The sequence below is a fragment of the Cinclus cinclus genome, chromosome 1, assembly GCF_963662255.1.
Source record: "Cinclus cinclus chromosome 1, bCinCin1.1, whole genome shotgun sequence".
NCBI classification, from domain to species: Eukaryota; Metazoa; Chordata; class Aves; order Passeriformes; family Cinclidae; genus Cinclus; species Cinclus cinclus.
The window spans coordinates 68225546-68369724 of record NC_085046.1 but is presented as its reverse complement, the minus strand read 5'-3'; the positions used below and the strand labels follow the sequence as shown (position 1 = coordinate 68369724).

The 144179-nt window shown below is 38.0% G+C and overlaps 2 protein-coding genes across 4 annotated transcripts; one reads left to right on the top strand and one right to left on the bottom strand.

Moving 5' to 3' along the window:
• The first annotated feature begins 24590 nt into the window (after nucleotides 1-24590).
• Nucleotides 24591-50171, top strand: PRP4K (pre-mRNA processing factor kinase PRP4K). Of its 3 annotated transcripts, none has more exons than XM_062492264.1 (20): nucleotides 24591-24660; nucleotides 29008-30201; nucleotides 33073-33246; nucleotides 33530-33685; nucleotides 34410-34491; nucleotides 36004-36214; nucleotides 38596-38669; nucleotides 40019-40109; nucleotides 40481-40628; nucleotides 41853-41990; nucleotides 43126-43279; nucleotides 44175-44289; nucleotides 44775-44926; nucleotides 45381-45467; nucleotides 46164-46389; nucleotides 46801-46935; nucleotides 47449-47494; nucleotides 48014-48100; nucleotides 48925-48970; nucleotides 50003-50171. In XM_062492264.1, the coding sequence occupies exons 1-15, from the start codon at nucleotides 24623-24625 to the stop codon at nucleotides 46365-46367; spliced, it is 3018 nt and encodes a 1005-aa protein (XP_062348248.1). In that variant the 5' UTR covers nucleotides 24591-24622; the 3' UTR covers nucleotides 46368-46389; nucleotides 46801-46935; nucleotides 47449-47494; nucleotides 48014-48100; nucleotides 48925-48970; nucleotides 50003-50171. The 3 variants fall into 3 exon arrangements, with proteins under 3 accessions (XP_062348248.1, XP_062348158.1, XP_062348075.1); XM_062492174.1 differs by having other exon boundaries at nucleotides 46164-46441; XM_062492091.1 differs by having other exon boundaries at nucleotides 46164-46935.
• A 7786-nt stretch (nucleotides 50172-57957) lies between these two features.
• On the bottom strand, nucleotides 57958-82512 carry ECI2 (enoyl-CoA delta isomerase 2). Its single transcript, XM_062499258.1, has 10 exons — nucleotides 82451-82512; nucleotides 68898-69060; nucleotides 67520-67618; nucleotides 66432-66623; nucleotides 65542-65611; nucleotides 64059-64161; nucleotides 62373-62493; nucleotides 60200-60289; nucleotides 59255-59398; nucleotides 57958-58453 (listed from the first exon to the last, which is right to left on the bottom strand). The coding sequence occupies exons 1-10, from the start codon at nucleotides 82510-82512 to the stop codon at nucleotides 58298-58300; spliced, it is 1200 nt and encodes a 399-aa protein (XP_062355242.1). The 3' UTR covers nucleotides 57958-58297.
• Nucleotides 82513-144179: the final 61667 nt, after the last annotated feature.

Sequence of the window (144179 nt, the reverse complement as noted above, 5' to 3'; positions counted from 1 at the left end):
GGGAAAAGGAAACTAGAATTCTCAACATCAGTGGGTACCCCATCTTTTAATGGTGTTTCATGCAACTTTTATAATTTACAGCGATAGAAATTCCCAGATGATTATGTAGATATGACATTTGTCTTAATTTATAAGAAGGAGCTCACTTGTGCAGGTAGTGGTGATAAAGACAGCCAACCACAAATTTGGGGAATGTGTTGCATGTTCAGCATGTAAGCAGACTCTGCCCCTAGAGATTATACTGAAATCAATGAGCCTTTAGAGACAGATATTTCCATCTGAAGTTTCCAATTAAAGCATGCATTATTTACAGCAGTGGAACCTTTGCCTGAATATAACACAAGAGTCTTTTGTCAACTCTGCTACAGCCCTTAACCTGTGCTGAGCCTGCGCTTCGTGGAGCTGCTGCTCTATGAAAGGTCTTTCATGACAGCAAAGTAGGAAAAACAGGGAATGCAAGGACCAGTTTGTTGAAGAGGAAGCACAGTTAACACCTTAAGACCTAGCTAAGACTCCCCTCAGACTCACAGAAACTGACATTCAAAAAACCACACACATCCCCATTCGCTGGATTACACAGAGAGAAAATAAAGCATACTAATAAAGTAAAATAATATACTTCAGATATTCCTTGAAAAATTTGGCTTGGAGTCAGAAGCTGACCTGGAAGACTTCTACTATACCTGACAGTTGGACTAGACAATAATTGCTTACTGGTCAAGGTACATTTAAAATATTTTATATTATTCCATGATAGTTACACATGAAAGCGACAGCAGATTTCCACTACTAGCTGTTCCCAAAATGCCAAAGTGTGTGAACTTCTGATAAAAGGCTGCTGTTCCAAGACGTTTTACAAAGCAAACCAGAAATAAGTCAGGATTACTAATTTCTGCATCTAAATTTATTCCTTTTCTAGAGTGCAAAGAGATAATGCTGATAGAACCTGACATATTCATATTGAAAGATCACCTACAAGGACATACCAAAATCTTTCACTTTACTTCAGAATAACTATGCTGCCTGGGGCTGGGATAAAGGACAGATTAGAATGTGGTTTTATAAATTATACCTGTAAATTATAAAAAACCTGTTATCAGCAGTCACTCTTTTCAGTAAACTAATTAATGCTGAATACTTCTGCTTACTTACAATAGGGTAATAAACACACACAAAAAAGAAAAAGAGCACTTATTTTGTATTCAAGGTCCCCTTTCTAATTAACTTATCAAGCTTACTATACAGCCTGCTTGAATAGGGAGAAAAAGAATGGGGAAAAAAACCCCAGCATATTAAAAATTCTAGTGGGCATGCAACTGCAGCATGTTACACCTACAGCTCTGCTACTCCAAGCTACTCTTACCTGTTCTCGAATGCTAAGATTGAGCTTGGTGCTTATGTGAAAGATGTAAAAACAGAGCAGGATGCTGCCAGAAGTCATCTGTAGTCATTACTACTAATTTAGTAAGTGGTACAGACCATCCTTCACAACATTACTGAATAAATTCCCTAGAAAAGCAGATTGCTTACAACACAATTGTCAAGGTGACACCAAAATGAAAGCTCAGTTCACTTACCAACTATTACAAGTCTCCTTGTGCTTTTTGCAAGATTGGGATTGTTGATCTGAGTTTTGGCTGAATTCCAACTTGTTTAATTAAATTCCACATACCCACATCTCCCTCGCATCACTTTGGTACTGCTAAACGCTATTAAACACCAACACATTACATCAGTGTCCTCTGGGCCCAACATCAACAAGGATCAAAACATTTCCCCAGAGCAGGCAATGAAAAGTCACTGGAATCCTTCAGAATAAAGTACTACTGTTGTCATAAATGAGTACTTACCACTCAAGAAATTTCAAGTTAAAGAATCATCAGACTGTTCTGCAAACAAGTTAATACAATTCACATGGCAACATTTTAAGGAAAGAAAACATTTCCCATTAGTAATACTGTATGTACTCAGTTACAAATGTCCAACTATTATTCTTCCAGATGAAGAGGGACCAAGTGTTCATGTTTGGTATGCATCTCCAACCTTTTCTGTGCCAAATGTACAACAGGAAGAGGAGACTGCGGATGCTTACCAGTTTCTTACACCATGAGAATTTTCTTCTCTAAAATTTTTTTTCTTTAATTTTTTCATAGAGATTCTATTTACAAATTGCCAGTAACTTGTCTCCACATAACTAACTAACATTTTACTGTAAATCAAGGAATCTACAATTTACCTGACAGGAAACTTTTATCCTGTTGTAGTAGTATATTCTTCACAATTCTGTTTCGGAGAACAGTGCTTCTGTCTGGCAGAAAGTTGTGATACTAGGTTTTTTATCCCCATAGGTTTTTTAAACCATAGACAAATAATAAATGTGGAGTCCTAGAGTAAAACCATTCTAAAGAGCAATTTCTATTTGGCTAAATAAGATTCAGGTATACTTAGCCACTGAATTTTTAAGTCAAATCCATTTGATATCATATTTTGATAGTTCATATTTTTATTTCAACATAATATACTCATTTTGTTATAAAAAGTAACCATGAAGAAATTTACTGAATTTTGTTTACTCCACTGAATGCTACAGCATCAGTATATTTTCTTGAATAATTTACTGTTTTATATAGAGACTATATTAAAAATGAAAGATGAAAAGAAGAAACCACTTGTAAGGTTCACTGTCAGCTTTGACACATTTCAACTGACCCTGCCTTGAAATGTCAAACTCTTCATTTGTAAGTAAGCAGAAGATATCAGCAAGAGGTAACCAGAACATAAATCAACACATTCACTCTTTGGACAGGACAAATCCCCAGAATCCTCTCAGCACATTGGAGTTACCACCTGTACCATACTCCATACAAAGCATTTTGGAAAGACCACTCTTAACTGCTTTTAATTGCCACATAAGAACTATTTCTTCTCTTCTTACATATAATCCCTGGCTTTCAGCACAAAACCCTGACAATGCCAACAACTTCTTTCTTTGCTGGAATGCTTAGGTGGAAGTTTAAGAACCTAATGTTCCACAGGAAGTGGTTTGAGGGTAAATATAGTCTGGGAACTGGTCAATGAGATTCCTGAACTCAGGTGGTATTTCTTAATGTATTTTCAGAGAAGTTGTTTGTCAGGGAAAGAAGAGCAGCAAAAACTACAAATTACAGACAAACACCTCATCATCATTGCGATGTCAGCCTATGTGAAGGTCCAAGCTCTTCTGAGTGCTGCCACAAAACAGAAATGTCAAAGTGATGACTACCATCAGCAGCAGTGAATGAGCACTGCACAAATGCAGGCTGGCAGTCTCAAGCTGTAGTGCTCACAAATCCAAAATAGCCAAACAGTGGGTCAGGGGATGAGCCATCCCTAGCAAGATCTCCCAGATCCGCCCAGCAGCAGAGCTAGCCCAGAGCAGCTCTCCGGAGCAATTTCACTGACAGCTTAGCTGTCTTCCCAAGTGAGGAATTCTAGACCTAAAGTGCTTCTCCCTCTACACAAGCAAGGTGATGCCTTTCACCATTTTTTCCCTACTACTGGAGTAAGTTAGTGGCATTTGCACCATGTTTTCAGCAGTATTTCTATTTCAGCTGTGCGACTGTGGATGTATCAATTCTTTAAAAATAAAACCTCCACAAAGAAAATTTTAAAAATCTAATCTCCTACAAACAGAAGTGCCCCAATTTACTTTTCAGTCTTAACAGAACCTATACGTGTTTAGATCCTCCAGATATAATTGCTCCAGCATGCAACCACCTACACCAGAGCTACACACATTCACGTGTGCAGGTAATTCCAGCTCAATGCAGAGAAAGCTGCAAACTGCTCTGAACTTGCATTTGTCATTTATTCTACCTATTTTGCATTACAACAGAAGGACATACCTCAGAATAAAGAACTTAACTGTAACATAAATAGTGTCAGTAATTCATTCTATATTAAAATGAGATATTTGTCACGCATTTACAATGGGTCAAAATCCTGCCCTGAGACAGTGCCATCTGATTATCTGATATTAATCAAAACCACAGTTCTTTCAGATTCAGGAAATACCAAATCTAGAACCTACACCTTCAGGTTCTGGCATTTTCCTTCTGCAAGACCACCCAAGAATACAGCTGTACACAGGCTACAAGAAAATCCAGTCTTTGACTTGACTAGTCTTAGCACTTGTGACCTTACATTAAACAGTAAGACTCCAAAACTTATCGATTTTTAACATAAGCTTCTCTGAATTTAAGGTTTCCATTCAACAAATACTGAGGATCCATTTATTTTGGCAGCACTCTGCAGACCTACAAGGTAAGATACTGAAACAATCACCTACAAGAGAATTCATCCTACATACTGTTAGCAAACAGGTGTATTATCTTCTAGATTTCCCCTGTAAAGTTAACTGTAGGCAGGCAGTAAGTAATCCTAACAAGTGAATTGGTCCGCACATTTAAGTGATGTCTTATATGAAATTAGGGTGTCTTGTAGGAATGCCCATCATTCTCTAAGAGCACAGAAGGGGACCCACAGAGAGGTCGGATTAAACAATTAAGTTGGCTAATACTAATTTTTTAGACTGATGTATATACCATACTGGTTTAAAAACCTCAAAGCAGGTGATGCTAATATTCATGGGTTTTCTCTATTTGGAGTAGTGGTACTTGGGTGGTGGTGTTGTTACATGGATACAAATGGCAAAAAACCCCTAGACTTCCTTACAAGTATGCTTAATAGGAAAGTGTATCTTAACCCTCCTTTTCCTTCATACTTCATAAAATATTCAATTGGCTGATCTAGCAAAGGAAAAAAAAATCAATTTTCAAGATAAGGTTTATACAAAAGATGAAACATTTTCCCATACATTATTATTAAAGCAGCACAGAATCCTCACTATCTCTACTATGATCAGGAACACACAACTTTCAGGAAATCTTGTAGTCTGACAGCAAAGCTACAAAAAATGTGAACCTGTCGGATTCTGAGTCATCAGAAGCAGTCATCTGCCTCTTCCAAGTCACTAAGTATGGCAAATAGCTCAAGCAAATTTACGCCCCATCTTCCACACAGCTCTAAGCTCTTGGTAAGACAAAAGCCTTGAAGTGAAAGACTGTTGTGAAAAGCCCAGTTAAATACTCACACACATATATCCAAGTATCAGCACACACAGAAATGCACTCTTCTCTGAGTATCAATAAACTATTTATATTTATTCATTAACTATGAGAATACTGTATAGGTTTAGAGATTACACTTTTCAGTATATTTCATCACTGCAGTTATGCCATCCTCAGTCTTGCTTACACTCAGATCTGCATGTTATTTCTGCTCTTTACACCTCACCTTTGAACACAGCCCACTGAATCAGTCAGTGGGTTCTGTGTGGGTGCAAAGTACATGCCTGGAGACTGGGTTGGGTTTGTCTAGATTTTTCTCTCTTTTTATTTTTTTTCTTCTTTAGTACTCTTACATTTTATTGTATTTTTGATACAATTTCAGAAGTAGAGAGTGTTACATTCTACTGTGCTTAAAAATCTTAAGCCCGACACAGACCAGAAATAATCTATTTAAGAAAAAAACCCCAACACAACAAAACCTTAGCTCTATTTACCCAATTCAGGCAAACTCTTTCACAAGTGGCCTTTTCAAACATCCTAACTATTTAGGTCACGAACTTTATGCAGATAGGAACTAAATATTTTTTAAGTACAGATTTCACATACAACAAAAGAGTAGTTTAGACTGTGTTACTGTTTACTCTAATGAACACTAGTTAAATTACTCACTTCCTGATCTCCTAGACCGTCATTATAAGTTTCTGACTTATTAAAGAAAAATTCCATTAATTTCCAATGGAACCAGTTTCACAGTGGAGCATGCAAGTACTTAGAGTACCACGATGGCTAACATGCAGCTAACAAGGCAAAGCAGGCTGGTGGAAGGAGGCACATTGACAATTTGCAAGCAAATAGTTGCAAATAGTTGGTCCCTGTAAGAAGGACTGATTTATTACAAGTAAATGAAAAAATATATGCTTCTAAAGTAATACTGCAAAAAGAGACAAAATATCATGACAAATATTACAGCATGATTTCCTTTTAAAAGGATTTTTAGTAGCACGGGACTTAAAGAGTAAGGGTCCCTGACATTAAGTTGTATCCAATTACTAAGGAATAGTTGTAATAAGGTCAGTAAGTCATCATTCCATTATATAAGTTTCCTTCATTTTTTGTTACAACATTTGGATAATGTTTACAATTCTGCATTTTTGCACACCTGCCACAAAAGCTAGGCAAAAGTGTTTTGGCCTGTAATTTCATTATGAGATATTGAAAAGACCATGGTGAAGAAGGAACTTACTTTAAGCTCAAGGTATTTTATCAGTTTTGATAAATGCATTTCCAGATTTCAGTTCAGGCATCAAGACTCTCCAAACAGAGCACTGGTTTTGTAATCAGAACTACCATTATCATGAGAACTAAAGGACCAGATTAGACTAAGCTTTTTATATTTTTGTTACATAACAAGCCTTCACCAACCACTGCATAGAACTTGGACATTAACTTATCTTAGTTTAAATATTTCAGCTTTAGGAAAAAAAAAAACCTCAAAACAACCCGAAGCAAAGAATACTTTATTTAGTATAAAGAGGTTGAACACACATGAATTGAGCACTAAAACATCCGCTAAGGCTGCTAAGTACATACCTGGAACATGTATTTTGGCTTTACTAAGACCAGCTAATGCCCCCACTCATCACATAAACATGCCCTGCCAACACTGCAAAATGAGGCGTGTTTAGCGCTATCAAGAATGCGATCATTTCCTCAATCCGTGGGAGTGGGGCGGGGCGCTGGAACCAAAACACAACAAGCAAAGCTGCAAGAAAAAAAATCAGTGAAAAAGGCTGCGTGGTGAACCTAAATCACCAAGTTAAGACATAAAATTAGTGAACAAACACGTTTTTGGTTTTTTATGTAAGTTACTACCACTTGTCCCAGCACCCTTTCACACACATGCTCTGATACTGTCACCTACTGGATATTTTTGTATTTATCCCATTAGTGTTCCACACATGTTCCAGCAGGGTCTACGTGGTAGTAAAACATAGAGAGAGCTGTAAAGAAGAGCCAGAATGCAATTCCCTTAAGCAAAAAAAGCCTGCGCAGAGACAAGATCCCAACAGTAATATATGTAAATAGCTTGACCTGGGTACGAGTGCATACCTTAAAGAGAGGGATTTTGTTTTAAAAGCCACCAGATTCACAGAATTTGTCTGACAAAGGGATTATTGACACTTACCAACTCTATGAGCAGAACCAACATTTGTAGGGCCTCTCACTTGCACATGTTTGCAAGTGCCACCGCAGTGGCTCAAGAGCAGAGCTCATATCTGAAAAGCTTCTCGCCTATCAACAAATGAAAAGCAAATAGGAAGGATGTTGTATCTTCAGGCAAACATCAAGTGTGTGTGGGAAATTCAGAAGAGTATCAGGGGATCAGCATTTTCAGCACGTCCTCCAAGCCACAGCTCACCTTTCACATGATCCTGTTGCTAATGAAGCATGATCTTAGACACTGCTCTGGGGAATTAAAGGTTGCAGTCTGTTTTACCAGTAGCAGACCTACTGTATCTAAATTTGGCTTCAACCATATGTTTAACCAAGACAGATTGGCCAGAACCATTTCCAAATTCAGTTTCGATCTTTTTCTCTGAATCAAAGTTCAGAGGGGCAACTTCAAGTGTGTTCTATGTCACCAATTAAAACCAAACAAATTCCAGAAAGTGGAAATGTAACAGAACAGGAAATTTTCAAAAAGCAAAAGCAAATTACATTAAGGTAAAATAATTTTAACTTCATGAAGAGAACACACAAAAGAATTTTCTGTAAAGCCATCAAGGAGAACATTTAGGTCACAAATACAAAGGAAAAGAATGACTTTCAAAAACAGAAATATGGAGAGTATGTTCTTAAAAGACAGGCCACCCCTTTAATTTACATTCCCACTGACAAAATCCAATTTACAAATTTACAATGTTTAATTTCATATTTGAATGAAAATTCTGAAATATTAGTCTTACAGTGGAGAATCTGAAATAAACCTAATCAGGAAGAAAGCACAGACTGAAAAATGCAGCACAATCACAGAATGGTCAGGGTTGAATAGAGGACAAGCCCCACATAAGCAAACCTATTTTCATTTTTACGTCCCAAAATTAAAAATACCAATGAAAACATTTGAATTTTTAAAAAATAATGAAAAGTGAACATATTTTAAGAATCTAAGCCTAAAACCAACCCTGGTATAGTAACAATTCTCCTCAAGACATAATTTCTTGTCAGCATTATTACAAGTATGTCTCCTGTACCAGTTCTGCTACTGTTATCTTTCAAGCATTAATGCATTGTGTGACCACTGCATAGCCAAGATTTTTTAGGTTTACCTCCAAATGTCAATGGGGAAATGAACAGGAAGAGGCTGACATCATGTTCATCAGCAGCTGTCAAGGTAGTAATTTGCATTTTCATAGGTAATAAGTAGCTTCCTAAATCTAGTTACATGTGTTTGCTGCGGGTCACATAGCAGCAAAATAAGGAATAGGACACAGTTCTAGATTTGCAATTGTTATTCCAGGCAGTGACTGCCTTTTTTGCAAGAGTTTAATGTATTTTGCAGGGGTTTGGACCCTTGTTCACTTATGCACCTAAACACCATTAAGAGTGCCTGGCCACACTGCCCAGTCAGCTTCCCATTAGAAGTTGTTTTGTCCATCACTCTCCTTCTCCTGTAAATTCTGAAGCCCTGTCAGTTGGCTTCCACATAAGTGAAGAATATTTAATAGAGGAAATGTCTTTCCCTGAAGACACGGCACACTTGCTACCACAGAGATTGAGAGCCATCTGTCCCAGTAGCACGAGACGTCTATCAGCCCCCTTCACAGCCGGGTTTCCTGCCAGACATCTGCCTACTCTCCCGTGCCACCATGTGTGATGCCACGGCTCCAACACTGCGGAACGCAGCACCACCCACGGCACTCAAGTGTTGGAGCGCCGCACTCCTGACAAGTGACTGTAAGAGTATTTTGTTTCTTCAACTCAGTGGAAAGTTAATTTTGCCACTGCGGACAAAGGTGGATATTCCCTATCCATTATGCTGCCAGGTCCCATAGGAAGAGTTCTCTTGAATGTTTCATTTAAGTGCTATCACAAGAATGGAATTGGCTCCCACTGTCCTGTCCACCCACTCACTGCACGCACCAAGCAGGAGGTTTCAGAAAGGCTTTAACACAACATAGCCTGTTTACATCCTATGCATTCACTTAACCTTATTTTCTAATCCTGTAAAATGCTCCATTCAGAAGAAAGAAAGAAGGACTCACTTTCTAAATAGCAACAAGATGGAGTGGATCCAACAGTTCCAAGTAGACGGTGCTACAAGGTACTTTTGTGTAATTCAGAATTTCTAATGTAACTGCCTCTTTTTCCCCCATGAGAATGATGGGTTTACTATAACCATGGCAATGCAAAGTCTATTTAAACAAATCACTTGGTTGAATCAGAAAGAACACCAGATTATCAGTCACAGAGACTGGGCCTCTGACAGAGGCTCAACGAAGTTCAAAACAAAAAGCTGAAGTAGGGAGCTTTCCAGAAAATGAAAGGGAATATAGTCAAGGTGGAAACCCAATTCTATGACATGCCTTCATCTTCAAATATACCTATAGGTGCAAGCTGATTTTAAAAGTTTTGAGAAGACATTCCTATTTTTAATCTGGCCATGGAGTACCGGAAGAGAAAAAAAAAAGGTGTGGTTAAAGCCCACAAACCTCTGAACTAGCAAAGACACCCTTTTCAGTTATCAAGCCAGGAACATAAGCAGTCCTTGTCTTTGCAGTATATATATCTTTACAGAGATGTCATCTGAACACAAATTCTAAACCAGGATCAAACATATCCTTAGACATCAATATTCCTAATTGCCATAAAAACCCCACCAGTTAAAAATTCACCTGTTTTTTAAAATCAGTACCACAATGTTTGGTTTTTGCATATTCAACAAAGAAAGAAAACTACCAGTAGGGAAAAAATACCCCTTTCCTCTAGAGATCCTTTTCATGTCACAAAATAATAGTTCCTACACAGCACTCAATACTCAAATGTGGAGTACATTTATTCCCTCCCGGAGCAATTTACATAAGTGGAAACAAAGAGGACATCCATGCAAATCCACATGTTTGCACCTGCTCAGTCAGAGAGACCTTGCTCCCTACTCCCAGTGCTGGCAATGAAGGGCTTTGATACCAGCATGCATTCCCATGTGTTTCTGCAGAGCTAACTGTAAGAATGCTTCCAGTCAAAAAGGAAATGAACCTTGTCACAGCTGGAAAATCATCATCTATTCTTCCTGTGTAAGTGGTCTGAAGGGATTAGGTTTCTCAGTTACAGTGTTAATTTAGGCTTTTAATGCCTTTTGTCATGAGTATTTAAGGCTATTAGTTAGGAAAGACTGATAACACTATGGAAAAGATAAGAGCACAAAGATTCCTATCAGACCCGTTTCAAATAAAATATTTCAGTTACTAGTTTATTGTCTCTCAGTTATTTATTTATTTATATTCCCAAAATGACACTCTTTGCTGTGTCGAATTAATTTCCTAGCAGCCAACAGTGCATAATGCAACATGATCATATCGGGATATTCTAGTTTGATGTTTGAATGGGCCACCAAAGCTTTCTAGAAATTGTTGTCTCAGCTATATGACCTGTTAGTCTTTCAGGCCTGCAAGTGGAATTTATTTTAAAAGGGGGGGAAAACTCCATATGAAAATTACATATGTGCTAATATACAAAGAGAAGATTCCAAGGAAGGGAAATTGTAAAATATTTGAAAAGGCAGATGCAGATTACAGATCTGCTATCCCAAATTCCTTGATTTTCTGGATTATCCCCCTCAACATGCTTAGTATACTTCAGGAACAACAGAGGAAGCACTGGCTCTTCACACATTCAAACACAAGTACTTAATGCTGTAAAGTCACATCTTTAACATACAATAATTTCAAAGAGAGAGACAAGCACAGAAGTTTAAAATTCTTGTCCTATGAAAACCAACTATAGCAGGTTTAAAAAGTGCTTACACATCTATCCAGACTACGGACCAGCAGTCAGCATGAAAGGAAACAACATCCTTTCAAAACACACTGTAAATAATTAATAACTGAATAAATACTATTCCCAAATACATGTACTGCATTCATATATTAGATGTAATTAACAGGATTACTCATTCTTTAAACACTCTATAAGGAAATCAGAGATATTTTCATTATGTATTTGTGAAGGCAATTCAAGTCCAGCTATTCTGAAAATGAAGTATTTTAGAATACTATGGAATTAGTTTATACTCAAGACATCTACTGGTAAAAGTCTTCTTGCTAATTACTCCACAATGCAAAAGTGAATCAGGCAGTTGTTATTTTATGCAGCAGTATTCAAAACAAGAAAAAGGCAAAATGGAATTTAATCCTCAGTTATTTGTGTGGATCTTTCCTGCACAAGAAAAATAAAGCTTATATTGCTCAAAGAATAAAAGCCCTCAACTTGCATGAGGGAACTTAAATACTCAGGGGAATGGTTGAAGTGTTTGATGCATAGAAGGTGCTAAATCAGTGACCTCAGTAGAACCATGGGGCCTATATGGAAAAATCTGTGATTTAAACAGTGGGATTCAAGATGAAAGCAAACTCTGAAAGGCAAGCTGTGCTATTCTGAATAAATATTTGAAATTATTTCCTCTTATTCTCTTAAAGATTTGTAATCTTTAAAGAGGATAAAGAGGAAAATCACCACCAAAAAAAAAGTAATGTCACTTGATAAAGTTTTAGGCTCCATAAAGGTGCCACATACATTACAACACAACTTTAATGAAAATCATCAAGGCAAGTCTATCAGTGAATTGGCCCTGTTAGGAATTAGTTTCATTCTTCCCACTTAGCTTCTGAACTCTGATTTATGGCAGCTGATACTCTCAGAAGCCACTATGGTTTTCCTTTCTTTATATAAATGACTGGATAAAACTCAGCAGCTAAAAAGGCTGGACTGCCCTCTCTCTGTGGTTTTTTGTTAACTAGTTGATCTGTAACTTTAAAAGAATTATAGCCACACACTTTCAAGAAATTCACAATGAACAGGTAGGTAATGATCACTATTTTCCTACAGTTGTAAAAAGGACTCTAGTATACTTGCAATCAGTAATATGGTCCACCTCCATAGAATTTTAGATTATAAAACTGCACTTTGTGGCTGAAATAAGGCAATAACTTTTGGTTATATTGTTTAGCACCACTAGCACTGCCTGTGAATTGAGGCCTTTAACTCCCATGCTCTGTCAGCAGAATGCACAAGCCATCCTTGTACATGAGCACATTAATTACACATGTATGAAAAGTATCACTAGATTTACTGTTTTCTCAGTTTTGTTTTATGATGGGAGAAAAACGGCTGTGAGAACATTACTTTGAACTGCAATATGCAACTTGAAATAGAGAAAATAAGTACGAAAGATATTTAGCAAGACTTAGTTGACATTAACTAATAGGCTTGTGGTGTTGGGTTGCTCGGTTATTTTATCCTTTAATATGTACAGCTAATGCCATAGTCATAAAAATCTTAAGTCTCAATATAGAACTGCCCTTTTTATAAACTTGAGATAGATTTTACTAAATAAATTCTACCGCTCAGTACTAAAAAAAATGAATACTTTCAAGTCATACTTTCCAGCTATCCTTGTAGCAAACAGGCAGGAATCATAATTTTAAACTCTCCCATCGGTATGGAGCCCCAACTGGGATTCTCAGGCAGAGGGGCACTGGAAAAGCGTTTGAAAAGCCAAAAACAGCCCCTGATGTTTTTCATCTGCTGCCCCCTCCTGGAGGAAAACAAACAAAGCGCCACAGGACGGCCGGGAAAACAGCTGGATTTCCAGATCCCAATTCCAACACTTTGCTGGTAACCCCCTGACAGCAGAGCTTTCTCAGTTTAAAGGTATTCCTTGAAGTTTTACTATATTCACAGACTCTAAAGATACTTCCCATGTGCGTCTGTTAATCTGGGCATAACGAGAGACAATTGTGGGACAAAGAGAAAATGAAGCAGCTTGCTCCAGCACGCTGATCTCTGTGCAAGGCACAGCCCAGGCTCCCAGAGTCACACTCAGCACAGCAGGGTTATCCTTACACCCTTCTGCCTTCAGCTATTCCATCTGTGCCACAGGACACACCACTGAGCTGGCTGTGATTCCCAACACATCCCATTCTGCTGCAGAGACAGGGCCTTCAGTGCAAAGAATTACGAGACAGCTGCAGGCTGGGACTATGGCTAATGCCAGTTTTATGAGTTTGCATGTCAGGGGGCTGCAGGAAATGAACAATGTTGACATGAAGTTTAGTTTGCTGTACAAAAGTCGAGCAAAGCTCAAGTCAGATGTAGGTATGAAAAATTAACGTAAATTCCTAATCTTCGTGGTTCCAGGGACAGCTCCAGAGACCCAGTCCATAAACACTCATTTTTCTTTCAAAACAGAGCTGCAGTGCATACAACAGACATCACGTTTCATATGTAACCTCATATAAAATTTGGATTGTCATACTCCTCTGGTTCACAAGTAACTGTTGTAATGATGTAAAATGCTTAACATTACACTTCTGACACTTCAAACAGAGACAAGTTTTGTTAACTGAATACTTAATTTAAAAAAAGCCCAGAAGACAGGTATTTATTTCCACATGAGCAATAACAACTTCAAATGAGGAAAGCCAGATTCAGTATAGACAATTATATAAGTCCTAGAAAACAGGGGGATAAAAAAGCTTTTGGAGAAAAAAATCTTTGACTACTTGAATTAATTTGATATACAACTGTGAAAGTAAGAAAGTGATCTCTAGTTAAACTACTGTAAAAATGTTTTCTGACAATGTAACAGACATGTATGGCCACAAACAACAACAAAACGAGAAAACACCCCAAGCTAAAAGCAAATACTTAAACAAAACCTAGAAAAAGAGATGTACCCAAGCTTCTCTACCTAAACATTTAAAAAGTTATCAGAATATTCTGTAGTGTCAACTCACGGACAGGTAGCTGCTAGAGATTACAATCTTCTTTATCAAAGAAAAAGACATCTTTTCTGAGGAACAGGAAAGCATCAAACGCCTTCTCAAAATCTCTTTGGAAAAAAGGATGCACTTGTGATCAGTCTTGGTCTGAACTCTTACAAGTGCAGACAAGTAGAATTTTACACTTTTACAAATTGGTGCGTCAATTAATATTCTTCTTAAAAATGCAGCCATGACTCAAAGGAAGCTGTTTCTCCACCTAGTTACCTTGCAGAATTTCAAGACTCACAGCATTTCTCTTGGCTCCTGAAAGAGCCTATTTCAGTGGCTGTACTTTGTTATTACCTTTTACAAACTAAAGCAGAAAACCTGCACCTTTTGATCCGTACATGCTTAATTTATTCTAAAGACTATCACAACGAAGTAGGAAGCAGCTATTTTTATTTTTGTTCAGGCTAAGAGCAACTTTTGTATAAAAATACGTAAGTAAATCAGCAAATAAATAAATGTTCCAGATTACCAAATATTCTGCAATTAAGAAACAAAATAGCAAGTTTTGCTATAATACAGATCGTACCTACTGTACATACTGCATTTAAATTAGCTCAAATCCTTCTTTCAAGTTGTTCTTGTGTTGAAACACACAGGATTATCCTCAGGCTTCTCTCTTCTCTTCCTCTCTTTCACTTCTGGGTTTGTAGTTTCCTCATGATGGATTTGTTTTTGATGTCCACTCAATTGATGTCTGGTTCTGAATACCTGACCCTGAAATGAAGACAAAAGGGCAGTAGCAGTTCTGTAGTTTTCCATATGCTCCTTCAACTCTTCTCTGGATTGTCATTTAAGAAATAAGCTAAGTAAACTAATTCTAAAAGAAACCCAAAATACACCATACCAATATTTCACAATGCCATCAGTGATGGAAAGACTTTAAAAAAAATCTGAGATATGAAACTTTCAGGTGATACAAAATTGTAGAGAAAACAAACCTTGCTCCTCATTCTGTGCTGTTTGTGAAACACATAAAATAGAGCTTCTCAAGAAAAGTAATTTGCTTGAGCTGGTTTTTGTTTGTTCATTTGTTGTGTTGTTTGGGGTTTTTTTAACCTGTAGGGCAAAATCAGTTGCAAGTTAGAGATCAGTAATTTTGAGGAAAGAACTGCTCTGTTTTATTTTTGTGTATACCACAAATATAATGAATAGGCAAGTGATGTACAGAAATGCTTAACTGCTATTCACACACATCTTGAAAGTACAGATTATCACTATTGGATGCACATTTGCATTATAAAATTGCTCAAGTTCCTTGCTAAATCAGCACAAGAAAAGATAAAAATAAAATTAGGTAAGCACAATTATAATCATAAAAATGACAGCACTTGAAAAGTTACTACTGCATTTGACACACTTGCCATGACAATAAATATTCCCCCCCCCTTTTTTGTTAAGTGACAATGCAGGAAGGAGAAACATGATTTTCACGTTTCTCATTTGACTTGAACCCCTTTGTTTTATCAGATTACAATGTATTTATCATATAAAACCTTTATCCTACAATACACATTGCTAATGTTCCTGTCTTTTTTAAGTTTCCTCAGGTAAACTTCTTGTGATCATAACACATGCAGATAAAGAACAACCAAACCTTTTACATAATACAACTACTATGCTGCAAGGAATTGATTGGCTTTCATTGTGTTATGAATATCCAAAAGTTGTTAAAATAACATAAAATGCTAATTATGTTGTTAAAACTAATACAAAGATCAGTGAAATGTCAAACTAAGGTATAACCTTAAGAAAAACAGTGCTGCATACACTTTAAAATATATACCATACTTTGTAAAATTGGGGGGGGGGGAAAGCCCATTACATGATTGAGAAGATACCCAGGGTTTGTTTCAGAGTAAATTAAATACCTTCAACCATGCAAGTATCATTTGGCACAGAAAAACTTCATTTGACTCAATTTGTTTGGTTATGACATAGTTTGCATACAACTGCTTTTGTATGAGCAACAAACTACCAAAATATATTGTCCTTTCACCACCCTCCCAAAAGCTTACAAACAAGCTCTAAAGGCTGATGTTGTTATATAAATAAATCTCAAAACAGTTGTACCGACTCTGAAGACAATTTGTAAAAAGCAGAACTTGATAATGTGAGACATTTCAGCAGACCACTGTTTACAGAAAGAAAAAAGTCAGACTTCTTTCCTCATCTAGTGTCACTAAGCCCTATTTATTAAATTGCCCATTCCTTTTAACGTGATGACATGGCAAGCATCACATTAGAAATACTGCTGGATTATAGAGTCTCTAGTGACTAAGAGAAAAGGGAGGATAAATTGCCAGTTTTGTGACCATGTACAGATTAAAAAATATTTAAGAATCTTATTGCTTTTTTCATTTGCTGTATTCAAGCAAAAATAAACACTTACCTGACTCTCCAATTCAGTGTACACCAGTGTGGCTCAGTCAAGACACCATGAACACAGGAAAGGATGTTGTGATGGAGCTGAAGCCATGAAGAGTCTGTATGTTACAGGACCTAAGGAAAAAATATGTGAACTTTTATACAGCCATGTACTGTATAGCACACACATGATGTATAGTAACATAACTCAGAACATACAGCAATACATACTGCTAAAGAAGACAGCATTTCTGGTTATTTATTTTAGTATATTAAATTCCCAATGTATTTCCCACAACATAAAATAAAACCTGTATTAAAAAAATCAAACGAAGTCCCAACACATTAAGGTTGCTAAGACAAGAAATAAAAATTAGGTATTGCCAAAATTAAAGCTGAACTGCCAAAATCAAAGTTACCAAGGTAACCTTAATCTCATTGTTTTTTGTGTATCTACTCTGCTCTCTAAAGTGAGGCTAATGAAGCACCACCCATTCTACACACTGAATTTCAAAAGGATCACTGGGAGCAGAAATTTGTATACAGGCAAATCAGGCAACTGAAGATATTGATTTTGCAAATGCACCTACCCACACAGATGACTGCTTGACTTTCTGACCTGTATTGAGAATAATCTTAATTTATTTTTCTAATTTTTTTATGGTGATGGTTTTGCTTTCATTTCAACACTTGAAAAGTTTAAGTTTTCATTTTTGCCATCAAAATATCTAAGAAGTTAAAACATTAATGCCAGGTTTCACAATGGGGAATTATATATATATATATACACATATATACATATATACACACCAAACCCCTCTGAATACTTGAACTAATTGTCATTTGAGTAATGGAAGCAAAAGAAAATCGAAGTGATTGTGTACCCTATTATTTTAATGCTGGTTCACATGTCTGAGACTAAATCCTTCTGTCCACTTCAGACCAAACTGTGGCCCAAGTTATCCTCATTTTCTGAGACGCCCCATTATTTTACTATTTGCCCACTTTGCCATGACCTATTATCACTTTTCCCAATATGCCAAATTCTGCTTAAGTTCATGTCCTCATCTCATCTTTTATCTCTGGTAACAGCTCACAGGTTTTCCAGCCCCACTGGTGTTCAGAATCCAACATCTTTTATACGCTGTCTACAAAATAATTAAAAAACTTTGCAAGCCAGGCACCAAAGTAAACTGGCAAGTTTTCCTAGTTCCTGTACCTGTCTCCCTAAAACAGCCTGTGACAATTAGCTTCCTTCAGTAAGGTATTTTCATTGCTCACTGCATTTTTCAGAGACACTGAAAAGGCCAAATCTCAACAGATTTTTCCATCAGGAGTGGGGCCTTTCAGCCTAACAGAAGACACCACCTGAAAAATGCTCTTGTATTTCCTTCAAGTCATGGACTATTAGGACTTTTAAATTAAAAGGTATTCACAGTCTTGCAGGTTCCACTTGAAAACATTATGAACAGAAAGTTTTCCCCATATGCATTCTAGAAAATAAGCTGAATCGTTTGGGTTGATTTGCACATCTGACATCATTAAATGTCCAAAAAGGAATCAGCAAGAGACTGAGTCAAAACAGATCTACATTGAATATTGAACCTGGATGGTTATCATGAAGAGTATTACAGTTCTGATGTTACTCCAGTCACATTGACACAAAGTTAAAGCCAGAAAAGCTTCAGACGTGAAGCATCCTTCAGCTTTGACACTGTCAGCAGTATCATATCCTCATCCCCAGTTCAGTAAGACAGCAAACAACAAAATGATAAGGTAATAGAGTATTCTTTGTATGAAGCAAGGATCTCTAGCTCTTGCAGATGGAAATAAAGCTTCACTGAGATTAAGCAACATTTGACCAAGGAAGATAGACTTGCTGCTACTAACTTAAGGCAGAATTTCCTTTTAAACTAACAGCTAGTTATCTAACCAAGCAAGTATCAGTTGCCAAAATGAGCCCATCAGAAGCTCAAATCAACCTAAGAAGTATGCAGAACCCGTCCTGCCATCAGATTTCCTGCATTGAACGTTGCCTTTTCTCTTCTACCTAGGTCAGAGCTTCTCAGCTGCAAGCTCAATGCAGCTGACACATCCCAGCCCACCTACTGCCTTGGAAAGATGGGGATCCTTGTTTAGTGCCTTCAAGCAAACTCTATGAGGTCCCTAATCCTTTCTCCCTGCCCTTCAAACCACTGTTCTAATCTATCTTAATGAGTTTTAAAGCCTTCTTCAATCAATTAAAACAAATTTACTTGTATGTACACTTGCATTAAGCACCAAAAGGGGAAAAAAAAAAAAATAACTGCAAAAAGACTCACACCTTGCATTGTCCACGTTTGAAAAGAGAGGTGTGTGCTAGGGAACAGCAGGGTCCTCTCTTGAAACGGAGCTAATAAACCCCTCTCTGTGAATTAGTGTAATTCTGAAATTAAGGGGGCCTCAGGCAAAGATATGGGGATAGGAATAACAGTTCTTTACTAGTATATCTAACAAGACAAACAAAACACCAACAGCTATGAAATCAGCACCAAACAGAGCAGTATCCCAGTCCCAGTCCTTTTTGGCCGCAGTCACCCTTCCCTGTGCTGCAGGTACCGCTGCTGGGCAGGGGCAGGTCCCTGGGAGCTGCAGGAGGGATGGGGGGGATGGCAGCGCTGTCCCGGGTGGGAAAGGGATGGAGGAGAGACCTTTGCTCACTGTGTGGGTCCCGATGCTCAGCAGGGTGTGTGGGGATAGCAGGCTGAAGCGAGAAGGCAGCAGTGCAGGATCCAACAGCAGAAAAGGTGGCTCCTGGTGCTGGGATGGCAGGGATGGGATAGCAGCAGCAGCAGTGACCGTCCTCCTCTGACTCCATGAGCGAACAGGGCAAGTGCCTCCCCCTCCCTTTACTTACTGCTGATCTTGTGTTTTTTTCCCACTTTTCCCTGTCACTAGCCATCAGTGCTAGAGCCTAGACATCAGGGCTTCCCTAGCATGTCAGTGGGAAAATTCCATAGAGAGGAAAGGGAAAAACCCAATCCCCAACACGCATTCAGTACAGTTAGAAACAGTACTTGTGCTTGCACAGATGCTTGCAGACCTTGATCCATTGCTTAGTTGTATTAAAAGCCACGGTTTGTTACGGTAGCTTAAAACCAGAGCAAATGCATTAATTTAAAATACAAGAAAGATATTTATGCACATTAGAGTTATTAACATAAATGTTCAGACTTAACTCCTATGTAGTTTTTAAGTATTTTGTGGTCATTTAAGCAATACGAGGCTGAATTTGGCTGAGATGCACAGCATTTAAGAAGAAAGAGCAATTACCGATTATCAAATTATTGATAATTTGAACATGGGGATTCTGATAGCAAATCCAAGGTTAGCTCAGCTCTAAGAATGGTTAGTGCACTCCCAATGTCAAAAAAGAAAAAAAAAACAAAACAAATCAAAACATGATAACAAGGAGCTCTCAAAGATTTCAAACCAAAAATAAAAATAAGTTAGAAAAATACGCACCTGCAGTGGAATTATTTTGTTGTGAATTATGGAGCATAGGAAAATTATTGAAGGAACAGATACTTCAGAATACCCAAGCTTCCAAGGATTATTTAGTGGCAGACACAATATACTTCACATGCCCGTTTTATTCTAAGCACATCTGCTGACAGTCGAAATTTGGTCTGGAGAAAGCAGTAGTAGTAGGTTGCAGGTTTTGCACAGAGGACTTATGTTTAAAGGGAAATGCAGTGGAGACCACTAACTCTTCCTTGTAAAGGTTTTAACATAAAATCACTCAACTTCGCAGCAATTTCTGAATTCTTTTTTTAAGATTTAAGATTCAACTGGTACATTGTTTTTCACTAACCAGTTAGGCTTTCACATAGGCTAAAAGCTACAGCAAACATACTGCCCCAAATAACGTTAGCAATTACAGTGAGAACTTGACACTAAGTTAAACACAAGCTTAATGCTAAGAAGCTGTGTTTAAAACTATTTCAAAAACCATCCCCATAGCCAGCAGGAAGGCTCTCACTGTATCAGTTCCACAAGCACAATAAACCAGCAGACAACAGCTCCCTACAATTTTACGGTAAAACATCCTTTAATGGAATGAAACATCTGAAAAACATTAGCAAGTTGAAGATTTCTACTTACTTTATTGTTTCTTCTGCACCTCAAAAATGTATAGAAATTAGCATGGTGTTAAATAAATATTTAGAAAGGTTTCCTTTGCTCACATTTATCACAAAAATGTAAGCAATGTTCAGAAAAAAATATAAAATATTTACAATTCCACAATACTACCAAGATCTTAAAATTTGTTAAGTATTTAACCTATTACATTTTTTCACTAGGAAGCTAAAATTAAGTAAACTTTCTGCATTTAACATAACAATGAATAGTAAGTTATAATCATCAGAATGCATTGCCCCCAGACATAATGGAAATTGTCAAAAGAGCATCTCAGAAAACTCAGTCCCAGTTTTCTCACTACAGTTGTAAGGAAGATGGACTTTTGATCCCCACGCCTCCTACCCAAGAGGAATGAAATTACTCATTCAAGAAACAATTTATGATTTGTTAATAAAAAGCAGTTCTCCTTTCACTTGAAAAATCAATAGTTTGTATAAGCACTCATTAATCTTTTCACTGCTATATTCATCTCTATTTTAAAATACTGTGAATTTCAATTGTCTTTCCATGTGTCTTTCCTTTCTACCCCCTTAGAAAAAAAGTTATATTGGACTGCAGACTTATTCTTGGCTTAGTCACAATTAAGGAGACACTGTTTTGATTTTAGTTCTAAAAATTACCGTTTCCTCAATTACTTTTCCTCCAGAAATTCTGCTATAACCTTTTAAAAAATTCTATCTCCTGCCCTGTCAAGCAGTAAAAGCCTCAGAACAAGCCCAAAGACAACAAAGGCATCAAAACTAGATGGCACAACACATAATCCAATCTAAACCTTTCAAAGAAGCCCCTTCATAATCTAATCTAAACTCTACATCATGACACAGATGCCTGGCCACAGCCACAGGATGCCCTGTCATACCACATTCCCTCACATTCCTAACCTTATCCATTCCCTTACCTGAACGCTGCCAAAAACTCCACAGCACACCTGTGAGTTTATTTCACAATTACATGTTTTTTCACTCGGGCATACTGAGAAATCAGAACCAAAGCAGTATTTCAAACCATGAAGCAAGAATTTGGTTTTTATCACAGTAGCCAGGGAAACCTTGCTAAAATCAATTAATTAATTAATCACTGCAACCACCTGCAGTACTGAATGGTTAAACAGAAAAATGCCCAGACTAGCTTTGTACACAACCATTCAAGATTTTTACCTACAGACATGAAGGTGAGTGCTAAGTTCATAGTCTTATGGAGAGCAAAGCACTTGAAATTACTAACAGAAGCATTCTTTAAGCAATGAGGAAATAGCATAATTGGTACAAAAGTGACATTTGTAGCTAATGCAAAGAGGAACATAACTAGAATACTGGAACGAAGTCCTTTTGTGATTTATGAGACAGATTATGCTTGTCAAGGTCTTTCAGTTATAAATAAAGATAATATTTACCTACTGGAAATATCACAAAATGTAAAGATAAAAGGCATTCATATTTACCTTGATAGAAGTACCTTCACAGTAATGTTAAGAATCATCAAAAAGCTACTAATATTGAAATTGTTAGAATATGATGGTCAACTACTCAAAAAATATTTAAAATACGAAATGAGACAGGATTTTGCAGATGAACATCACCAAAATGTCAACAACACACTTTTAGAATTTTTACAGTTCTTATGTTTTCTTTGCTCAAACCACCATGAAAATGTTTTACAGCAGCTTCTGATGATAGCATTTACAGTTAATACTGAAAGGCTCCAGTAAATTTTGCATTGACCAAAGAAAGTTATTTGCAGTGATAAGTTTAAGTTGAGGAGGCAAATAGGGATTAGAGCAAAAAATAAAACCTGACTTACTGGTGAAATCACTGTGCGGGCACATAACCACACCCAGATAGTGCCAAGCAAGCTACATGAATATTGCTTATCTGCTCAGTTTCAGATGATGTGCACTGAGATGAAGTTTCCTCTGATGGCTGTTTCTGTGCATTTTCCAGAAACTTAAGCGGGCGCTTTATAAAGTGAGATAAAAATGAAAGACATTCATAGATGAAGCACTGGAAGGTTTCTTTCAACCACATGTGTGATTTTCAATGATTTTCCATTAAGATCTACTCAGTCATGTGACAATAAACACATTTAAAGCCGTGATCCACATCATGATCCTTTAAATGGATTTTTCTCAGCATCCTTCAGCTCTACTGCTACACTCCACACATTCAGAAATGTTGCTTTCTCTCAGAACCCTGCTTTAAGGCACAAGCATCTTCCACAGGGTGAGTTGAGCCTTTAGATCCAGCTTTCAACTGATCTTCCTATGATGTTTACACCTCGATTGAGCCTTAGGGGCTTTTCATTTCCCCAGCAAATGTCTGGGTTATAACGCTGGAAATGTGACAGAAACTAAGAGGCATAGACTGGTCTTATCTGTCCTCTCTCTTGGAATATGGAAGAGAAGTCAGCACTGAAGGGCTCCTAAAGTTGAAAATAAGCTGCTACTTCTCCAAACAAGGTGTTCATTTCACACGAGTGAGACGCATGAGGATTACGCTTGGGCTCATGTCACAACAGGAAAGACTCTTATTTTAAGGCATCTGATACGCAGGCAACAAGACAGCAATTGTTTGCAAGATTTTCTTCATTTTCATTCTTTTCATCTCCAACTCTATATAACTCATTTTACCTTGGTCCATTTCAGGGCAACCTGAAATTTGACACACCGTATCAGTTTCATGCATTTGAGCCAGGTGTATCCTGATCTTACTTTTAATCCTGCTTGTGAAATGGCAGAGTTTGCACCTGTGTGTCTCCTCTAGAAATGTTTCCACCAGACCAGGCAATCTGGGCTTCAAAAATCCTCAAGCAAAGCAGCATACAGCTGGGATGTCGCAATGTCCTCACGGTGATGTGCGGGTTCACTGACAGAACACATTGGTATTTGTAGTTAAATTTGTTAGTATTCTGTAGTTGCTGTTGGTTACAACATGGTGCTGATAACACCAAGGTGGTGGGTGTGATTCCCATACGGGCCATTTACTTAAGAGCTGGACTCGAGAATCCTTGTGGATCTGTTCCGACTCAGAATATTCTGCGAACCTGTGAAAAGACAATAACCAAAAGTGTTAAAATCCACTTCATGATTTCAAGTGTCTTATCCAAAGTTTGGGGAGCAACGATATCCAGATTCAGATTCCAGCCCTAGGGTTGTCTGGATATTTTATGATTATCTGAAAGAGGTGAGGGCCCTGCATGAGAAGAACGATGCCATAAATGACTGCTAAAATTGAAATTAAAAATGAAACACACCTTAGCAACGTCACGGCATTTCTGGGTTAAGTTTATAACAGCTCCCAGTTAGGAGGCAGGCAGCAGTCACCTCAAATGTCATACTCATTTTACAAGGCGAGAACGCTGGTGAGAAACCTGCGCCCTCCACCCAGCCCAGGAGCCAGCGCAGGGCGCCCAGACACAGCCCCGCGCCCGAACCGCACCGACCCTGCCTGTCCCTGCAGCCCCGCCGGGCCTGCAGCGGCTAACTGAGCGGAGCAACGCCTTTCAACAGGATCGCAGCATTACACAGGCTCGGGATGGAAGGGACCTTAAACATCACCCATGTCCAACCCCCTGCCCTGCGCAGGGACACACTTCCACTCGACCAGGCTGCTCAGAGCACCGGCCAAACCAGACTTGAGCGCTCCCAAGGATAGGGCATCCACAACTTCTCTGGGAAACGTGTTCCGGTGTCTCGGGGCCCTCACGGCGGAGAGCTCCCTCCCAATGGGTCACCCAACCCCGCTGACTCCCGGCCTCATCCACTCCACCCCGACCCATTCCCGCCGGCCCCCTACGGAGGAGGGAGGGGCGGAGCCTCCGCCGCGCCCCCGGCCCCGCGCGCGGGGTTCACTTCCGGCCCCGCGTCTCCCCCCGCCCCCTCCCAGCGGCGGCGGCGGCAGCGAAGGAGTTCGGAAGTTCAAAATGGCCGCCGCGGCCGAGCCCGAGCAGCGACCGCCCGAGTAAGGACCGGCTGGAGGGGGGGAGGCTCCTCGCCCTGGAGATTTGGGGAGGAGGAGAAGGGAGGTGGAGGGGGAAGCGCGGGAGAGGGGATTGGGGAGGGGGGACAAGACATGGGACGGGGACGACAAGAAGCGGCCCGGGTGGAAGTGGCGAGGGAGGAGGAGGAGGAAAGGGGTATGGAGAGGAGGATGGGGGAGGGCGGCCGCTCCAGGGGAGAGGGCTTACTGTAGGCGCCGCTAACTCCGCGGCGAGGCGGCCCGGCGGGGCCTGGGGCGCTGGATCCGCCCGTGGGTGCGGGAGGGCCGCGCGGGGGGAGGGGGAAGGAAAAGGGAAGGGAAGCGGCGGCGGGCGCGTGTCCCCGGGAGTCCCGCGTGCGCCTTCCCGCCCTGGTAGCGCTCCGGCCGCGGGAACCGGGATTGCCGCCGGCGAACCGGGTTTGCCGCTGGCGTGGGGGACTTGGGACAGAGGGAAGCAGGGGAGGCAAGTGCATCCTCCGCGTGGCTGCGAGGCCGCTGCCCGCCCGGGCGCGCGGGGTTCGGGTATCCCTACGGCCGATCCCGGCCAGCGGTTCCCGGGATCCCTCCCGCCACTCGAACGTACACACAGCCCCACGCACTCTGTCCTAGCGGGGCCGGGGGGGGCTCCGGGCCAGCGGGTGCCCTGGGGCCGCTGAGCCGCTGCCCGCCTTGCGGCGAACTCTCCTTCCCCCGGGCCCCGACCGCTCTCGCGGTGTAGAAAGTGCCCGTGCTGCTGGAAGCAGAAAGTGATTTGTTGCCGCCAGCCCCTCCTTCCAGCCCTCGGAATGACTGGCAAGTCCCGGCTCCCGTTGGGAAGCGAAGATCGAGCGGCCGCCTCCTCGCCGGAGCGGGGCTCCGGGGAGTGCGTTTTCCAGGCACCCCCGTAAGTGCCGTGGGGTTTGGGTTTGTCCACACTCAGGAGCTCGTGAACACAGTCTTCTGGAAATTCTCCTGGGAGTTAACGATCTAATGCTTGCTCTCTCGCTTCTCTTTATTACGTTAATATTTTAGCTATATAAACTGCTTTCTGGGGTTTTTTTTCTGTGTTTTTTTTTTTTCTCCTTAAAGAGTTTTGATTTGAGGCTTGGTTTTATTGTTTATCCTGAGAGTATAAAAGAAGTGAGGAAAAGCAGTGGGAGTACATGTGAGCCATGTAGAACACATGCACATGAAGAATAGCTGTATTTAGTATTGTAGAGAGAAAGCTAAATAATAAGGTAGAAGTTGATGATACGAACTCTGAAAAAAGGAAAAGATGGGTGAAATCACTGCACATCTTTATGAGCTTCCTGTAATTCTTCTTGAATTTAAAAATAGGAAAAAGTAGGGCTGTAACAAGTTTTAAGTGCTTTTAGTGGATAAAAGGTCTCAGATGCCAGAGTAGAAGTATGAGTTCTAGTGAAGGTTGAAAAACATAGTCCTAGACTAGACTAGACTATAGTCCAGTGTTTCCGTGGAGGCTCCAGGAACATAGTTTTAGACATAATAAAACTACAGTAAGAATATTGCTTACATTTTTCAGATAGAACAAGGTAGAACATATGTGTAGTTTATATGTAACCTGGCGTGCTAGGAAACTAGAATTCATACAGCTTAAGAAGCAGCAGTTCGAGTTTGTGTCTTTAGCTTGTTGGGAAGTTTCTTTATAAGAATCGATGCATGGGGGGGGGGGGGACTTCTTAATTTTCTTTGCCTTTTGCTCTTGTTCCTGTGCTCTCTCCGCCATCAACATCGCCCAAAGAAGACAGGAGCTGCTGCAGCAACATTGGCCCTGCTGGGACCCTCGGGAGCAGCTTCTGCTTCTATTTGGGACTCTAAACCAAAACTTAATATGGACTTTAACACTTGCGACTCTTTGCCTTTTGAGCCTAATGTGCCTTTGCAATAAACAGCTTTATAGCAACTACTAGCTGCTTGGCTCCTTAAAGAAGATAACCACAACCCGACAAAGAGTGCATAGCTCCAGAAAAATAATTTCACATTTGGTGCCCCATGTGTGGTACCCTGTTTATACTTAAAAGGTTTTTTTCATCCGTGTCATAGTGTCATGGTACCTCTGAAGCATTTAACTGAAGTAAAAGTTTATCCACAGTTTAATGAAATTACTTGAAATAAATGTGTCCCTGTACATGAAGAAAACTTGAACTATTTTTTGCATATTAATGGACCCTAATTTTATTGTTGAGTTACAAAGACAGCTGGCAGTTGTATTCACCAGCCTGTAGTGGCCTGAGATAATGCTGGGGTGATGTGTCTCATCTGGCACCTTAGCTACCATCTGGCTTTTCCTGAATTTAAGATGAGTTTATTACATAACTCCAAAACACAATAACTTCCTTAAAGATTTTGGTGTCACTTTCTGCTGTTAAGAGAAGGAAGACTTACCTGGAGCAGCTTGAACAGATGTGATATGTATTGTCTTTAGTATTTTTGTAATGTCTTGAAGTACCTTTAATGTGTTAACTGGGGTCTTACACAGGATCTTGGATCAAAAGCTAAAAGTTTTGAAAAGCACATCGTTCCCTTAAAATTCTCCTGGTTGCATTTCTTCACTTATGTCACAGATAGACTCGCTCAGGATGGCAAATTCAAGTTGAAGAAGTTGTGCATTTAATACTTTTTCTTTTTAAAAAACTGTTTTAATGCCAAGTGCAAGCTAAAACAAGCTCTTTTTAAGCCAGTTTTTCCTCTTTTGTTCTGATAGGCTCTTATCTTAATGGTGTGGAGTGTCAGGAGGTAGCAATTAAGAAAAATACCTTTCTGTATGCCTTGAGAAGTAGTAGTGAAAACATAAAAGACAAGGAACATTCTGAGTTAAATCTAAATATTCTGTATTTTTAACTCAGTTTGTTCTTTTTGGGACAATTCATAGCGCTGAAGTTTGAATGTTTTTAGCAAATAATTTTAGTGTACTTTGCAGAAAAGACACCTTTATTTACTAGTACAAGAATTTGCCCTAAGGAGGAGAGAGTAACTGTGCATGGCTTGAAGATCCTTAATTAGGAAGACAATCAAATTTGTGGTGAGGTGCTGTCCTTTAGGTCTGGCTTAGAGTATCTCTGATATGTTTATTGGGTCAGATTATCCATCATACTCTTCAGAAGCAAGTGTCAGATAAAACCAATAGAGTTCAGAAGGTAATTTCTGCATTTCTGTGTATGTTCACCCCCTGCTCCTTACTGTTGTATTTGGGGGATTTCTTTTCACCTAATGAGGCTTAGCATACAGCAAAGAGCTATGCTTAAGTTAGTGAAGTGGCAACTAGTGAATTTCAAAGCTGTAATTTAGACGGGGTTAGTTTGTAGAAAGGTGAGCTCTGGTACCTGAATATTATTTCAAAAGGCTAATGTCTGTATTACCACAGAGAATAACTTAATTGATGTTCTGAAGGAGATTGGAAGATATTTGCTAAACACTATAAAAACCCCTATTGCTAATCCAGTTTCAGTGGCTACAGAGGATAATACAAGGGAATGTGTAACATCAGGACTGAATTTTATATTTTTTGAAGTTACTGTTTGGAGAAATTATAGCTAATGGAAAATACTTTTTTTAGAAGAAATGCTGTATAATTTTAATAACCTGTTGTAGACTTATTTTCAGCTGTTTTGGTCAATGGCATGGTGTCAAGATTACCACATTTGTTTGAAACTGCTGATCTGCTGCATAGTATCAGAAAGCTGCTCTGAAATTAGACTTCCTTAATTTATCCTGTTCCTCAATAGCATTCCCTATATTGCATAAATAATATAAATGTGTAAGAATATTTCTTGATTTTCTAACAGGTGTGTACACTTAGAAAAAAAATTGCAGCTAAGGGAGTTAGTCAGCTCTGCATGAGATTTTGCAAGGCTTCCTAAGGTGATCAGCATCATACCTTGAAATAAATTTTGATCTTTGAAGCACAGCTGTTTTTTGGCACTTGAAAGTACTTGTAAAAGGTATAGCTTGGGTTAGGCATTGGAGTGGAGCAGAATGTGACATAGATGATGATGGACTGATAAATAAATATTCAGCACTGTTGTATGCTATTAACAGATAGGTCAGAATTGAATGTCGAAGCATAAGCATTGATTCCATCCACACATTTGGTTTTGTCAGTGCATTTGCTGTCTGTTCCTTCCATACTATTTCTTGCTGTGGCCAGAGCTGTCTGTTCCTGAGGATGTGTATCTGCTGTTATAACTTACTTCAATTAGTGGTACATTTTTAATTCTCCCTAAGGTAGGTGAATAAATGCCAGTTAGTTTCTATCACAGAAGGCTGTCTACTTAACATGACATAAAGGACTACAGTTAGTTTATAGTACTGATCTCTGTTTTTTTGCAGGGTTGAGGATGCTGAGGTGTCTGAGAAAAGTGTGAATGAAGAAAATGGGGAAGTGTCAGAGGCAGACCAACCTCAGAACAAGCACAGCCGACACAAAAAAAAGAAACACAAACACCGAAGCAAACACAAGAAACATAAACATTCTTCAGAAGATGATAAAGACAAAAAACATAAACACAGACACAAACATAAGAAACATAAATGGAAAGAGGTGGCTGATGCCTCTGACAAAGAAGATGGACCAGCTAAAAGAACTAAAATTGATTTTTTGGCTCCTCTGGAAGACTTGGAGAAACAAAGAGCATTGCTGAAAGCTGAACTTGAAAACGAATTAATGGAAGGAAAAGTCCAGTCTGGGATGGGATTAATATTACAAGGTTATGAGTCAGGATCTGAGGAAGAGGGGGAGATTAATGAAAAAGCACGAAATGGAGCACGACCTACAACCAAGTCAAATACTAAGGGGAAATTAGAACCTGTGGAAAATAAAACCAGTTCCAAGAAAGCAAGTAAGAGTGAATCAAAAGAAAGGACTAGGCACAGATCTGACAAAAAGAAAGCCAAGGCAGGAGTTGATGGAGTCAAAGAGAAGACTACTAGAAGCAAGTCAAAAGAAAGGAGGAAATCCAAAAGTCCTTATAAGAGAAGTAAGTCTCAAGATCAGACAAGGAAATCTAGGTCTCCAGTACTTAAGAGGAGATCTCAGGAGAAAAACAGAAAGTCTAAGTCTCCTCCAGAGGATAGAAATAAAGCTGATGACAAAAGTAAATCAAGAGACCGCAGAAAGTCTCCGGTTGTAAATGAAAGCAAAAGCAGAGATCGTGGCAGAAAATCTAAATCTCCAGCAGAACTAAGAAGCAAATCCAAAGATAGAAGATCACGATCCAAAGATAGAAAACCTAGGAGATCAGAGACTGACAAAGAAAAAAAGCCAATTAAATCTCCTTCTAAAGATGCCTCTTCAGGGAAAGAAAACAGGTCCCCCAGACGACCTGGCCGTAGCCCAAAAGGGAGAAGCTTATCTCCCAAACAGAGAGAAAAGTCAAGGAGAAGCAGATCCCCTCTCTTTAACGATCGTAGATCTAAACAGAGTAGATCCCCCTCTCGAACCCGGTCTCCAGTTAGAAGAGTGAGGAGTAGATCTGCAGAAAGAAAAAGAAGAGAATCAGAAAGGAGGCGTCTTTCTTCTCCCAGGTAACTTAAAGGTGTCATGAGCCATCACAGAAATGCTTTACAGGATGAACTGTCTTCTAATTTGGTGTTTTATCTCCTCATTTTATTTGGAAAATAGGTATTAAAAAAGGAAATCAGATTGTACATTTTATCATGAGCTTACTTTGTATGTGTTCAGTTTTTTAAAAAAACTATTCCTCCCAGCTGTCAGATATGCAGATTTATCTTGTGGTTGGTAAAGTTATTTGCTGTGCACACCCTTACTGGGAACAAGTTTTCTAACTGTGTTCTCCTTTTTAATGCTGGTTGGATTCAGATTTTGGCTTCTATTTTGTTTCTTTGTCAGTAGTTTTGTTTCGTTCCAAAAGTACTGTGGAGTGAGAATCCTCTCCAGTGTTACATATTAGTGTTGGCTGAAAGTGGATAATTAGCCCCTCTTTCCCCTCAAAAAAAGCCATAATGATAGATAGGGTTGGTATGTGTAAATGTAAGGAAATTTTTATATCAAGATGTCCTTCTCAAAGTCTTTTTTTTTTAATATTGTGGATTTTCATTTAAATTATTGCTAGAGGGATGGCAGTGTTACTTTGGTATTGGACTGCTGTATGTAATAACCATATTTTGCATACACTTGAAGGAGAAGAATGGATTGGTGTAGTCTTGGCATTTTTAAAAAAAGACAGGTTTAGCATATGAAAGCAGTTACCTTGAAATTTGAAAACTTATAATGCCTGGGTGGCAGGTTTCCATGAAGAGAACAATATAAGTGTGCACATTTTGGGAAGTTAATTCATTAGCTATAGGAATTTTAAGAGTCACAAGAGTGTTCAGCATTGGATAATAGGTAATTTAAACTTTGTATCAGGGGGTTTAGCTTCACCCAGTCTGAGAACTAACAGCAAAGAAGTATGAATTTAAAACTAGTTGGACCCACAAAGCTTAGTGAATGGGCACCTAAAAATATGACAGTTTCAGCCTGAATCGCTGAAGGTTACTCTGGTTTCAGGTATAGGGTATCTTTGGGTACTCTGGAGAATGGCCCCAGTGATGCTAACCTGATCAAGCAAGTGTTGTAAATGCTACCAGTTTATCTGGCTGCTTTCTGGTGGATCAGGAATGTGTCAGCTCAACCACTGAGTTTTTCTGGCATAGTAGTTGACTTTTCCTCTGCAACATTTTGCATCTTTCAGTTTTCATTTTTCTTGACAGCTTGCATTGCAGCCAGCTTGAATTGCTTGTCTAGACACTTATTTCAAGTGATGCATGTGTCTAGAATTTTGCTGTCAAATTCATACTTCTGTAGCTGCGTGGTGAGGAGCATGTGAGTGGGGGACTACTAAAATACTTTCTGCTGGAGGTGTTTGCAGATTAGCAGGAATTAATTTTCCTTGTAAGACATCTGAATTAATCCCACCTGTGTTCAAGTTTTAACTACTTGTAATTACTTAAACTACCAGAGAATTTCAGGAGCTTTAATGAACAGTTTTAACCAAAAAAAAAAAATCCCAGTAATTTCATTTTTCGAGTTTGTTTCCAGTGTTCTAATCTAGTAAGACACTTCTCAGGTCTTTGACTGAACTCTTTTAATCATCTTCCACTTTGTATCTCATCCCTGTGATCTCGGAATGAATTAATTTTTTGTAACTGATACTTTGATTGGGTTTTGGCAGTACAACCGCTGTTTGTCAGGATGCCTGGAACTATTCATCCTGTGCCTTTTTATGTAATACCATTCACAAGAATATAATATAAATTAATTGGGCTAAAGGTGTTGGCCTACTCCAACATTTGAGTACAATAATTCCCTGTAGAAACTACCAGTACTCTGCACATGCAAAGATTTTCCTTTTGCCTCACTGTTTACTATTTTACATCACTTCTGTATGTCTGATCATTGTCTATAGTTAAGGTAATTGAAACTGATGTAGAAGTCTTAAATGGAAAAAAATCACAGAATGGGTGGAATTAGTCTTTCAGACCCAAGATATTTTGTTCATTGATGAGATATCACATCTGTAATTAGCCATTCCAACTTCATTAAAAAAAAATCAAAAAGAAGGAGCAGGAAAAAAATAGAGTAGAAAAATTCATTTGAAATAGTGTGAAACTATTTTCAAATTTCTAATGCAGCCTCATTAGAATAGTTGTTGAATTTCTAATTTATATTCTTTCCAGTTTTTGACTGAACTCTTGCTGTCATTTAGTAAAGCTTTTTAATGTAGTAATCCCATCAAGGATTTTTTTTTTCTTGAATAATTGTGAATCTGTATAGGCAAGAATAAACAAATTTTGAATAGTTAATATAGTATCAGACTTGACTTTTAATTTGAGAAGGAATAGTTTAGATTTTATTTAAGAATTCTAGTTTTCATATGCTGTTTTAGAATGTGTGAAATGTTGAAGCCATGCAGTTGTAGTGCCCAAATTGAAACAGACATTATTGTCACTACTGTGAAATAGCATGATCCTAAGCCTATGTTTCAATAGCATGGTGGGAAGTTGGTGAAATAATTCACACGATAAGATTTTGGGGTGTATGTATTGTTTCAGTACTGTTTCTGGTAAACATGAAAACAGGTCACTATTTATGTAAAGACCTACAAACAAACTTTGTTTTAAAACCTCTCTTAGCTTCATGGTAGTAATTAACAAGCTGTTTCCAGACTTGTCCTGAACTAGATCTTTGTATGGGCACACACTTCCCAGGGTGGGGAGAGACACACAGGAAGGGCAGCCAGCTCTGCAGCCTACTTATCCATCCCTCCCTCAGAAGCCCATCTGGTGGTCTCTCACCTGCAGTAAGATTTTTCAAGTGAGTTTTTAGAGGGAATGGACTTCTTAATTTTCAGCTTGCTCCTGATTTTTACTACCACTCTCTTCCTCTGTTTTAAGAACACGTACCAGGGATGACATTTTGTCCAGGCGTGAAAGATCAAAGGATGTCAGCCCACCCAGCAGATGGTCCCCATCCAGAAGAAGGTCTCGGTCCCCCATTCGGAGGAGATCTCGAACACCCCTTCGACGTAGCCGATCTCCCAGAAGGCGGAGTAGATCTCCTCGGAGGAGGTAAAGACACCCTGTGTTTTTAAGTGTATTTTGTAAGATATTACAGGAAGAATAAGGATTGCTATCTCATGTGTAAAAAGATGGTGCTGTTTTTTTGGGGTTTTTTTTGTCCATGTTAATATGTACCAGCACAGTAAAATTCATTTTGTCCTCTGTGAATTATATTATTTTATTACTTGGAATCATTGTGTGTCTTTATGTTTTCTGAAAAGATTTTCCTTCTTTTCTTAAAAGAACCATAACAATCCCCTCCAAAATCCAAATCTCTTGTTCTTATCAACAGGGATAGAGGCCGGAGAAGTAGATCTCGTCTTCGAAGGAGGTCCAGGTCACGTGGTGGCCATAGGCGTAGGAGCAGAAGCAAAGTTAAAGAAGACAAATTTAAAGGTAGTCTTTCTGAGGGCATGAAAGCTGAACAGGAGTCTTCATCAGACGAAAAGTAAGACTATGCACTGATTATTTATAACCTGCAGTTCCACTGATAGCAAGAATGTACTAGCATTTATCTTCATGGTGTAGTTTTGAGTTGTCACCTCAAACAGTAATGATGTCTTTCTACTTGCGATCTTGTCAAATGAGCATTGTGAAAATCTGAAAAACTTTGGAATATGCAAAAAATACCAAGGCCTTTTGGCTAGTGGGCAGACCTGCAGGGAGGATATATCACTAGTTTTTTAAATTCAACTTGATCACTTATCTTGTGAAAACTTTTGGTCTGATTACTAAAGCTTACTCCTTGAGGAAAAGCTTTAATAGCCAAAAGGATTAACTGCTGTCTGCAAATTGTGGTTTTATTTCCTAAACCTCTGCCTATTCAATTGTGCTAGAGTATGCATTCTTAATAAAATTAAGGAAAAATGATGCTGCAGTGTAAAGGAACAAGGATTTTTTTGTTTGGTTGTTTGTTGTCCTTTAGAAGAAGGCTGTTAATTGCACTTAAAAATGGAATGGAGAAAGCCCCAGTGAGATACCAAGAGATAAATTTTCTTTGTAAGGAAATGTAAATATATGCAGTGGGATTTAATACACCATTGCTTTCTGAGTCACTTGAACAGCTATTATTTAATATATTCTGTGCTTTATATGTCAAGCAACTGCGCTTGGTAAAATTCAGTAGATAATTGTATGTTTATTAAGTTATATAAAAAACCATATTTTTGTAGTCTTGAAGACTTTGATTTGGAAGAAGAGGATGAAGAGGCAGAGATAAGACAAAGGAGATTACAGCGGCAAGCAATTGTTCAGGTACATGGTTACAGGAACTAATTCTGTGTTTTTAGTCTAAAATGTCAGGGTAAAGGAAGGCTCTTTGCCTATTGCTGCCTTGCAATAGTAATTCTTATTGCTGTATTTTTCCAGTTCATTGTAAATGTTTTAGTCTCTCATAAACTCTTAATGTTTCTTTTCTCACAGCATTGCTTTTAAAACTGAAGTGACTCTTCTGTGAGTCATTTTTTGCTACAGTTAAACATTCTCTGACAGTCTTAAGACATGATAAAAATGTTCTTCATCTGTAGCTTTTCTCTGTAGCTGTATCATTGATTTAATGTCAGTGTAACAGTAACTTATATATGGATTAACCTAACTGGTCAGTTCAAGTAGAAGTTGTCCTTGTCAATTTCCAAAATTTTCTAAAGCCACTCTCAAGGGTTGCTCCCTAAAAGCACATGTGAGTTGCATGAACTTCCTGCTGCAGGTAGCAAGGTACCAGGAAACATGTGTGTAATGTGTGACCGAGACCCCTGAAAGGAGCTGTGGCCAAAGGGGGTGTCATTGTACAGTACAAGTCAGTTATCTATTTTTGAAGGTGGGATTTGGCACACAATTAGGACATAGCAAGCAAAACACTGTAGCGTTTTTATTTAGTATCAGGTACAAAATTACTGGCTTTAATGTACTGCTTATTTTAAATAGCACTAAAAATACTGTTCATGGTTTGAGTTGTATGCAAAGCCTGTTGTAAAATCCCTCAGGACTATGACTGAGCCAGACCATATAAATTCTTTTTTAAAAAAAGACTGGTTACATTGGTGCAGGCTGGAAGCAAATTGCAGAGCTGAATTCTCTAAATGGATAAACCTCTGCTTGTATAATTGAATAGTTCAACCTTGACGACTGAGTGGTAGCAGCATTTCTATATCTTGATTTTTACCTTTTGGGATAGGAAGTGGGATCTGTATAATTTCATAGTACTTAAGAGTAACAAAAATTGTAAAGATTATGTTTAAGTTTTTTTTATGCTTCTGAATTTTTTTGACACGAATGAATAAATATGATTTCCAGTTCACATAAAAAACTGAATCAAAAAGCTGCTTTTCTGTACCGTAACACTAATAAAACTGGGAAATATTCTAAAATGTAGGATATAAAATAATTATTTTTTCCTCAAAGACTCTATTTCAGTGTTTGTATGCCAGGACGGTTTAGTGATAAATTCGTTGCTGCTGACATTCTGTTGTGTATAATCAAATAGTTAATATTCAGTAATAATCTATTTTTACAGAAATGTAAAGATCTAAATAACACACATGAATATTTCAGTCTTATAGTCTGAGCTGTGGTGCATTGTAACAAATTGAATTTTCAGAAGTTGTATCCCATTCTGAAAATAATCTGTTGCCTTTCCAGACATAGGTGATTATGAAAGCAAATGTTAATGTTTCAGCTGAAAGCCCAAACCATTGAAAGTGTGGATATGAAAATGTTTAAATTGTGATAAAGTGTAACAGCGAGATCAAAAATTGAATTTCTTTTTAGAAATACAAAGGCCAGACAGAAGACAGTAACATATCTGTACCGTCTGAACCAAGCAGCCCTCAAAGCAGTACACGTAGTCGCTCAAATTCTCCTGACGACATCCTGGAAAGAGTTGCTGCTGATGTTAAGGAGTATGAACGGGAAAATGTGGACACATTTGAGGCATCAGTGAAAGCCAAGCACAACCTCATGACAGTTGAACAGAACAATGGTAAGATTCAGAAATCTCTCTAATGCAATTTATGAAAGGTCAGACACTTGGCTTAGTTTACTTACATACTTCCACAATAGGAAGTAGATTGACTTTTCTGGATGGAATTTGTGAACGTTTTCACAAATATTACGGTACTTAAAACAAAGAATTAAAGAAAAATAGGAAGGATAGTATGAGTGGAACATGTTCTCTCTATATCTAATAACTCTTAACACAATTTGTGCTTTACATTTGGAAGAGCAAATAATGATGTCTGTTTATATGGTTGAGAATTACCCTTCCAATTTTGTCTTTTCATTTAGGCAAGTTGTCTTCTTAGAAGCTTAGTATAGTCCTAGACTTTATTTTGTGAGGATTGGAAATTACGCTTCTTCTATACCTTTTTTTGGTCAAAGCCACTATGACAGAAGAATATGGGTGGGTCTGTAGTAATACAGAATGATTAAAGCTTTTGAGGGTTGTTGCTAGTAAGTCCATTTTAGCAGCATAGCTAATTGCTGAAATGGGTACTTTCTTTCTCTTCCCCCCATCACGTACTCTATTGTACAGCCATGTTGAAATGAAATAAATTTTGATATAACACCTGCCTCGTGCCAGCTGCAGCAAAAGGAACGTGGAACATCTCCCAGCACACCCTGTAGTATTGAAAATCTGCTTCTTTTTTTGTCTTTTGAAAGTGGATTATTGTACATCTTCCAAGTAGTCAGAGGTGTGTGCAGTGCTGTGTGGTCGTACTTGAGCTAGTTTTAGCTGCTTTGGTTTCTCTCTACAGTTTAATTGCAATAGCAGTGTTTAACGAGGACTGTGGAGCCTACCCAACCCCTCCAAGGGAGAGTTGCAGTTAGCTTGTATTTCATGTCCTGTGCCACATGTACCTTTGGGGGCTAAATACTCTGTCTCTAGTGGATGCTTCTCTTCAAAGTAATAAAGCTGTGTCTCTTTGGGACTGCTGTACTGCTCCGTAGTTTATCCTGTTCCCTTGAGCCGTGTGTTTTCAGATTGTTCTTCTGCAGCACCAGTGAAATGAATGCGTTTTCACGCTTTCTTTCCGTACCACAAGTTTAGGCTTGTCTAACAGACAGTGTGTTTTTCCGATAGAGACATACTGGTCTCTACTTTTGTCTGTTAAAGTACATGAAAACTTAAGTCTTAACTACATAGGCATTTTCCACATAGACATGTAAAAAAGGTTTTTCAAGTTCCGTTCACATCTGGGTGGTAGGATTCTGGGTTGGAGGTGGCTGTAACAACAGCTGAAACCAGTTATCTTCCTCTGCAAGAGTGAATTTTAATTTCAATCCTGAACTCTTATAGGGTCAGAGTAGTAAGTTGCTAAGAAACTAGACAGTGACTCATTGTAGCCCAGTACAGGTAACTGGAATGAAAAGGAAGATCTGAGGAAGTTTCTAGAAGGGTCTGTAGCTCAAAATAGTATGTAAACTGCCTCCCCACAAGTGTGAGATTGCAGGTCTATAAACTGAAACAGTGGTATCAGCATGCTGGAAGCTTTTTTATGCTGTCAGATTTCAGTCTGGTTATTTGGTGTGGAAGGGCTTTGTGCATCAAGAGACCTGAAGCGTCTGAGCTGAATTTACCATTTATTTTTCTCCATTATGTAGTGAAGGGAGGGTCTCCAGTTTACCATGTTCGTGGAGGGCTGCCATAATGTGTGCATGAATAAAATAGTTTGAACTTTGCTTGCTTTTACTAATGTGTACTTAATTTATATTTCTTTGCTTTTATCTTAAAAACCAAGTAAAATGTCTTTGGGATTTAAAGATGATTAAAAGGTGAGAAAGGGATAATCTTGCCCATAATAAAAATGTTTCTCTTTAACACAATAGTAAACATTGTGTTTGACAAAAAGCTGCACACCAGGTCCTTTTTGGCAGGGTTGGAGAAAACATTTTCCAAAGAATTTCTGGGCTTTACAAGTTTTGGTTTTAGTAAAATATCTTGATTATGTGATTAGCAGAAAAGCCTGAACTTGTGTGTTGAAAATGTGACTGTATTTTTTTATATATACACGTAGTAATTTTATACTTCTTTTTATACATATATATATTTATAGTCGTTATTTGTAGGGACCATGTAAGTACGTAGTTTTTCCTTTCTGGTATGCTTACTTGAAAGCTATTACACGTAGTTTATCAAGGAGATAAAAATTCTTGAGTTGTTCAGAGAACTAGTCTGAGTTTTATATTCTAGATTGTGAAATATGTGAAATGGTATTTGCTAGAAACATTAGTAGAGCTACCTGTTTGTCAATATACTGATCTTAGACTATGTTGTAGAGATACCAAGTGCCAAATTATACTGGCAACAGAGTTATCATTTGACATCTTTTTCATGTTGAGTAATCTGAATTTCTTTTTAAGGTTCATCTCAGAAGAAGCTGCTAGCTCCAGATATGTTCACCGAATCAGATGATATGTTCGCTGCATACTTTGATGTAGGTAATTCTTGGAGATCAAATGTATGGTATTTTTTCTGCTTGATTTTTGTTAGTCACTGTCACTATTAGTTAGTCACTGTCATGAGAATTTTGATTTGTAAAAGCACATGCTCCTAACTGACTTGTATAGCCTTAATCTTTTGCTCAGCCAAGGCAGGCAGAGTGGTTCTTAATTAGTATTTCAGTGAAATAAAACCTGCTGAAATTAGTGGCAGTTTTACCTGAGCAAACAACTGGGGAAATCACATGCTGTTTAAATACAATAGTGCATGGTAAAAGCATTAATCTATTTTATCAGCTTTTTATCATTGTTACTGCATTGTAATGTTCTAAATATGAGCTTTTTTAGAGATTCAAGTATGGTTAATATAAAAATGTGTAAGATACTGTAATGAGCTAATGATACTATGTTGAAGTTATTTTGGTGGTTTGTTTGGAGATTTTTTGGGGTGAAGAGATAAGTTTCCTGATTTTACTTTAACACTATTTCATTAGCTTTCTCTGACTATGCTGCAGTGGCCCTCAGATACTGGCAGTCCAGTGACTACTTTTGAGACTTTACATGCCATTATCTATAAATCCTTTGAATTGTTGCTGATGTATGATGCTGAGAAATAAGTAAAGACAAGAACTTTTTTCTTAACTTAAGCCAAAATTAACTGGATAATTTTTATGGCAGATATAACATAGGCTGGGGTTTTACTCTAGTAACACTGGTATCCCTCTGGCCTGGAAAAAGATGAATACTTGAAAGGTAGTGTGTGTGTGAGGGTGCATTTTTAAAAGTTCAGAAGTTACAAGGGGGGATTTATATAGCTTGTAAGTGAGCAGCTCCCCTTTCCAGAAACTGGTGTTCAGTTGAAGATAAACTCTATTACGCATAGTTTTGAATTTTTGATTAAAATACTGCCTAGTCTGTTAAGAGATGTCAACAGCAGCTGTAGAAGAGCTATGGTAGTATTTATAACAATATGAAATGGCATGTAATTCAAGCTTAAACAGTTGTGCTTTCCTTGCAAATTGCTGAACTTTTTAAATATAAACTTAGTGTAAATATGAAGTCTTACTTAGATGGTCCAAAATATGCATTTTAATGTGACTTATACACCTTGTGGGTATTAATTGAAACTTTGCCCATTTATGTTTAATAATAATTCTGTTTGTTGATCTCATCCGCTTTCCTTGCATCAGTCTTTAGATACTGGTATGTAAATAGCATTAAGTTATTTCTCTGTCCTGCAAGATAAGTGTGTTTGTATTGTGGAGAGAATAGTTTTTCAGTATGTAAACGTTAAAGAAAAATACAGAGCACACAAGCAAACCTGTTACTTTTCTTTTTGTTTCAGAGCGCTCGTCTAAGGGCTGCTGGATTTGGAAAAGACTTCAAAGAAAACCCCAATCTCAGGGATAACTGGACAGATGCAGAAGGCTATTACCGTAAGTTGTGTTTGTTCATCAGCAAGGACAGGTAGAGTGAGGGTGCTGAGTGGAAAAGATCCTCACATAAATAAAAGTATTGAAATGTTGTTCTAATGTAGATGTATCCTAGAGTCCTCTCTGAGTGTGTAATGTAATGGATGAAACCAGTTTTAACCTCAGTTTTGAAAGGACTCCAGACTTAAAGAATCACACTTTGTTCCCCATAATTTCCACAAAGCTAGGCAATAGAAAGCATTCTACACCATGAAATTAAAGGATCTTGCTATTTACCCTCATACTTTGTAATGATAGAGAATCATTTCTTTTTCTATAAAAGTTCTGTTAGTTTTATCCCTCCTAACTTGAACTTGCTTGGTTTTATCCCTCAGGTGTTAATATAGGTGAAGTTCTAGATAAACGTTACAATGTCTATGGTTACACTGGTCAGGGCGTCTTCAGCAACGTAGTGCGAGCCAGGGACATGGCCAGAGCAAACCAAGAAGTAGCCGTGAAAATCATCAGGAACAATGAACTTATGTAAGTAATGGGTTTTTTTGATGGTAGCAAAGCACGTGGAACAGTTGGAAGTTTTTCATGATGTGATTTGAATCTCCCTTTGTTTCAAGTGAAGTAACAGATCACAGCTGTGATTCCTGCCTTTTCTGCTAATATGAGCCAGATAATGGGAAGCGCTTGAGGACTATGTATCCACACTTCTTTACAGCTATCACAGGAAGAAGGGTACTTGCATTTTCATCAGGCACTTTCTCATTTGCAAAACCGCAGGGAACGGTGATAGCAAGAAACAAGATTTCAGCTAGTTATGAGCCCTACTTTTCTTGAGATGGGAGTTGTGGACTGTAAAACTTCTGTGAACCAAACCTGTTTGGTAGGCTGTGGGTTGGATCCTAGTCAAATCGTCTGCAACTTATAAAAAGATCTCCATATATTTAATTATTTTTGTATGTTTTCTGAACATTTGCATGTATATAAGATACATAAAAGAAGATGGGACACTCACTTTTGAAATGCAAAAAAAAAAAAAAAGAGACGTCTTTCAGAATGAGTGAACATTAACAAGTAGGATCTACGTAATTTGAGGACTTGACTTGTCTGTAATACTCGTTTTCACCATCTGCTGCAGTATTTATACAGTCATTTCTTGTGTCCTCTTTTGTCAGTGACAATTTAAATGAAATTTTTTTCCATGTATTTTTCCTTGGAAGTTTTAAAAGTTGTCTTGCTGTGTATATAACTGGATTTGTTTTAATTATGTATCTAGAAAAGTTTTGAAGGCAAAAGGGAGGGTGATAAGCTGTTTTAGTTTGGTGTGTTGTACAGGTAGTAAGCCTGGATGTGTAATTGAATCTGTAGTCAGCTGAATTTAAATCTTCTAATACTGTTGTATGTGGTGAAGCACTTTTTTAAACAAGTTAACTTTTTAAGTGAGTGCTGTTTGAAATTTGTCACATTACAGGACAAAATCCAGTTTTAGTCATAGATGCAGCTGAGAGTGAGGGGGAAAGGATAAGTAGGTTGCAAAGGTACAGTAAATATCCAGAAATTAAATAAACCTATCCAGTGTGGAGTCACTGACAGCAAGCCATTGTTGTGGTTTTGGTTTTTTAGCTATGGTACATTAAGTAATGACAAGACACTTCTCAATCCTGGATAATTACAGCCACACAAGTGGATGTTTAGATTTTTAAAGATATATAATTTAACTGATTTTGTTTTATAATCACATTTCTCTGTTTTCAGGCAAAAAACTGGCCTAAAAGAACTGGAATTTTTAAAGAAGCTTAATGATGCTGATCCTGATGACAAGTTTCATTGTCTACGGTTGTTCAGGCATTTCTACCACAAACAACATCTTTGTCTGGTATTTGAGCCACTCAGGTAAGATGACAGATGTTTGGGGTTCTCTGTAAAAGGTTAAGTACTACTGTGTGTTCTTTACCTTTCTGGATTTGCCCGTTGTTTTGATACCTTGTTCTAGTGCCATGATTCAAGAATGCAAGGAACTTTGAAACAAAAAAAAATTACCTGTGGGCACAAATTTGCAGACTACTGAACTGTTTCTGATTTATTTTTAGCACTGTTGTGAGTTTGCTGCCTGGAAAATATTTGAAACAAGATAATGTATTAAAGATGGTTCATCTCACTAGTACTGCACTTAATGATTTTTTGCATATGTCAGTATTTTTATTAGTTTTCATAATCCTTCATTTCAAGGGTTTGCATTAAGGTGCATTCCCAGAGAGATTTAGGAAATGCTGTATATTCTGTAAAGAGTACACATATAATAACAGCCTTAGGGAGAAAATTGTTACAGTGGTTCTTTGCATGCTCACTTTCTGTTGAAGTAATTAGGCTCTTGTGTCAGGTTGATTGTAGATACTATTTTATGGTATATCAGATACATTAATTGCTTTAGTCCCCATTCCTACTTAGAGACATCAGTTGTTCAAATCCTAAGTTTTCTGTGAATGTCATATTTTAAGTTTTGCCATATTTGGGGTGAAGATAAGTTATATACTGAAAAAATTGCAAATTTTGTGAGATTACTACTATATTTCATTAATAAGTTGTAAATTAATGTCTTGTGCTGCACGATCTCTTGGTAACACACTTTTATGTTATTTACGTCCAGTTATGGACATAAAATAATGGTCTTTTTATCTGCTGCTTAAGTCACCAAAAAAAAAAAATTCTCAACTTTTATCTTTTGTGTGCTTCCGTTTTCATTTATTTCTGAAGAAAATTAGTACAAAGGATTTACAGTTGTTAAAAAGATGCTGTTCATGTGCAAATAAATCTTCTCACATCAATATTGATAAAAAAGACAGATCTGATTGATCAGCCTTTTCATTTCAATTCTGTAGCTCACAGAGTGGAATGCTGAATGCTACATTTCTCAAAAAATATTTAAAGCTAACTGGTTTGTTCAAGTTTGTCTTAGAATTTTGGAGGCCACTACCATTTTTTCTGTTAAGCTCCGTCCAATTCTTTCTTTCCCCCTTTTCCTTAATAGTATGAATTTACGAGAGGTGTTGAAGAAATATGGGAAAGATGTTGGACTCCACATTAAAGCTGTGCGTTCCTACAGCCAGCAATTGTTCCTGGCTTTAAAACTTCTTAAAAGATGCAATATCCTACATGCAGATATTAAACCAGATAATATTTTGGTAAGTATCAAATAATTTAAAAATTTTCATTTTGCATGGTCTGTAGTGTAGAACAAAGTATTTGAAATTCGTATCTTTCTGTTAATTTAGGTGAAGTCAAATTTATTGAAAATGTTAAGGCTTCACGCTTTGATACAAAATGATGCTGTGTTATAAATAGAAATACATCCACAGCATCTCAATCCAACAAAAGTGGATCCCCTTCTATGTTTATAGAAAGCAGACTTTCCAAAGTAAGACAGTGATTTACAGGAGAAATAGTTGAAATTTTCCTATCAATAGGTGAGAGATCTTCTTGCTTTCTGAGAAATGGAAACAGGTTGTTTGAGTTTGAATGGAGATTTTGTTTATGTGAGTGAGATGATGGGGAAAGGTCCTTAATGCCTCTTCTCCAAGAGGGTATGAGAGCTACATCAGAGGAATCCAGTGGTTTCCTTTGGTTTTTTTGGACATCATCCCTGTGACAAACTCAGATTTTTTTAATTTATCTAAAATGTTCTCATTAATATCTCAGCAGTAAAATCTACTATGTAAGCATGAGATGTGAATAATATGCTCTTTTAGACGTGATACTCTAAGATACTGGAATTGCAAGTCTGAATCTGTAAAATTTCAGTATCTGGAATGAAATCTGGGTTCACCAAGGATATTTGGTTATGGGAAAAGTACATGAAACTGACTTTTTATTGTATTTTGTAGGATCTGAAGACATTAACTCTCACTTTCAGTCTGAGCAAGTTTTATAATTTTCTTAGAATATAGAGAGGAAGGAACTTCCAGTTTAAAGGCTGAATGTTTTTCCTGTCTCTGACTTAAAATGTGTTGTCACTTTTACAGTTCTGTTACCAGTTCTGTCCACAAATAGTTCTAATAGATATTTATATTTAACTTTTAGGTGAATGAGTCTAAAACAATACTAAAGCTTTGTGATTTTGGCTCAGCTTCGCATGTTGCAGATAATGACATCACACCCTATCTAGTTAGTAGATTTTATCGAGCTCCAGAAATCAGTAAGTACGTTTTGGATTAGCTACATCTATCACATACCAGCAAGTGTCAGTACTAGCAGATGAAAATTTGACTTCAATTTATTCTCTAGTCTTAGCAAAACATGACTCTGGAAATAGGATGGCTGTCAAAAATTCAGACTTTGAAGGCATGTTCGTGTGACTCTCCATGTATGGTTCTGATCAGCTCAGTGAGAAGTCATTCTGATGGGTTATAGTTATGTTTCAGTTGAGAGGTATTGTTCTGACTTCTTGGTTTTTGCTAATTTAAAGATGATCAGTTTAGGTGTTAGGTAAAAGCTTCCCTTTCTACAGTAGGGGTACTTCAAAAGCTAAAAGGTTTGCATCCTTCTTATGTGGTAGCTTTTTATTCCTAAGAATAGCAGCACCAATATAGTTTACAAATGAGAATTTTTTCATCTGTCTGCTTTTGTGATACTATATCAAAGTCTGCCTTCATGAAATTAACTGGAATTGCTCTGTTTCAGTTATAGGAAAAATCTATGACTATGGTATAGATATGTGGTCTGTAGGCTGCACGTTATATGAGCTTTATACAGGAAAAATACTGTTTCCTGGCAAAACCAATAATCATATGTTGAAACTTGCCATGGATCTCAAAGGAAAGATGCCAAACAAGGTAAGAAAAATAAGTACATAATATATGAAACTGCTCTAATGAACAGTAGAACATATAATCTTTGTTCTCCTGGAATTCTGTTTCTTATCATATGTGTATTTTCTTAACAGTAAATACTAGACTTTGCTCTGATTGTAATTTATACTGATTAAAAATCTTGCGAAGTGAAAGTGTACAGCTTCTTTTTCATAGACTAAGTATAAAGTGAAAGCAGAAACCTTCTAAGCACTGACCTGAAAAAAAAAAAGCGTAAGTCAATTAAAGATACTGTGTCCTTTTTCAAAGGGTATGAACTGTATCTTTGTAGTCAATCTCAACATCTCTTCCTCTTTTGATTTTTTTAATTAGTATTAAATTACTTATGTTGCAGTAAATTAATAGACATTGATGTTAATTGTGAAATGCGTAAGACAGAGAACTTGCCTGAAGCTTTTGCCTCTTCTTCATTTTCCAGATGATTCGAAAAGGTGTGTTCAAAGATCAGCACTTTGATCAAAATCTCAACTTTATGTATATAGAAGTAGATAAAGTCACAGAAAGGGTAAGTCCTCAATGTGTTGACTAACCCATCATTTTTTCCAACCTTTCTTACTATACGGTCTTTCAAATGTACCTTGGCTTCCTAATTAAAAACAAGATTTTATAAGCTATTAGAAAGTCCTTTTGCAGCAGTAGGGACAGATTACATAGTTATAAAATGGCAAAAGAGTTTTGTTTTTTTTTTTTCCCTAGGATGTAGGAACACCATTAAGAAAAATCTAAATTTAATCTGGTAGATACATAGGGTGTAGATGTATCTCTGTATAATCTATCCTTAAATTACTAATAGAAGAAAATCTGCCTTAATTTTGTAGAAGGGTGTTCAGTATGATATGGTTATATTGTATGAGGTCACTATTTTAGTTTCATTAGTTTCATAGATTTAAGAATATATTTAAGAAGAATCACAAAATAGTGGTCAGATATGGGAACTTTCCATGTGGACTTCAGTGTTCTGAGTTAAGTGGGATGTTAGGTTCGTGTGTGAACCTTTGTTGGTGGTTTCCTCCCCAGCAGTGTTTTTTCCACTCTTTTCTCTGCACATGATGGTTTTTTGAGGCCCTATGGGAGCAGGGTGCTGCTGCTCAGATATGAGACAAGCCTGCAGAAAAGTTGCTGCTGAAGCTCTGTAAAAGGGATGGATAGGGGGTTTGTGCGTTACTTCTGTTCTACAAGGCTGCCATTTCTGTATTTATAGGAGAAAGTTACTGTTATGAGCACCATTAATCCAACCAAGGACCTATTAGCAGACTTGATTGGGTGCCAACGACTCCCTGAAGACCAGCGTAAAAAAGTGCACCAGCTTAAGGACTTGTTGGACCAGATTCTAATGCTAGACCCAGCTAAACGGATTAGCATCAACCAGGCTCTGCAGCACGCCTTCATCCAGGAGAAAATTTAAACCAGATGAAGAAGTTCAAAGGGTTTGATTAATTAAGATACAAAGACTGAAGAAATTTCACAGCAGTTATTAATGTATATAAACATAAATATTTCCCCTGCAAAGTTGAGGAAGAAAGGATACATTTGAATTAACATCAAGGCTGATATTTCTTTTAGAAATGTTAGAGTAATTCTGTTTTGTGTCTTATGTGAAAATTTTCACTGTAGAATTGTTTTAATTGCCAAGACTGCACAAAAGTACAATGCTAATGTATATGGTTGCAGTTCGTATATATTATAAAAAGAAAAAAGCATCTGTTATAAAAAAAAAAGAAAGAAAAAAAAAGAGAGCAGTAATACTGGGTGGTTGATTTGTTTTTAGCAGACTTGGCTTCATTTTTGTCTTTACAAAATGGCCAGCATAAATGCTGTTTATATTCACATTTTCCTAGGTGTGTGTGTGCAGGCCACAGCAGCATGCCCTTGGTGTAGTCAGTGCCGAAGGGGGTCTGTTCCTTCTTGAGCCTGCCCGCAGGGATGGTCTCCTCTTTTAAAGCAGGTTGTGTACAACTTTCAGTACACTGAAGGTAAGCTAACCCATCAACATCACCGGTGTTTAAGCTGTTATTTTACTGGAACAACTGACAAATGAGAGACAATAGCATTGTGGCAGAATTCCCTGCATGTTTGAGAAATGATCTTGTTTTATTTTCTGGCATTGCAACCGTGGCATAGTTACAACTTCTGTTCTGTTCATCACATTTAAAACTGGGAGAGAGCGCACTTGATGGATAGAGCGCCTTCAGTGTACTGTTTCTTATTACTTTAGTTTTTTTAATCAACTTGCTATAGACTTTGTATACATTTTGTTAAATACAGTTCACTATGACATAGAACCAATACTTACAGGAGAGTTTTCATTTAGTAATTACATATGTTGGGATCTCATTCGAAAGACCTTATATCTAAAGGATAGATAGACAACATAATGAAATTTTTAACTATTTGTATGTCATTTTGAAAGTGTACTGCTTTATGCTAAAAGTGTTTCATTTGTTCATTGTTTTCATTATTTGTGATCATGTTGTCTTTCAATACAGGCATAAACCTTCCACTCTTGAACAAAGCAGCTGCTTTTTAAAAGCGGTAATTGCTTCTTTACCTTTTATTTCTTTTGTAAATGAAGATTTTCTTTAAGAACTGTGACTTTAAAGTGTTGTCTCTTGCATAAAACAGTTGACACTTACTTATTGTAAAGTGAAGATTGTTCTGCTGCATGTAAAGTGGACCATGCAGATTTCTGTATGTTTTCAGTATGCATCATTAGATAATAAAGTCTTTTGTGAACAAGGCATTTGTAGCCATTTTTAAAAGAATCTGTCTTCAGTGATGGTAAATCAGGTAATTTGTAAGACCCGCCCCTGCATTTCCTATTAATCATTTAATTAAAGGGATTATTATATGTTATGATCTTTGGGAGAGCTATAGGCTATTTTAATTGGATATATAGTTATCACTGCTTAAAAACAAAGCAAAAAACCCTACAGATACTGTCTGTCTGCTTTCATTGTAATGAAATTATTCCTGTAGGACATGGCATTAAATTCAGGCTTTAACTAATGTTTGTGCTGTTTTTCTCACTTTTCCTTTTGATGGTGCTGAAAGAGAAAAAAGGAAAGCGAGTCACAGGCCACTCAACGCCTACTCCATGGGTCTGATTTGCTGAGACACCAACTTCACCTTCCTAACAAGGTTATTTCTGACAGCATGTGTAGATAAACATTTAGCAACAAGTTAAAAGAGCTTGAGACAATTGAGTTGGTTATACAGGGTGAGGAAAACAGAAACAACCTTTTCAGGTCCATACTGCTGTTTTAATGTTCTCTTTGACGATGTTAAGAAGTTCATCTTTTCATTTTTTTATTAATATATTTTGACAGGCTGTGAAAACCCCACTGGTTTCACGTACTTTATAATACTTTGAACTAAGAAGGATTTTTGTATCCATCTAGGTACATAATGGCAACAGTCATGCACTCTTAGTGCACTCAAGAATGAGGAAAAATGCCACAAAGCAGGTCATTCTGCTGGTGGGGAATACCCCACCAAGGAGGTGTAATGAACTAACTACGAAAGCAAGCAGGAGATGGGTGGTTTTGTATACCTGTTGTAACCTTCAACCTGTCTCTTTTCAATTTATATTGTAAAATTCCTAATAAAAACCATTCTCTCCCTGTTTCCACGTATTGAGGTACCTTTTTCATGCAGGAAGTGCAAGAAGTTAGCTTTCATGTTCAGTGAAACACTAATTGCTTGCTAGTTAAATACAGCAAGTGTAACTTGTGCTTTTACAACATAGGCAGCACTTCTCAGGGCACTTTTACACAGATTTAGTAATAGCTTATTCTTTCTGTTGCTTTGTGCTTTATTCTTAAAATAGGAATATGAAACAATGAAATGAGTTGGTGATACAGAAACAAAGCAGTAGAAAAGATGCCCCTTAATGCCTACAGAATTGTTTTAAGATGTTCTGGAGAAGCATAAAGTTGCTCGTTTACTTGTTCTTTGTGTTGTAGGTGCAGCTCAAAAGAAGATGAAGGCTACCAGAAGACATGAACAAAGGTTTCTGTCCTATAAAAGATATGAAAAATACTCTTCATCTAATTCTGTCTTAATCTTTTAGTTTCCAGCATTTCAGTTTAGAATTGATTAACACTGCTGCTTTAGTAATAATTCCTGAAACATACTTGCTGTATTAAAATTTGTTACATAGATTGTTTCGTTTCTGGCTGAAGAGATTTTTTTATTGTAATAAATGTAGGTAAACTAGCATTACTCTTTTAATGGAGTTTTCTTAAAATGATAGAATGAGCAGTACAAAATCTATTACGTTTAGGAAGAAAAATGGGCTATTATATTTGGTTAAAATAAATGTGTTAACCAGTAAACATTTAAGCAGGTGATGCACTTTTTTAACTTCAATAGGTTCATTATTTATTTCGATTCTGTCAAACTTAATCATCCATACAGAGAATAGCTGGCAGGGGTTATTTAAACTTAAGTGGATTTCAGTCCCCCATCCAGCTAATACTTCTTGTTGACAACAGTAGAAAACTCTTTAGTTCTGGCTTCAAAACTTGGATTTGAGGATTTTTTGACACTGTTAAGGCCCCTCTACAGTTTTGGGCCATGCCTGTCCCTGTAGCCTGAGGTCTCTGATGAGAGTAGCTGTGGCTGCTGCTACAGTCAGCTGCATTCTCATTGTTGTGTCTGGTTGCAAACAGAACAGCTGAGCAACAGAGGGGACAATTTCTCAGCTCAGCTGGGAGGGAGGATAACTTATCTTTTCCTCCTGAGTGCAAATTTTTAATTTATGCCTTTGCTAGAGGTCCTACATACAGAAGGTTTGGCTAAATCTACTGTACTGATTTCTGTTTCCTTCTCCCTCATGGTGACAAGGACCTTCACATTTAACAAACTCAGTTTTCCAAGCCTTCAGAAAGAACAGGATTCCAGCCCTGTGGAGTTAGAATGTGGTTTTATTACCTTGATGTATACTACTTATTTTAAAAATTAATTACTGTTGAAGAGTTTTAAATAGAAGATAATTATTCATTTAAAACCTTTTTAATAATACTTTATCTCCATACATAGGGTAAGTGGCATTAAACCTCTGAAGAGCCCTTATGTGTATATTGACCCCCATGCTGAAGGCAGACCAGACTGTGATACTGCTGGAGATAGAGGGATCTTCTACAGCATGTGTAAAATTGTAATGTGGGTGGAGGATGTTGAGTACTGGCAATTGCTTGAAATTAATAAACTATGCTTAAAACTTGCCTTCATCCTGTGTTCTGTTGTGCCTGCATATCCTACTGCAAAGTACTGTGAAATGTATGAGCAATTTTTAAATGCACTAGAAATTAAGTGTAGTTCTTTGAATAGGGCTGTCTCCTTAGATATCAGAGGTGTTAGAGAATCTGTGGGAAAAATCTTCATGAACTTGTAAAATGGAGCTTTTGTTAAGTGACCTCTCCCGTAGTTCAGCACCAAAGATTTAATGTGAATTCACTTTTATTTTCACTGTGCCTTTTTAAATCTTTTATAGCAAGGTATTAAGCTGTATTGAGTCAGGGGATGAAAGAATTGCATTGTATTGCAGTGAAGGGAAGCCATATATACTTAAAGATTAATCTTCATTAGTGGGAAAAATAGATGGGGAGCAGCAGCATGGTGATGTAGGAGGGAATGCACGTTTTCAACTTGCAAATTATTGAGTAATTAATTTGAGTATATTTGTGTGGGGGTACAGAAGTGAGACTCCCACGAAGTCTTCTACACGGATGTGTCTTAGTTTTGTTCATCAGAGGACGTAGATAATTAAAACTTTAACTTGTGACAGTACTTACTCTAAATGTAAAACCTTGGCCTTCCTTCCATTATGCATCTATTGAATTCTTCATTGTCTTATTTCCTCATAAACATTGATTTTGATGATTGTTGCCCTGATATTTCTATAAAGTAGGTGTGAGCCAATTATTTATAAAATAATGAAAATGCATGAATATTTCCAAAGATTCAGCATTTGGCTTAAGGTTACTGAGAAAATTTAAAGCATCTTACAGGCAGGTATAAATGAATGAGCCATATCTGATAGAGTTAACTGTTGATGGTTGTCTCAGAAGTGACTTTTTAAGTGGGAGTGTGACAAAAGAAACTAGGAGGGGGCCCCTGAGGATACCTGAAGTACACCCAGTCTGAAGAATGGGACTGATGGTAGCTACCAAGACTAAGCAAAGAAAGTCTGTACAGCTTTAAAAAGAAAGGCATTGATAACAAAGAATACTGGACACAAGAAGGCAGAGAAGAAAGCACTCTTGATTGGCAGTACATGTTAAAACCCTAATTCTGGAGTGTTAGAGGAAATGGACCTTTTCACAGACTCCTGGTGAAACTCTTGACAGTTCAAGTCTTTGAGACCCAATTTAAACTTGCAGCTACACTAGACCTTTCTCTTTGGAGGGGCAGATCTGACACAGTATCAGGCACAAGTGTAGTTTTTTAGAGGATGCAGTTGAATTCACTGGTGAAAAGACAGGTAACCACCTCAAGTAATCTGTCTTGGCAAGAAAAGGGTGTTAAATGGTCTGGGTCTGACATTCTGCATATTCACTTTTCAAACAGCTCTTAACTACTGATTGCAAAACTTGTGCAAAGGGGACAGCTCAGATATCCTACAAATCTTTTTCCTATGTTTAAACAAAGCTCATCCTAAAAATGTTATCCAGATGAGGTACTCCCATGTAAAACAACCTAACATTTGGGCTGCAGCTTTTCCATGGGAAGGAACAAGGTTTTGCTTAACTAAAGCCAAGCTGACTTCCATACCATGGCTACTTGTGTATCTACTAGATGAGGAAGGCAACACACAGAATTCTGTAAATAATTTCATAAAATTTAGTCTGGATTTAATATCCAGACCGATTAAACTGGGTTAAACTGGTAAAGGTGTGTTCTTTTCAGCCCCTTGGATGAAAATGCAGCATCATGGCTGAATATGAGGACAGCCTGCATCCAGTATTGCTTTGGGTGATCTTCACACAGAATAATGACAATTTGGTCACTGTGAGTTTTTAATTTAAATCTGAAATGTACAGAATCCCTATCCTTATTCACCTCCTAGGAGGCTTAAATAAATCTGGCCGAGCAAATTCAGGCATAAAGGTTCCTTTACAGAGAACATCCAGCACTCTTGACAGGGTAGGAAATGGGTGGTTTCATAAGTTGACCCAAATTGCTCTGTAGCTCATTAAAGCTAATATACCATGTCCATTCTTATTTGCAAGTAATTTGCAATCTATTTATGTTTATAAGGCCTTAATAAAAAAAACCTGAGCTGTGCTTACATGAAAATCCCAAAATAATGCCAAGATCAGAATCCTTTTTGTCTTGAGGGTTTTCTTTAAAAATAATCTAGAAATGCTCATTTCCTGTAGTAAATTACATAGTAGTTGAATACATTAAATTGAGAGCAATTTAGGACATCTCACAGAAAATCTGCTCTAAAGACTGTAACTAGTCCTGTGTAACTGACTTAAAAACGTGTTCCAGACTCCCACGTGAAGATGCACACCCACTTTACCTTCTCATGCTGCTAGGACCAGGGGGAGACTGAGGACCTTTTCTGTACTGTTTGTACTGGAATCACAACATGTTTTTGATTTTTCTAGTACACTGATCACAGAACAGAACAAACACATAAACCAAGACATCAAAACACAAGTAACATCTGGGCAAAATTTAGGCTTCCCTCCTGTTTCCCATCTGGCCCTCAGTGACAGAAATTTGACTGTGGCACAGCAGAATCTTATTCAGAGTATGTGCTGCAATGTTATGAATTAAAAGCTATCCAAACATCCATAACAGAGCTAGATGCCAGGCAAAATAAACAAATTAACCAAAAACCATGAATTGCAGTCTGGTTTTGGTCAATAAGTGTTCTAGCTCCAATCTCATTTTTCCCATGAGCAGTCCAGTGCCCTGTGATGATACACTGTGATGATACACTGGCCAGAAGAACATAAAGTGTTATCAGGGTCTTTATCTGCAATAATGATAAAAGGAAATGAAGCTTTGAAAGGCACAAGGCAAACTGTGGTTTGGTTTAAGGTGATTTTGAATGAAAGGGGCAGGAATTTAAAAAATTTAGTGGTTTCTTGGTTTAATGTCCATCACAAAGGTAAAATATTATCTGCCTTTGCTGAGCACTCCTTAAGCCACTGGATTTCCACAGGCTTTTATGGACTAGGGAAGGAGAGTGGCAGAAGCCCCCATCATGGTTCTCCCAGTTTCTAGTTGACTGAGCAGAGACAATCACATATAGATCCATTCCTTTCCTGATTTACTATAGAAGGAGAAGGCACAACTGTTACAAGATAGTCCTGTAACAGGAAATGTAGTATCACAGACATTCTTCCTAAATCTTTTAGCATACAGAGTTTGGAAAAAAACTTACAAAAGCATATTAGAAAGAAAAAATCTTCCAAAACCTGGCCAAGTGCTCTCTGCTATCTACAGTACATAGTAGCAAAACTTGGGACAACTCCCCTCTCCACCCCATTAGTATCACCTTTATGTTTTCCAGCAAGAGCAAAGGGAGAACACATTCTCAGAGACAAAGAACTATGAGGTAAGGGGAGAGTTCGGGAAGGGGAAATGCTTAATAGGAGTTTTTGGGTTCTTAATTCATATTGCAGAATTTGTTTTCCTTGATGGGTAGATTAGCAAGAATGAAATTTGAAACAAACCTATTTAAGGTTTGCTTAAATGTTAATCATTACTGAAATTGTTCTGATGTAACAATTTTAGAGCAATTATGTTCCATTCTTGGGGCATCTAATTGCAGCATTACTAGACAATAATTTAATTGTTAGTAGAATCATCAGAAGAAAATACAACAGTAGTAGTATGAGTGGAAATGTGCTTCTCTTCATTGAAATTCATCCTTTTTATTATGAACAATCCAGCTCATGACTGTTAAAACTTGGCGTTAGCCACATATATTATAAAATAAAGTTTTCTTCTGACATCCAACTCATTTAAAAACACAGTCAGCAAAATCAGCAGCAACAAATTTTCTGTGTGCTTTTCCAGGAAAAAGTACATGTGAAGATACACACCATTACCGCATTTGGATTTTTTAGCAGAAGTTGTTATGATTTGCAGGGGGTAATGGTTTTAAACTGAAGAGGAGAGCAGGTTTAGATTGGATATTAAGAACAAACTCTTTTACAACCAGGGTGGCGAAGCACTGGAACGGATTACCAGAGATCTGCCTATGTATGGAAATTTCAAGGGGATGTTAGATGGGTCTCTGAGCAACCTGATCCAGTCAAAGGTGTCCCTGCTCATTGCAGGGAGCTCGCAACTAGATGATCTTTAAAGGCTTCTTCCAGCACAAACTGTTCTGTAACTCCTGCAGATCCCAGTCTACTGCCCTCTCACTTTGATAACCTGATGACTGCTGTTTGGTTGAGTGTCTACAACCCTACAACTGTGATTTAATTTAGATCCCATTTCTTGGAATTGTTTATTGCAGCTGCATAGCAGAACAGCACAAAATCCTTACTAAACTTAAATGACAGTGACTGCTGTCCACTTACACACCAAGCAGGTCACACTAGTGAAGAAAATGAGATCAATTTGGTAATGTTTGTCCTTGACAAAATGCTTTGTCCTATTACTGTGGATTCTATGATTACTTGGAGATTTCCAAGAAATTCTCTCCACTGTTTTTGTATACTTATCTGTACCTTCTTTTACTTTACAATGGCAGACATTGATAAAACTGTAGTTGCATCACAGAAGAACTGTAAAGTCACACATTTTCAAAAGATCAGGACTAATGGAACAATATGGTCAGAAGTTGGCTTTTGTTGCTCAGATGCTTTAAAAAAAAAAAGTTTTAAAATGTTCCACAGTCATCACTTTAAATGTCAAAATGAAATAGAACAATATTTAGCAGTGCTGTGAGTCAGCAAAAATATTCCTTCAATGCAAATTGCAGCAACTTAGAAATTTTTTGTTGCCTTCTTTTCGGTATGTTACAAACTCCATGGAATTTCTGTAAGTATTTTAATTCCTGTTTTTTTAAGCTATGCAAATATTTTACAGATTTTTAAATTAACATTCATAGCAATACATAAAGAATTCCTTATTTCATATCTGTAAATTAGTTACACTACTTTTATCTAAAAGGCAAGGTAAAAGTGCATTTGCAATAGGCATTTTACTGGCTGAAAAACGTGAAACTCTACACATCATTAAATGTTAAATATGGTGAACACATTTCATATCCCTCATTATTATGAAGGATGCAAACTGGAAATATCATTATTTGTATATACATTCAGGGAAAACAAGCTAAGTGATTATTCAAATTTCAGGCTGGAGTTCTCAATCTGCATAAACGTTTCCTACAAATTAGAATACATAGTGCATAAGAAATTTTGTTTGAAATTGAAAGTGCTGACATGGTTCTTGCAGTTCGAGGATCTTAACTAGGAAACTGGAAGAGAAAGCCCAGTACCAATAAGAGACAAACAGCCAAACAAAACTTCCCTTCCCGCTGTATTCTATTTCATCAATAACTAAAACCAACAATCAGACAGAGAGTAAAGATTATTTACTGAAGAAATTATACTAATAATGGGGTTAATGAATTGTATATTTAGATGTCTACAAGCATCTTCAGGGTGCAACAGATTAACATGCTTGAGAGAAGACTCAAGGCTTTTATTGGAATATACTGGTTTTTACCTCCCAAATGCCCTTCCTTAACTTTAGCAACAACAACAAAAAAATAGACATCAAGTAATAAAAACATGTTGAGTGCTCCAATTAGAAAGTACAGAAACATAAAGATCTGTTGATAATTAATTCCACACTGCTAACATGTCTTTACATGCATTGCTCTCCCGTTTGACCTGGGTGATTGCCTATGACATGGACAATTCAATTTAACTTGATAAAATTATTAAAGCATTCTTTTACCTGCTCAGAACAATTTTACTTTCATTTGTCTTCTTCCAGGCATAAAGCAGTCGTACTTTTTGATATTTTTAGTTAGCTAAAGTAAGGAAAATTTTGTTCAAATATCAGAAATTTGTTTCACAATAAGCACAAGAAATATGAAATAAAACAGGATACCTAATTTATTTGGCCAACAAAGTTCAGATCTGTTATGCTACACTGATCTTCAAATAACCTCAAATTCAGCAAAAGGTCTACAAGAGTCCTGCAAAAAAAAAAAAAAAACAAAAACCAAACCTAATTTGAGATACAGTGCATGTGAAAACCCTTCTCAGAAATTATCAACTTGCCTTTTTCCTTAGATCTTTTATTAGAAAATTTTAGCCTGCTACAAGCATGTAACTCAGTTGCAATGAGCTGAAGCTGGCTTCTAATAATCTCAGGTGTTGAGTCTGCATGAACAAAGTGGGGATTTTAGGAAGGGACAAAGGTTTTGGGGTGGCTTTTTACTCCCCAGGTTTTACATGCTGCATTTTCAACCTACTCCACCTACTTATGGCTAAAATGTATTAATACTGATTGATACTGACATTACATATATTTTACAGGCAATACAGAGTGCATTTTAATGTTTGCTCACTTGCAAATCAAAGAAAAATAATCTTCAAAGAAAATCTTTCAAATGGAAATATTTTTCTTGATTTCTGCAAGATTATATAGTGTGCATAATTGTCTCTAAGTACCCCAGAAAGTTTCTAGGCACAGGAAACCTTTTAACAATGACCATAATTTAGTTTTTCATCATACATTCTAACCTGTTTGAAAACTTTTTATGTCCTTGTTCAGATCAGAGATCTATTACCTTCCCTTCATGGAAGTGCTCACATCCAGCTGGAACAAGGCAGAGGTAATTCAACACAGTACAGTTGTTATGGAAGTCACTGTAAATTTAATGTTAGAAACACAAAAGTTGGCTTCATAATGCAGCCTGAAAATATTGAGTATATCACTTATAGGCAGAGTTTTGTAGGTACTGACAGACTTTGGATTTCTAATTGTTGGTCTCAAATGTGCTTTTAGTCAAATAGGTGTTGTATTAGCAGTAACTATAATGAATATAATCAATGAATGTTGCAAGTCTAATCAGTGCAAGCTTAAAACACCTTATTTTCTGAAACTCGGTGCAGGTATCTTGCCTCTGGTATTCATGTGGTACATTTGATTATTTGTCTGCAATTCTATACAAACACAGAGGCAGATAGTGGGCGTGTGTATAACAGGTCCCAAACTGGACCTGAATCCTACTGTACATTGCACCCCCATTAGGAAAATGGGCACCATCCAAACAGTGATACCTTGGAAGGGAACATTCAAGAATACTGATGTAATTCTCAGAATTTAATTATAATAGATATAATTAATAAGTGACTGTATTTCAGAAGAAATTATCTAAAGTTGCTGCTTTGTTGTATGGAGTAAACAGAGAGATTTATCAGACTTCACTATTCTTAATACAAGACACCTATGAAAAATAAGTACAAATTACTAAAAATGCTAATTCAAAACAAATATTTTGCGAACATAAGTCATGAACTTTCTAAGTGATCTGAGACACTGATTTAACTTTTCCGAAAGTTAACGAAAACCACACAGGAGTTCCATTCCCTAGAGGTAATGCTGATTTATTCTCATTACTTAGAGAGCAGTAGTTTTATCTCCCATTGCTGTAAGAGGTATGCTGGCACCTACTGATCAAGGCATCTCTGTTTTCTGCTATTTCATTCATCAGCAGGCTATGATGGGCTGCATTTCCCCATGAGGAAGGCAAACACATCACACTTTTCCATGGAAAAGGAGTCATATGAAGCAATTCATGGAAAAATATTTTGGAGATTAGACCCATAAAGCTCAAAACAAACATCTTTTGTTTTGTCAAGCGAAGGTTTTTTGGTAGGATAATACATTAATAGGGCTCCCAGGAACTACTTGCCCTCTCATTCAGGATGTGTCACACAAAGAACAAGAATCACCACAACAGTAATTAAATATTTCTATTTATTTTTTTCATTAATACAGTATTTCCTTCCCCACAGACAAATAAAAAGAACTATTCATAAGATATTTATTGAAGAACTATCAAAATAGAGTGCTACAGGATCTCTTGCTTCTTTTAGAAGATATCTGCTTTAGTATTACTCATAAACATCACTGATGACTACAGCATAACCAACCTTTTTCCCCAACCTAAATATCCACAATGGATCCAAGGCACATAACAGTGTATTAATTTTGGGAACCAGGTTTAACCTAGTACTCAGAACAGAAAAGGTATAATAATTACTATTTGAAGAGGAAGTTTATTAATTATGAGGGCAGATTAGGCTACTGCCAGATGGCAAATTACTCTACTGGTGAAGATCAGAGTTTTGATTTCTTCTGGAAGAAGCTGACAATAGCATTTACACATTCATCAGACAACCACCTCTCTGTCAGCACTTCACACTCTCTACCGTTGACTGCATGGAGCTTCTCCTTTTCCATACTTCGTAACAGCTGCTTGGACACTGCCAAGGACTGGAGGAGAAAGAGAGGAACATTGGGAAGATAAGTTTTCTACACTTTAATGCTTCAGGAAAGAATACAAAACCCACACTGGAATTCTAACCCAACTGCATTAACATCATATCTCTTCACTTTTAGTCAACTCTTAACTGGACATATTTATTGCATTTAATTCCCCATACTGCTAATAAGGTAGAGAAGGCTCATGGGAGGCAAACCAGCAGTCCCCTAAGTGCTCATAATCAGAATAGATGGGCAAAAGAAACAAAATCAAAAACAAAATTAAAGTATCTGCAGTGTCAAATGCCACCCACATTATCAGCAGCTGGCACAGCTGTCTCCTCCTGTCCAAAGTAACGCAAGACCGCCATGACTTCAGTAATCTTGCAAATCCTAAACTAGGGAGCAGGAACACTGAGTTCAGAAAAAATTAAAGCCACCCAGTGTCATCTTGAGTGCCCACACTATAATAATACTGCAGAACCAGTGGTAAGATTCTTAAATATAAACTACTGCCAAAATAAAAACCTAAGAGAAGCTACCCAAGGCACTCAGAGACACTGCACAGGTGGATTAAACAGTTAATTTGTAAGGCTTTTCAGCCACTGCATCTCCGTGGACAGTTCATTGTCTTAGATGCAGACAGTAGAAGAGAAGGATCTGTTTCCCAGCAGAAGAGAGACAGATCTGTGCTTGAAGAAAAATATATTGAGCTTCGTTATTTCGATTAAGGATGAAGTGACAGGATACATTTGGCAGAAGAATTGGGAATGCTACAGGATTACAAGGTGAAGAAAAATTAAAAATACTGACATTTTTGGGGAGGCTTGCATAAGCTTCCAATCTTGCCCAAACTTCCTTCTGAAAACTGCTGTCAGGGAAGACTTCAGTCACAAGTCCCTGGGCACAGGCTTCTGCTGCAGTCAGCTTTTTATTGAAAAGCAACATCTCACTTGCCTATATAAAAAAAATAAAGCGTGATTCAACAAGACACAAGACTTGAGTTATCTGACAGGGAAGCTGCATGCTTCCACATCACATTCATTTTACCCTCTTGCTTGTTAAGATCCTGCCCTCTGAAAAGAACACAGAATAGATGATGATGATGATTGTTATAATTGTTATTAAGAAACCTCCAGATGCTGTCTGCTTCAAAGGTCCTGCTCAAGCAGGGTACTCAGTCCCATCATCCAGGCTATAATGAAGAAGTTACGCAAGTTTTACACCCAGAATCAACCCCTGGGCTTCATCACTAGGGACTGGCCTACAGTTTCTACTCTTCACTAGGACTGTACATGTCTTTTTGAGTGGAGCTCCAAGGTTGCAATCTGAAATTACCTCATCATAAATGTGTTTGTTCACTTTGGCAGTGACTCCAAGATTTCTAGAACATGTACTGGCAGGCTGAGTCTCACTGAAAAGACTACTCTTGGTACTTGGATGTCTATGAAGCACTTGCTCTGCTCTTTATAGATTTAAATCCTGCTCAAAAAATACATTATATTAATGCATGAAATATCAGATAAGTATTTAAAACTATCCAGATTTTTTCTGTGGGATAACAAAAGAAGCAAAAAGGATTTATGCTCTTATGAGAAAATGATTCTGCTGTCTCTTTTAACTATTATTTAGTTTCCTTATTTCTAGAATAGACAGATAAATTAAGAGTATGGATAGAAGACCACACTTGTTCTCACAGTCAGAGTATACCAATACACAAAGGTCAGATGATCCCACAGGCAGTGCAGACATTCTTACCTTGGCTAAGCCCATAATTTTTGGGAACAGGTAAGAGGAACATCCTTCTGGGCTCTGCCCAAGTTGACTAAATGGGCTGTGAAACGTAGCCTGGGAAAACAAAAACAAAATAAAGGAAACCTTACATCAGAGCATGGAATTGAAGTACTAGGATTTAATTTTCATTTTAAATCTTCTACTGAGACAGAGTTCACCAAACACATCTGAATTATTACCATAATAGCCTTCAAATACTATCAGGTAACATTGCTTCATCCTCTCAATGCACCCCAGAGCCAACTTTGTATCATTCCATTCTCACGTCCAACAACCCTGTTGATGAAGTTATATTATTTGAATACAGGACTTAGAGAAACTAATGTGTATGTGCAAAATCTTTACAGAAAGGATGTTCATGCACGTTTCCCTTAAAAGTTATTAAATACATATTCCAAATAATTTAGGAGGCAAAAAGCATTTCTGTCTTTCTGAAGGAACACCAAGTTTATTCTTCTCCCGAAAAATTTAAGTCACTGAATCTTCTTTCACCAAATTTTAAGGAAATCTAAAAAGAGCCTGTGCCAGAAATTCAGCAAGGAGTCATACAAAATAATACCATAACTGCAAATTAGAACTGAACAGTGAACAATCTGTTAGAACATAGAAAATGAGAAGGCTTCAATAAACTTGAATGTAGTAGGAAAGCTGTCACAAAGGATAATCTAAGTAAAAGGCTAGGTTAGATCCTATAGAAATCCTCCAAGAACTGTTACCAAGAGTCCAAGCAAAAGCTGTCCCAGTGCAGGTAGGAAGGTACTAGCAGACTCAAAATAATCAGCTTGTCATGCACTTTAAACACAAATATACAGAAAGTGAAAACTATGTCAGATAATAAGTATGCAACTAATATAAGCATGCATAAATTAAAAAAAAAAACCACAAGGCAAAAATAAGATGCATTTATATCTATATATATTTATTGATGATATATACATCCAGCAAAAGGAAATTCAAGTATGAATTTCAAGCCATTCAAGAAAGAAGGATAATGTTAACAGGACAAAACATTTCATGCGTATTTGGATTAAACTTCAACTAAATCTATACTAACTCATGCCTATAAGAAGATGGTATGATGAGGGAAAGTGACTAGACTTCCAAATAGTCTTAATAAAATTGAGAGATATGAGTAAGAAGATACTACTGACGGGCAAGTTAAAGTTTGTCAGGAACAACTTGGTATGTAGCATGTGATATACAACAGAGAAAAGTGTTTTACTGGCAACTTTGCAGTAAGGGATCCAGGTCTTAGATCAGATCCCAAGAACATAAATCAAGTAACACAGTGGGGTGTCAAATTGGAAATACAGCCTGCAGAATGTAGAGAAGTAGTTCTGCTCCATTTCACATGAATAAGACACAAGCTGGAGTGATGTGTCCAGCTTGTACTACTATGCTTAAAGAGACACAGAGCAAATGGAAGGAGTCCTGAGGAATGTGACTGCAGGCTGCATGAGGAAAAGCTAAACAAATGGCAGCTGTTCAGCTCATAAAAAAGGAATAGACTGAGAAGAGAAGGTAAACCTGAGATATATCTAATAGTTTAAGTATTGTGATGGCCAAGATTATTCCAAGGGAGTTCTTTAAACTGAGGAACAAAATACCCTGTAGCAAAACAAGTCAGATGAGAGAAGTGAAAGAGGGAGAAGACAATATCTTTCTAGTAAAAAAAGAGATCTATGGACCATAATTGACTGAATAAATCATGCACACTATACAAGCATATGTCAGGAGTGACACAGTTATCAGTGATCTGTAATGAATTACTTCAGCCAGTTATTGAACTTCCATTCCATAATAAATTTTTGTTCTCCCTTTCATACCTAGAAGGGACCTCACAAACAATTTCACACCAGCTTAGAAGAGGGCCTCTTAGAAAAGAGCCTCCAAGCTGGAGTTTACATACTCCAGCATAACTCCGTAACTACAGCACAGGAAATTCCATGCATGTTAACCACTGGCTGATGCACCCCTGTGCTGGTTATTAATATAGGTAGGTGTTCCTTGATATGATATGCAAAGCCTTTAGACTTTTCTGAAGTGTTCTTTTCTGTCAGATTACCCCAAATCAAATAATATTCAATACAGAAAGAGGCCTAAAGACTATGTTGAGATAGCCATGTAATGTACTTACCCTGTCAGAAGCATAGACAAGGTCACACAAACCAAGGAGTGTTACAGAGACTCCAATAGCTGGGCCATTTACCACTGCAATCAGTGGTTTAGGAAAATCAATAAAATGACCCACAAACTCTCTAGAGAGAAGGGAAAACAGAAGATGCAAGATGTAAGAGACACATCTCAAGGGTTTTTCATCCAATAAAAACAAATTGCAAAACACATGATTAGACACTGCATAACAAAACCCATGAGCTAGATAGAAACTATGTAATGTATGGTTTCTGAGCCTTTCAGAAATGAATTCTGACAAAATAAGAACTATTTGGAACAGCTGCATTTCTTTGGCAACTAAGAATCAAGCATGTACATGTCAGCAGAGCTTTCCTAGTTCCTGTGATCAAGTCATGGAAGTGTGTTCCTCTTCAGCTACAGTTGCTGAATACAGCTCACTGACAAGAGCCCTCTCTCTGCCTATACATCCATCCCAACTCCACCCGTGGATACCAGTTCCCTTCACAGACTCTGTTCTGCAGTGAAGCCCCAACAGGCACCAACACTGTGATGTTACCACAACACAGAATTCCCTAGTGCTCTTCCGTACAGGTTAGAGAAAACAGCATTTTGTTTCATCTGACAGCTGCTTCACCATCTAAGAGGTGCAAGATGGATTCTCAAAATAAAACATTTTCCAGAAGAGAACCGTGTCATAAGAACTCCATTTCTCTGGCATCTCTGTGCACTGGTTGTAGCGAAGCAGTGTGCCTGTGTAATAGTAACAGCCCAACAAACACAGGCTTCTCACAAGAGCAAGGTTAAAGACCATAAAGCACACGAGACCCTGCATTGTGCTCAACACCCTACAAAACACCACGGGCTGGAATGGAACCCCCTCAGCACCACTGAGTAACATTTTCACAACAGGCTCACACTGCATCAGTATCACTTTGAGGGGCAACTGTGATCCACAGACAGCTCACCTAAGTAAAAGCTGCAAAACTGAGTACTATTCTTGCAGTTCATGTTTAAAACGTAAACCAAAACCACTGATTTTATGTGTATTTTAGCTTATCCACCAGTCACAAGTGCCTAAGGAAACAATCCAATTTGCAAGCATCTCTCAGATGCAATTACCACATACAGAAGTAAAAGAGAAGACAAAATCTGCTTAAGGGAAAAAAAGAAATAGACCATTATGAGAGATGATATCCCTGATCTACTTGGCCTTAGAAAATAAATTAAACAGGTGAATTAAAACTTAAAGGCAGAATCAAGATTTTGAACAAACTCATTACACCTGCCTCTGCTCAAAGAAGTCTACCAGTGAAGGTATTTTGGCATTTCCTTCTAGTGTAGACACTGCTGGATACCAAAAAACCCTCAATTCTTTCATACATAGTTAAAACAATGTTTCTGTCATTATACCTGTATGTAGTTTGGGGACTAAACAAGGAAATCAAGTCCTTAGCATCCCTGTACTTAAAAAGACTTCTAATATTAATCTATTTATTTCATACAATCAATACCACTTCCTCTCACGCAATCTTTGTGTTTATGCACATGGTGAGCCCTTAGACACAGTCACCTAAATAGATGAATTGCAGCATAACTGGGTCTCTGCTGTTGTGTTTTCTAACAAATTATGCAGATTATATTTTCCCATTACAGTAACTTATGCATATATGAAAACAAGATATTCTACTTGAGTAATACTGCTCCATCTTTTGCCATCTTCTTCATTTCACCAGGCTTGACATTAGTGAAATTATTCAGATCATTTCCACTACTATAGTAGTCTCCATTTCCTGCAGAGAACACACAGGAGTAAATGCACCAATGGTTTCTGAGTAGGAAAGAGAAGAGAAGCTTTCATTTATTACACTTACAAAAGGATTTCATCCCAAATGTCTAATAACATTAAGTAATTACAGGGACTTTCTCAAAGTGTACACAATATTTTAAAGGACATCTTGGGTTTAAAAGTAAGTTTTGACTGTCAATTTGTCAAAAATAAATAATCAGCAAAAAGCCAAAGAATGTTAGCTGTGAAATATTTGATGGGGAAAATTAAGTTTTTTTTTCTGTAACTGTCAGATGGAAAAAAATATTTTATTTCTTTCCCTGCACACTTCCTCAGGGTTTTTTTTTCTGTCAATTTGCCACCATTCAAACAATTAGATGTGAGAAACTTATTTTTAAACAGGACAATGGAAAGGTAAGTTGATGCATCTCCCTTCACCCACCTTCAAACTGATGAAGAAATCAAAAGTAGACAGAATAATCTATTTAATATGTGGTATCACATATTAAATAAAGTTTCACATTTTTTGTGATCTATTTAGAAAAAGGCATAGCAGTCTAGCGATAAGACTGACAGCACTGCACTGACATCACTGTACTGGAAGATGGGATTTTTCAGTAAGAAACAGATAAGCTTGTATTCAATGTATAAGTCAGTCTGAGGCACCACCAAAAAAGCAAGAAGCATTTAAAAGCTGACTGCATGACTCAATTGCCTAATTCACCCTATGTTCCATGAGGACATTCACAGGATGGGACCTAATTTACACTGCAGTGCTCTTTATTCACTGTGTGAAAAGGAACAGACACGTTTTGCAGAGGTGTCTGCTGTTGACTCACAGCTATATAACGTGTTAGACTTTCCAGCTTCAGTTGTGTGAATCGCTTTTCTTATCTTCTAAGGGCTGTGGTGCACAGTCATTGCTACAGAAAGGAAATCCAGCATTCTGGGAATGGGAACCAGGTGTTGGTAAAGCAGACAGTGGAGAAGAATTTGCAAGCAATTACCTCAGAGTAAACAGGATCAAGGCCAAATTCACCTTAAAATCACACTACTTAGCTGCCAGCAAAAATTCAAGTTTTGGCTAATTTCCTAAAAGGACACTTTTCTGCAATGAGGACGGGCCAGACAGGTAGCTACTCAAAAGTAATAAAGCCCTTAGGAGTATTCCATGCCCATCATCTCAGATGAGAAAGATGTTTTGATGTAACAAAAGCTTGCTTAAGTATTTAAAACACCACCTTGAAGAAAATTTGCCAAAACACTATGGAAAAATCTTTGGTCTATAATAGAGGAAAGAATTTTCTCACTTAATTTTACCTTAGTCTAAATACAGGTAGGTATTTCATGTCAGTACTATACCTTGGTATAATATAAAACATACCAGTAATAACTGCTATGGTAGAATCATTTTTTCCAGCTTCTTGAAGTGCTTTGATAATTTCTCTGTACATCTGCATAAAAGGAAAATCTACAAAGTAAAAATGTGATGCTGCAAAAGAATATAAAAATGAGATTGACACTGACAACAAGCAACTCAAGAGATAGGTTAGCTACGATCCTTTTAAGTACTTAAGAAAAATTAGTTACGCACAGAAAGTTTGCTATTACATGTGAAGTACTTCTGACCATAAAGACACATACTTGCAGTACTCAAAACTTGCAGTGCAAATCTAAAGGACAAAATAAGATCCTTTGGAAAAACAAGCACTGACATGAAATAGCCAATTTCAATACAGCAGTTTAAGTGGACAAAATAACATATTAAAGTATTAGCAGCAGTGAGGTGAAGACCCTGCTCCAGTATCTCTGCATTTGTGAACCAGGATGATTGTGATGCTTCCAACAGGTTGGACTTAGCAATGAAGATAAATGTCAGAAACAGAAGATCACCTACACATACATGCAGCAGTGCTGAGCCAAAGGCTGCACAAATGCTTTGTTATACTCAACACGGCAGACAAATCTTGCATCCAAAACACAGGCCAGTGTTCCTGCAGTTTGCTATTTTAATTTAGTGTAGACCATAATCCTATATGTTAAGTTTGAAAGAAATTAAGAGATACAGAAAAGCGTAATCTGTAAAGTTTTAGCTGAATGATTTCATTTTGTACTGGATATTTACTCCTTAGGTTGTTGTTGGATCCCTCACAAAGTTCAGATCACCATGCTTCAGTCAGTTCTGCTGAACCCATGGTAAGGACTCTTTAAAGATTAAAGTAGCTTTTCCAGAAAGGGAAAAAAAAAAGAATATTCCCAAGTTCATTTCTTTACCTGATGGTTGATGGCATTTTTCCTATCAGGTCGGTTAAACATTATCTTTGTGATGTTGTTTTTGGTAGTAACTATTAATGTTTCATAGCCATCATGTCTGCCCTCTTCTGGAGAAACTTCTTTCTTCTGGCTAGTAGATTCTGCAGAGACCAGACTTGAGACAAGTTCTGCATATTTCTGTCTGGCATCATCCTGCAGTAAAAGAAAACAAATTTAAAAATAGAGAAGAAAAAAAAAAGGGGGGAGGGAGGAAAAAACCTTTTTAAAAAGTAAGAAGAAAATAACACACACAAGATCTTATATTCATGAAATCATGCAACTGTGTTTTATTAAAAAAAAAAAATACAAAACCCCTCCCCTATATTTAAGAATCTTTTTGACAGAGCTCAGCAACTACTACTGAGCAGCAGGCCTAATGCACCACTGACACAGCTGACTGAAATGCTTGTTTCCTTCATTTACTAGCAGCTGAGGAAACCATTCCAGTTCTAAGCAGTCAGACTTACTAAAGCCTGCATGAAAAAGGAACGCTTATGTATCATTGCATCTTTATTCTCCCTGCTTGCTTAACTTGACTTCTCTAAAGGTTATGAAAGATACTAAAAATATCAAGATATATTAAGAAGAATGAAGAGAGGCTCTCAACACACCATTTTTTTCAGTCTTTTAGTCAACAGCATAAGAGACTGACTTTTTAATATGGCAAAGTTATGAATTTGCTGGATTCAGAGATTTGTGTCTTGTTGTAAGAACTGAGAAGCTCAATCCATCTTTCTTAAAGAGAAGAGCAGAATGGACCATAATGCAAAAAAACCCACTATTTGCACTGCAAGTCACCACATAAGATCTCTTACACAAATACAAGCTGGCAGTAATAATGTAGAACTAGGCTTACACAGTAAAAAAAAAAAAATCTCCAAACACTGAAGCAGTGAAGTGACTGAGGAATACAGTAGGAAACATTCTGATGGCTGAAGCAGAGATGCTCAACTAGCATGTAATATTTTTAGTCAACAGCCACTCACTTAAAGACCAGGCACTTCAAGGTAATCTACAAAGTATTTCAGTGAAATTACGGGTTTTGTCACCTTAGACAAATTGCCAAGAGAGTTCCATGCATCCCACTTGGCTTTCTTGACGAAGTCCAGCATACCTGGTTTTGGAGCATTGCAGGGACCTTCAGTAGCCTGAAAAGAGAGAGAAACAGACTTATTTAAACCTTTGATTCAAGCTCAGATGATTTGGCAGAAAAGATGATGACTGTTCTGAATACTCATCTGATCAGGGTACAGAATTCAACTCAGAGAGAAGGAATACTGGTTGGACAATATTCTGATAATTCACATACCACAAGGATTTCAGTGTCTGCTATTTCTAATATTGTACTAGGCTTCCAGAAGCACCTAACAATATGAGAGACTGGTTGCCAAAATACCCATGGCATGTTAAACTCTCCTGCCTCAAAAACTGTGGAAATTGTATACTTACAAAGAATGTTAAAGACTCGTTAGCTGTGTGAAGAGACCATTGAATAGAAACTATTAATCTGGATCTTACGTCAAAGCTGGCCCTGCTACAAGCAAAGGCATTGGGCCAGCTGAATTGCAAGAGTCTGAGCTATCCTGAAGTATTCTATGATTAGTTTTCCTGAAGAAAAATAAACTATTGGAAAGAAATATTTCATGTGGGAGGCAGGAAAGAAATAAAGAATACATTTACGAGGTCACTATTATTAATCAAAAAAGCTACCTGGAACCATCAGCTGTCTTTAAGGTTTTTGTAAATCAATTACTGATTGCCTTCCTCAACATAACAAGCCACAGCCTGTACTGACCCTGCAGTCAATCCTGATCCACAAATACTTCCTGAAATATCAATACAATTGCTGCTATGGACATAAAGCCATTTCTGCAAACATCTCTTTTCATGCTGCAGTAAAAACTAACCTTCACTCGAACTGTGAAGGAATAGTTCCTTGAATTCAAAATAAACAAAAAAAATCCCAAACAAAACCTACAATGACGACACTAAAAAATAAAAAAAAAAAAGAGGAAAAAACCCCAGAAATCAACTTTCAAATGTCAAGACCATTATATTATAGGCCCAGATGACCATACAACAAGAAATCTAAGAGGAAGCATTCAGCCTACTCTTTTCTTCAAGGCATAAGCCATTTTCGAAAGCTGAATCAATATTATTATATTGAAGGCATCACACAATGGATGTAATTTTGCTCTGTTTCTTTGAATAAAGGTTTCTACTCAAAACATGAAAATACAGGTTTGGCTGCCCTCAGAATTTAGGTATTTTAAGGGGCTGACATTTCAGGAACACAATTTGAGCACATAAAATGAAGAGCCTGTTAACACAATACATTTGAACGGCCTGTATTTTAAATAAATTTTACAGGCCCATCCTCTTAGGTTACAAATGCTCCTTCCCAAACAAAAGACAAGTCAAGCCTACCTGTTTAAACAGGGCATAGAGTTTCAACTTAGTTTCATTCCCAGGATCTTTTTTCAAAAGCTTCAGCTCTTCTTGAGCCTTTTGGAAGTCCTTCTGGCTGACCTGCATGGTGGCTGCAGTCATGTGCAGGTGAATTGCTGGAACACAAGCAGCTTGTGTTGGCCTGGGAATAAGTAGGGAAAAGAAAAAAACACATTATTTGATTTTTGTGAAAGACTAGAGGAGAAAAAAACACATTGCTTTTTAAGACATTTAAAGTAAACATGAAACATTACATACAACACTAATCAAAACAACAAGAAGAAAGATACTAAAAGTCACAAGAAAGTTGCTTTAGAAGTTTGCTTTTGCTGTGATATAATTGACTTTTGGAAGTTATTATTTTTTATTAATTATTTAAATCCCATCCGGTTGTACTCAGCACCTTGAATAACACATTCAATTCTGGGCCTCTCACTACAAGATAGACATTTTGGCACTATAATGTGTCCAAAGAAGGGAACAAAGCTGCTGCAGGGTCTGGAGCACAAATCCTGTGAGGAGCAGCTGAGGGAGCTGGGGTTTTATAGCCTGGAGAAAAGGATGCTCAGAGGGACCCTGTCAGTCCCTACAACTGCCTGAAAGGAGGCTGTAGCCACATGGGGGTCAGTCCCTTCTCACAAGTAACAACTGACAGATGAGAGGGAACAGCTTCGAGTTGCATCAGCCAGTTTAGATTAGCAAAGAAAATCTTCCTAACATCCAGATGGGTGGTCAGGCATTGGAAGAGGCTGCTCAGGGAAGTGGTGGAGTCACCATGCCAGGAGGTATTTAAAAGATGTGTCTGTGTGGTATCTGGGAACATGATTTAGTGGTGGACTTAGGAGTACTGGGTTAATGGTTGGACTTGATGATCTCAAAGGCCTTTCCAACCTAAATGGTTCTATGATTAGCAGCTTTATACATCCATGAATCAAGATGAGTATGCAGCCTGTCTGTCTGCTCTTCATGATCTTTTCAAGCGTGCGTGCTTCTAGCCAGAAGCATTTAAATTTGAAAGTCTGGCTTCTCCTTTCAGGGCAGCACAAGTGAAGACTAATTTCAAAATGTACTTTGCAAAAGGACTGTCAGTAAACCAGCTAGTAGACACTTGAGAGAAAAAAAAGGCAGTCAAAATATTCTGGGAGAACAACTTCCAGAAAAAGTCAGTTCCATCAAAACCTCCCCCAAAAGTAGCAAACCTAACCCAACTCTCTAATACTTCATAAAAGCAGGTTTACTTCAGTAAAGTTTGGAATCAAAAGCCAAGAAGTCTTCCAATTTTTGATTTAGTTCAAGAAGGCAAAAGCATGTTGTCACAGTTTTGGGTTTTCTTTTTTTGTTAAATTGCAATATATGTTAAGCATTTTTATTATTTTTAAAATGCTTGCAGTTTATCTATGAACCTTCTTTCTCTATTCTGAAAAGAAAAAAGGTCCAACTTTCCCTATTCTAACTTACAGACACACCTGTTATGTTAGAACATCACATATATGATATATTTTATAGTCAGTCTCATTTGAAAAATTAATGAGCACCTCAAATGGAGACTGACAGAATGTTTAATCAATTTAATGCTAATATTTCAGTAACAGGTCAATCATTTAACTGCCTTTTTATACATGCCTAATGAGAATTTAAAAGATATTCTACTGCCTTCCTCAAAAAATATCTTCATTGCTCTTATTTCTTTAAGAAAATTTATTTTCTGATGAAAGCCTTAAAGTTGCAGGCAAAAAGTGTGAAGAATGCGAACTGTTCCCCATTAATTTTTTTTTCTCTTTCATTTTATGTAGACAGATATGTAATAATATTTTTAAGACCTATTGGTTTTATGTCCTATTACAGCCCATGTTCCTTAATAACTTCAAAGTCCTGATATTTTGGAGATACCAAGTTTGAATGACAGGCATGGAAAGAATATTTTTTGCTATACACAAAATTTCTTTCAAAGTGAAAGGACTTCAAAATTTGTTTCAAAATCTCATGCCAGTAGCAAGAAACCTATCTGAACAATAAAAAATGGAATAGGCTATCAGAAAAGGTTGCAGGAACAGAAAGTCCTTTTACTTAAGCTGATCTGCTGTAAGCCTTTATTAAGATAGCAGTGCACCCAGACAAACATGGTGTAAACAACTCTCACTGTAACCAACATTCAAGTTAGTGTGTTCAGAAGACTCTGTCAGAGTTTAAGGAGTTCATCCTTTAAATAGCCAGGAGATTATTTAGCCAACTTGTGGACTCCCCTTCCAGCATCAAAAAAAAAAAATACAAAATAACTTCAACAGAAAAAAGTGCACCTAAATGGAAATGGATACAAGATTTTAAACACTGCATCTTTTTCATTAGTCTGTCCTGCAGTCCCAGAACAAGCCACTTTCAGTTCCTATTCCCAAACGTGTTTTTAAAGTTCCATTTACAGGAAGAAGTGAGCATTCAGGAAGAGTAGTTTTTTGTTTTGGCTTGGCTTTTTTTCCCCTCTAATTTTGCTAGCCATCTTTGGAATTACTGGAATGCTACTGTCTCCAAGATTTTCTTATCAGTCTAGGCAGTGACAGAGATAGATCCCATGTTTAAAAATGGAGATTTGGGTTTACATCATGTTTGACAATCTGGATTTCACTCCAGCCTGGCTGTGGTCAGTATCATAAGTAGGCTTTAAGAATCTCTTTTATATACAATTTGATAATGATCATAAATTAACAAAAGTTGAGGATGAGCAGCTGGGGAGAGAAGGATGCCATAGCAGCTGGTCTGAAGGTATGTACACACATTCATGGTTAAGGTTGGTTTAGTCTGAGTTTCTTTGTATTTAGCAGGTCACAGCTCTCTTCCTTATTAAGGATGCAAAGTGAAGAAGTTAGAAAAGGATGAGAAAACAATTAGGTGAATCAAAATAATTTGGCTGGGGAAAAGTAGAACAATCTTTCAGTAAGTTCTGGCTGAGAGGAACTTTGCTGTTTGGTTATATTCACTTCTTAGTTACATGTTTGGGTAAAATTGTTATCTATCCACTTCAAATACTTAATCTTTCATTCTTTTTTTCCTCCTTACCTACCAATTTTTAATAGGAAATGGTGCAACCTAGGTGTTTATTCAAGTCTGTTTATAAGAAAAGGTCTTTTATCTTTCATTCTTCCTTGCTGCTTGTAGCTCAATTCTCTGCAGGACATTGATGATTCACCCCATTCCTTCAGCCTGCTGATCTCTACAGACATTTCCTACACACAAGAGATGCTCATCAATTCTCGACATGCTAAGGCTAAGCTGATTACTAAGATTTATCTATTAAAATGACAACAAAGGATGAAAACAAAGGAAAAAATAAGTTATTTCACAATTAATTAATCTTGGGCAGGACTTCATTCTTCAGAGGCACACATGAACAGCAGTAAGAAAGCTCCTCCATCCCAAGTAGATCACACAGAGTGAGGAGATGACTCGACACCTCTCAGCACACACAGCAGTGCTGCCACCTCTGGCACTGGCCAGTGGTGCCATGCCACAGTCACAAGGACAGAGGAACAGGAGAGGTTGCTGCAGTACAGTGTGCAACAATTTTGCTCCCCCACTGGCTGCTCCCTTGCAGTGACACCGTCCTCCTTAGTCACTCACTGAGCGAATCCATGCACCACTTTAGTGGCCACACAAGACTTTGAGGAAACCATGCAAGGCAGGCAAAAAGTCTGGAACCTGACATATAAGCTTTTAATCCAAGGAGAAAAAGAAGCCTAGGAAAGGCAGTAAAAAAACCCCTTTGAATTTCTCTTTCTCATCTACTCACCGCAACAAAGTGAAATAATTTCCTTCACAAAGCTTCCTCTTTATTGTCCTGCACCCTGTGGCCAATAAGCTGCCTGTGCCCCACTGGTACAAATTACCTTTGCTGTAGTGGCACCCACAGAAGAGTGGTGAGGGCTGGGCAACCTCCCCCAGCTGGGTAAAAAGCCAGCTCCCACCAGAGAGCCAGAAGGAAGAGGAGTCACAACTTGGCAGTACAGTCTGAGTCCATGACAAATGCCTGTGCTCTCCTGCAAGACCAGTCACTGGGGACTTCACAAGTTGTACACTCTGAAAATAGAAATAAATCCGGGCATCACTGTCTGAACCTGAAACATCCAGGCTGACAATCATTTCATATTTATTGCCTTGGTTCAGACCTTTGTTGCCATTCAGGATACCTTGGAGGCTCAACATTCAACCTATTCACTCTATCTGTTCACTTAAATGTCTCTTATCCCAATAAACATTCAAATGCTTCTTATATTTAGGACTGCAATTACACTGAATGTAATTCTCACTGTTTATATTATTCACAAAAAGACTGCAAAGCCTGTTAAAGGTACTCTCACTTCTCTGTAGTTCTGTCACTTGCATAAGGACTTTAAAAGAGTTAAAAATGCCAACATTTTGTAAAGATCTGACTGTTCACTTTCTAACTTTTAAAGCAACATAGCAGTTTCCTCATAAAGATTCAACATAAGTCAAAAGATCTCTTTGCACAGCAAACATCAGACACTCAGCAAAAGAAAGGGATGGATATACCTGAAATCCATCTTCCATTTACTTAGTACAAGTTTTCTTTTAAACATTAGTAGATTGCAGGGAAATAAAGCACATAGAAAAGCAGTTAAAAGTCCTATTACGATTAAAAGCAGAGGGTGCTAGAGCCTGCTAGACCATGCTAAAGCCATGCTCACATGGCTTTAAAACTTCTGACAGAAATGGAAAACACTCATTTTACATTATTTTAAGTAGCTCTAGGGAGACAAGCAAGAAAAAGAACAGGACGTGTTGTTGGACAGAAGCAAGAAACACGTGAAACTGTCACTTGGACAAATCCCACATCATCTTTTGTCCATTATGTGTAATACTTCAGATCATGTGTACAACATCCCGTCTTTGCCATGATCGCTATCTCAAGGTGCTGTCATTTCTTCCATTGCTCTTTCCACACGATCCTCATGCAGAGCAGTGAAGGGCACAGTAACCACCCCTTGCCATTTCCCATACACAGTTTTACAGCATCATAAAGTGGCACTATTTCTGCTTATGTTCTTTCCGTCTTAAGAGGAAATTAAATGAAATATTGGTTTGCTGCTGCTGTTTAAGGAGTCGTATGGGTTGTTTTTTGTTGGGCTTTTTTTAGTTATAACACAAAGCAATCAATTTCCACAAAACTCAAGCTGCTCAGTGTTTGGTTATAACCTAGAACAAGCTTCTGATTGCATGGCTCTCCTGAATCCCCACAAAAAAGAGAGAGCACACATTTCCTGGCCCAGCCCACATCTGATTTGCAGGTGCCAGCCAGACCTCCAATTTTTCTACAAGGTTCAGGAGCCTAAAACCTATCCCAAGAGCCTCACCTGACCCAGCACCAGCAAGTGCTGCTCCTAGAGGCTGCTCTGAAGTCATACAGGAGGAGAGCAACCAATGTGACCTCCTTGCTCCCTCGTCCTCCTGCTGTGGGGACACATCCATCCAAAGTGAGGAACCATATGTGCTCCCTGCCAAGGTCACTGGGGTGGTCCTTGCCTGCTGGCGCCTGGACAATACCACTCCAACCAGTTTCAGGCTGCATTCTCCTTCTTTCAGCAGCACTTCTCTACTTTGATCCTCCCTTAAAATTATCCTGATTTTTTTCCCTGGAGGGGAAAAGGGATCAGGAGAAGGAACAGCAACTTTGGATCATTAGTTCAGCTACATCAAGGGGCACAGGAGCAGAGCTGGTGGGAAAGCTTGTCACCACTGGCAATTGTAGCAACTGGTAGGAAATGATGAGTGAGAGAATAGAAACCTGTATTTAAACTGTAACTATGAGAAAAATGAGTGAACCATCTGAAAAAGAAAATTTAACCTAACACACCAACTTCTCTCATTCCCCTCCCCCCACCCAAGACTTGATATCAGAATCTCTAATAAGATTTTAAAAAAGAAAGTTTAATTACCAAATAATGACAATGAGCAAAGCATTAGCAGTACCGTGCTTCCTTGGTAACCAGGGAACAAAATATTTATTATTTTCCATAGCACTTGAAGTATTTTCTGCAATATTTTTCATGCAATAAACTTAAAGCTGTACTTCACTTTATTTTGCTGACAAGAGAAAGCTATTGTCTATGCTGTTAACATAAAAATTATTAGAAAATTTTAATCTGCAGGTTCCCCAAGTAATCATTCATCACACCACGGGTTATATTATACTGAAACCAAACAGATAATAATGTAACGTTAAGGATTCACAAGTTTTTTACATAGCCCAAGCACTTACACAGCAATATAAGAGCTTTCCCCATACTGCTTAAATCGGGGAAATACCAAGTTTTATTAACCATGGCAACACCATGAAGGAGCTGATGACTCAGCAGACAGAACTCCAGCCTTCCTAAAAAAAAAATATGCCCAAGATGTAAGGAACCAACTATCCCTTCCTGTTCCAATAGCACAGTCCCTGGCAGTACCCCACCATAGCAATAAATTCTAGTTACTCCATGCTATCAGGCAATAAGAATGTTCCTAGTGTTCTCATATTTCCAATGTATCTAACTAGTAGAAAAATATCAGGTCAAATACTCTATAAGCAATTTACTTATTGCTCGTTTAACAAACAGAAAGAAATGAAAGTCAAATTATTTTCCCCTTTACGCTAGAATACTTCAAGAATTGTTCTAAACACAAGTTTGGTGTATAAATCCTTATCAGCTGTTACTACTTCATGCTTCTACACTGTTTTGACATCTAAAATCTAGAAGATAATTATGTGTCTGTTGGCAAATTGAAGAGCTGAATCACTGTTGTTTAATGCAAGTGGCTCAGCTGCACTAGATAGTTCCTTTTTCAATATTAAAGAATAGCTAAGAATGAAAGCTCTAGATTACCATTCACTGAGATATGAAATGGTCAGATCTTTGTGCTCTATACACACAGTTTTATTTTATTTATGCTCTCATCACAGCTGCTGGGAGGGACGCTAGAATCATCTCCTGAAATCTCCACAAGAACTGTCTCTTTCCAGCAGGCTTACCATTCACATGGTGAATGGCTAAGGCATGAGAGAACCTTCCATGTATTCACAGTCCATGTAAGACATCTCTAAAAGCAGGAAGGTTTACAGACAGATATCCTCTGAAACACATTTCAAAGTTAAAAACAGGAACATTAGCAGAAAAAAAGTATAGAGCTGCAGTACTCATACATGTGACATTTGCAAAAAAAAAAAAATCACTGAGTTTATTGCAGCATTTGGAGAGCAGCAAACTCAACTACTTATTTCTTACACATTCTTGTACATTCATGTACACAACTACAATTTCTTACACATTCTTATCCAAGGTGACTTAACAAAAAGTTATGAACAAATACTCAAAATCATTTTGCTGCTGATGGAGAAGGGAAAAAGCCATTTTGATTCAGCTTGCAGGGACAAATCTTGTTGGCTGTATGGAGAGCAAGAAAACATATACTTTAACATTAAAGGACTTATGGCCAACATAGGTAGGTTTCTTGACAAGGACACAACCAGCTCCTTCAGCTCCCACTCACATCAGAATACTCACTGACACTCCTCATAGTGCAACAGTGAAAGGAAACAAAAGTTTTGTCTGAGGTTTACTTTCTCTCCTGAATCCATAACACCTAGATACAATAGGGGTGAACAAAATGAATACTGAACAAAACAGTAACAAAGCAGTATTTTCCATTCCGAAATGGAAATTAGACACATACCAAGGGACTCCACATCAGGTCTTACTAAGATAGTGTAAAAAGCTTAAATTATAGCATTTAGAAGGTTGCACCTAAAGCAGCACCTCCCAAGACAGAGGTCAGAGGATTGTGTTGAATTATGCCAGTTATAAGTGGGGATGCAACACAGGCAGAGTCAAACTCACTTCTATCATTGTAGAGATCATAAAGAATTATTGATCTGGGAAAGAGGTCAACAGCCCATATAACTTGCAAGTTCCTTCTCTGAATAAAAGTGCTTTTCATTCTGGCATCATACTGGCAGTTAAGAAAATCAACACAAAACCAAACAGATTCTTCTGTTTCAGAAACAGGCTGACTATACTGACATGTTTGCAACAGTAAGCATTTTACAAGCATGTATATCATGGTATGAAATGATGGCATATATGAAATTTTAAATTTATCCTGTTTAATGACTATCCTCTAAGGACCAAATTATTAAAGAATTACTGGCCATTCTATAAGCTACATACCTCTTACACCAGACCTTTTACCAGAAAAAATATTAACAGAACACCTTACCAGAAAAAACAGTAGCCACTCTTTTGGAGGACCAAAGAATCAGCAAAAAATCCATACAACACAACATTTCTAATCCTCAATAAAGAATTTTTATTCATAACTAAGAATGAAATGTCTTCTATTCAACACTGATGAGGCCACACTGGGATCACTGCATTCAGTCCTAAGTTTCACAGTACAAGAGACATGGTCATACTGGAAAGAAACCAGAAAAGAACCACAAAGATGCAGCATCTCACATATGAAGGGAGTCCTAGAGAACTGGGATTGTTCAGAAGGCTGTGTTCCAAGACAATCCACCCTCAGGACTTCCAGACACCTTGACTTGATATTAGCTATGAACTGTGAAATCCAGCTCAACTACATACAGCTTGCTGCTGTGGATTACATTTTGTTGATTTTAACAGCTGTGTGTATTTCCATTCAAAACAATTTAAGAGCGCACTTAAATAAGGACATAAGTTTACGAAGACACTTCAGAAAACTATCCAATCACCCCAACCCTACCTTTTGTCTTTTAAGTTGTATTGGTAAAGCAGCATGAGCAAACAAGATGTAGTAACCCCTGCAATTAACATGAGCATTTGCAGAGAAAGCCTCCCATTAAGAGATTTAGTTGTTCATTTTGTTGTTCATTCCTTTGACTAGTTAAGCCCAATATTCAAAACACAGTGGGTTAGTTTACTCCAATAGCTATGTTTCAGAATCGTGCCCCTTAAAGAAAAAGAGAAATTCAAGATCCATTGGTGATATGAAAGACCTTTCTGAAAGACTCCAACAGTTATCTTACAAACACTAGGGGAATTTGATTTTACCAGTATTTTGCAAGAACTTACTGCAAAAGTCAAGTGGCACAAGGGTTCAAGAATGGAAAGAAGTTAGTTTCTTTAATATATAAACCAAAATAAATATTAATAGTTAAAAGGCAAGGAAAGTATGATGAGCTCTCCAAACTTCCTAAACTGACTTGTAACAAGACGGAAAAGCTTAGGGAAAAAATAGGTTTAAAATTAAGGCAGATAAGTGCTCGGCTTGCTTTTTTGCAGGCCAGACAAGGGTCTGTGACCCACATAACTTAGATCACAAACAAGAACTAGATCTGACCTAACAAGGGAAGTTTGCAAAGATAATCATGGTTATCTTGAGCAGAAGGAGCAGAGTACCTGAGCACTACAGAATCCAGCACAAGCCAAGGAGAGCTGATAAATGGAAATCTGTCACGGAAAAAGATGCTGGTTGATAGGGAACAGCAAAGAGCTGAGCATGGTGTGCTAGTGCAGCCTGAAATTCAGCACCAAGAGGCACAGCTTTCAGAAAGTCAGAAACCAAAATGCAAGAGCCTGTGTAAGACAGCATCAGGGAGTAAAAAAGCCACACTCTACAGGGCTTCCCTGGTATAGGAGCAAGGTCTGTGTTTTGTACTGTGAATAAGACACTACCCTTGTAAGTGGACACATTTCCCATGTCAGTGAGCCAGGATGCATTCCCATTCAACTGCTAGTAAGTGGGGAAGTTAGCAGGCAGATGTTTGGGAGGCTGCAGGACATCTGCCTACACATCACTGACACCAGAAGGGAAACAAGACCCAACTCATCTACATTTGGGGGGAAGTTTCAGGCATTAAAGCAGCTTCTACTGCCAGCACCAGAGGTTTTGGTACAAACCCCAAAGACTTAGGACGTTTGAAGTTTTTAACAATATACTCTGATCTATTACTTAAGAGTAACACTACAAAAATCCAGTCTTTCTCCTTGTAAAGGGAAATTGATTAGGGATGATTAGGGATGACAGCAGACAGTAGGAAAGAAAAGGAAAGCTGCTACAATATAGAAATAGAGCCCGGTGACGGGAAAGTCAGTGAAGAGGTAATAGTGCCCTTTTTGCTCAGCCAGCATGAGAACATCAGAACAAAGCTCCTAAAATTTATATGTCCATACCCAACCACAACTATCTGAATAGGATTGACAGAAAGGACTAGATATTTCCCACCACAGGGATACAAGGCAGGCTCTGTCTGAGGCCAATTAGGTCCTCATGGCCAAACTGGGAAAAAAGAAAGAGAACAGAAAAGGGGATACCACCAGACTTACTGATCACCTCCAGGATGGCAGTAGGCTCAAAGAGGTTTTCCACAAGGCATGTAGGTGTGCTGGCATCCAGAGTTCTCCTCAAATGCAGGAAACTTTATTGCATGTCTGTAGCAGTGGAAAAGTGTATTTATGTGCTCCTCACATATTGAAAAGAAGCAAACAAAGCTGTGATGCAGGTGATACATCATTAAGAGCAATCAAGAAGTCTTTTCAGGAAATGCCTTGGAATACTGAACTGCTTCCAATCAAAGGAGGCCTCTGAGCACAGTCACCTGATGAAGCAAGAAATAATCTCTCAGCTGCAAGAGACCAGTTCTTCCTCTACTCTCAGCAGAGCAACTTCTTCATAAAAGCAGAGCTTCATGGCAAAGCAAAGCCTCTAGGCCATAAAGACCCAGGACTTTACATCTGGCTGTCTCAGTGGGAGGCAGGGCAGAAAAGAGCCATAGCCTTTTTCTGTGGATCTACAGGTGTGTAGTCTGAGAGGAGTAAAGGAAAAGATGGAAGGATTATAATGTCCTGCTTTGCCATAAATCAATTAAAGGGTGTTTGACATAACCAACAAAGACAACTGCACTACCAAGTAAAGAGTAAGCAATTCAGGGAGCAGGATCAATTAACACCCAGGCAGAAGTACAAAAAGACTGCAGACACTGAATAAGGACTGTTGTGTGTTGTGCTTGAACACCTGAACTCCTGCCATGTGGGTGGACTGTAAACATCCAGATGTTTTGTCATGAGATGATGAGGGGATGCCAAGAAAAGATTTGGAATGCTGCTCAAGAGACAAATAGATGGAAGTGAACTTGAACTCTTAAGAGTGCTGAGTCCCAAGCTGAAAACCAGATACTGTAGTAGTTATTTACTGTGAGCAGGAAGTATTCCAGGCACAGGGAGAGACCAACAAGGCTACAGAAGCAAGGAGAAGCCAACAGTGTAAGAGAAAATTAATTGGCTTTCAATTAACTTCACTTAAAGACCAGCATTTAATAATGCTCCTATGAAAGTTTCATGGCAAAGATCTGAATGCAAAGGGCCCTCCAACCTCAAGTATCTGAATGCAAAGACTGTCAAATGCGTACAAACCCAGGAAGACCCTTCTGAATGTGCATTTGCATCAGCATCCCCTCTCCTCAGATGAATTTAAACTTGAAATATTATGTATTGTAACAGGGCAGGACAAGAAGAGCCTGTGGAGCTTAGAATTCTATATCTGAAAGAATTATGGACATCTTGCTTCGAAAAAGTAACAAACCAAAATAAAGTAAGACCAAATCTTGCATTTTGCCTTTATATTTGTACAAGTCTCTCTTTCACTGTTCCAAGGATATGACTCCTTTTTCCAAGATCAGACTGCAAAAAATGTTTCCTAAATTCACTGCAGAGCAATGTTTCCAATGTCTTTGATAAAATTCTGCTTGCATACTGCTAATACAGAAAATAAAGCTCAACTTTCTAGTGCTCCAGCATTAGAAAAATTGCACTATTTTTTATTATATCTGATTAAATACTAAAAATATGAGCCCATTATTAATACTGATTTATGAATTGCTGTCTCATACAGAATCGTGACATTTCAAATATATCTGACTCCACTAACCCAACGATGATCAGCAGGCCAGTCTTTTACATGTTTTCTCAATTTAGAACTGCTTTCCCTCACTCTCATTGTAACAACTTAGCTACATTAAATTAACACTATTTAGCAGAGAAAGCTTGCCTAGATAATTCTTTTTTTGAAATGAGGGCAGAAGTCACACAATTCTCTTTGTTTCTCCCTCTGTCTTAGGATGTTCACACAATTACTTCAAATAATTCCTTACAAAGCTTTGGGTGAAACATATTACACTTTAATGCATAAATATCTTACAGTCTTCTGGTTAAGATACGCTCATGCCTAACAGACCTTGGATACTTGAGTAAAAGCATTTCACTTATGAAAGTGTGCACTGTAGCAGTCAAATCTGCACGTTGTTACCAACCAGAGTATCACACATCTTTAAATCTACTGATATGATAATGTCTGCCTCATTATTCTATTTAGGAACTTTTTTACCAAGTATTTACCAAGTTTAAACTTGCCTTAAACTTGTTTACCAAGTTTACCAACACACCTTGCTTTTTCTTGATTATTAAGTTATTTTTGATCAGAAGAGGAAATTCTCTGAATTTACATACTTTGTGATTCTTATTCATATAGAAGCAACACATACAAGCAACTTTATAGTGGAACTTCCGAGTTAGCCATTTTCAATAAAAATGTGTATCACACAATTCCAAGTGCAATTGCAACTCAAGCCACCCCTTCTGCTTCCCACTGCCCAGCTAACACTGAAGGTGCACGGGTGCTGCACCCCACGCTCCAGCACATGACACTTGACTTGGAAACACCTTAAAGGCAATATGAAATAAATAAAGGTGTAGAAGATACTGCATGATTATCTGGAAATCCAGAAAAGTCTTAGCAAGAAACCCTAATTAGCTGGACACACAATTAAGCTTGTTTCTGTCAAAGCCAGGCTGGCTCTGAGTAACCCGGTCCAGTGGAAGGTGTCCCTGCCCCTGGCAGGAGAGCTGGAATTAGATGAACTTTAAGGTCCCCTCTAACTCAAACAATTTATGATTATGTGATCTATGGGACTGATAAAATAAAATACAGAAAACAAGAAAAGGCCCAAGCAAACACACTCTTTTACACATTTCAGCAGGGTTTTGGATACCTCCCCTCCAGCCTAACCAACAACTTCTCTGGTTGCGAAATATCCGCCTCAGGAAAGCATCAAGCACAGCTTTCCCACTCCCAAGCTGTGTTCAAACACTTAAAGGCGGTTGGTACGCCCAGAGGGGTCTCCAGCTTTAGCAGAAAGCGACCTCCCCGGTTTTCGGGACTAGAGCGGTGCTCGGCCCGGCGCACTAAGGCCGGGCCATCCCGGGAACGCCAGCCCGGCTCATCCAGCGGCGCGGACATGGGAGCACCTCTCCGCATGCCGAGCACCGGCCGGAGGCAGCCGGGGCTGCCCAGCCCCCGGCACGGAGGGACACCCCCGGCACGGAGGGACACCCCCGGCACGGAGGGACACCCCCGGCACGGAGGGACACCCCCGGGCCCCGCCGCTGCCGGCCCGGCCCGCCCCGTGGGGGGCCCCGCCGGGCAGCCCTGACGCGATCGGCACTCACCTTGTCCCGCAGGGCGACCGCCAACATAGCCTCCGGACGAAGGTCAGGGCGGGGGACGCCATAACTAGGGGGAAAGAAGGCGGGAGGGAGGGAGGGGGAGACGGCCAACCCCGCCCCGGGGCTGGATCACCGCCTCCATGGCCGCCGAGAGGGCGGGGCTGCGCCGGGGCCGGGCACAGCTCAGGGCTGCCCCTAAAAGGGGGGGGGGGGGGGGGGAGTGGGAGTTGATGTGTGTGGTGTGGGTTCGGGGCTGTGTTCGAAAATCACAGGATAATTTATGTCGGAAAATACCTCTGAGATTGCCGAGTCCAAACTATGACCCAACGTCAGCTAAACCACGGCACCACCTAAAGTAAACTTAGTGCAGTTGTTTCTTGAACGCCTCCAGGAATGGCGGCGCCACCATCTCCCTGGACAGCCTACTCCAATGTCTTCGCTTTTTCCGTGAAGAAATTCTTCGTAACGTTCGAAATCTGAAGCTTACCTGATGCAGTTTGAGGCTACATTCTCTCATTCTGTCACTGGCTGCCTGGGAGAAGAGGCCGATCCACCTGGCTTCAGCTTCCTTTCAGGCAGGGATAGAGAGTGATAAGGTCACCCTTGAGTCTAGACCTCTCCAGTCTTCTCCTCTAGTCCTCTCCGGGATAAACACCTCTAGCTCCCAAGGTGCTGATAATTAATGATGGAGAGCAGCTTAGTGAGCCAGCTCCCTCAGTACCCTTGGATAAAATCCCATCCGGTTCCTTAAACTTGTGAGTGTCTAAAGGTGCTTTAGGAGCTGCTCAGGACCCTAAACTCACTCACAGCAAGGGTAAGAAGAAGACCAGACAGTTCTACATGCTGCAAATTCTTCAGGGTAAGATACAGAACCAGCTGTGTTACTGTCTTGGTTTGAAAGACAGATGTCTGCTAAGAAAGGCAGGAGTCTCTCTTGAAATGGAAAATGTAAACCCTCTCTCTCCAAATTATTATCATTTTGAAATTAAGGAGCTCTCAGGTAAATATGGGAATAGGAATAACAGTTCTTCACTGAGAAAATCAAAATTAAAATGCAGTAATACAATACAAATCAAAACACTGACTCAACCCAAGACAGGTGCAAACCTGGTGGTTGGCCAAGGTCACCAGAGCAGTCAATGGAAAATGAACTGACATGGAACCGGAAGCCTTTCATGGGCAAAAGTCATAAACTTGTGTCAGTCCCCTCAAAAGCAGCTTGTAGTGGGCATTACATCTCGCTACTTACAACCGTTTATTCTACTAACTTTCTGTTTAGGAAGCTCCTAAAATGCTTTCATTCTTTTTTATACACACAAATCATCTGTCAGGCTGCTGATGTCTGTCAGCCTGGCTTGGTGTCTGTACCTCAAAAGCACTGGCACTGTTTAAGGGCAGAATAAACACTAGTGTCTGCCCCATCTAACTTAAAAGATACCATTATTTATTACTCAGCTTTTGCTCTTTCATCTTCAGTTCCTGAAGGTATATTTAATTTTCCATTGCCAGTGTTACCTGCTCTGTGAAAGAAGTTTCTGTGTTTGCCTAGGTGTTCTGAAGGTCCTCACAATTCAGGTACTCAGCTCAGTTAGTTTCTTTTCAAAAGACATCTAATAAAACCCCCTTTAATCCTGAGGCTTTACCCCCTCCTCCCCAAAAGTAAATGCATTTAAGACTGTCCTCAAGGATAAATGTTTTGAAGCTGCTAATGACCTGCAGGGTTCTCCTTCCTTAAGTGTTTAATTACAGGTTTCCAAATGGTAGGTAACTGCTGGAGACTAACAATCAGGATGGCACATTTTCCCCCTCATACTGCGAAGGTCATGATGTGTGACCGGGTCTAATCACATGTAGCTGACTGTTTCTAACATAGCTTTGGGTTTCAAGTATGGATGTTCTTCTTTGAACTTGGTACATGACTTTTGCTCATGATAACAAATGCTAAAGTCTGGCATTTCTCAATTTCAGAAACAATCTTTACTGATTTACAGTTCTAGCAGACCTACTTAAAGCAGGTATTTATTTGTGTTTTAGCCTCTCAGTAGGTGTTGGGGGTTGGTTCTTTCCCTTTATCCCTCTGTGGAATTTTCCCCATTGTCATGCTAAGATACCTGTTGACTGGGCCCTGGTGGCAAGGGGGAGGGGAGAGAAGAGGGAAACCCCTCAATATCCAAACAGCCAGAAGAGCAGACAGAAGGCTCTGGCTCGCCCCATTTCCCCCGCGGAGTTCTGACGAGAAGGATGATCACTGCCTCAGACCCATCCGTGCCATCCCAGCGTCGGGAGCCATCCTCACTGCTGTCAGACCCTGCCCTGCTGTCTTCTCGCTGTAACCTGCCACCATCCAGCACTCTGCTGAGCACCAGGACCCACACCGTGAGCGGAGGGCTCTCTCCATCTCTCTCTCCCCCTGGGACAGCGCTGCCATCACCCCCAGCCCTCCTGCAGCTCTGCAGGACCTGCCCGCCCCCAGCACCGGGAACTGCAGCTCAGGGAAAAGGTGCCTGCAGCCAGAAGGGGACTGGAACTGAGTTACTGTTCTGTTTGTGGGTAATTTCATAGCTGTTGTTATTCTTGTTTGTCTTGTTAGATATACTAGTAAAGAACTGTTATTCCTACCCCCATATCTTTGCCTGAGAGCTCCCTTAATTTCAAAATCATAATAATCTGTAGGAAGGAAGGATCACATTTTTCAGTTCAAAGGGAGGCTTCTGCTTTCCTTAGCAAACACCTGTCTTTCAAACCAGGACAGTAGGAATTTCCATCTCTGCTATACTAGACTGTGATGCGGAATTATTTCACATTTGCAGAAGACTTTAAAAGCACTCTCCTGAAAGTGTTGTAGTAAATGTTTCTGTTGATCTAAATCCTTATTTTCCCCATACCAAGCAAGACTCATGGTTTACAAGTATGTGTCTTGTTAGAGACAGTATTCTGAACATATAAAGACAAACTGGGCTCTGTTTTTTTCTGAGATAAAGGATCAAGGCTTATTCTGTGAATAAGAGGAGAATTTAGGTCTAAAATGCTAGCATTTGTTTTGCTGTAGGAACACTTTTTTTTAAAACAAAACCTTATGAGCACAACAATTTTAGTCTCTTTTATTTGTAAAGGCCAGAAAAATCACTACAGAAATGCAATGTAATGAATATAAATTGAAAGTTTACTGTAGTAGTATTGCTAGCACTATAGTAATGAATCTAGAGAGGGCTCCCTAGAGGATTCATTTTGTAAGTTGCTTTAGATTTATTGTTTGGCAAACAAGTCCCTTATGGCAATGCCCTCTCTAGCATTTTATTATTAATGGTAAGATGAAGATTTTTTCCTAGCTGCACTTTTATCCTCGGGTAAAATTCTCATGTTCTTTCTTTTAGTTTCATCTTCACATTTTCTGCTGCTGCCTAGAAGTTTAATTTTGTTTAATTTCTTTATGCTGAATGTATGTCAGTTTAAATAGGCCAGGCTTTTTAATAAAGTCAGACTGGAAGTTCTGAAGATACATGAACATTTTTCAGTTTTGCCTGAAGACTGCAAAAAGGCATCTTTGCATTCAAAGATGGATTGCATACTGTAGGATTAAATACAGACACCAGCAGTATACTGTGATTACAGAGAGGGGCATGGAGAAATTGTAACTTCAGCGACTTCTTTTTCTCATCACCTCTCTAACGTACAGATCACAATCCATGTATTGTGTCTACAAAAGTGCAATTTGCTGCATGTGTCTGTCTCTAGAAACCTGTACCTCCAGGTGTCCTCCTTCCTTTTCTATATTCTCTTCTTTCTTCTCTAGTTTTTCTCTCAACTTCCTACTCATCCTAATTCATCTCACTGCTCAGTTGAACATAACCGCTCCCCCATTTTATTAATATCTCATCACATAAACCTCTTTCTGTCCTGTAGGTGGTGTTATCTTTTCCTTACATATGCGATATGGTTTATTTTCTTAGCATGGTTTTAATTGTTCCTTCTCTGTGATGCATTCTTATCCCTGAGATTTTGGTCTTGGAGGAGCTAGGTCACAAACCTTAAAGCTTTCAGTGTGGCTCAATGTTATTATGCACTTTTGTTCTATCCCTTTATATATGGGCACATATATATATATATGCTAGAGAAAACACCAGGCCCTTCTTATGAAACACCAAATCATGCACTAAGTTTCCAGACCACAAGAACCTGATGTTTTGTTTGCAAAATGATTGTCTGATGTAATCTATACTTACCTGCTGTGTGTTTCAGCATAATTGCAGGTTCTCTGATGTGTTGATACAAGCCTGAAGAAGAAGTGTTTTGCGCAACTTTGTGGTGGAAGGGAGGAACAGTGTTGACACAATCAAAGCTGATTTTGATACACTGAGGTGATCACTCTATCATTTGTATCACCAGTTTCTTCAGGAAATTTGCATCAGTTTCTTCTTCTTCAGTTGTGCAATATTCTACAGTCTGACCAGCACAATAATCTTTTTTTTTTCTTTTTCTGTGATGATAATTCTGGCATCTTTGCAATAATCTCTTTAGTCTTTGTATTGTGTATTTCATTGTTTTTCCTGTCAATTTTCTAAAATAAGCTTTTTGTAATGTTGCTGGACTGAACTCAGTGTTAAGGAGTTGAATATTTGCAATTCTTTACCATGACTAGGCAGCTCTTCTCTCTTTGATGGAAGTTTTTATCCAGAAAACAGATGTGTTGTGTACTTTATTATTCAGAACTTGATTTCCATGACAAATGGTTTTCCCCTTGAAAACCAGTCCAATAAATCCTGCAAGACTTACTTTGTGATGATATTAGCATGGTTTTTGCATTGATGATGGCAACCTGTTTCAGACATGTGGGAGAGTTTTCATAGTTTTGCTGCTACAGTATAGAAAACTACAATATTAGCAAAGGGCATTAATCACTGATGTCTTTGCAAGCCTGGCTTTAGAACCTCCTGTTTATGTGGGCCCTGTTTTTTCCTCAGCATGAAAGGTATGCTCAGTTCCTGATACTCAAGAAGGAGTTAGACTTGGACCTATTTATTTAAGCAGAGCTTTTTACCAACAGAGAAATGTAAACATGAGACTTAATCAGGAACTAACAAATTATCCTCCACTTTTCTTGGCTGGATTGATGGTTTATTCTCGTGCAGTCATTAATTCTGGAGGAACAGCCTTTTTGCAGCGTTGTGCTTACTTTGGATCTAAAATACCAAGTTCTTGGACCACAATTCTCAATAGTCACCTCCACTGACCACCTGGTGTATGCCTTGTTGTCTTCTCACACTTTGCCCTAATGTTCCATCCAAAAACATCCATGTTACTCCAAACCATTGCAGTTCTTTTACCATGAATGTAAATTAATGTATGCCATCTAGCTGCAGGTTATCCTCATCTAATAAAAATATAACCTCTTCTATTCTGAATTATTAATGTTTCCAAAACTCTCAGCATTCAGTAAGGCTGGATAATATGTATAATTTTTATTAAGATCCTATGTACTGGACTATAACTTTGGGCCTATCTCACTGAAATATTTTCACAGAAGAGTATCTGAGGGGTTAAGTCTCCTGTTTGCAAACAACTGTAATTAGTTAGGCACTGTAATGCTGTTGAAGCACTTACCTCAACTGTACCATAAAGTCAGCTGTCACATTTTTTTTTATTGCTTAGTTCTTCTCTCTGTGTGCTGTAGTGTCTCTGAATATTTTCTTCCAGAATTTCACTGTAGAGTCTTTCTGATCCCTTTACAATACAGTTGCAGAAGGTGCCTATGTTGTGCAGGGTCTAGTACAATTTTACTTAGGTAGAATGTGGGCAGATTCCTATTTACTTTAGTCATCCACTCTTTACTTACAGTATTCAAACACTGGAGAAGGCTGTTTACTCTGTAGTCATCTTCATCATCATCATCATAACTTTCATGCTTCTTATGACCTTATCTTCTTACAAGTCACATGTTCAGGTTTAAACAAATTGGCAATCTTGTTTTGAGGACTCTTCTCTCTAACCAGTGTATTGGTGTTCAGAAATTGCTATGCTTTCTTCATCATCTTGCTTGGTTTATTGAATGAACATTTAAACTGCATAGGAATATTATTCTAAAGATGTTTAACCAGAACAGAAACAAAAGTGCAATTGCAAATAATTACGTTTTTTAGGAAATAACAGGGAAAGCAATCTCAAAGATATTTTGTGAAGCTTTACATGGTAACCAGCAAATCTATGTATTTAGCTATTGAAAGACCTGTATGTTTTCAAATTTGCTGAAGATTCGCAACCCCTATTCACAATCTGTGGAACATGTATATTCTCATCCTCCTGCTTTGAAGTGCTACAACTATTTGTGCAAGGTTACATGTCATATCTCATTTGTCAGTACTTTGGCAAGTTAGCCATTAAAATTAATCTGCAAATGCAGGAAATGAGAAAATCCTGTTTGAATGCATCTAAAATGATGCCTTGGGTTCCAGGGGTTTTTCACACTAAAAGCACCTGGTAAAGAAACATTATTGCCTAGAATTCAATCAGGAGATGCAGTTACAGGAGTCTTATTTTACATGTGAATCAACAAATGGCAGAATTGTTGTTAATTAAAGGAATTGAAATCTTGTTAAGATGGAGTACCTTTTAGTTTCCTGAACCCTTAAGTGATGCAGGTGTTGGCTGTGGGCTCATCAGACCCTTTTGCCAAAACTATTTTGGGCCATCATGTCACACTTTAAGCCAGACAAAGCAAACATGCTACTGAAAGGAGCAGTTTCTCTATTTTCCTCAGTGCCTCCCAGTTCACTCCCATGCCTTGTTTTCTGCTGACAGGGCTGTTTTCATGGCCGCACATTGACCCGGCTCAGGGAATTGATCTGAGTTACAATTAACCAGGCAAAACACAGCAAGTAAATGAATAATGGTTAATTGTGACCCAGATCAAACAACTTGCCCTTTTTGTCATACACATGAATGCACGCTCATGCTGATGCCAAGAAAGGAGATGTGAGGGGGCCTGACAAGCAGCGGAATTGCTTCTTTCAGCAGCAGTTATGTCAGCTTATTATATTAAAGCATTAATGCACTGCCTCTGGAGGATTTGTTTTGGTTTCTGTCATAGCCTTGAGGGGTTTGGTATGCTTTCTGTCTTGGACTGTTTATATTTCTAAAATGTTGTATTTTGCAGGAAGCATTATACCTATAAGTAGGTACAAATGGGGCTGTTACCTGGCTCCTCTAGGAAGCATATTATAAATTGACAGCAATCTGCATCAATTAGCATGTTAAAACTAAACTTGACAGAGAACTAGGGGAAGATATTAAATCCCTACACATTTTTTTTTTGTTGACAGAAGAAAGTGAAACTATTAATGGTTCCAGTAGCAAAAGACAGCATCACAAGCTTTGTACTTTATCAAACAATTGTTGTATTAAACATTTTTCTCATGTGTGAGATTTTCTGGGCCTTGATGTTTTGTAAGTGGCAACATTCTCTGCTTCTGCTTGTTTGTGATCACCCTTACACAGCCCACTGTGCAGTGCTGACACCTGTGTTTGTGTGGGTGTTCAATGAACCAGATCAGAGAACTGATGCAGTTAAAAAATAACCCTCACAAAAAAACCTCATTAGCTGGACCAGTTTCCCATTTTGATTTACTCCCTCCACAAAAATAGTGGAGCTGACACAGCTCAGAGCATATTCACTCTTTGAGATGGCACAATTGCTGAAGCATTTACATTTGGACTTCATCACTATGTTTAGTGATACTTAGTTCCTTCATTACTTCACCTTTCCACATGATAACCAGTGTCAGCAACGAGTTTTAGCAGTAATCCCAGTTGGGTTGGAGTTAAGTGCAGCAGGGCATACTGCTTGTACCCAATGTAATTTGGAGACAGGGTCCTGTTAATTCATTTCCTCCCACAGCCCAGGGCTTGGATGACCTAGCAGACTACAGGCCACTATAAATCTGTTGACAAGGGTATGGTGTAGGTCCATCTCAGAGCTTTGCTTGAACTGCTTGCGCAATTCAGGTGTCAGAGGTTGGTGATTCCTCTTTAAATTTGAGCTAGTGATTTTGTGGGCTGTTGATGACATTCTTGGAAGCTACCTTAACACATAATACTTTTCCTTTATAATTCGTATTTGCATTGTTTCTGCTCTTAGGCAAGTTTTGTTTTAAAGCTGTGGTCAATTTTAGTCAGTATGTATGTCTCAGTTTAACCCCAGCTGGCAACTAGGTAGCACAAAGTCTATCACTCAGCACACACACACAGAAACTGATGGGATGGCAAGGAGAATTGGAAAAAAAAGTAAAACCCTTGGGCTGAGGTAAGAACAGCTTAATTACTGAAGCTAATAATAATGACGGTGATGATGAGAGAGAAAACAAAAAGAGAGGCAAAACCAGAGCACAATACATTTGCGCATCCCCCACTGACCAATACCCAGCCCCAAGCAGCGATTTTCTCCCAGACAATTTTCCCCAGTTTATATACTCAACATGATGTCTATGGTATGGAATATCCCTTTGGTCACCTCAGGTCAGCTGTCCTGGCCATGCTTCCTCCCAGCTTCTTGTGCACATCCTGCCTAGCAGAACATGGGAAACTGAAAAATCCTTAACTTAGGATAAGCACTACTTAGCAACAAACATCAGTGTATTATAAAAATTTGTCTCAGCCTCAATCCAAACCACAGCACTGTGACAGTTCCAAGGAAGAAAATAAATTCTATCCCTGTTGAGACCAGGAAAATATATTTAATGCACTGCTCTTTCCTGTTTCACTGGCCTAACAACTCTTGATGGAATAGGAACAGTAGCTACACAGAAGGAATGATACATGCCAGTTGCAAAGATGTGCATAAGGATATCATGATATTGAGTGACTGGATGATAAAAAGTCAGATGACTTCGTTCTAGAAAATTTTATATGATATCTATTCTATTTTTAATAGATACACTAAAGTATTGAGCTGTAATAATTCTGTGATAACATTAGTTTTGTGCTTAATAGCAATTAAAACAGAACTGACTCTTTGCCTCTTTGTCCACATCTGTATGAATTGGATCAAAATGCCTCTATATCATATAAACCTTAAGAGGTTAAGGAAGTAAACCTGCTACCTGGATGCTTTTATATTACTTTGAAATTATGTGAACTAACCTGACTGATTTATTTAATTTATTTTAAAGTTATATTTTTTGTTTTAAATTGGATTGATAAGCAGGTCATACAAAGGAATCTATTGATCATTAGAATAATAGGAGTACTTTCCCAAGGCAAATCACCCCCACAAACCCCTTAAGTAAAACCCTTTAAGTAAAAACTTATTTATTATACTTGGTCAAAATTTTGAAATTCTGATACTTAAAATCTAGTGTCCCTGTTTTTTTCTTAAGTAAATTGTCTCTTTTCTTCCTGTAAGTTTTTCTTGTCTACCTCTTGTTTCCTTTTCACAAATCACCCCCTCAGTCTCTCTTCTCCTGCCTCTCCCCTGCTCCCCACCAATCCAGGCTCAGACTTGCTCCTGTGTTACTAGTTGCTTTAAATAATATAATTTAATATTTATCTAAGGCAAGTTAATCCTTATAATGCACATAGCTGAGATGCATGTCTTAGAGGAGAATGTTTATAGAAATGCCTTTTCCCAATTAGATTTTAGATTTTTTTTTGTTTTCATGTAAGTCCCTAGCTGTTAAACTCACAGAGAAAACCTTTAAATTATGTTGCTGTAATGGAGACCATGGCATTTTCCAATTCTGTTGCATGGAATCACCACTAAGGAAATCAGGAATTTTATGACTATGAATGAAGTGAGAACTTGGGCTCTGGCTTGATTACAGAATGAACTGGAGCAGTCCTGGGGCCCTATACTTCCGATGGAGAGAACCTGAGCATAACCAGTGAATGGCCTTGAATTGTAGCTGAAATGAAGATCAAGACTGTTTCTGCTCAAAAAAAAAAAAGAAAGAAACCCAAGCTGCTTAAAGCAGATTTCACATAGTCAAAAGTAGAAATGGTTTTCATCCTTTAGTTTAATGACACCCATTTTGTACCATTAAATAAAATTGTTTCTTGAACAATAAAACAAAGCTTTTTAAAAAACATGATGCTTCCTTCCTGCACGTATGCACTTAATCTGTGCATCCCAACAGTGCTATAAATCCTGTGAGCCACAAGTGTAGCCTCATGCTTAAAGGGGAAAACTGTGCCTGACAAAGAATTTTGTGTTGCTGCAGTAAATGGATAGAATTTAATTCTCTCTGTCATGGTGGAAATGCTTGGTTGAGGAGAGGATAATGGTTCTCTTCATCCAGTATGCAATGAATACCCTTTAATTGTCCAATGCTTTTAGTCATGTGTAGAGAGTGCTTTGCAAGTATTTCCCTTACATTAAAATATTTGTTACTTGGAAGGTGCAGAGCTGTTATTTGCCTCTCAGAAGAGTTGAACTGGTTTAAATTTGAAGACTCAAAATACGTCTGTTGTTGATTTTGGTTCCGTTTTGGCAGTACACAAAGAAAATAGAGTTGGATTTTTTTTTTTTTTTTATGGAGAGAGTACCTGATGTAGGCAGTTATGGCCATGACAGTGGCTCCAATTCCTATGATGGCCTAGAGGCCCTCAGCAATGACAGTGATTCATTGCTTTCAATGATGAAAGCTATTAGTAGAATACCTCAGTGCTCCAAATTATCCTGTTCACTATATCACTGAAAGCAAAACTGTAAAGTTCTTGCAATTAAAATAAAACTTCTTCTTTGACTGAATATTCTGGGATTATATTTTTTGACATGCTAAATTGGGAAATAGGAATTTCTTTTGCAAAGTTAAATGCAATCCTAAAGAAACATGCAATGAAATTGTACCAAGCTAATTTCTAATTCCTAGCAGGTAGATATCCAGATCATACCAGCCACTGGCACCAGTTGTCATGCTGGTAGACAGCAAAAGGCAGCAGAGAAGTAAAAGGATGAACAGACATGAAGAGTGAGATTATTTCTACTGCTCATATATTGGAAAAAAGAGAATGATAGAAAAGGTAGGGAGAGAAGAGTTATCAGAAAATGACTGAAGTATCTCATTCTATGAAAGAGAAGGCTAAATGATGAAACACAGAACTAGAATGAAAAGAAGCATATCGTGACATTATATATATATATATATATATATATATATATCCTCTTAACAGGTGAAAAAATTGTCGAAATTTTCTGCTTCATAAAGAAATGTGCCATTAATCTGGATAAGGAATGAAAGTGAAAACATTTCAGAGCATGGCTGGCTTGTAAAATATTTGTCATGGCTATTGCTTTGAAGAGCATGTTCACAGCATGCTGTTGGTGTTTTACATCTCTATAACTAAATAGTAAAGCTGCTGTAAAACTGAGTGGGAAATGACATAAAATTCTATAGGCTGCAAATGAAATTCTTTACTAATTTCTCCCTTGGGATTTATAAATAATGTGTACACTAAATTTTTAGAAGACACTACAGTGTAATATATGCTAATTCATTTTTTTCTTCTTCTCTAGAGAGAACTCCACCAGTTCAAATATAGATTTCAGCTTCTTTCTTCAGTAGACTTTCCTACTTGGAAAAAATTCCCACCTCCCATACAGAAGGAACCTTTCCATGTATACACATGTGGCTATGCATGAATCCTGGCAGTAACAGTTAGGTTCAGTCATCCTGCATTTGGGAGAAAGAGTAAAAGCTAGGGAAAATAGTTAAATCCATTTATAAGTGACCTAAAATTGTTTTGTTTATTAAAATTTAAAAATCACATTAGGTAATTTCAGAGGACAAGAGTCTACTGCAGACTTTATCCTGATCATAAGAGCTGTTGTGAGCAGTTATCTGAAATACTTGTACCAACAGTGGCCAAGTCTGGAGCAATTGCTTGCTGTTGGTTCGTGCAAAGATAAATTCTTCAGTTTTCTATCTGGTTACAAGGGTCCCTACGGCTCCTCCACTGGAAAATGAGGACAAGGAAGACATTAAGGCAGCATCCTTTGTACTGGACCAGCACAGATAATCAAATACAATATTAAACCCAAATGAAAAAAACCTAATCAAAGGATTCATGTTCTGTCAAGTAATTGAGTACAGATAAACGAGAGTGTTGTAGATGCTTACTTCCCTATAGAACAGTTTTCAGATTGCAAGGTGCAGTGCAATCCCAATAAGTAAATGAAGTAAGATCAGAAATGTTAGCAATCAGTCGCATTTGAGGCATAAATTCTAATGATGCTTAACTCTACATCCAGGGTTTAGTAGTCTTTGGTAACCTGGAACATAGCAGCATCAATGTGTATTTGTAATATCATTTGCCTTATCCCTACTGAAAACCATAACCTGTAATGCTTAAGCCACGCTTCTTTTGTAACTAAAGATTCTTAACACAATTTAAGAAATATAGCACATACCCATTGTTTTATAAATAAACACGGTAGCTGTCTTCTTGGAATAAGGTGTATTCTATTAGAAGAATTCCAAGTTAATTATAAGGAATTAAATGTAAACTTGAGATAACCTACTAATTTTCTTTCCACCAGTCAACTGTAAAATTATTTTTAGAACCCTTTACCTTCACTGTTTATTTGAAAAGTGTCAGTTTGTAGCTAATACAGCTCTATGCTCTAGGTAATTTACTGCAATCCAGCCAGCTGTCTGAGATTGTTACCATGGGCCAATACTGCAGAAATTACACAAGTCCAGCTTTACTTTGCATAGGGTGCACGCTGATATAGATGGCTTTTGCAGAGCAGGATCTGTCTGGATTGAACTGGAAAATTTCTGGAGCAGAAGAACTGCTAATGGCTTTCACTTATATCAGTTGGTACACTTGTAGTGAAATGGGTTCAGACTGAAAAAGCCTGCATCGAGATTATGCATTAGGAAGAATTTCTTTACTATGAGGGTGTGAGGCACTGGAACATGTTGTGGATGAGAAGTTGTGGATGCCTTATCCTTGAAAGTATTCAAGGCCAGGTTGGAGGGGCTCTAAGCAACCTGGCCTAGTAGGAGATCTCCCTGCCCAAGGTAGGGAGATTGGAACTGAATGATCTGCAAGACCCCTTCCAACCTAAACTATTGTGTGACCCAACAATATAGATGCCATGAGAATGCCTGCAAATTCTGAGGCAAAACTGAGGAAATTCCAGATTTCCTTAAGCCCAGAAAAGATCTACTGAAAAGTTCACATGCTTGCCGAGACTAGAGTGTTTTAATTTTTCCCTTGCACTGCTGATGCAATTTGTAAACAAGAATGCTGCAAAGGGTAGTCATTGCTTTGCAAGTATTGATTACAATCAAACACACTTTTTTATTTAACTTTGATTTTGTTTTTCCCTGTTTTTTGCCCTGCTCCACTTTTTTCTGGTATTCTGTGTGGGATTTCATTCCTATACTCCTCTTGATGGAGTGTCTTCAGAAGTTTTTATACCTATTGAGAGCAAATTAACAGGCACATGTCTCTCCTTCACAGATAATTTGAGGAAATAGGCTTCCTCATGGTGTTCTTTGGCTACCATAAAGCACAGGAACTGCTTTTAGTATTATAGAAGACTTACAGATATCTTTGTCATGTTTATGCTTGTCATATCTTTTTAATTGTCCTTTTTTTGGTTAAGCATTTAACAAAACACAGTTTATTGATTAAGCTCTGCAAAAAAAGTATTTATCTATCATATTGTGATCTGTAGATATGTTCTTAAAACAAACACTTTCGTAAGTCTCTGTTGTACCTGTCAGCACATTTTATTGCTGTGCCCCAGCATGTATGGATTACCACATTAATTCTAGGTTTTTGCACTGTTGATTTGCCAATGACCTCTCCACAAACTCTTCAATTTATTATTAACAATATGTGTTCTTTAGCTCAAACTTAGGCCAGCAACAATACCAACATGGCCAGGGACTGGATTTAGAACTACTTCCATTCTTTGCTGCTCCTTTTCCTGAGGCTACTTCATTCTGAGTCTTTAATCAGAGTCTGTAGAATTGAGATGACTATGGGAGGAGGAGAGCAGTTCTTGAAGCAGTAAAAAGGACATTAGAGCAACACTTAACATGATCCAAATAAAACTGTCTTGTTTGATGATAACATTATTTCCTGATAGTCCTGCACTCTTTTTTTTCAGATAAAGTCCAAACCCTTTAAGGTTCTAGTAGGTGTTTTACTACAACATTTTGTTTTTCTTTCTAGGCAGATCTGGAAGCTGTCTTCTCCTTGCTCTGAATAAAAATGGCAGGGTTGGTTTCATAGGCTGATAACTGCCTGATCACTGCTTGCTGGATCTATCCAGTTGTTCTTGAGTATTTTGAACAAGATCCAAACATGCTCTTGATCTCTTTGAATCCCAAACCTCTGTCATTTGAATGAATTCAGAATAATTATCCAGTTGCCTTCTGTTTATCCAAATGTCTCAGCAATTCTGTGTTGCTTATCCTCTTATCAAACTAAACCCTTTTAAAACCTCTAAAGTGTGAGAAATATTATTTACTACCTGGACTAAGAGAGTACTTTGAAATACAGTCTGAGCCAAATTTTTTTATTTCAATGCACATAGGCAACTGGATGTCTAGCTGATGAAGTTATTGTATGAACATTGTAGACAAACAGACATCCTGGATAGTTCAGCTTGTCTGGCCCTCTCAGTAATTACACTTGTAGCATGCAGTTCCTTTTATTAGGTGCCTCTATTCATACAGTTATGACGGGCATTATAGCAAGAAGAAATATCAAAAATATTAGTTTTCCTAGCCACAATCTCCAATCTCATGAGTAAACAAGGAATGCTTCAGTAAACATGGTCTGTGGAAATGAGAAATTCTGAAAGGTGGTATTACATTTTTCTTGGTAGATGTCATCATAAATATTGCTGATTCACTGAAGTGCCCACTTCAGGAAGACAGTATCAGTGAAGTAATTAATCCTTCATGGTTCCTTTGTTCCTTTAAGCTTTTGTTTCTTGTCTGACAAAAGAAATATTCTGTCTCTGTGTTGTTGTTTCACATGAAGTTTGTCACTTCCTAGAAATTTATTCTTAGCTGGAATTGCAGCTGCCTTGGTCCTTTGACAAAATTATTTTTGATCATCTTTTGAGTGAGAACAGGGGTGCAGTACTTCATTGAATCTGTTTTATTTAAGTCTATTTCAGATGTTCAGGCTACATGTGAACTTGAAATGTAATTAAAGCTCTCTGAGCTCTTTAGAGAATGTCCTGTAAATTAATGCTTTGGAGGAACACTAGGTGGACACCTGGATCTTCTGAAGCTATGTGAATTTTATGTTACATGTTCTCATTTAGAATGGCATGGACTAGGTCTTCCTTTGTTTCTATTTCCATACCTTTGGCACTTACCCTACAAACCTGCATTCACTACTATTGTAAACAACATCAATTACTTGTTAGTATTATGGAAATAATTGCAGTACCAGTAGGTGCAGGAAAAACACTGACTTTACCAATTTTGGTGACCATCTCAAAGAATCTGCTCATACAGAAAAGCCACTCTGTACAACATAAGCCTCTGATCATCCTTATAAATAGACTTGTCACCACAGGTGATTTTTATCACTCTAAAGAACTTGATCTTGGCTGTGAAAAGGCAGCACAGTCTTCTGTCTCACATGATGTCCTGGTACAGCCAGGACTGATGGGGTGAGGTAGAAAATTGTTGGTCCATTAGTCTCTTTCTTCTTGTGAGTCCTCAGCTGAAATGGCTGTAGTAGCACAAGGTAGTAGAGATGTGAGGGACTCTATTCTCAGTGCAAAATAAACATGAAAAGCCAGCCTTGTTAGATAATGCACAAGATTCCTTTGCTGTCTGCAAAATCCTCTAAAAATGAACTCAAATTATCTAGCTATTTCTTTTTCACATGCATGAAAAAGAAATTATGTAAATAAACACAAATAAAGTGTTTTCTATGAGTATCTCAGAAAAGCTAGCAGACCTGGGAAAAATATTAAATTATGAAAATAAATTCTGAGAGGCACGCCTTAAATGTTTTGCATGTGCAAGCTGCAAGAGCTTTATAACTGCTTTGCAGATATAATACTTGTTTCTTAGTTCTTATATCTTTGATAGAATGTCATGGTGTAAGGTGAATGTGGTGAATTTGCTTTAGGAGTTTATTACAGATATATTTAGTACAGGACTAAATTGTTTAAATTTTGACAGAACCATGTGGAATATATCCAGGTTTCAGGGCATTAGAGATTCTCTCAAGAAAATGCACATGAAGTACAAAATATTATGCAAGTCAGACTTCATGAAAGGTCATTTTTTTATTATTTATTTGAAGATGCTTAAAAGTGTTGCCAAATTTATTCCCATAGGTGAAAGGAAAGACTAATTTATTCAAATCTTGCTCAGAATAGTTACTGCTGGAACAAAAAGATGTTCCATTCAAAGTACCTCACAACAAAACAGGTGTGACATATATACACAGATGAGAACATAGAATCGTTCATCAGTGTTCTTGTAATCCTGGGCTATTTTGTTTATATTTGAATAGATTACATAGCTATAGACCACTTTCTTAAACACTGAAGCATTTGGGATGAAAGGGATTGTGGCTGCTGTTGGACCACCTCTCTGGTGACCTGGGTAGTCTCATCTCCAGAGGCAAGGATACTTTTGTTTCTTCTCTTCTAAAATAACACTAAATGTGGCATTTTAGGTAGCACTTGCTAAGCTTTGGAAGGAACTCAGTTTAAAAAATAATTGTAGAAGAAACAGTTTATGAAAACCTGTGAAAAGAGGAGCAGAGGCCTTTGGAGACAAACTGTTTTTACTTTCTTCATCACCCATGAAATTGTGCACCTACACTTGTGGAGAGTGTATAATTTTTTAAAGGTGAGCTTTGTTCTACATGACTGTGTATCACTGAAACACTGGTGGTATGGTGTTCCAAAATTTTTAAAAATTAAAAGTAACCTTTTGCTGCATCCAAGCCCCCACTGTAAAAACTGAAGTACAAGCACGTCAGTTCTTCAGTGGAAGTTAATGAGAACCATCTTCTTCTATCATGAAGAACAACATCATGTTCTTTCTAATTTTTTTTCTGTTATTTTTGAACAAAATCACTCAGAGTAAGAAAGATCAGTTTGCTTTCTCTGGCAAAAGCAGCCAGTAACATGGTCATCTTTTTGTCTCTCTTGAGAAAGCTGATTATATCTGTAGATAACATATTAGGCAGTATTTACATTGCATATACTTGAAGAAGATTATTTTGATCAATCTTCTGCTTACTGTGGCTGAAATATCTATGTGAAGATGTGAATGGAGCAGCTTCTGGAGTCTAGCTGAGCTGGGTAAAAAGGGTCTAAAATATAATCTCCAAAGATATAAAAATGGGAAAAAAATATGAACATATGTTGCTTAGTATTATGGTAAAGCTTAGGAATCTCATTCCTTGTTCTGGGAGCTGTCCAGAAAAACCCACCACAAAACAATGAACAAAGAGCTTTCCTGCCACAAAGAGCTTACAATTTAAGAGACAACAGGGTAGAGAAAGACAGTGAGGCATAAAGAAATAAACAGCTGCCAGTGAATTCATAGGAGACTGGTACAGTTGTCATTGCTGGGTATTTAAAGGGAAGTGGATAAGACCATGGCTTCAAATCCTCCCGTACCCTATTCTATCAAGAATAATTCTATTTATGTGACATGCCAGAATTTATAACTCTATCTTGCAAGAGCTGATGTAAATTCCCCTAAATAATGAAATCCATACAAACATGCTGCACAGCCTTTGCTATTTCTTCAATTTTTTTGGAAGGAAAAGAAAATGAACACATTTTCTGCTGCAGAGTGAACCTTCCTCTGCAAGCATTCTGAGTCCTGGGACTTCAGCCTTACAGGAGTGATCTTTACTACTGGTATTGTAGGACTGAGTATCTCAGTCCTTTGAATACTGTGATCTGAGATGATGTAGTTTCTGATTTGGATCAGTGGTAGCCTTGTCCCCAGTGACCACAGAGCAGCAGTGCTCAAGATACGGAGTGGGGTGAGGTAGGCAAAGAACAAGGGAGAGATTCAACTTCTGTAGAGAAGACTTTGGCTTATTCATGGGAACTGGTGGGTAAGATCCTGCAGGAGGCATCACTGAAGAACAAAGGAGCTCAAGTTATTACTCAGAAGGAGCAGATGCTGTCCATGCCAGGACTTAGGAAAACGAGTATACATATCATGGCTTGGCAAAGTAAGGAACATGTGGATCTCTCCAACAAGGGAGAGATTCAACTTCTGTAGAGAAGACTTTGGCTTATTCATGGGAACTGGTGGGTAAGATCCTGCAGGAGGCATCACTGAAGAACAAAGGAGCTCAAGTTATTACTCAGAAGGAGCAGATGCTGTCCATGCCAGGACTTAGGAAAACGAGTATACATATCATGGCTTGGCAAAGTAAGGAACATGTGGATCTCTCCAACAAGGGAGAGATTCAACTTCTGTAGAGAAGACTTTGGCTTATTCATGGGAACTGGTGGGTAAGATCCTGCAGGAGGCATCACTGAAGAACAAAGGAGCTCAAGTTATTACTCAGAAGGAGCAGATGCTGTCCATGCCAGGACTTAGGAAAACGAGTATACATATCATGGCTTGGCAAAGTAAGGAACATGTGGATCTCTCCAACAAGGGAGAGATTCAACTTCTGTAGAGAAGACTTTGGCTTATTCATGGGAACTGGTGGGTAAGATCCTGCAGGAGGCATCACTGAAGAACAAAGGAGCTCAAGTTATTACTCAGAAGGAGCAGATGCTGTCCATGCCAGGACTTAGGAAAACGAGTATACATATCATGGCTTGGCAAAGTAAGGAACATGTGGATCAGTTCCAAGGCAAAAAAAAAACTCACATAAGAGGCAGAAGCAGACTGCACAGAAAGAATATAGAGGCTGCCCACAATGGCATGGGTGACAGTAAGGAAGCAAAAATTCAGCTAGAGCTGAAACAGATAATAAACATCAAGGACATGATTACTGCTAGTTTAGCATCATAAAGAACAAATTATGAAAATGGCCCATGGCTGAAAATGCTGGGTAAATTAGCGCCTTAAGATTTAAAAATGCCTCTGTCTTTATCAGCAATTCCCAAGCCTTGTGCCCAGAGATGTGTTCATATAGGGAAGATAGTGTTGGACTGCCAAATGAGAGTTCACTCGAGGAATCTCAACCCGTAAAAATGCATGGGACTAGATGGGCCAACCTTGCTTACATCTTTTGGAAATTATGGGTCAAGTCCCCTTGGAAGCCAGTCCTCACCACATGAAGGAGAAGAAGGTCATTGAGAGCAGACAGTGTGGATTTGTCAAGGGTGATATGCTTGACCAACCTGATTCATGTTATAACAAAATTACTAGATCTATGAATGAGGAAGGAGCAATGGATCTTGTCTACGTTGACTTCAGCAGAATGACAAAGTCTTGCACAGCACTTTTCTGTCCAGGTCACAGTGTTACAGTCTAGGTGGTAGAAAAAATGAAAATTCTAAAGGTTTCAATTAATTCTTCAATCAATTTTGGGGTGTTTCCAGTAGTACACCTTCTGCAAACAGCCTTTATACTGTCCTATATTCCAGTTACTCCTACCTCTACAATTAATATCAGGATTTTTTTTCTCTAAATGTTCTGTTTCAGATATGAATGATATGAAGTATCATGTAAAGATATGAAGTAGCCTACTCTGCCCTGTCAAACAAATCATCCCTCTTCACTCCTTATCTCCCTTACAATAGATAGCTATGGGTTTTTTGTTGTTTTTTACCCCTGTTGCCTTCTTTCTGAATTAAATGTCATTATTATATACTCTGGTTCTACTCAGTGTTGATTCGTGCAACACATTGGTAACATGCTCTTCTGTGAACTGCTGTGCTGCTTAAGAAGTTATAAAACTCTTACCTCCTGAGGTTATTTTTTCCCTACATTGGTATTTCCATTGGTGTCGTACTGAGGTAGACACCTTGATCTTGTTGAATGCAAGTTTGTGTCATCTGTATTGGCAGAAAGAACTAATGGAAAAGAAGCTGCAGTTTCTCAAAGCCCTCTCTGCAAAGAAATACTGACCAAATGTTTTGAGCTATGTAACATTCATATCACAAAAAGATGATTCTGCGTCCAAGTCAGCTTGGAGGGGAACTTCAAGGGCATGGGTCTTAGAGGCTGGCCATGGATGTCTCCCCAGTTTTTAATACAGTGCTTCAAATACCTATAAGGGCTTAAACTTAGGTTTATATTTGCTAGTGAAGCTCCTTGCATATTCAAGATTTGGTGCAATGGTAGATCTTTTTCCTTTTATCTACATAATAAGTACATCTAAAAATTTCTTTCAGTGTGCAATTTTCCTTGATCTTAATTCACATAGAATAAAGGAACAAAGTATTCATGAATATCTTCTTAAAGATGATTATAAATTAAGATGAGCTTACTTAAAAGGTAGTGTACTGTGGATGCTTTTAATCATTTATGCATTAGGTAACAGGATTGTTTTTTGAAGAAAACAGTTCTCTTCTGATGGCCCTTCACTGTAAAGAAAACATAGTATTCATATAGTTCAGAAATGCCTCTTTAGATGCTTCACCTTTAAAGGGTTTTCACATTTCATTTTCAGTCTGAACTGTAGCAGCATCCACATTTATAAATGTCAGCACAAATTTGTCACCTAAATTAATTTAATTATCTAAATATCAAAAGTAATTTCACACCTGCAACTCTTACCTAATTCACAAAAGGCAACATAACTATCTTGGCCACAATCTTCCAAACAAACCCTGGCTCTTGTATCCAGCTACAAGTACTATGTATCCTAGAGTCTTTGTTTTCCTTTTCTTGTCTTAGCAGATTTGGTGGCTATGAAATAATGTTACTTTAACATCTCAAAAATGTCTTTTAAAAAATTCATATCACAACATCTAAAGGAAAGAGTACTTTAGCATCTCAAAGTATATGAGTACCCCATTTGAAAAACTGGTTGACAGACAGAACAAAAATTGCACTATTTCTTTTTGTGCTTCCTGAAAAACCATTTGCAGAGATGTATCACATCACTGTCACAATGGATCATTTTAATTGTGGTGCTCAACAATGATTTGGTAGTGTTATGATTGCACCATGAAAGGCTTTTCTGATATCTTTCTATTTTTAAATTTCAGTGACATTTGAAGGAAATTCTAATTTTTTTTCCCAAATTAACAATTTTGACAAAATGAAAGTAAAAAGAAGGTCTTGACTATGTTGGTTTTGTCTAAAGATTTTGAGGGAGGAAGGAAAGCACATGAACTGGACTTAATTAGATAAAAGGGTTGCTTAAATAAGAAAGAAATACATCTTTTTCTGCCTTTATTATCAACAAGAAATCACTGAGTTTTAAATTAGGGTGAGGCAATGCATCTTCCCAGTATTGCCCAATGAACAAATGATCATAAATTGGCCGTCAGTAGAATAACCTTGACGTTAGCAGGAGTGCCTTAGCAGGGCAATTGAACACATTAACTTATGATGTTACATCTGGCCCTGTGTTTCTCTGCTAAAGGAGATGAGAGTTTATTAACCTCCTCCCATCTCAAAAAACAGTGATCCTCCCTCTTAATATCCTTCCCTCCTTCCCTCCCTCCCTTTTTCCTTCCCTCCCTTCATATGTGCCCTGAAGCCTCTCTGCTGCTCTAACTGGTGCAGTAAAAACTTGCCCTTCCTGTCTCATTCTATCTTGACCATTGTGCAAAGTACATCACAGCAGAAACTGACTACCTCTGATCTCATTGCGGGTGGCTCAACATTTTATTTAAATAAAATATTCAGGACATGAAGTACTTTTAAAATCTTACTTCATGTAGGAAGGTCCTTCATAGCAGACCAAAACCTTATTTTTCCTGAAAGCTGTTTTTAGAATTATGAAATTTAAGAAAATGCAAAAGACTTTATAGGAATCTGAGATGCAGTAAAGTGAGGCTGGATACATGAATAAGTAAGATCTATAGTGGGAGGAGGTGCTAAAAAAGCTGTGGGATGTGTTGCAAATAGATCAATGTAAGGACAGTCCTATTTTCTCCTGAATCCTCTTAAAGTTTCCTGGAAAAACTGCTGTTGTCAACTGACTACCACTGTGGTAGAAAAATGCTGTTTCAAAATCCATCTGTATCTGTAGCATGCTGATATCACAGATAACAGCACAGCAATCTCCAAATGAGTCCCTTGGGCCACACTTGTCTGCAGGCTGCATCTAGAGTACAGATATTAGCTGTGTAGCTGCACCAGCAGAGGTTCTGCACCAGGTTTTCCTGTGGTCTTGGGTGGGTTTTGGCTCAGGTTTTTATAGACCAAAGTTAAAAATGTCCTTTCTTAATTTATTCACTCTCCTTTAACATTTTCTGTAAAATTGTTGAGGTTTTTCTCATGAGAGCAGTCATTGTTACTTCCTGGAATTGACAAGGAAGTCTCTATAACCCACCAGTGCAAACTGATGCTGTTCTTAAATGTGGGATTCATCCACTTTTACATCAGGTACAGTTTGATGACGGAGCTATGTCTGACAGGCACAAAGGAACCAATGGGTTAATGGATCCAGTCTAGCTTTCTGGGTGGTGATGTGGCAAAAGACTGTGCTCAGATGGCTTGTATTTTATTTTAATCAGTATTTCTCCAGACACTCATGTTCACTTTACCGGTCAGTAAAGCAGCATCACTGAGACTGAAGGTGCTCTGTATTGTAACAGAGGTCACAGGCATTTCCCTATTTCCTTTTTGTTACTGATCATGGTTCTCTATTGTGCCTGCCTGGAATCCCAGCAGCCTGCCTCTAATATGCTCTTGTCCTCTTTGCAGGCCTACTGATTCCTGGGGGCTCTTGTTCTGCTCTACAGCCTGTAAATGAGAAGGTAGGAGGCAGAAACAAGGAGTCAATCTCATGTGTAGTAACCTAGGCAGATCAAGTTTGGAAGTAAATCCCACAGAATCACTGAATGGTGAAGGTTGGAAGGGACACCACCCACTGAGAGATTCAGAAGGAGAAAAAGATGTAAGTATTCAGCTCCCTGTCTTGTTTTCTAAGATTTGAAACTCTTTCTTAGGGTTTTTGGTGAGTTTCTAAGCTGAAATATTTCCCAGAAAGTAAATTCTTTGCATTCACATCAGTTTCCTCCTGCTGTAGTTTTGACATGGTATATTGGCGTGTCCTTCACTCACACATGCCAAAGATTATTTGATCATTCCTGCAGTACATCAAGGCTGGTTAAGAAATGCATGAAATATGGTGCTTGTTGTGACACGTAGAGCTGAACTGTCCTTGGCAGCTTCTTCATGTACTGTGTAATTTCCATGTACCTCTGAAGAAAAAAAGAAGTAAAAGAAAAAAAAGTAAAAGAGAAAGAAAGACAGACTGGTTTTCTGCCAGGATATCTAGGAAGATAAGTGTAATATGAATCAAGAGGAATAAACTTTTGTTTCAAATAAAAGTGTGGAGAGGTTGATACTGGACTCAAAAGATATGATTGTGGTCTGACCTGCTCATTTTACACTGCCTCTAGTTGAATTACACATCACTGCTGCTGGTAGAAGTGTAATCAGGGCCAAGACTGTGAGAGCCAGAAGACTTTATTGTAGATTGTCCCATGGTTGCAATCAAATTATTGTTTAGCTTTCCAGGAGTATTAATATTTTTGAAACCAATTTAAGGCAGAATTCTTTGGCTTCTCCAGTTCTTTGAATTGCCCTCCAGAAAGATTATATAAATGCAACTAAATAGAACAGCTTGTACTCAGCTCAGCTATTGAAACCTCTAATAACTGTATTCTGTACGAATAGTTTTATGAACAAACCAATTTGTGCCCTTGCATCCTTTTTGAGAAAGCAAGAAATGGAATATTGCACATGTTAAGTATTTGTGCCTTCCCTTAAGTCACCTGCAACATGTTTAAAGTATGGTAAACTTCAAATGTATGTTATTTTGTCTCCCCAGTCATTTGTTGGCAGTGAATGCCTTTAAGAATAGCGTAGTGAATTTCAGTTACTAAAAGTCAAGTGTGCTAATGTTTTCTAAACTGCAGGACTAATTTGAGAGGATATTGTTTTGGAAACAAACTTCAGAGGCTGAAAGAAATCTCCCACCTATAACTGCAAAGCCTGATGTTCATTAATAAGGAGGGAAGTTCAGTCAGTCTGTTGAGTATTTTGTAAAGATAAATCTACAGCCTTGTACAGGATCCAAAATTTGATTCTCCTGAGTTTTATTGGAAATTTTTCTCTGCCAGCAGAAGTCTAGGTGTTATTTTTGAAGGAACCTCACTTAATAAGTTTTGTCATAAAATATTGTTTATGTGGATAAAAATGTATAATTGTATTTCATGGGGAACTCTCAAAAACTGTTATGTCAGTATATGTTGTTGTATATATTGTTGTTTAACCATTTGTATTTCTTAATATTTACTTAGAAAATAACAAAACAGGAAGAAATTATACTTTCTTTTCTTTGGATTAGAAATTCAGTACATTGTTTCTGGTCTTGATGTAGTCATGCTCTTAAAAGACAATGTCCACTTGCTTAGATGTGCTTCATTTTGTCCTCATTGCACTTCTTCTGAAGTCAATGGATGTTAGTGGTATTACCAATTGCTTTTGACAGTCCTTAGGAGGGATCTGTAAATTCATTGCACAAGTTTGGTAATCTGTAGTTTACAGTATATATATTACTCAGTACACCACAAGGGTGGTATAAGAGCTTTTTCTGGGCAGTTAACTTTTGCTTTGGCTTTTTGCTGTTAGTGGTAAGTTGCAGGAGTTTTTTATTTGCATTAACAAAGATCAGACTCAATTCCTTCCTGAAAGAATGAATTCAAATTAAAAGAAGATAGGAAAATTAGGAGGGCTGTTATTTTATAGTTTAAGGGGGTTCCATTCTAGTAGAATCCTGCAGTAGATGCTTTATGGTTTGTGTCCAAGGTTTTTCTCATCAATAAAGGCATTAGTGCATACCTGTGATACAAAGTGAGCAAAAAGACCTAAAACTGGGTATGGATGCCATAGTTCTCATCCACAGTGCCTTCCACAGTAGTCTCCCATCAGTGTCAAAGATATTTGTTATGAGTCTTACTGTAGATTATTGTATCTGGCATGAAGGAGGTCTTTAGTATTAGTTGTATATACCTCAAGGCTCTCTGGATACTTGTAGCATAGAGGAGCTGCTAATCTAGTGCTCACAATGTGTTTTTCTGTGATGGTGTAGGGCAGATACAGAGAGAACAAACAAAACCTGCAGTGTTCCTGCACCACCAAACAGACCTACACAAATTAATAGGCTACAAGCCCTTGTAAGTCTCTTACAGTAGTCAGAGGCTGAGGAGGTATGTGTCAAGAGGGATGCCCAACACCATCTGTCATGCAGGAATCTCATACAACTTCTATTCAGCCATGGCAGACACTAGCAGGAGGCAGAAGTCTCTTTTTGGGGTTGTTTGGTTTTTTAAAATGCTTCATTCTTCCCTAAGAGTAATGAAGAGTATTCCCAAACAAATTGTTTTCTAGTTTTCAAAGAAGAACTTTGCTAAAGAGATTTCCTTCCCAGTGCTGCCATGAACATTTGATAGGATATCTCAGGATATGATTCACATATTTAGAAAAATGGAAAAATGGCAATAAATCATTAATATTTTAATATGTATTTTCATATGTACAGTATTCATTCTTAGTCAAATGTTTTTTGGTCACTTGAGAATAAAGTTACAAAAACTAAATATGATGCCCTGACTTGCACAGCACAGTGCCAACTCATATTTAGAAAATGTTCAGGACACCTATAGTTATCCAAAAGACTTGAACAGAGAAAAGAATACAGAGGAAAAGTGATGATTTTCATCTATCTTATTCAGGATTTACTTCTGCAGTAGAAACTCATCAAAGTAATGCATTAAATCCATGAAAATTAAATGGCACATTATAAATTTGAGAGATCTGAAACATTTTTGATGAGCCTGCCTAGCCATAAAAAATCCCATCCTGGATTTCTAATCTTAAACCAAGGAGGCCATTTTATGAAAATGAGAAAGAATTCCTAATTTGTGGCTGTAAGTACTTCAACATGCTCCTGATGCTTCCCCAAGATCTCAGTCACAGCAGATGCTGTTGGTTTTCAAAAAGCTAAAAAGTAGATTTGTTCCCTGCTGTGACATGCAGATGAAAATAAAATAGAGGTCAATATGAAGTAAGCTTTACACATTGGATGTATGCTGTTACATTTCTTTATGCAATTATTGTATATGCCTTCTAGTGGCATTAGTCAACAGCATTATACTCAGATGGTGTCCATCTTCATGGAACCTTAAGGCTCTGTGGCCAAGACTATTCCTACTGCCAGCAGTGTGTTGGTAGCAGAGAGTGACTGTTTGTGCCCTGTTTCTTAAGGCACATGCTAAGCAATACCAGTACCAGGATCAACACTTAGAAGCATTGCTAGTAACTGACTACCCTTTGATTTTGAGAACTTTGAGGCTGGCAGTCCAACTAGTTTTCCATGCATATAAGCCATACCTTTCCAGATAGGATGAAAAGATTCTCTGGGAGACTGTGTGTCAAAAGTTTTACTAAAGACAAGGTAAATTACATTCACTTTCATACCCTTATTTACTGAATGAGTAATCTCATCACCTTTGTCTCCTTCATTTGTCTAAAAATTATGTTCAGGAAGATTTGCTGCATTTTCTTCTCAGGAGCTGAGACAAGAGTGACCAGCCTGTAGCTTTGCAAATCTTTTTTCATCAGAGGGGGGCTACATTTGCCAAAACAGCCTCCTGCCATGCCTACCAGTGTAATACACGTTGGAAAGCGCTGCTGTGTATATTTTGAGCTTGCCCTGGGAGGTCAGCTATTCTTCTGTTCTCTGTCTTGTTAAAAGACATACGAGATATTATTGAAATCAATAACACTGTTCACCTGTTTAGAAATGGACAGGATATTAAATATGTGTTCAGTTGAGGTGCTGAAGGACTCCCATTTTAAATGACAACACAACAGGTATTAGCTAGAAGGTATCATATTCAAAAATTTTGTATCTCTTTTTCAGGAAACAAATCAGAAAAACAAACTGAAATGTTTGCCATGTTTTGAGGAAAATTGATCTTTGGAGCCCAGCTTTGTTCCTTAGATCTGTCTCTAGTTAAAACTGGGAATACTTCATTTCTGAAAGACATAACAGAGGGAAGATTTGTTTTAGGCAGTTTCAGACAATCCAACATGCTTTCCCTAACTGGATTATTTGTATCAGTGGGAGCCAGGCCTTCTTGAAATCATGCAGCCAATATTTCACCACGAGACATTTCAGTGGGAATTGTATAAAATTTTATCTCATTCCAGATTTAATGCATTCTTCTAATTGCTACTGATACTTCCTTAAGTTGCTAAATGCTTAAAGAGCCAATATTTGTAGCTACAAGAATCTCTCAAATGTTCTTAAAAAATATCAGCAGTACTGGTTAGCAAAGAAGAATAAATTTATTTAATTTTATAAAATCTCATCCTTTCAAAACTTCAGAGAATCAAAAGAAAATGGAAATTAAGGAGTTCCTAACTGATAAGGGAAGCATGTATACTATTAAGGATGAACGGCATATTTTGTATGCAGTTTATTTAAAGTATATACAGTTATTGGTCTTTTCCCTGGGAGCTGTCTAATGGATGTGGAATTAAAATGCCACCAAGAATTTTTGTTTGTGTCTGGTTAGCTTTTTCCTTCTGCTTCCTATATTGATCACAGATTTCACACTTGGCTGCCTTTTAACTTCAAAGGCAGCATTCCCTGAACCATATGTAAGGTATCACTGTTTTGGAGGCTTTCCATTTGCAAAATTGTTTCCATCTTTCCTGGATTTGGTCAAAAATGATTTGGCAACGAGCATTTGATTTATGTACTTAGCCCATTTATTTGAGCTTAGTAGCTCTTTCTTCTCTTTTTATCACCCTTCTTGGTGTATTGCACAAGTTTCTGTTGCAATCCCCTGTGCTGTGATGGAGGCTGGCTGTGTGCTGCCTGAGAGGTTGTTCAGTCCTACAGCCTCCTGATCCTGTTGCATGAGGAGTCATGTTTGGGGACTTAACTGCAAAACAAGATATCTTAAATGCATAATTTTCAATATATGGGCTGAAGATGCAGAGTTTTATACATTCTATATAGGGTCAAACCCACCAGAAATTGTAGTTTTCATCCAAACCCGGAACTATTTGAAGTTTAACTGACTATCTGGAATGCTGTCATGGACAGCAACAAATTGTACCAGCTATATTGAAGTCATTGCTCCACATTGTGGTTATTTCCAAATTTAAAGTAGGGAAACAACTTTCTACATAAGCATGCTGTATTTCTTTATTATTACTATCATTTAGAAAGCACACTTCTTGATAAGTCTTGCAAAAAGTCAGTTCTCCTTGAAATTTTTAATCTAGTTTCCTCAATATTATTGCTTTGACCAATTAGAGTACAAAAACCTTGCTCCCAAATATCTACATTCAGCTTTTATAGTTTTATTTTCATTTCTTTTCAGAGATCTGTAATAGAATAGGAAGTAGTCTTGCAAGGTAGATGATTCCTTGTAAAGAAAGACAATTTTCTGTGAGAAAATTTTAACAAAGGAAAATTATATTTTTAAATTTCTGTCTATTTTTTGTCTTGCTGTATTATTCATGCTTCTGCAGTAATATTTTGTTGGTCTCTAATATCTAGTTACCACTTTAACTTTAGCCTGCAATCCCTCTTTCTTTCAAAGATATTTGGAAAGTGGGAACCATTTTCCTACACCATATTATAGAAGATTAAGGTGACTCTTGATGCCAAAAAACCCCCTGAATTTTTTGTTAAAATTAACGTGAAACTTTCTGGTAGTGCAGTTGTTTCCCTGCGGAAAATACCAATTCGGTGTCTCCAAACATTTCATTTGGTAGAATCTGGGCTCATCTACAGTTTTTTTAATGTTGCACCAGTGTCTTGGGCATGGGCACAAAGCAGAACAGCTCATGTAGAAGTCTACATGAATTGCAGACTATGTAGAACTCCCAAAGACCATTCAGTGGCACAAACTTTGTGTCTTCCCTACATGCATTTGCAGGAATCTCTGTGATGTTCCAAGCAAGAGGCCCCTCCAGCAGCAGATGGAGCTCTATATTACACTTTCTGTGCATGGCCCAAAGTGGGTATATGTCGACATCAGCAAGTCATTACAGGCACATGCTGAAGTGATTGGGAGCTTGGATTTTGACCCACAAACATGTATGTAAATACAGATGACACTTTCGCAAATCAGGAAGATATTTGTGGGGTCCTGATGAAGAAATTGTCTCTACAAGAGTGCTTAGAGGAAATGAGCTTAGAAATTTGGTTGAAAGAAGAAACAGAAAGGAGTAATGAAATTGGATATATGTAAAAAACAGAACTGAGAAAAATACTAACATCTATCTATCTATATCTATATCTATATCTATATCTATATCTATATCTATATCTATATCTATATCTATCTATATAATCTCAACACAGTTGCTAATGTAATAGCTTGGTAAGCAAGGAGCTGCATAATTCTGTGGCACTGGGGGAAGATTTTCATGCTTCTCCCTCTGCACTGTTTGCTTGTATTCCTCCTCTTCAGAGGATTTGTGTGTTTTCTTTCCCATAAAGTAGTTCCACATTGAGTGCAGACAGATCCCTGCCATCTAAACCCACCAGCAGATCAAATAATTTTCTAATATTCCTTTTTTACTCCAAAGAGTAGCTGCTGTTAAACACACACAACCCATCCCAACCATCTCTTTGCTGTTCAGAAATACTTTCCAGAGGTATTTCCTATATTCCTTTCTTTTATGGATCATCTGGAAACTTTGTTGTCAGTATCTAAAGTAGTTTTCAATGAAGTTCTTATTCTGTGTTGGTTTTCTTGTTTTAATTTCAGTTCTCATTCTCTCTCCAAACTTATTTTCTACCCTTTACTTCTTCTTCCCACACACACTAAGATGCATTTTACAGCAAAGAAAAACCCAGTATGGTAGAGCCTCACTACACATCATACTCTGCAACAATATGATTTTCTTCATGGTTGTGAGTATAGAAAAGAGGGGGAGAAACAGATAAAGAAGAAAGTTTTGATGTTAAGAATGCAAATCCCATTCTGAGAGGGTTGAGTCTGTGCAGGTCCTCAGAAGTTAGTGTAGATTCACTGTCTATTTACTTTTGAATGAAGTCTGTTCCCTCTAGCAGTGAGTGTTACAGAGTAAATGTCTTCGCTATGTTATCAAGTTGTCTTCTTGATAAATTAATAATGTGGTTTTTAAAGAGCTGATTGATATTACTGTAAAAAACCCATAATTTAATCGGGGATACTATAAGAAATTATAATTGCTTCAAGAAAGATACTAGTTCATGTAATTAAAACATAAACTTAGGCATTATTGTACTTACAGTATTTAAATTTCAATATTCTATATTTTTATATTTTTAATTCCACTTGAACTGTGTTTTTTTGTTTGTTTTTTTTCTTAAATACACTACTTTTTCTGCAAAATCCATAGTCCTATGGTTCTTTCTTCTTGCTCCTTCTCTTTTCCTTGAAGTACTTTTGGTTTCATGCTGAGGCCTCCGCAAGTGGGCCGTGAGATGAAGGCTGATATTTCTGCCCTTCCAATTCTTAGTATCTTTAAAAGACAGAAGGGTTTTGACATTACAGCCTATCAAAAACTTTACTTTTGATTTTAAAGCCTTGATTGCATAATAGTGTTGACTAACATATCTTAAAATTTGGTATAGATGAAGAACTCATGCTTAACATGCACTTAATTGCCCAAAGTGGGTTCTTGGCATCCATCTTTTGTCCATGTTTTTGAATCCTCTAGATAAAGACCTCTGTCTCTGCTCCTAATTGCGACTTCCCCTGGTAACATACAAGGTATTCCCTGATCTAATTGCAGAGCAGAGAGCTCTTAAAATAGCTTAGAATAGTGTGCAGAAGGAATAATTTACTACAGCCGCTTACTATAGTGTGTGTCAAGGGAGAGGGGAAACATCTTTAATTTTGCATTGACATCCACAGTGGCTTCACTAAGGAACCACAGCCCACTGTAGACTTCCCATCCATATCTAACTGCAGTACTTTTGGGCATAACAATGGATTATAACAGAGCTTCTCAGCAGGTTTGGCTGTCTGATTAAAATGTTACTGCTGTTGTCTGTGTTATAACATAAATTGGGGAACTCCCCCCTGGCCAGAGTGCCAGGAGCCTTTGCAAATTATGCTTGACAACTGGCCTGTTGGAATTGTTCAGCCTGATTAATCAGAAATGCCAACTTCTGTGCAACTTTGGAGTGCTTCCTAACTGACCTATTTTGGTTGGACAAAATATAGAATCAGTAGCTGTGTTCTGCATGTACTGCAATATAATTTGTTTATAACAAAAATGTACAAAGTCTTTTCTTCTCTATTTTTTTCTTTTTTTAGGAGGTACAGGATGAACTTTGGTTTTCACTTGTTAGGAACAATGCTAACTAGACACAGTCAGAATTTCTATGTACCAGAACAATGCAGCTTACACCCAGATCTATTCTTGGCTTCAGCACTTGTGACACAACCTGGGGACTGAAACCAACTGCTTCAATATCACCACACGTAAAATGAACTTGCTTGAAACTGTGCTTTCAATAAGGTAGTAGAATTAAAGTAATTAAATATTCATTTCTTTATTGTTGGAATGCTTCATGGATTAGTGCATTTGCGAGTTTGGGGGAAAGGTCTTCTTTTTGAAATCAAAATGTAAGAAAAGCAGAAGAATAAAAGAGTTTTGGATGTCAGATGGCCTATGACTAGTACTGTGAGGTTGTTAAAGCAGCATTATCGAGCATCATTTGTGTCATCTTTGTTAGTAGTTTCAGATGAGAGGCAGAAAAAGAGAAAAAGAAAAAGAAAAAGAAAAAGAAAAAGAAAAAGAAAAAGAAAAAGAAAAAGAAAAAGAAAAAGAAAAAGAAAAAGAAAAAGAAAAAGAAAAAGAAAAAGAGCTGGCATGGGGAATGAACTGTGTTCTCATCCCTGTAAAGAGGGAAGAGGAGATAATTTGTCAAAGAAGGGAAAGAAGGGGTAAGACATTGAATGACAGACTTAAAGGACCAGCTTATATGTAGACATTTAGGTGTTGAAGGAAGTAGGAAGAGGATGATGAGCAAATAAGCAATAAGTAAGTTATTAGTGAAATCACATTTCACGTTCTGAAACTAAATAGGTTCTAGGACTGACAGTAGGATAGTCTTGACTTTTCATGTTAGTTATCTGTAAAGTCCTTACGGGTTGTCACAGAAAACAGTCTTTTTTTCCTGATCATGAATTGCAGATTGTTATCAGTCCAGCCTGTAACAAAAGTCCATGATTTTTCTATTGCACTGCATAGCATAGGGGATACAATTATTAATATGTATTAAGAGAAAAACAGCCTGTCCTTTCAAGGTCAAAAGCAGCTCAGGTTTGCTATAGGCAAAAGTCCATCTTCTTGGTCCTTGTTCAGGTTGCCAGTAAAGTATTCCTGTAAGAAGCTGTCATTGCAGGGAGGTGTGTTAACCCCTGCAAAATGTAGACGTAGCACTGCCAGTCTGTGTTTGCTCTGGACTGCAGAAGTATTGCATTCAGAGGTGTGATTGCCATTAACTAGGAGGGGCCATAATGATACCCTTTAGTATCCATTAGCTTGGGAGCACAACCTGGAATCATGACATTGTTGTGGTGTAGAAGTCTCCAGACTTCTCACGCTCCCAAAGATTTATTTTGAGATTATTAATCTCTGAGGGTTTCAGTTCAGCACTTCTCTTGGACACTACTGTTTTGTTGTTTATTTTCAACACGGCAACCACTAGTTTGTGAAGTCTCCTCAGCAATCAAGCACAGTACACTGGAATATTTTGTATCTAAATGGTCTAAATGGAATTGCCCAGAACATGCCCACTCTACTTCCCTGTGTGGATGCACAAATAATTTATGCTAACTCTCTTCCTGAAGCGATATCCCTTCAAGTTACTGCTGTTACCTCCTCACAATGTCTTGGCATGACCTGCTTGTGTTGTTTGTTTCAATTTGCAAAATTTTGGAACACAATTTTCTGTTTTGTTACTATTTTAAGGCAGGTAGAACTGACTGTGCCACACCAGCAATAGGTACTGTACAGTGTGTTGCTATTCAAGGTCCTGTCTCTGCACCGACACTTTTCCTTTGGGTGCTGGGTGCCGTCGATGTTTGTCACCTGCCAGCTCAAGCCGTAGTCCGGCTGGCTGTGAGCTCCAAAGGGTTAACAGCAAGCCAGCGGTGATGCTGTAATCCTCCAGGGCTGCCAGCACGCTGCACTGTTGTTGTGTCGGATCTGGAGGGCTTGAAGGAGGCTGTGCTGGCTCCAGCAGCTGCCTCAGTCACGTCTGTCATTTTGGTTCTCTGTTCTAAACAGCATGGATGGCGTAGCAGGTAAAAAGAATGACTGAAACCCACACCGGGAACTGATCTGTGTCCTTCCTCTCCGTACCACATCCAGAAAATGCACGGCCTCTGAGAAAGAGCCCTCACCTCTTCACAAAGCTAACACAACGTGTCAGAAACGTGTGCCCTTGGGGCATGGGGGGAACAAAATCCCGTTTGACAAACAACCCTCGTCCTGACTGTAACAATGCAGGTAAACCCAACTGCCCTCTGCCCTACTTCTCTTCTGCTGTAAGCAAATAATTCTCCAGCAAAATAACCAGAGGGAGCACTTTTTCCACAACATTGCTATTTTCTAAAATCTGCATTGACTTTGTCCTTACATTGACATTGCAACCATCTGGTATGAACGGTTTGATATGAAGTGGGGCAAATCCACCCTCTAGCTTCTAAAGAAGTACTCTTAGTGAACCATGCTAGATTTCAGTTTTATTTTTAAAAAGGCTATGTACATTAAACTGAGGAGAGCAAAAGCCATTTGGAAATGTCAGTGCTGGACTTCAGATCCATTTGTAGATGTGTAGTATAAGTTCAGGTATTTTTATGGTTTTGTTACCAGAACGTTATCTGACATATTTGGCCACATAAGACCTTTGCAAAATTAAAGAGCAAAAGGAAAGAAAAGAAAACAATAGCAAAAAACACCCACCCCAAAATTGTTGTAATCTTCTAGGTTGAAAACCTAGACACAGAAGTGGGTAAATCCAAAGTAACAAAAACATCTGTGTCTAGGTTATCAACCTAAATCCCTAGATTATTAATCTATTTGGGAATCTCCCAAGGTACTGGCACCCATGACAGGAAATCCCTATTTTCTTGGTTACATAGGTGTGTCGTTTTCTTTTGCAAATATCTGTTATACAGAATGTACTAAGCTTTGGGATAATCACTGGGTGAAGCATTCAGCAGGCCAAGGATAAAGCTGAGACAGAGACCTTTATATTCTGGGATTCATCACTCACACATCACGAGCCATAGTGTTTGGTAGCATCTCAGAGCAAGGGCTCTGCTCCAAAGTGTCCCACTGGCATGTCTTTCTCTGGAAAGCTCTGTAAAGGAAGCTTCTGCCACATCTTCCAGTATTAGTGGGAGAAAGAGAGAAGAAAGAAAGAGAGAAGAGAGAAAGAGAGAAAGAGAGAAAGAAAGAAAGAAAGAAAGAAAGAAAGAAAGAAAGAAAGAAAGAAAGAAAGAAAGAAAGAAAGAGAAAGAAAGAAAGAAAGAAAGAAAGAAAGAAAGAAAGAAAGAAAGAAAGAAAGAAAGAAAGAAAGAAAGAAAGAAAAAGAAAGAAAGAAAGAAAGAAAGAGAAAGAAAGAAAGAAAGAAAGAAAGAAAGAAAGAAAGAAAGAAAGAAAGAAAGAAAGAAAGAAAGAAAACACACTATTAGAAGCCTATTAGAAGGTCTGGTAATCAATGTTTAGAGAAACATAATAAAAAAGGTAAATATGCTCTTCCTATGGTCTTCCTTCTATCTTCTAACAAAAGTTGATGAGGGATTTTTAGATTTGTGTCTTACATTCATCCCATCACCTATAACAGGACTCAGTAGACCTTTATATTAAGTGAACTAGTCCTTTTTAACCATTTTTCTTTCAACCTTCATTACACGCTGTATTAGTGAGTCCCACTGCTTCATTCTACAGCCCATGGAAAACACTGCCCTTTGTGCTTTTGAATCCTGAGGCTCGGTAGTTTTCACTGGGAGCCTCTTGCTTCCTTTTCTGAGAAAGAGCAAATAGTTCCTCTGCTTGCCACTCAAGATATTTTAGTTATCTACTAATCTCCTTGGATTGTACTTATTTTCTGAATTGAAGGGCCTCTGCCTGAGCAAAGCCTTTCAGTGCTTTTATCATCTTTTCTGTCATCTACTATTCCTTGTCTAATGCTGCTATAATATTTATGGGTTAGAATGATCAGAAATACATTCACTATTTAGGCAGTGAGTGCACCATGGATTCATATAGCAGCATAAAACTGCTTTCTATTACATTCTTTACACCATTTCTGGTAATTCTCAAACTTCTGTTTATCCTTTTGACCAATGCTGGGATTCATATGACATTTTCTAAGAAATATTCTCAGAGGAAAGAGGAAGAAGGCTTCCCATGATCTCTACTTCCCAAAGGCAAACCAACATGAAAAGAAAACATCAGTCTGTTTTTCATGGCTTTAGCCCTTTCCCTGCTGGTTGAATAAAGCAACATCCTCCCCCCACTCCCCCCCTCCCCCGTATCAGAATTTGGAAAGGTATCATGTAGTGAGGAATACTGCAGATCAAGAGGGAAACACATGGGAAAAGCAGGTGGAATCAATGGCATTACAGCCCATTAATTTCACTTGAAAGCTGGGAATAGGAAGAAAATGTGGACTTGTGTGGAGTAGGGAAAAGAGGAGCAGAAGGGCTGTGGGTTCTTTGTTTCACTTGGAAGGAAAAGCAACTAGCCTAGATCACAACATTTTAGGTGGTGAGATTGGGCAGGGATTGAATAGATTACAAGGACGTGTAACGCGAAAGCAGAGGTAGGTGTATTAATGGTTCATCTGACACTGTGAAGAAGAATTGGGACATTTTCCAGTGGCAAACTAAAAGCCTTCATACTTTACAGCTGACTGGAAGCTTAACTTATTAACCATCCTATTAAGATAAGATTTGAATGCTGGATAGGATTCTGATGATTTGAATTTATCAATATTGTTGGGATTTGTGAGTTAATCTTGTGTCCCCATCCAAGTGCAATTTAATAGTGGGGCTTTCTTACAGCTTTTTCTTGGGCTAAAAGCAACATGAGACTCATTCTTGTCTGTACAGATGATTGACCTTGCTGTCAGACAGGGATCAGGAAGCAGGACATCCTCAGCTGGTGTGTAGGTCACATCATTGCCTCTCTTCTAGCCTCCTTGGAAGAACTCCAGCATTAGGGGACCACTCTAGGAGGAGCATGACAAACTGTGATGCCCTGTGCACAGAGCACCATGCTGTGCTCCAGAGGTAGCAGGTGTAGGGCAGACCATGCTTTATGTTTGCCTTAGAATAAAGCAGCCCCTCAGCCAGCCCATGGCAATGCAAGCAGGAAGGCAATGTAAAGCCAACTTTGTTTTTGTCTTCTCCCCTCCTGATTTCCGGTTTAGGAGGGGACAGGGCTGTGTCAGAGAAAGACCAGAGGTTTCCTCCAGCACGTATGTCAATGTCTTCTTATTTTCTTTAGCAAGGACTTCAGAGATGAGCATTGCCTGCATTCAGCAGCTTCTTCTGTCTGCCTTACATCTGAGACCTGTAACTGCTGCCTGAGCTTCCTTCTAAGGTGTGGTGGCATTGTCACCAGTACATACAGATGTTTTCTGTATCTCTCTTGTAATGTGTTAAACCTGCAGTAAATTATTTTTACCATTAATAGCTGTCTTGGGTGGAAAGGCCATTAAATAAGAAGTCATTATTACTCATCTGTATAAGCATGGAGCTTTCAATGGGGATATGTGCTCAGACAAAGAGCATTTGAAATGCAGGAGGCAGGCACTCCCAGACAGACAGCATTTTTCATACTAGCTATAATGCTGCCACATCACTTCCATCTCATTAATTGGGGTAAGAAGGCAGAATCTGGCCCTTAAAATAGCACATTATCACCCTGTTTCTGTGAAGGTGATTAGTGCAGGAGATATGGCAGCAACCATTGCTAAGGAAATGTTGAGGTGCAGTTTGTGAGTTGCAGCAGCTCCTGCTGACTTGAAATGCTATCAACCACAAGGTTTTATCAGCAGTGCCTGGAACAGAAGGGACACAAAAAGAAAGTGGCTGGTAGGAGAGGTTTTGTCACATTTTAAAGAAATGTATCTTGGGAAAGAAATTAAGAGGTTGTCACTATTGTAAAGCTACAAAAGGGATAGTGGCCCAGCAGCAGCAAACTTGCTGTCCCCTCTTTACTGCAACATCACATAGCCCCTTAGCCTGACCTGCAGTCGTAGCTGCAGCAAAGATAAAGAATTGAAATGAATTAACACTGGTCTCCAGTTCAGGAAGAGCATTTACTTCCCCAGACACTCTTGGCCAAATCCATCCCTGGTGTGACATCATTTGAGTTACATCAGGCTTAATTTTGTCCCAGATATCTGTACTGGATTTCACAGCAACAAAACTTTCCCCTTACTTCCAAAGTAAGGGTGGTGAAATGAATAAGGTCAAAGGAGACTAAACACTGAATTAAAACCTTCATCCCAGTTAGAAGTTTTTCCTGCTTGGGGACAGGGTTTGGCTGGCTACGGTAATCATGGGGTGGTTCCAATGTACTCCAGACATTGCATAACTGTCGCTTTAATTTACTGCGAATGTTATTCAAAGCTGAGGATTTAATTCTTCTGAACATTAAAGCTTACAGCTGGGTTAAACTCCTTCTCATAAGTCACTGTATATTATATTCAGAGAAGTAAGGGATTTTTTTTCCCTGTTCGCAGATTTAATAGTTCTTTTACTCTCTTAGCTGGCTTTTATAGATTTTTCTTTTCAACACCCATGTTATGTACATCTACTTCCTCCATCACCATGAAATTTTCCTGTTCTGCCATTGAATTCTCTAAAATCTCCAGATATCAGATAAATGTCTGGATTTTTTCTTAGATGGAGTACTGTTTTTTCGTCTTATGTTGAAACTCAACGTACAATCATCCCATTAGAGCAGGAACAGGTATTTTACATTCGGGCTCTCTTACAACTTGTTACACTGAGCATGTTTCAGTGCATTCTGGATTGAAATTCTTGACAATTCAGCCCTGTAGTAAAATTGACCATCACAAATTTTGCTCCAGATTAATTTAATTAATTACTTACCATAGTTTAAAACTGTTTTTAAAATTATTTTTAAAAAAGGTTCTCTTCTTTAAAAGATTTTTACAATATGATTTTTTTCAAACCTGCTCTGCCACCACTCTTCAGAATGTTATTTTCTTGTGTGCTCTGCAAGAACAAACTCTTCACTTTCACTGTTCATTCAACAGAATTCTGGTCACTGGACCAAGAAGTGTAAAGATACATAGCTGCAGCACTGATAATTAATTTTTCCTGTGGGTTTACCTATTTTCCCATTGCCTCTTTGCTCTTGGCTTGACAGGATACAGATTCTACCTCAAAGAGCAGCACCAGGAAGTAAACTGTCTTTTCTTTAAATTATGCATATGGCTTTTAGGGGTGCCCCTTGTGAAGGTCAAATGGTGTTGCTTCTTACTTCTGCTGACCTATTCCATCTCTTGACTGCTTAAAAAAATCATATTGATCATTCACAAGAAGGAAAACGCAACTGCAGAATCTTAACTATTAGTAGCAGAGAAAATTTTCTTGTCATTAAAGTAATTAAATGGATTCTGAACACAAGGAGGCAGAAAATCTGTTGAGGAAAAAAATAGTTATGTAGAGCTTACTGAGAAAGCTAGTTTGCCATAATTTGGAAAGAAAGGAATCGATAAGTAAAGCTCAGAAACAGTAATATAACCTACTTCAGTTATGTTGAAGGAGTCTGGTTTGGCTTTGTCATGATTTTGTAACAGTAGATAATGTGACCACAGTTTTCTCAGTACAAGTGTTCTGTTAAGATTTTCAGGATATATTAATATATATTTTTTCTAAATTCCATGGGTATTTATGTTACTTAAACATCTTATAAAGAAAAAGAATTGTTCATTTTTAAAATTGCACAATATTATTATATTTGCATTTGTCTCCCTTTGGCAGAAAAAATTACAGGATTGTAAACTGCATTACTTTAAAGACTCTTCAGAAGAACTGGGTGCATTGCTGTTGCTAAGATGTCCTTCAGAGTAGACAGGAGGAGTAACACCAACATATTTCACAAATTTGCCAAACTGTTAATTGAAAGTAAAGCAATGTTTTATTTCAACATCCTTAGAACATGACATCATAATTTTTCTCTTGAGATTTTACTAAATTTTTTGAAGTTTCATTCTTTTTAAAGAAAAATGCTTAATGCTGATACAAAATTTTATTTGCCTAAAAGGAATGCTCCTTTTTGACAGAATAAAACACTGTTTTCAAAGACCTTGTGTGCTAATGTGCAATTAAATTTCTAGAGATTTGTCTGTTTGTTTTTCTTTTGCAAAAGCACAAGTAACATGAGGAAGTAAGCTATAGTAAAATTCTATTCTGTTTTGCCAATATAATCTAAAATGGACACTTCAAAAATGGAAGTGACTGTCTTGTATAAATCAGTGATTTTTTTTTCTCCCAGATATCAATGGCATTCAATGCTTGGCATTTACTTAGCTATCTTTCATCCTCACATGCATTGTCTGATCATATAAATGGAACAGATTTCAATCCTTTGCACAGCCACGGCTGTAGTATGTGAGACTGTGCTAATGGAAAGGAGGAGGGCATGAGCCTACAGCTCTGTTACGTCTCCCTGTAAAAACAAACCTGCAACTTTTGTATGAAGGTCTAAAATCTGTTAATGAAGGTACTGACTCATCTGTTCTCAAATCAAGCCTTGAAATGAGTCTTAGTGCTCTACAAGAGCCAAGAAAAGAACTTTGCCTGTTCCAAAACAATGCCCAAGCCTTGTTTCTTCCAGAATTCAAACAAACTGAAAAGCATTTCTCTGAAACAGCCAGCTGAGAACTCTGGGTAATGATGGATGAATAAAGATGCTCAGCATCCTGCTTTCCTTCAGAATTCCTGTGTACAGTACACTATAAAGAATATTTACATTTCAATGCACAGATTGCTCTTTCAAAGCTGTGTTTTTTGAGCCCTGGAGCTGCCCAAAGAGGGTTTGGACTTTACTGGGGATTCAAGTATGATTTAAAAGAGGGAAGTTTGTTTTATTCCCCTGTCCCAAAACTGTCAGAAATATCACAGTGTGACTCCTTTGCTAAGTGAATAGTCAAATATGCCTCTTTCTTGACAAATCTTCTGAAAGTCATGGCATAATAACACTACTTGAAGTTATTTAATTTATTAAAAAGAAATATGAGTTCATGTGACAGATATGAGTTGATGTTTTAATAATACATGCTACTGGATGGAAAACAGTGAAGTATCTCTGCTGCCACCTTTTCCATTCTATTGGAAAAAATATCACCTTATGTTAGGGTGATCTCTTGTTTATCACAGTATCAGTCAATTAACTGAATAGAAAGAGAAGGGACAGCTAAGGCTAGGTATTATCTTACATCGGATTTCTTTACTGAGTTTTCTAAATTTGCCTGAAGAATGTCATGGTTACTCAAGAATCTATGCAAGTGGTGATGAACAAATCTCTTGTAAAAGTCTCTCAAACAGCTTGATTAACTTGTATGTCTTCAAATTAGTCTGTAGCACAAGGTGTGTGGATATGCATTTTTTACTGGTTGGACTGATCAGGTCTTGCAAACCCTTCTGCCTTAGAGAAGTAATATTACCATGTGTTGGGCTATGACGTGCATATATGTACAGGAGTGCACTTCTCTGGGAAAAAAAAAAACTTGTGTGCCCCAAAACTTTTAAGAACTGGGAAGCCAAACGTAAAAGTATAAAAAAGAGAAAAAAAAAAAAAGAAAGAAAAAGAAAAAAGAGTATGAAGATGGTGTTAGACTAAGACAACAGAAGAAAAAAACCCACACAAATGCATCAACCCTATTTAGTGTTTTAAAGATGCTTTAATTAAACAAAAAAACAAGCAACCAACCAACAAACCAAAACCAAAATCTCCAATTCCTAGTCCACAAGGACTCCAAAACCACTGCTCCTTGGAACCGCACAGACATGTCAGAACTGGTACAGAACTCCAAGGAGAAGGTCAGGTTGCATGAAGTAGTAACCTGGGAGAAGAACCACAGAGTTAATTTTATGCATGTGGATGAAATATGCACAAAAGAAATACATAGGTAATGGCTCTATTTCTAGTTCTTCTGTTAAAGAACTGGTGTGCTGGTTTTAGCTGGGACGGAGGTAACATTCTTCACAGTGACCAGTGTGGGGCTGTGTTTTGGATTTGTGCTGAATGAATACAGGGTTGATAATAATAGAGATGTTTTTGTTGTTGCTGAGCCAAGCTTTCACATAGACAAAGCCTTTTCTGCTTTTTATAATACCACACTGGCAGAGGGGCTGGGGATGCACAGGAGGTTGTGAGAAGACACAGCCAGGACAAGTGACCCCAGCTGACCAAGGGACCATATGACATCCCGCTCAGTATAGGAAGTGGGAGGAAGAAAAAGGAAGGGACAGATGTTTGGAGTGATGGTGTTTGTCTTCCCAAGTCACCATTACATGTGATGGGGCTCTGCTCTCCTAGAGAGGGCTGAACACCTGGCTGCCCATGGGGAGAGGTGAATTAATTTCTTGTTTTGCTTTGCTTGTGAGTATGGCTTTTGGTGTCCCTGTGAAGCTGTCTTTATCTCAGCCCATGAGTTTTCTGGCTTTTAATCCTCTGATTCTCTCCCTGATCCCTGTGGTGTGGAACTGAGTGAGCAGCTGTCCGGGACTTGGCCGCTGGCTGAGCTTAAACCACAACTGCTTTAGTTTGATAAGTTTGGAACCCTATGGAAATTATTAGTATAGGCAATATTAAAGAGGAAGAACCTCTCCTACATTCAGTAGTCATAGTGCCCTATGTGAAACATAGAAAACTGTGAAAACTAATCTGAGACTGAAGACTTATGAAGACACAACATTTTAGCATATGAATAAAAAGGGAAACTAGTCTGAGCATTACACAAAGTTCAAAACCCCCAGAAAAATTCTAGCTTGAAGAGAGCAGGCATGCTTGGTGTTGGGGTTGAACCCAGAACACTTTCAAGTGAATGGAAAGATTGTCATTGTCTTCACTGGTGAAAAGGTTAGGATTTTAAGAAAGTGTAAGGACTGGGAGAAAGATAAACTTTTCATTATATTAATTCGATTTCCATTATCAGCTACTGAAATATTTTAAATCTCTGTGCATCGGATACACTTTTTAAAAATGGCTATGAGAACCAAAGAACCTTTCTATTCTCTGCTCCTATCTGTTTGATCTATTAACATTCCAGAGCAGTTTATTATTCTACATATATCCACTATAAAACTCAGGAGGACTTTCATGCTGAACATGGCATAGCAACATAGCTAACATGCTATTCTACTCTGTACAGAGATTTAATGCTTGGTAAAAAATAAAGCAGAAAACTTTTTTGTGGTCCCATTCAAAGGAGTGAGAAATAGGGATGTGCTACATTCTTCACATTGGAAGAGATTAACCTTTAATGTTGGGGGTGATTGATTAATTTCACTGATACAGCTTGCATGCTGAATTAAAATTCTTTGGAAATGTTTGGAGAATAAGATATCCTCTTGTTTCTGAGCATGTGCTTTCAAATTTTAATTGCATGGTTTACAATTACTTATTTATGTAATTCTGACCATAGCCCAGTGTTGTGCTAAAAGGAAAGAAATACCAGGTCTCCATGTCAAATCATTAGTCCTAATATTTTTGAGAACTTTGGTTTTTACATTTTTAACACTGGCAGAGAAGATCCATTTCATAAATTAGACATACCACATTTTATCTCAAATGGTAAAGAAAAAAAATTCTGAAAAACAAGGTAAAAATTATCTTTGTGGTGTTTAGATTAGGAGTAAAAATAGGTGATTGTCAAATATTCATCAGTTTTCAGTGGTTTCCATGGAACCTTTTTCTGTTAGAAGCAAAATTTGTGGTGTCCTGAACACAGTAGCAGCACTCCTCTTACTGACAAAAGGCATTGCATTTCTTCTTCACAGTAAAATTGGGCAAAGTCAAGTATGTTGTGTGAAGAGTGGTGTTTTTAAAAAGCTGGTGCTGAATTTTTCTCTGATAGTCAAAAAATCAATGGAGTGGTTTGTTCTTCTAAATTTAATTATCAGTTAAGTGGAACTTCCTTTCCAGCTGATATTCTTTTTAATAGGTGTCTGAATTTCTTTAGCTTTGTCTTATGTATGAACACCTTGATAATAGCATGAAAGAACTCAGTGCCTGTAAAATCGAGTTGGCCCCTTCATTATGAAAATTATTTATAAAGATGTTGCAGCAGAAGCTGTAAACTTCTTGTTGCAGATGAAGCCTTCCCTGCTACAATCTCTTCTTTCCCTTTGTGTTTCAGAAATTCTACAACAATCCTCTTCCAGAAATGCATGTTTACATTTGAATTGAAAATTAAATAAAATTTATTACCTATGAAATTGGAGATTTTTTTTTTCCTGAAAAAGCATGAAAGTAATTTCATTAACTTCAGCAAATGTAACCCCACTTTGTATCAATGTGCAAGTGGGCACAATTCAGCTCTGGTTAGAAATACTCTGTATGTGCTGGAAGGATCTGTTCTGCTGCAGGAACAATGTTTCTTTTTTTTTCCTAACAAAAAAAAAGATGGCATACATAAAGGAGCAGGTTAATACCTTACAATGACAGGGTGTGATTCTCAGAGTTGGTAACTATGTTTATTTCTATTGACACCATTTATCTCTTCTGAAAATGGGTCATTATCTTCAACCATCTGAACACCCAAGACTGATTTACAGACCTATGAAATTAAGTGTCTGGAGTTTCTATTGATTTCATGTCTGAAAATGTGGCCTTTTTTATTTAGCTGCTAATTGAAGCTAAGCCACTAACTTAAAGATCTCTAGTTTGAGAATTTCGCTTGGGGTCTTGAATACAAATGCTTCTTGGGAATGTGAAGATTGGAGAAACCTGGATATCCTCAGTCATTTTGCTAGATATCTCAAATATTCCTTTGTGATTACTTTCTGTTTCATTCCTTCTGTGTTTTAAACAGGTACATGTGTTTTAAACAGTCACATGTGACTTATGTGAAACATAGCCAAAAAAATCAGGCATACTTTCAAAGCCTCAAAAAATCGCATGTACATTTAAAAAGGACTGACAGATTTGATAATGCATTTTAAAAACCCTCAGATTTGTATGATACTACTGTGGAGGGCATGTTAGTATATCATTCATGTCCCAAGGTGTTGTTCTTCACCCTAATTTGGTGTTGTTCTTCACCGTAATTTACACACAAGCTTTTAAAAATATCTGTACCTGCTTCCTAGATATTGAAGAGGCAGGGCAAATGTTTTCAGGAACAAAAAGGTTGAATAAAGTATCTTGTCTTGAATATCTGCTTATAGAAATAACCTAATGATTTCCATTAGAAGACTTGTCTCTGTGTGTTTCAGAAGGTGTATTTGCCAAGTACTGAATATGAACTTTAAAATTTCTTTGGTTTGAACTGTGTGTTGTAGAACTGTAGTGTTATTAAATGGAAAGACCCATGTTAATACAACATTCAGGCTGAAATAATTTAGTTGACATATCTGAAAATTACTCTTTCCCATAATATCAGAATATATAAAATTCATTAAAAAGTAGCCATATATTTTAGGGAATAGATTAAAAACAGTAGTGAGCAGACATTTACTGAAAGACAAAGAGGGAAAAGAGCTGGTGACATGATCTAATCCTGCAATCAGATACTTATGCTTGACTACATAGCCAGTTCTTCCTGCTCTCTTAAATGGACCTGTATAATGACATATAGAGAAAGGCCTTTCTCTGTCAGAATACAGCTGTGAGGTTTGTCTGTCTTCTCTGGGTAATTACCTCTTTCATAAATTTCCATCTTTACATGTATGATTACATAAAATCAATCCTATGTAGTAGGGATATGCTATTATTCTTGCAGTCAAGGATTATCTTACAGTTGAAAAACCAAGAAACAGGGAGTCTTTAGGAGGGGAAGAGAGAAATCCTCTTGTATCTGAAAATTACCTGTCTCTGTGTATTTGACATCTGGACTTGTACCATGCTTCAGTAGCTTAGATATTTATCCCGTGACAGGCAGGAATAAATGTTACGGAGGTGCTGGTCCCCTTGACTTCAAAGAAGCTCCTAGGTGACTTCTGTATACTAGATAGCAGGATTTTCAAGGTGTTAAGGAGAGCCCTTTGGGAATCACTAATTTAAGGCTCCAGAGAAAATTCTGTGGTGCTTGATCTTTTCTGTTAGAAATTCTCATTCTTCCCTTTCGGCGTTCTGATCTGTTTAAAGGATGACCACCTTAGTGATTGAGGATTTAATAAACTAAACACGTGTGTGTGGGAGAACTGCATGTATATTTGGGGTTTATTTTTCCCTTAATGTTGGATATTTGGGTAATTATTTATCCAGAAGTTCTTCAGTTTGAAGAACTTGCTGGTCTGGTTCTCCTTCTTTTACAGAGAATCTGTAAGTTTAATAACTATTCAGCTAATAAGTGCTATACTTGTGGTACAAATGTGGGCTAATGAAAAGGCTTTTTTCAAAAGTATTGGTTATTAGTCTTTCCCTTCTCCTACTGATAAAAAATGCCCAGTAACTTCAATGAGAGAAATATTAATTCATTATAAATAACGATTTTCAGTTGTTCCATGCTTCTGAGTTGAGCATGTGATTTGTGTACCAACATGACTATTAGTCTAAAATGCTGTGGGTTGGGGAAAGACATTTTTTGTGCATTTTCTTTTCCTGATAGAAATAGACAGATTTGACATTTACTGCCATGAATAATAATAATAATATTCTGTGTCTAGACAAGTTTTTTGCAAATGACATATCCAGGTTTAGCAAACAAAAGGCTCACCATAGTTTTCTCCTTTAGGCCAGCATGTCTCTGATCCAAACACCAGCGTTATTTTTCAAACAAACAAGGACAACTGTTAAATACAAGTGAACCTGATCTAAAGTTCACTGCAGTTATTGTGGCTATTTCCATTAATTCCTATGGGCTTTGGTTTAGCCTATAGGTTCAGAAAGCGTCAGAAGTGAGCAGCTAAACACAAATATGTTTTGTTATAGCTTCCTTTTTCCACACATTTGAACACTCCCTCACAATTCTCCTCTATATAGACAGACCACCATCAGATGGAAACTAAGAATAAGTTTCATTTCAAGAAGTGAGTGTTTCCAGAAGGCTGTGAACATATTAAGGTAGTGTTATAACGTGGAAACTATCTTGCAATCTGAACCACTGTGGTCAATGATGTTACCAGCTATAATTAACTTTGCAAAGTGGGTTAAAATGCTTATTCATGTGGACACTTCACAAAAACTGGTTTAAGCGTCAGATTAAGTAGGCGAAAGATCTTTGCATTTTCTCTTCATGATGATCACAATATCACAAAATGGATGCACTGCAGCAAGTTTTAAATTTCCTTTCACATCTGCAGTCTTATCCTTTAATAAAGACGAATCACTTGGCAATATGTCTTGAAGAACATACAAGAACAGATGAGCATCTGTAAAGAAAATGTATAAATGTTGACTTTGAAATAGATTAACCAAATAAACCCAAAATGATTGAGGCATTATTTTTCTATGAGAAGTATTCATAGTCTGAGATCATTCATATCAGAATTGACATGATTTTCATAATTCTTGGGAAAAAATTTTTAAGAAATTATCGAGGTATCACTTGTAGTTGTCACGTACTCTCACATCTTAATTCCAATGTGTGTTTTTTGACAGATGTCTATGACTTCTGTAATAGTGATAGGGAAACCATATCAACTGGAAGATTTTTGAGACCATTCATCACTCAGATTTAGTGAAAATTCCTAAGGCTGTAGTGTGGTCATTGCCAGTTTAAGTAGATTTCTTTCAGATGTACTCTCCATGGAATTAGCTGAAACCTTAGTATTTTTCCCTAACGTAGAGAAAAGATTATTGAAAGTGGTGTGGACTAAACACACAAAAGATCATGATGGCAAAGCAGACAGAAGCGGCAGAGGAAGCAGCAGTTCACATTTTGCTCAGAGTTGCTCAGCTTAGTGAAGTCTGAATGGCAGAGATCGCCTGTAATAGCACCCGTGTGTGATGTACATTGGTATTGCTGAGCAGTTTAGCTACCAGGCTATTTCAAAGAAAGCGAACAGAGCTCTCCCTTAGCAACCAAGGGTGCAGTTTCACATTACACCTAATACACTGTGACTGCAGGCTGCTGAGAATATGAGCAGTCCCCATCCATTTCCCGCAGCTGTAGCTTCCCACACTCTTCCTTCCTCTCAGTGTAGTGATTGTGTGGCCATAGGGCAAAATGCTTCAGCTTTCTGATCTGAGGGAAGACAAATCTTTATCTTTCTTTCTTTCCCCCCCCCCCTCCCCCCCACCTATTTTATGAAGGATGAATATTTCTCAGAGCAGCAAATCAAGCCAACTCCACTTGCAGCTGTGTGACTACAGGAACCAGGGTAAATGTAGGGTTGGCAACCCACAGCTTGGCCAGGAGGGCTGTTTGAAGTGGTCCCAGATAAAATACCAGACCTGCCAGTAAGGGAGGAATCAAGTTCAGTCCTAGCTTGCAGCTATACCACAATCAGTACCTATCATTACATGACATCTGATAAAGGCATATTATACTCCAGTTTAAGGTCAATTTTATACTCTCTTCAGCACATTTCCACATCAGGCTACTACACGCTGCTTCAGCTTCAGAGAACATTCTCACATGAGAGGGCTTGTTATCATATTCTGTATCTCAAAATGTGGACTGAAACACAGGTCTAAATGTTTTCTTAAATGAGGGTTTAGAATAAAATTCTGCAGTAGCAGGATTAGTTACTGTTCCAGAAATATGGTTTAGCTGGCTTCTCTGATACATCCACAATGAGTCAGAATGGGTTTGAGAAGTGGCTAAATTTTTAAAACTCCAAATTTCCTATTTTCTAAAATGCAAAATGATTGAGATAATTAGAAAAATCTGTATCCCTCCAAACTGGGCTAGTTCAGGAAATCTCCTGTACTTATGATACTGTGCAATGCTTCTATTTCAATATGAAGTCTGATATGTGGCCTGAGCATATTTCTTCTTACTACTATCTAAAATTCCTTAAGGTCTCCGCATACTTCTAAGAAAGGATGAAAGATTTGTTCAAATTCAGAACTCTTTAAGAAAGACTCCATAACAGAAACACAGAAAGAAGTGAGCAGACAAAGATGCAAATTGGATATCTAGTAGTATGAAGGAAATGTTCCCATTTTTTTCAACTAGAAGAAAGCAAGTTAACAGAATTTACATAGGAAGCCCCAGGAGAAGCAGGGATTGAAGCCAGGCATTCTGAATGGCAGCCAAGAGGTTCATCTTTCTTTTGTATTCAAGAAAAAAATGAACAGAAAAAAAAATCCTGTGTTAATCTTCTGAGGTTTCAAAATATTCCCCATTCCATAAAAGCAAAAAACTTTTGAAAATTTTTAATGTCAATGCCTAAAGAATCTCCACTGTCTTACTGGATTTTTAATGCACAAAGTGAAAGGAGTTTGACCAAGGAAGTCTGACTTCTGATTTCCTCATTCTGTTGCTTTTCTGCAATCCTCAGGTCCTTTTATGGTGTCTCCCAGCAATACTCAGCAGGTTGCAGGCAGCATTTAGCAGCCTGCAACATCATATGGCACAGACAGTTAAGCAGTATACTCTTGGTAGGTACTGTCCTGATGTAAGTGAGCTGTAGCAGCAAATCCCAACTTTTATCTCTCACATCCCATGCTGCCAGTCCTCTGGACTGGACTGGACCATATTCTATTCTAGAGCAAATGAATCAGGACTTCTCATCTCTAACAGAGATGTCATCCTGTCAAAAGCAGGAGCAGAGTCTCTGTTGTCACAGTGGGGACAGTGAAAGTGATATCAGATACTCTTTTAAAACTAAAAACTGAAGTCAGAAGATGCCCATCAAGTTTTGTTAATGAACAGTTCTTTGCTTTTAATTAAAGGTGTTACTAAAACTATGTGTAAGGCATGAGGAGAGAGACTACTGCCTAATTCTTCAGAATGGGTTTGAGCTGTGCAGGCTTCATATCCTGCCTGGGATATGCAGAAAGAAAAATGTTACTCTTTGTCCCTGTTGTGTATCCTTCACACGGGGACTTGTCACTTTAGTGCTCCTTTGCTTCAGAGGGATTATAGCTGTATAAGGGTGTAAAATAGCTGTGAACAAGAAAGGAATGTGATATAAATTGTTCTATGCAGAACTCAAACTTAGCTTGTCACTGCCTCTGTGTGCACTTTTGCAACAGCAGTTTGCATAGTCCCACAACAAAATGCCTGAATTATTCATTTTTACATTCCCTGGATAGCTAAACCATGTCACTGACTTCAGCTGAAGTGATTTTGACCTCATGAATGCATTACAAATGGTTTGTTAGGGGTCCACCAGGGGATGCAGGAGCAGATGGCTGCTCAGACTGGAGCTTCAAGGAGATGATGATGCGATTTGGAAATATCATTGCTCCCTGTCTTCTTCTATTTAGGGGACCACTAGGAAAAACTATTCTGCCTACTCTCTCACCCCATAACAAAAAAAAAAAAAAAAGAAATCCTGGGAGTTCTTAGCACAGAAGAGCACACGATGCCCAAATTACAAGAGATGGTTTCTGTAGGAAAAAAGAGTAGAGACTAGAAAAAGCAAAATGACAAAACCAAGCCCAGTTACCAGAGAGGCTTTGAGGAGTTAACACCAGGCAGATATCAGAAAATCAGATCTCTGAAAATCCCCCAAAGAGGTAAGGATTTATGTGGTTAAATCTGATGGAAGGATTTAGTGGAAAGGGTCACTGGTCTAAAAAGTAAGAGGAGTGGAAAATCTTTCAGTGGGGAACAAAGCTGAAAAATAAATCAAGATTAGAGTTTGTAGAGAAAAATTGTAGAAGAAAAACTAATATAAGAGTGAGAAGAACAAGTTCACAGGATCTATAAAAAAGGGAGTTCCTATTAAATACTTCAGGCGAGATCTTCACTTTTTTGTGCAACTGGAAACAAATCCAGCAATCATTGTACGTTGAGCCCAAAAAGCTCTCTGTACCCCTGCCAAGAAATTAATAATATGAAGACTGTGCTCTTCTAAACAGAAGGATAAGATTCTGGAGAAGTCTGCAGCCTTTTTGCAGAGGGGACATAAACCAGAAATGTTTCAGGGTCTGTCTCTGGCTGCTTTAAGGGAGCTGGAGGAAGTGAGCAGTATTATGGACTGTATCACAACAGCAAATATAAAATACAGCACTTTCCTTTCAAATACCTTATTTTATGTCAAGGACACATCATAAAAAAAATAAAGAGGAAGAGATTAAGTCCCTGAAGAGCTGAATGGGGTTGGAAAATGGTCTAGAAATACAATCTGAATCTGATGTAGACATCAAGTGACAGGACCATGATACTGCATAACAAACTTATAGGTGAAACAAAGATGAAATTTATGTACAGGGATAAGAAGACCACAAATTTAAATAAAAACAGTCACAAATGGATCTGATTAAGACTGAAGAACAATATGAAGGAGAGCGAAGTGAAAGATGAAACATCTCAGGAAATACCAGAGACAAAACAAAACTCCTGGAAATGGATGTAGGAAAAGGGATTTTCTGAGGCTGAAAGGAAAGCACTGGTGCAATCATTATCAGAGAAGTGAGGCAAGATGCCAGTCTTCAACAGATATATCCCAGGACCACAGCTTTACCCATGTTCTTAGTCAAGAACGTTCCAGAGGTCCCTTGAGAAAAGGCTAGAAACCCCTCTCTAGAGAAGGCCGAGTGAAATTGAGTATTTATGCTCTTTTCTGCAGTAAGGGGATATTTGCATTCCAGGATGGTGACAAAGGGAATAAATTAAACAGCCAGGATATGGTGACAGGGAATTAAATTAAGGCTAATTGTGACTTCCATCAGAAATTTTATGGCTCTAATATACACTAGAAAATGCTATGAAACCAGAAACACAACACGTTGTGTGAAATCACAGTACATTATCAAGACAGAGGAAAGCAAGATCTTTAGTGGTTCTTTTAAATAATGAAATTTCTATTAAAATAAAGTCAGTACTGTTGAATATTCAATCTTCTATAAATATTTGTAACCCTTAAGTTGAGAGTAGAAGAGCCATTTTTAAAAATATGATAATAATAATAATAAAAAAAAAGAAACAAATAATAGTGGTAGAATGATAGAATGAAGGAAAAACTACTTTTATAAATTTTCAAAGATCTGGATGAAAGAGGACTTTCTAAAATGTAGAGTAGTAGTTTCCTACATTACAAGGAAAAAACCAAACATTTAAAAACATGGAAACTGAGCTTCTGCTCATTCTTGAGTGGGAGAGGTGTGTGGCAATTTTACTGGCTCAATATATTGTGTGTCTTAAAAATCAAGTTGCTAGGTGAAGGATGTAGATGCTTCTGATCAAGTGTTACCTTAAGAAAATTTGTTTTTTTTTAATCCTGTCTTTAATATTTCCTCTTTTATTTCTTTTAAAATATCTTTAGTTTTGTTATAACATGCAGGAAAGAGGAAGTTTGCTTCCTGGGGGAATTTTAATGAAGTCATAGGTTCACCTGACAAGAGCTCAGGATAATTAAGTACTGTCCAGAGCAGGATATTTAGAAAGGCTACAAATTTGTTAAGAGCACCGAATCAGAATAATACTTGGAGGATGATGAATCATAATTTCAGAAACCCCCTTTGCTCTTTCATACTATTTACTACATATAACTTACAATATCTTGAAGGATAATACATATACGTCAGTGTCTTGTTATATCAACTTACCACTAAATTTATTGCAGTGATCTCAGATGGTTTGAGTACTTCCTAATAGATCAGATCTGGGAAGATTTTTGGATTCAACCAAGACAATATTCATAGAAAGCAATGGTGGTGCCTTTATGTGACCAATTAAAAGTACAAGAACTAGAGACTGATTCTCAGAAATATTTAAAAGCCAATGGTAAACGTCACATTTAAAAAATGCAATATGCACTGGCAAGAAGAATTAAGAGGCATTGCTGTGCATAAAGCTTTCACCCAGAATCCAAGATGAACAATATTTAATAAACATCTGTTTTGGAGAGAAAGGAATGGATGACTTTAAAAATCCAAGGTAAGTGAGAAGGCAGTCCAGGCTGTTGACTGGGGCTGAGATTTACAAAAGCTTTAAATAGATTTCTCACTCCTGTATTAATGGGCATTTAATATGATTAAACCAGGAGGAGATGTTGCTTCCCTTAGAAGGGAAGCAGGGAGAAATGTAGCATGCCAAGAGAAGAGAGCGCATGGCAACAATTTGTTTTACAGGTTTTTTGCCAAAGTATTTTCAGAATGAGAAATGAGTATTCTACAAGTGACTATACAGTACAAAGTGCTTCCAATCTTACTTGTTAAGGTTGTTTTAGATAGATGAACTGTGTACAACAAAACTAATATCTCAAACAGCTGTATTGTGTTGCAACATTTCCCTGCACACCCAACATTTTCCTGCACACCCAACATTTCTCTGCACACCCAGAAAATATATGCTCAATTAGAAGGTAAGATCAATGAAAATTAGAATATCAATTGGGTATCAATATCAAATGGAACATGTATTTTAAAAAATTTCCTGGGAAATAGGTGAAAATTTTCTGCTTTGGGCAAGAACTCTGTAACTTCAGAAGAGAAGTTTTGCCCTCAAAGGCAATAGATGTAATTGAGGTGAGGCACAAATGCAGACTTCACATCCAGGAAGGATCTGGAGTGTTAAGTTTTTTAAGTTGCAGGTATTCAGATTGATGACAATTATAAACAGTTATTAAATGCATAATACCACTTCAGTATCATGGTATCTGTGACTAATTTTGTGACCTGTTGTTTACAGCCTTGCCCAGTCCTGGATTTACTGTGGCCATGCACCTGTTGTCCTCCTGAGGGCTGGGATACTCCTATGTGTGACCTGCCTGCTCCAACAGTGAGGAAGGAGACTGGCTGGGCCACTCTCCTTGTGGCTCTGCTGATTCTCTTAGGAAAGCATCATCACAGAGCAGAGCTTGCATGCACATAGCCACTGGATGTCAGAAGGGAAGGACAGAGTGTAAAGGCTGCTCTGGGGAAAGGATTGTTTTGTGCCCCAGCTGGTAGAGAGGAGGTATTTACTGTGCATTCAGCCTCTAACTGAGTTTGGACTACCTAGGCATGGGGGCTGCTACTGAGAGAAGACCCCTTCCAACCACCTCTAGAATCCCACTGACCTCTCATTCAAAAATCTTGACATTGCTATGATACTGTTAATGGGGAAAAGTATTATGAAGGACTAAGCCTCGAAGTCCATAAATGAATGCTGCCCTGAGGGGAGTTCACTACTGGATGGGACAAAAGATGTCAGGTTGAATTGCTATGGGAGAACAAAAGAAGAGGGACATATAAAGAGAAGTAACAGACCCTGCCTCACCTCTGAGGCAAGTAAAAGTTATTACACAATTTGCCTAACTTAGCCATTTTTTTTTACTATTAAAAAAAATAAACAAACCCCCTGCTAAACTATACACTCTGGGGCTTTTTTTTCCCGCGTAAGGTGCTTCTTCTTTCTATTCGTCTTTTAAACCTCTAAAGCTTCTAACTAAGTGTAATTCTTCTGCACTCACTTCTGTTTGGCCACCATTATGATTTGCTTATATTTTAGTCTCCCAATGACTTTTTAAAATGTCAGCTTGTATTTCTATTTTGTACTCTAAAAAGAGTGTCCTCCTGCAGTCTATAAGGCCCTTCTTAGGGGAGTGCAAACAGCTAGCAAGGGCAAGATAGCAAAATGCAGTTAGCAGTAATTATCCCAGAGAGTGTTAATACCTTGGGCCTGTTCCAAACTTGCAGACAGGCATCCGAAGTCCCAGCTCATCATAGCCTTTAGAAAAAGATTGTATACGGTTGAGCAAAAACTCTGTATGAGCACTGCAGTATGGGACAGGTTCTTGGATTAGTTTCCTGTGGAAAATTTCATTGCTAGTGCACACTGTCTTCCGTCCAAAGTATCCATGGTAATATAAAATATGATGCAGCTTTAGTATGGGGAGAGAAGTTGAGGCTGGATTGAAGACAGTTTAAACAGAAAAGTCACATTTCAAAATGCTGTATATGTAAAACAACTCCTTTTTCACTGGTTTCTGTCGCAGAGGCTGCTGTTGTTTATCTTGCCGCCTTATTATTTGCTTTTAAAATAGCCTATATATTTATAAAGGCTCAGTCTACATGCAAGCCTCATTTAACGTCCATTTGCTACCATTTGCACCACATTACGAACTCATTTACCAAGTGAATGTGGAAACGAATGTGACCCCTATGGAAAGCCTCGCTGAGCCTGTGTGTGATTGCAGCCGTATGTAAGAGCTCTAAGTGGTGTCGGCTGGAGACTGTGCTTAAGTACTGCAGCACAGGAGCTTGTCATTTCCGGAACCACATTGCAGCATCTGTCTTTCTCTTGCCCCTTTTCCTGGCTCTGTTACGTCCGAGAATTCTTTCTAGAGCAGTCATCCTAAAAGCCAAATAGCTCCTCTGGAACAGTTCACAATGCTGTCATCTTTAAAATATGCCATTGTGCTGTAAAGCACTCTTCAGAGCTGCAGTGCTCTGGCTTGTGTACTAACACTGAAGTACAGAGAAAAATCAAACCCAGCGTCTCCAAAATAGTTGCACTGTCAGGTGAGCGGTAGGGGCAAAGTCAGAATTTGAGCAAATAAGAAATTCTGTTCTCACCCGTCACACTGGAACTCACCATGTTCCATCTCCAGAAACTTTCATTAGCTGTGCCCAGTCCCTCGGGCTCCACATCACCACAGTCAGGTATGTGCCTCTGGAGGACTCAAGATAACAGTAACACTTGTGCACTTATCAGCGTGTATGAAATGCTGCAAAGAGCCTGAGTCCAGGATTCAGTCACACTGCCAAGGGTTAAGGCCTTTCTTCAAGGTCGTTCCCTTAGATACAGGAGCTCAGCAAAAGGAGCATCACTCGCCTTGCAATCAAGCAGCTTCAAAACAAAAGCATCAAAAACAACCTTCCATGTAAACAACTTTGGTCACTTTTGGATAATCATGCATTTTTTGTTTAAGCCTTAAACTTGGTTAATGGAGTGTGAGTTCTGAAAGACGCCCTTGCAGCTGGGCAGCTTGACTCACCTCAAACATCAAAAATTAGACAAATTGTAAAGGATTCGGGGAAAACTTATCCCAACAGTTAAGAGCAGGAGACCTGCCTACAATTACATGTGTTTTCTCACCACAAACAGTCATCTAGAAGAGGAAAAACAAAGCCCAGAGAACAACTAGGGCAACTAAATTTAATTAAAGACTTACCCTCTGGTATGCAGCTTAACTACACTGCTTGTGTGAATCTCCATATATGTATTCTTTGCTGCCCATCCAACAGATATGAAACATATTCAGCATGCTTGAAGTATATAGAAGTATTCCTACCAAATCCATTGGACTGAAACTTGAATTGTTGGATGAAAAACAAATGTACACAGTCAAATTAGGGATAATAAGCATAATGCTGTCTTTTCTCAGAAAAAATGCCCTGTGAGTACCAGTATCAGGCCTGAGATCATCAGATGGGAATTAGACTTCTAGTTCAATGGCAGATACTTGCAGTTATCACGAGCCTTCCCATGGAGCAACCTGCTAAGTTTTTATCTGACGCTTTTCTCTTATTCATAGACAAAACACAAAGTCAGTCTTGTGGTTTTATGGCTGAATATAAGTTCTCTGTTTTTGCAGCCTTTTGTGCAGGACTCTTTCTTTTCCAGTCAGAATTTTCAATAGGCCCAATCCTCAGAGAGAATGCAGGCAAGACTCCCACTGTCTTCAATGCTAAAATATGATATAGTGCTTATAAAACCTGAAAAAAAACAAATATATTTCCAATTATAAAAAGAAATGTTCATGGAAACTCCTTCAATTTTCCATTTCTGCTAGATGGGCTTGTAAGCTCTGTTTGACTGCTACACACAGAAAGGCAAAAAAAAATTCTGTCAGAGGATAATATTATACATAAATTTCCAGTCTATATTTGCATAAGGTCTTTCACATAATAGTCCCTAATACAGTTTGGAAAATTCATAAATCTTTCATTTTCTGCTGGCTGAATTGTTTTCTCTTTTGTTCTTGTTGCTCTGAAATTTTTTGAAAGGTAATGCTGTCTCATCTATCATACACTGATGGTAAGCCTAGTGAAGTTTGAATTTTGCTGTTTGGTTTTTGAAATTTATCTGTAGTTTTTGACATTTCATAGTCATTGTCTCGTCACCTCTTCCAGTGATTGGGATGAAAAATATGGGAATTATTTTGCTGTTGAGTTCAGTTGAAAGAAAGAAATGATTGCTTACATTGCTTCCCAGTTTTCTCTAAAATGAAGATGTATTGAGGTAGGTGAAAATATTTGTGGGTAAGAGAAACATGCAAGGGCTGGCTGAATTTCTTTGAACTTCAGTCTGGTGGTATTTTGAGGTTAATGTTAAGGGTTAGACCAGTTCTTGCATTATTCAAATAAGTATGCCTGTCCTTAATAGAGCTCTTGAAAGACAATTCAGTGTGATATGATGCCTGTCTAAAATTATTCCAGGATAAGAGAGATTTAATTTTTTGCAAAAGCAGACAAAAGGGTATGTGTTTCACTTTTGGAAATATGATTTTTTTTTTTCTAGAACAACTTCATTTGAAAGTAGGACACTACTTTTTCAAAAGATTAATTAGTTTATAATGAGAAAGATAACATCCCATGAGCCAAACTGATGTCAAGTGTTGCATTATAGATTGAAGAGTCACAACTCTGAGATAGAACAGATAATCCTGTGATATGAGAAAATAGAGCTGGAACAGATGTGTGGCACGTTATGGGAGTGCTCACAGCTATTTGTGAGCCAAAGAAGTACATGTATTTAAACACTTTCTTGCTTTTTTTTCCCTGAATTTTCTTTGCTACTTTTTCAAAATCAATTCAATTTTGAAACAGCCCTTACCCCCTGCTTGATTAAACAGAGATAGAAGGTCTGGCATCAGTTTTTTGAAGACAGAGCTGTAGCTACAGTGATTAGATCAGGAAGATTGGTTTTAGAAATTTTAGTTTGGAAGATGCAAACTTAGAAAGCAAACAGGAAGACAATAGCTTTTGAAGGGAAATTAAGAGTGGTTACCATGTTTTATCTCTGAGATCAGTGTGACCTTTTAATGATCTTCTTTTAAACCACAGACAGTGTTCTGGATTTTAAATGGCACCTGCTTTCCAGAGTATGATTTGGGGTAAATATATTTTTTTTTTTGGTAAAGTGAAACATTTTTCAGTTTTCATGGTAAGTTCCAGTGTGGTTTTTTTTGTTGTTGGTTTGGTTGGTTTTTTAATTTAATTTTATTTTATTGAATGAAATGTAACAAATACAGGACCTGATCCAGGAAATATTTAGTCTTACAAGCAGGTTTACATAAGTAATATATTTAGCTGTGCTGAAACTCAGACTATTCTGAATAAATTATTTTAAAAGGTGAGCCTGGAAAATGTCTTCAAAATAAATATATTTTGGGTGCAAAAGAAAGAAGCCATAGTTTCAATTCACAGAAAAAAAAAAAAAAAAGAGTATTTCCTCTTCAGAAAGGATTTTCTGTACTAGCAACATTTGGGACAACCACCACATGTCTAATATCTTTGGAAATCTGAGCACAGTCTTCCTGATTTTTCTGCCAGAGGGAGTGACATAACAAGAACCTTCTACATAGCTTTTCATTTTAAGCCTGATTTCCATTTTCTTTGTTTATGATTATGGTCACACACTCTGGCAGTCACAAAAATAGTAAGATCTCATTAATCTGTAAATCAAAATACTTCTGTTTCGGGCTAGGTTGTTTCTAGCTCTCTTTGCCATTTTCAACTGCCACAATATTTGCAGGGGACAGTTATTTCATCTTCCCAGCTCCCTTTTTTCTCCCTCCACTCACATAATTAAGCCATGAACTCCAGCAAGCAAGGACAAGGAGGAAGTACCATCCAAACATCCCATCATCAGTACCAGTGATTTTAATGAAATAACATGCTGTTGGATTGAATGCATCCTATGACAGCCTATCTAAGAATGCCTGCCTGCTCTCCAGAATACTTGTGCTTTAAAAAAAGAAAAGGAAAAGCCTTTAACCAGCCTAGGGGGTAAAAAGAGAAAAGAAAGGAGAGAATATTAGATAGAGCTAGCAAAAGAAAGGAGTTGCTTGAAGAGCTGAATAGATACAGAGAAAAATAAGCCACCAAATGTGAATGAAAGGGACTTCAGTGTATATCAGAGAAAGAAAAGGAGAGGGGCACCAAAAGAAAAGAAAAGAGTGATAATGGGCAAAACCCCTATGTACTATTTCTTAGCAAAGTACACCAGGAGCAAAAGGTAAAGCTATACAGGGTCTATATATAAACTTCTCAAATTATGGAAAAGAAATATTAGTCTTGCTTTGCATGGTGATAGGGAAAAATGTTAGAGTTTTTTGATCTGGATTTTCACACCTTGCTGCATCAAGATAAGAAACTTTACACTATTGACATCATCATAACACATGATTAGAAAAAAAGGAGGAAAGTTTAAAAGGCAGTTGTTGCCATGGGAGAGTTAGAAAGATCATGTTAAGAAGAAGTTGGAAATATCTTTGTGCACAGGTGCATGTGCATGCATATGCACCTTTAGGTTTGTTCCAAAATATCCAGCAAGGCTTCTGACCTGAGGGTTAGAACGTGTGACACTGCTGTCATGGTGACTTATATTAAGCAATCCCTTTTTGCCAGACTTTGCCCTTTCATGACGCTGTTCACCTGTGTAATCATGTAAATGGTATTGTCTAAACTATTGACTGAGACCCTTAGAAAAAGACTGCCTCTGGAAGGCTTGGGCTGGACCTCATGGAGTAGTTTCTCAGGCATCTGTGGGCTACTGCAGAGATAAAAATAAAAATACAAAAGGACACTTGCACAAGTATCTAACACACTTTCCCCGGGATTCCCCTGAATCTTACCAGTGTGAAGACCTGCCATCTGACTTTATCTCTGGTGTCTTATGCTCCTTAAGTGCTTACAGAACAAAATCAAATGATAGCATGACTTGAAATGTCATCTCTATGTAGATAATGCTTTTTCAAATGCATCATAAAAGGGAATTAAAGGACAACATCTGTGTATTTTGGGGATACAAAAAGAAAGAAATTTCACAGGACTGCAGAGCAGATGATTGTATAACCAGAAGTGACTGACTCATGCTAAAAAAGGAAAATTTAGGCTGCATGTTAGGAAAGCTTTTTGTCAGTGATGTTTTTGAATCTTTAAAATGGTCCCTGTTGAGAATAAATGCTGGCCTTGGATGTCTAATTTCCTGAAAGAAGGGTGAGCTCTTCACTTGGTCTCTCTGCTCTGTGCTCTTTGAAAATGGCCTCCCTCTGAGCAAGGAAGGGTCCTGCAAGAACCAAAAGAGGGCAATGGCCAGGTAGAGATGGGATGGGGAACAAAGATACCATCCCCGAGCCACAGTAGGATTCCTGGCAGGGCTGTAGTTTGTGTTACTGAAAAAAAATTCCTTAAAAAAATGTTTTCCACTGAATAATGTGACTTCAATGAATTCCCAATAATTTCTGATATGACACATTCTCAATTTGCCTGTCAATGCCAAAGTTTTCTACTGCTTGATACTATTGTCTGACTGTCCTAAAGCACTATAGTTTCTAGCATCTATGCAGTTCTTTTGTTTAAACCTACCTTCATTGGGAAGGAAAGCTCCCACTGTGATTCAAGGATGTGCACTTTGGACCTCCATACCATGCAAAATCATAGAATTTATGCTATAGGATACATAGATAGAAGAACTTTTACAGAGGGGTGTCATATCAAGATGCTTCTGGAAGAACCTTGCAATACCACATTGCCAGTTTACAGCAGCTGGGGGGAAATATCTACAAAAATATCATTCTTTTTTGCTCTGTTTCTTTTATTCTTTCTGAAATATCTGCCACTGGCTACTGTCACAGCAATTGAACTAAATGGCCTTTTGACTCTGCAGTCACATTAATCTAACTCAGATAGTTTAGAAATGTGTGGATTTTGTCCTTTATAGAGTATGGTTGCTGGTTTTGATTCACGGTGATCTTGAGGTACAAAACCGTTTCATTTAAAAGTTCTTAATGAAGACTTTGCTGTGCTTTCTTACTCTCTTTAACCTTGTTCCCATTACCAGTTTCTTATACTCTTAATTTCTGGGGCAGTATTTTCCTTCTTTCAGCTTTTTGTCCATTTCAAAGTGAAATATATATATTTAAATGTGAAAGGGGGGGGGTGGGGAGGGGAAGCAATCTATGACAGGGGAAAGGAAATTCTTATTTCCTTGCAAGTTTAATAGGTCCTTTCTATGTATTCTGACACTAACACAGACTATAGTTTTACATAGAAATAATGTAAATGTATGTGTGTAGGTCCGTGTGTGTGTGCAAACATAGATGGAAAAATGGTGCTGGGCCCATCTGCTGTGCTGGTCACATTGTAAGTCACCTTTGTTCCAGAGTATGGACAAGGAACATCAAATGGGAGTTCCTTCAGTGTCGCAAGGTTGTTATTTTCTTCTGTTTCCTTGGGCCATGGAAACTTCACAAAGTTCTCAGGTCCTTCAGCAGTTAGACAAACCTAGATTGAACAGGCTGTTCAGTCATTAATTCACTACTACCAGCAGTGAAGAATTGCTACTAGGTACACTTGTCCACTACTCCTGATTCACCACTGGCATCAAGCTAAGCTGAAAGACCAGAAGCTGTTGCCACCTGCCAATAAATCACAGAATCATAGAATGACTTGGGTTGGAAGGGACATTAAAGGTCATCTAGTTCCAAACCACTCCACCACGCTCCTTCCTGCCACAGGCAGGGATGCCTTTCACTAGACCAGGTTTCTCAGAGCTCCATCCAACCTGGCCTGAAACCCTTCCAGGGATGGTGCATCCACAACTTCTCTGGGCAACCTGTTCCAGTGCCTCAGCACCCTTGCAGTAAGGAATTTCTTCCTGATATCTAATCTAAACCTCCTCTCCCAGTTTAAAACCATTCCCCTTGTCCAGTCACTACATGCCCTTGCAAAAAATCTCTCCCCATTTTTCTTGTAGGCTCTCTTTAGGTACTGGGAGGCAGAAATTAGGTCACATTAGTCTGTACCATTAGCCATTCTTCAGCAGGTCCTGTTGAGGGAGATAGAGCAGAGAACAGGCAGCAAAAGAACCTCTGAGCCTGATAAGTACAGCAGCTCTGGTTTCAATTTATCCTAACCTTCACCTATAAACAATTGTAAATATGAGGATGGGGAAGATGTTACACAGCTCTTGCAGCTCTCCTTGCATGTGAAGCAGCAGCCTCCAGCAAAGAGCAAGCAGGCAGCCAGGAGCTGTTAGTACTTCAGGCACCCTCATTTAATCTGCTATTGCATGTGAGCTGACATCCTGAGCTCACTGAAATCATTCCACACATAAT

Excerpts from the sequence above, each read along its gene's own strand:
- PRP4K (XM_062492264.1), top strand. The coding sequence starts at position 24,623 with ATGGCCGCCGCGGCCGAGCCCGAGCAGCGACCGCCCGA. Across the intron at positions 43,280-44,174 it reads TTAAACCAGATAATATTTTG|GTGAATGAGTCTAAAACAAT; the intron begins GTAAGTATCAAA and ends TTTAACTTTTAG. Across the intron at positions 44,927-45,380 it reads AAGGAAAGATGCCAAACAAG|ATGATTCGAAAAGGTGTGTT; the intron begins GTAAGAAAAATA and ends TTCATTTTCCAG.
- ECI2 (XM_062499258.1), bottom strand. The coding sequence starts at position 82,512 with ATGGCGTCCCCCGCCCTGACCTTCGTCCGGAGGCTATGTTGGCGGTCG. Across the intron at positions 69,061-82,450 it reads CGGTCGCCCTGCGGGACAAG|GCCAACACAAGCTGCTTGTG; the intron begins GTGAGTGCCGAT and ends ACTTATTCCCAG. Across the intron at positions 59,399-60,199 it reads AAATTATGGGCTTAGCCAAG|GCAAGTGAGATGTTGCTTTT; the intron begins GTAAGAATGTCT and ends TTTTTTATATAG.